The sequence below is a fragment of the Natrix helvetica genome (assembly GCF_964273705.1).
Source record: "Natrix helvetica genome assembly, chromosome: 6".
NCBI lineage: Eukaryota > Metazoa > Chordata > Lepidosauria > Squamata > Natricidae > Natrix > Natrix helvetica.
Genome location: NC_138553.1, coordinates 69,009,210 through 69,153,388, shown reverse-complemented (window position 1 = coordinate 69,153,388; position 144,179 = coordinate 69,009,210). Strand labels below are relative to the sequence as shown.

General features: G+C 38.0%; 3 protein-coding genes and 1 long non-coding RNA gene across 10 annotated transcripts; 2 read left to right on the top strand and 2 right to left on the bottom strand.

Moving 5' to 3' along the window:
• Positions 1–29,021: 29,021 nt before the first annotated feature.
• Positions 29,022–78,156, bottom strand: BRD1 (bromodomain containing 1). Of its 5 annotated transcripts, none has more exons than XM_081958623.1 (13): positions 78,024–78,156; positions 72,922–74,299; positions 69,200–69,356; positions 68,742–68,873; positions 61,642–61,770; positions 55,860–56,172; positions 52,828–53,088; positions 46,786–47,274; positions 37,347–37,482; positions 36,719–36,846; positions 34,638–34,747; positions 33,371–33,525; positions 29,022–30,440 (listed from the first exon to the last, which is right to left on the bottom strand). In XM_081958623.1, the coding sequence occupies exons 2-13, from the start codon at positions 74,283–74,285 to the stop codon at positions 30,257–30,259; spliced, it is 3,558 nt and encodes a 1,185-aa protein (XP_081814749.1). In that variant the 5' UTR covers positions 74,286–74,299; positions 78,024–78,156; the 3' UTR covers positions 29,022–30,256. The 5 variants fall into 5 exon arrangements, with proteins under 5 accessions (XP_081814749.1, XP_081814750.1, XP_081814751.1 ...); XM_081958624.1 differs by having other exon boundaries at positions 46,786–46,890; XM_081958625.1 differs by lacking the exons at positions 29,022–30,440; positions 33,371–33,525; positions 34,638–34,747; positions 36,719–36,846; positions 37,347–37,482 and adding exons at positions 40,686–40,902; positions 43,271–43,405.
• A 4,388-nt stretch (positions 78,157–82,544) lies between these two features.
• Positions 82,545–96,920, top strand: LOC309394697. 2 transcript variants are annotated; one of them, XR_014175769.1, is made up of 3 exons: positions 82,545–84,503; positions 90,115–90,212; positions 91,603–96,920. It is a non-coding gene; the product is annotated as an uncharacterized lncRNA (long non-coding RNA). The 2 variants fall into 2 exon arrangements; XR_014175770.1 differs by lacking the exon at positions 82,545–84,503 and adding an exon at positions 84,579–84,728.
• Positions 96,921–99,048: 2,128 nt separating this feature from the next.
• Positions 99,049–122,397, bottom strand: ALG12 (ALG12 alpha-1,6-mannosyltransferase). 2 transcript variants are annotated; one of them, XM_081958169.1, is made up of 10 exons: positions 122,252–122,397; positions 118,847–119,028; positions 117,647–117,779; positions 117,300–117,473; positions 115,744–115,938; positions 114,677–114,780; positions 111,199–111,422; positions 109,744–109,913; positions 106,804–106,879; positions 99,049–99,304 (listed from the first exon to the last, which is right to left on the bottom strand). In XM_081958169.1, exons 2-10 carry the CDS (start codon positions 119,006–119,008, stop codon positions 99,067–99,069), a joined length of 1,476 nt encoding a protein of 491 aa, XP_081814295.1. In that variant the 5' UTR covers positions 119,009–119,028; positions 122,252–122,397; the 3' UTR covers positions 99,049–99,066. The 2 variants fall into 2 exon arrangements, with proteins under 2 accessions (XP_081814295.1, XP_081814296.1); XM_081958170.1 differs by lacking the exon at positions 122,252–122,397 and adding an exon at positions 122,146–122,251.
• Positions 122,398–122,515: 118 nt separating this feature from the next.
• On the top strand, positions 122,516–138,524 carry CRELD2 (cysteine rich with EGF like domains 2). Its single transcript, XM_081958171.1, has 10 exons — positions 122,516–122,780; positions 124,904–124,986; positions 127,362–127,472; positions 130,142–130,233; positions 131,898–132,074; positions 134,585–134,680; positions 135,473–135,556; positions 136,084–136,179; positions 136,288–136,428; positions 138,022–138,524. Exons 1-10 carry the CDS (start codon positions 122,616–122,618, stop codon positions 138,072–138,074), a joined length of 1,098 nt encoding a protein of 365 aa, XP_081814297.1. The 5' UTR covers positions 122,516–122,615; the 3' UTR covers positions 138,075–138,524.
• The last annotated feature ends 5,655 nt before the right edge of the window (positions 138,525–144,179 follow it).

Genomic DNA, 144,179 nt, shown 5'->3' with positions numbered 1-144,179 from the left:
AACTATATAAATGCAATGAAAGAAATGAAAGAAAAGAAAAGGAAAGAAAAGAAAAGAAGGAAAGAAGGAAGGAAGGAAGGAAGGATGCAGTGAAATTTCTTGCAAGTATTTGCCCCGTGTTGATTATTAGAAGAACACTAGCTATTAGGTGGGCAATCTTTGTTGGGCTATAATGTTTTCTTTGTTCTTTAAATTATAGTTTTAAAATACTCTTCAATTTCCATATATTTTCTTTTCTTAAAATGGTGGAAAATAGCACTGGCAATTTTCAACATTTAGATTTTAGGGGGGTACTTTGAAACCCCAAAAATGAACTGCTGGTGGACTAGTTGCAGGGTTAGTCTTGTGTGTAAGGAAACTTTTCTCTTGCATTTCCACTTAAAAATGACTGAGCCACAGTGATTTAAAATGTACAGCCAATTGGGACATACATGCTTAAATTGCTGAAGAAGTTGAAATGCCAAGATTTTTAAAAAATGGTTTGCTCCTGGAACGTTGAAAATAAACAGTAACATTGTTGCCTGGAAAACATATTCCTTAGAGCAGTGCTTCTCAATTATTTTCTGTCATGCCCCCCCTAGGAAGAAGAAAACATTTCGCGCGCCCCCCCCGCACGACTGTAAATAGTATCATTTGTCTATAAAATTGTTATAAGTACACCTCTGCATAACATAGCACACGTCTCCCACCGTAGTCACATGCTTTCTTTCCTCTTTCCCTCTTACTTGTCTATCCTTCCTTCCACCCTCCCTTCCTCCTTCCCTTCCTTCCTGCCTCCCTTCCAGTTCCCTCCTTCCTCTTTCCCCCTGCCTGCCTGCCTTCTTTCCCTCCTGCTTATCTATGCTTTCTTCCTTCCTTGCACCTCCCTCCCTTCTGCCTGCCTGCCTTCTTTCCTCTTTCCCTATCCTCCTATCCTTCCTTTCTCCCTCCCTCCCTCCTTCTTTCCTCTTTCCCTCTTGCTTGTCTATCCTTACTCCCTCCTCCCCTCCCTCCCTGCCAGCAGCTCCTCCAGCATCCCAGCTGGAAGCAGCAGCACAACAGTCACCGTTACCAGGGGCGAAGGGGTGGCGGTGGCAAGATCGGGCGACCGCCGCCCCTTTGTCCCTTCCCCAACAGCAGCTGTTGCACTTCCGCTTCCAGACGGAATGCTGGCGGTGGAGCTGCTGGTGAGGAGGCGAGCTACGCGGTGGCGAAGACGGGCGGTCCCATGCTTCCCTCCCTCCCACCCCCGCCCGAGCAGACTTCTTGCACAGCTCCAGCCCGCGACTCCAATGAAAATCCACAGTCCAAAGTGCTGCCACTTCCAGGCGGGATATATTATGCCTCGCCCACGCCTTCGCCGCCGTTGCACCCAGATGGAAAGGGAGCCTTCACGCCCCCCTTTACGGAGCCTTGCGCCCCCCCAGGGGGGCGCGCCCCACTATTTGAGAACCGCTGCCTTAGAGTAACACTGCTAAAAGAATGCTAGTTCTCACCTGATCAAGTGAAGACACTGATAATGATTTAAGTGCACTCTTTGATAAGGAACTCAATGTTCCCTTAGATCATAAGACTTAATCTCTTCTGCAAATGTTGTTGAACTACAGCTCTCAGATCCTTAGCCACTATGGTCAATGTTATAGAATTCCATAGAGACAAGGATGACTATAGCTAAAACTCAGTTCTATTGCATTGAGCCATGGTGGCATAGTGGTTAGAGTGCTGTACTGCAGGCTACTTTTGCTGCCTGCCGGCTGCCTGAAATTTGGCAGTTCGAATCTCACCAGGCTGAAGGTTGACTCAGTCAAATATAAACAAAAGAAACAATTGCAGGGAAAGGAATGCAAAGGAAACAATAGGAGAGATAGGAGGAAAGGAACAATGTGGATAACTGCAGCTACAGTATATGCAGCCGCGGTGGCCAAGTGGTTAGAGTGTAGTACTGCAGGCTACTTCTGCTGATCACCAGATGCCAGCAGTTTGACAGATCGAATCTCACCAGGCTGAAGGTTGACTCAGCCTTCCCTCCTTCTGAGGTGAGTAAAATGAGGACCCAGATTGTTGGGGGCAATATGTTGACTCTGTAAACCGCATAGAGAGGGCTGTGAAGCACTGTGAAGCAGTATAGAAGTCTAGGTGCTATTGCTGTTACATAATCTAGTTGTTCTGCTTTGGAAACTGTGATGCCTCCTCCCAGAAGGTAACAAAGAAAAATGGTCATGGAGCGGATGTGTAGCGTCCCTGACAATACTGTGGACTCTGTTTAAGCATCGCTTATATGCTGTGTCTTGGATAGAAGGAAGTAAACTTTCAATAATCTTTTCTTACCATTCTCTCCATAGCCTTCCTGTCCAAAAAAGTAATACTTCCAAACCAAACAGTAATACAATATAACAGTATGCTTTCAATTATCCCTCTATAGAAAGTGGGGGAGGAGCCAAGGTCATGACAAGACAACATGCAATCTCAATGCTCTGAGATTGCCATCGATACTTTTGCTGCTGGGTGGTCCAAACGGACCTAAACAGTTCCGCAGAGATGGTGAACAGGAAGAAAACATCTTGCTGATCTCAGGGGCATCGCAAAGTCCCTGATCGATCCAAGAGAAGTTCTTCAAGCTGGCGACAAAAAATCCAGCCATTAGGGAGAACCGGTAGTGGCGACCTGCGGGAATGGTGACTTGCAGATGGGCCTACCCCCACCCTGGCTCTATGTTGTCCTATTTAACCATGTTTTCTAAGCCATGTGCATGCATGCAAGCTGCATGCACAAGCAAAGCACATGCATGGAAAGCTGTGCACATGCGCAGAAGGTGCACAGACTCACAGTTTCGGTGTGCGGTGAACCAGTGGTAAAATTATGTGAAACCCAGTTCTGGACAAAATAATTTAACAGTGTATACCATGTGGACTTGGAAGAGGTATATGGGATCCATGAAACACCTATTTGTTTATTCTGGATTCCAGTAACAAAACTCCTATTGAAAGTTTAGTAAAGAGATGGAATAATTATATCAAATACGTTGTGGCCACTGCATCCAAAGCAAGCATTTTAAGTTGATGGCTTTGGGGTATTTTTTTTTTACCTCCTTAAACTGGGTCTGTATGTAAATTTACCTATTGAAGCTGCTTTGTGGCAAATAGCATTTCAATAATAGGCTTATCTGAACTATTGAAGCATGAAAGGCAGAAGCTCCTGCTAATCACAGACTAACAATTGGAACTCTGCTTCTTATGAACAAGCACCTCTAATAAACTGTAGAATATTTCAAGCCTTATTTCATTGTAGATTAAAGAGTTCCTTGATTTCTGCCAAAGCTTTCCAAAGTCCCAAGCAGAAAGGCAAACAGATCTTAAAAGCAGAAACCAACAAAACTTTATTTTAAACTTGCTCAATTTGAACACTGCCAAATGGGCAAAGAGAATCACCTTCCGTTTATAGCGAGAGTTGGCTGAGAAATGCAAGTTCAGGGGTGTCATTAGGTAGGAAGTAGCGCTGGCTAATAGGGAAGAGCTATAATCTCTTTGGCAAGGGAAGCTCATGATGAAGAATTACAGGCTCAGCGAGAGTGGTACAGTTTTATACCAGAGAGACATGGACTGTATCAAGTCTGCCTCCATTTCTAGTGGAAAAGGCAGCTTAATGCAGGACAGTTTTACTTCACTCTCTTTATTTCACCGTTCTTTTTATTTCAATCTTCACTTCTGGTAATTATCTTTCACCAGTGTATTCACATTTCCTGCCCAGGACTTAATCAGGCTTAGCAAGGAGTCTCATTTATTTCATTCCCTGAAGGATGTGCCGAACAATTCTTTCTTAGTTCAATGTGGAATGGGGCATGCAGAATGGACTTCTGTCTTTGCTCTAAATTCAGTGGGTCCTAACTAGAGAAAAGTATAGGGCTTAGCTCAGTGATGGCTAACATTTTAGTCACTGAGTGCTGAAAGTGTGCACCTTTGTATGCGCATGCATGCACCCGTAATGCAATGCATGCACACTCCCTGCATGTGCCCCGATCCCCTTGCATGCACATGCAAACCCTGCTCATGTGCATGCTCCCTGCCCACCACATATGTGCGTGTAAACCCCCACAACTGCACCCCACCCCCACACATGCGTGGCAGAGACCCAAAAACCAGCTGGCCGGTGGGAGGCATGCATGCATGTGCAATGGAGCCGAGCTGGAGAGACGGGTCACGTTCCCACAGAGAGGGCTCTTCATGCCACCTGTGGAAATCAATACAGGTAGTCCTTGACTTATAACATTTATAACAATTCATTTAGTGGCCATTCGAAGTTACCACTTCAAACTACAATGACAAGGAAGGTCAATAGGAAAGCCAGATTTACTTAACAACCATATGATTCACTTAACAACTGCAATGATTTTCTTAGTAATCATGGCAAAAAAGTCATAAAATTGGGTGCATTTCACTTAACAACTGCCTTGTTTAACAAGAGAAGTTCTGGTCCCAACTGTAGGCGCAGGTTGAGGACTACCTATACATATAAACTATTTAAAAAACCCTTTACAAATCTTCTAAATGGCAACATTTCTTTGGATTAGAACCGCAGATTCGTAAATATGAAGTGGATGTAATATTTTCTGACTAATATTATATCATATTGGTATGTGCAGGGACTAGAAAACATAGAGATCAGGTGTACTATTATACATGATTATTTCTCACAGGCCTTATATCAGTCCCCCAAAAGTCATCAGTATGAGCCAAGAAATAGCTATATAATATGTACTATGAAAAATATTTCTTTGAGTGAAATATTCAGACAAAGTGAAATATTTCTAAAATTCACCTTTTGGGGGAAGGGATTTGGAATTCTTATACAAATTACCAGTCTTGAGAACTTATTTTATGACCCAGGTTCTGGTACAAAGAATAGATTCTCAAACATTTGATTTCACCCAGGAAGTGTAACAAATCTTGATGTCCTGTTATATAATAATCCCTGACAGGCCTGTGCAAGGTGACAAAGATACACCTTTCTGAAGAGCTGTGCACCATAGGGGTGTCATGATTCTCTTCACCAAAGCAAAAAGACAATACAATTTGTATCCATTAAGCAAAAAAAGTATGACTTTTTCACTTCACCTTTCGGAGGCCATATTGCTCCATGAAACAGCTTGGAGGACGTGTTTCTCTTGAATTTTCATTGAGATGAAATGTCACTTTGAAGATTTGCAGAGTCCTATGCCTTACAACCTGGCAGATTGATATCACACTGTAAAAGTAGAATGTGTTAAATTTTATCCTTTGTTTCCTAGTACTTATCTTTTGAATATTTCTCTTAGAATCCAAGGGTATAGTGATTCAGAATGTGAGTTAAGCTGTCAAATAATTTTATGATTGGCTGGTTAGTTCACTGACATCAGAAACTACATGCAGCCTCTGACTTTTAAGTATCTCAGATGTCCATAAACATTGATTTACATTGATCTCGACTGTTGAATTTCTAGCACTATCAGAAGAAATCAACATGGTGTCTTTTAGATTATCTCTTTAGAATCAACTCTATTCTTGGATCCAAGATTGTATTCAATCAGATCCTTTATAATTAGCTAAATTAGATTAACATTATTGCTTTTATTTGGAATTCTCTACCTGAAGGGCTGTTGCTTTTCCTGTTCTTCCTATTTCCCGCCACAACTACCATATTTTTCAGACTATAAGACACACTGGTGTATAACACACACCAGGATTTCGAAGAGGTAAGTAAGAAAAAAAAAATTGTCCTCCCTGGCCCCCAAGATCACTCTGCAGACTTCAGCAGGGCTGGGGGAGGGGAAAAACGACTCCATTTTTGCAAAAAAACCAGCCATTTTCTGCCCATTTTTCGTAAAAATAGAGGCATTTTTCCCTTCCCCAAGCCCTGCTGAAGCCTGCAGGGTGCTGCTGGGGGCTGAGGGAAGACAAAAAATCCTCTGTTTTTGCAAAAAAAACCAGCCCATTTTTCACAAAAATGGCATTCGTGGGTGGGGTTTCGGGAAGCCAAAAATGGCTGTATTCAGTGTATAAGACGCACCAACATTTCCATGCTTTTTAAGGGGGGGAAAGTCCAGCTTATACTCTGAAAAATACGGTACTTTCTTCTTCCTCTTCTAGTGTTGTATTGAAGGGAAAGGTCCTTGGCAGAGTAGCCTGGAATGCTCCAGAGGGCAGTCTGATATATAGCAGACATTCAACCTGATTAATGATGAACTATTAATAATGAACTATTATGGATTATTAACTATTCTAAGTTATTACATTTGTGAGATTGTGCTATGCTAATTACTCCCCTTTCTAGAACTACCATTATACATATGTCTGGATTCATGTCTAGTGTCTATAGGCCTCAGCAAAATGTGCAGTGTTCAATTCAGCCATCAATTTTGAAAAATAAAAAACCAACAAGGAGATAGGAATAAAAATGACCTATCTCCTTGGTTTCTCATTAATGATCTTTGCCTCATTCTTTGCCTGCAATGGTATTTTAGAAGCTACATCTGAATCCAGAGTTTATCAAATCTCTAAATTGCCTTCTGTAATCCTTTGTGGGAAAGACCTTGGGTGACCAGGGAAGAAGCAGTCAGATTAGAGGCAGCATCGTTCACAGCTGTATAGTGGGTGAGGAAAAAGGCTCAGAAAAAAAAAGACCCTAGTTACATGGGCTGTGAAGAAGATGGCAGGAGGAGAAATGTACTTCCCATTTTGCAAGATTCTTGTAGCTTTACAATAAATTAGAAGGAACTTTTCTAGTCACGTTTCCTATCTACCTTAACACATTCAGAAGTGATTCCAAGACACTTGACTAGGACCTACACAGTGGTATGATTCAACTGGTTTAACAACCAGTTCGCTGAGTACACGCTTTGCTAGAAAGGAAAGCTTAAAAACGTACCTTCTGCTGCAGCTGAAGCGGGCCCAAAAAGCTGAGGCGTTGCAATCGGCTCTACCGCTCCTATCGGCTAAAAAAACAAAGACAAATAGGTGAGTATAGCCCAGGGATGAGCCCACCTGAAGGTCAGAGCGAACCGGTATGCCCGAACCAGTCCGAACTGGTAGAATCCCACCCCTGGTCCTCCACTTTTGAATAATTTGGAGATTGGTTTTGAAGAGTTGATCTGAAGATTCAGCTGAATCAAAAACTGACTTGATGCTGGTATTGCCATCAAACTCTGATAAAGCAATAGCCCTTAGACTTATATATTGCTTCATAGTGCTTTACAGCCCTCTCTAAGCGGTTTACAGAGTCAGCAGACTGCCCCCAACTATCTGGGTCCTCATTTTACCCACCTTGGAAGGAGGGAAGGCTGAGTCAACCTTGAGCCTGGTGAGATTCGATCTGTCAAACTGCTGGCATCTGGTGATCAGCAGAAGTAGCCTGCGGTACTACAGTCTAACCACTTGGCCATATACTGTAGCTGCAGTTATCCACATTGTTCCTTTTCTCCTATCTCTCCTATTGTTTCCTTTTCATTCCTTTCCCTGCAATTGTTTCTTTTGTTTATATTTGACTGTAAACCTCTTGGGAACAGAAACCTCTCTAGGCTGCCTATGTATCTGGAACATTAATATAATAAATTAGCTATATAACTTCAGAGTAGCATCAAATTTAATATATATATATATATCTACTTTTGTATCTATAACTATATATTTTATATGGCCAATCAGGAAAAAAGGGCACAATCTACATTCTTAATAATGCATACATCTTCCATGAAAAATTCATAAGACCTATTGGTTAATAACTCTAGGAATTTATCTATTTAAAATATTTATTAATGCTGGGCAGAGAAATTGTCCTGCATTGTTCTTTTATCAGTTCTTATTCAATTGAAGAGCATTTCAGAGATATTCTCCTGGGTAGAATATGTTGTTCTAAGTTACCAAGCGTGTCTGCATATCCTAGCTTGCTTTTCATTCCTCAGGAGGTCTTTAGACTCTCTGTCTCTGACACTTCAATTAAATCTCAAGGGAAGGTATCCTTACTGAAGGTTTCCCATGGGGCTTTTTCAGTGGTGAGTCTACATTCAGCGGAGACGCTATTCTTCCCTTGAGAAATTCTTGGCAAAACTTTTCTAGAAAAGTTCAGAGAAACCATCCCACCAATTTTTCCACCTACATAGTTGATGAAGAATTTCAAAAGGTCATTTACACCCATCTGGAATACTTATTACGGAAAATACAAATCAGAAGGATGCCAAAATAATGCTAGCTGAACAGTGATGTTGTAACACAGCCTTCTTCTGCCAGTGTCAACGAATACGCCCGATTGTGAGAAGCATCCTCAAGTGAACTTAACGTAACAGACCATAATAATATTGTAATGCAACAATATGGAAAAAGACCATAAGAAGCAGTCAAATACTAAAAAATAAATAAACTTTGTTTTTGATTGATGAAAGATAGCTGATAGCTATGTAAAAAATTATTTTTCAGATTTTTTAAACTGATTTAATACAATAATTAATACAATAATTAATATCTTAATATTTGACATATTACAGTAGAATTTCATTTTACACTAGTACATTCTTAGGTATTTTCCAAACCTTTAAAATTTTGAACTACAATACTGTTGCTTTTCTCTTGGAACTTGAAGATATATATTTTTTATTTTAAAAACAAAATTTTATTTTATAGAACTGTGTATGTTTGCTGCAACATATATCTGTACCTAATCTTTTGTTCTGAGCACAAATTTCAAGTATTTAGTTTTCACTTTTTTATTTAACTGTAGCCAACCATGCTTATGCTCCATTGTTCTGCTTACTAATTTTTAGTTTCAGTACACATTAGCCTCTTGCTTCTAAGTTGTCAAACATTTCCTCGTGATTTTTTAAAAAAAAGATATTTCCCCTTAAATTCAATGTAATAACTTTAAGAGCAACAAGCAAGTTAAATGAAAGTCTGCACAGTCCTATATATGTTTCCTAGGAAGTAAGGTTTCATTTAGTTCAATGGACTTGCCTCCAGGTATCAACTTCAGTGATATGAAATACCAATTATTTCTAAACAAAACCAGCTACAGGATAAGCTTCTTTGAATCAAATCATTTTGTTGTTTATGTCCTAGTATTGCCATTATATGCCTGAAGATCTGGCTGACAATCCTTATGTGTGCATATTCAGCCCTAAACCCATTGCACTGAATGGACCTGTAAGTAATAGTCGAACATAAAGTTAATGGGATTTGTTAAACATGATACTTAGGATGACTAAGATAGAACCAATAAAGTTGTAAAATACATAATTCCTGGTTCTGCACCATATCTTAGCTTCCCTAGCACTGTACTCTTCTGGACAGAGAGTTACAATACAATACAATAGCAGAGTTGGAAGGGACCTTGGAGGTCTTCTAGTCCAACCCCTGAAGTTCTGATGTTGTTCCTGGGATCTGTTGCAGCCATTTTTCCACCATAGCAGTCACTGTCCCAAATGCTTCTACCACCTCCAGTTACATCCTCTAACCCTCACAGCTTCAATCTTAAACTGTCTACTGTGGACCTTACCCCATTCCTAAGAGGTCCATAAAGGGGGCATGCATAAGCGCACCAACACACCAGCATGCCTAATCTCCAGTAATTGTATCCTCTTCACTGCTGGTTAAGCGGTGCCCACCACTGCTACCAGTTCACCCGAACCGGGGCAAACCTGCAGAATACCTCTGCTAATGTCCCTGTCCTACTGTCCCCATCTATCTGTATTCATTTCTTTCATTTATATCCATGTTTATATTTATGCCTGCTATCTTGTACATATCTGACAAACTAATAAGTACAAATAGAAACATTTCTCCAGCTTCTCATACTCCTTCCTCTGGACATTGACATCACTTGGCACTGCTACACCTATCATCACCACTGTCTTTTGATCTTTGTCTACTAGCATGATGTCTGGTTGATTGGCCAGTACCTGCCTGTCTGACTGGATCTGGAAATCTCACAGGATCTTAACCCTCTTATTTTCCACAACTTTCTGTAGGATCTAGACTTAGGAGGGTCTAAGACAGGGGTGTGAAACTCATCACAGCAGCACCATATGATGTATCGGGACTTTTTTCCCCCTTCACTAAACGGGTGTGAGCGTGGCCAGCATGTGACACATCTGGCCCACGGGCCAAGAGTTTGACACCCCTGATCTAAGCCATATTCTGTGCAGATGTTCCTGTACCAGGTACTTGGTTGTGTTGTTCAATGTATGCTGCCTGTATGCCACTATGTCTCAGAGGCTTTTCTGAATAGTCTGCACCTTGGATCCTGTGTAGAGTGGTAGATTCTTGCTTCTATGGATCCAATGCTTAGTTCTTCTTCTGTTATGATCAATGCCTCAGTGCTGACATTTAGTCCAGCCTTTTCCAGCCATTGGTGGGATTTCCCAATATCTGCCACCTCAGTTATCTGTTAATGGTACATCCTATGAAGGGTCTTGCCTTGCTATAGCACTTCCTTTGCTTGATCTTTCTCCTGACATCTGTTGATGCCTCAGGCATTGTCTCTGCAGCTTTTCTTTGGGTGCCATGTTACTGATGTATTTTGGATGCTCTGGATTTCACCCATGACACCACTAGATCCTGACCACCCTCTTTCCATCTCAGGGTATTGCACTTAAGGTGGAAACTTCCATACATTGTACGAAGCTTCCATTGAGCTGGCTTTTCAGGATCTACCTGGTCTTTTTGGATGTTGATATTTGGATGTTGCTGTCTTCTTTGCCCTCCTCCTCATGGTTCCCATTTGACTGTGGCACACCAAGGTACTTGTAACTAGTCTGAATGTTTGCTGTGTGACCTGCTAGTAGTTCAACCCCATCAGTCTTAACTATTTTCCCTGTCTTGATTACCATCCAATTACACTTCTGTAATAAGAATGATATTGCAATTAGTAACCAATTGACACCCTTTCTACAATTTGTAATGGAGGATGATATTGTTTGTTTTTATTCAAAAATATTTTTTTAAAAAAAGAATGATACTGCAATGTCTTTATTGTAGATCTGTGCCAGCAAGTAATACAATACAATACAATACAATAGCAGAGTTGGAAGGGATCTTGGAGGTCTTCTAGTCCACCCCCCTGCCTAGGCAGGAAACCCTATATTGTTTCAGACAAAGTTCCTGATCATGACAGCTATTAAGCAGTGGAAAAGCCTGCTTCATTCATGTCATGGGTGCTTCATTACTAGAAGTTAAATGCACAGGTTGGACAGGGATTGTATGGAATGGACCAGAGTAAGCATCTCTATTCTTCTTGCCAGCCATTAGATGAAGACACCACTGCTTGCTCCACTATCAGAATCAAGTGGTAACCTAGCTGCACTAATTAGCTCAGAGGCTGAACCATCTTGCTCAGCAGATGGAACAGAATCTATCACCACCAGGGAGCCTGACCTCAAACCCTGAAGCTTTTGCTAAAGCAACTGCAGTCCTTTCCAATGACTACCACTTGCTTGCCTGGCAAATATGACAAGAATTCAAGGAAAGTTATTGCCTTCCTGGCTGAGTTTGAATTATATATTTTTTCCCCTGAGTCCCAACAATTTGCCTATCAACCAAGCTAAAATATGATTTACAACTAGCCTAATGAGGAGGAAACTATAAAATGGGTAACCCATCTTCTGAGTCATAATAGCCTGGACGTAGGCAATTCTGCAACCAAGGGAGCACCAACAGTGAAATCTGTTATCTCCAATGGATAAGCATTTGGCATGACACTATACTGCTGAGTTACAGCTGTAAACTCCGGAAGTGGGCTGGAATAAATGTGGCTTAATCTATTCAATGAAATATGAGACTAACTCATTGATCAGAGCATGCTATAGATTATATCAGCATTCATAGAGCTCTGGATATTAATGGAAAACTCAAGGAATTCTGACTGGGTATTGAATGTAACTGACTGAATTTCATTGTGGAAAAATTGAATGTATGCAAATATGTTATGTATTTGGCAAGAAGCTGCCTTGATCTTTCAAAGAATTGTAAATTGTATCTTCCATGAATTTTTTTTAAAATTTCTATTTTGTATCTAAATGGTTTGCTGCTTCTCTAAATAACTTGTTTTTTTTCTTTACAACAAATCAGTTACATCAATGGCTGTTAAGCTCCAGGGTTTGATCCAAGAGAAGAGGACTTGCATTTTGATTTGGCCCATAACTTTACAGCCATCATCTCAGCACAACTAATGACACATGCCAAGAATTGGTACATGTCCTAAATGTGAAAATGGAGCAAACAGTAGTGATTGGTTGAGAGATTTTCAGGCAATAAAATACAGTTCAACAGCAAGAAATATGCATAGCAGAAACGGGCAGCTGAAGAAAGAAAATCCTTACCATACTTTTGTAGCAGGATCTTTGATATGCTTGATTATTCTGAAAGGTTTTTCTGGATAAAACCACCTTCAAACTGTTCTGTGACTTTTAAAGCTGCCCTTAATATAAGAGCAGGACTAAGCTAATTATCCTGAACATCAAATAGTGTGCAGAAATCTATTCATTAAGCATTTTTGCTTTTCTTCCCTTGTAAAGTAACACTGGCTTTATTAGCCTAGGTCCCCACTTTAATTGGGAACTAATGAAGCCGCCTTTTCCCCAAGAATTTTCACTGCAGCTATCTTGGGGCAAGTAAACATCTAAATAGGATTAGAAACTAAGGTTAAAGAAATCATTATTAAAAGGATATACAGTTACAATGTCAGGCACTTGGTTAAGTCAACCTTGGGGCTTCACATTTCAGAGAACATCACAGCAATTAGCATGTTTACATGTAATCATGACCCCCACCTCCCTGAAATGTTTTGCAATGGCTTCTTGCACTATTTGCTAAAATCCAAGACCAGAGTGCTGCATTATTTATTTCGAGCAGCATTAGCTTCCCTTTTATTTTTAATTTACTGGAAAACTTACTGAACAAGACCTGCAAAGAACATTACCCACTTTTAACTATTCATTGCCAAGAGACTAAGGCCTGGGCTGCTAGAACATGCTTCTTCACAAATTTAATTAAGAAAGACACACAGCATCTCTGGAAGCGAATTTTCTCTGTGATTTGCATAATCACTTAATAGTTATTTAAAATGCCTCTGTTTTTATTGTTATCATTATTCAAGTGTTTTTGTCAGTCATCACAAGATTATAGCAACACAGATCTTTATTTTTTTTTTTCATTTTTACTTAATGATTCTTGAAAGTTAGAGTGTCTATATTGCCACTTTACTATACTGTTATGCTGTAAAGATACATTCAGGATTATTTGGAAAGCAGGAAAGGCCCTCACAGTGATCACTTGAGCAGAGTTAAGCAAGGGTTAAAAGCCTAAAAATTCCTGACATAGGTGAGGCACGCAGTTCTCCTGCCTCATAGTAGAGGGCGCATTTTTAGAGGCATTTTTTAACAGTTAAGCAGAGTCATCCATGGAAGCCAGGCAAAGAGCCATGCTGTAGCATACACACTTTCCCCCAGCCTCTTTCTTTTGGAAGGCTCGGATCGGCTCCCCTCTGGCTTCTCTGCCTCTCCTCTCACCCCAGCCTGCCAGCAGGAGGTGAGTGGGTGGGCTTTATTGCATTCCAGGAATTTCCCACCCAGACAGCAGGCTGCATTTGCAATGGTGGGGATGTTTGGAGAAGGCAGCAGGGGAATGGGGGGAATGGCAGAGGAGCTGCTTTCAAGTCACTGGAAAAGATATCCAATCCAACTTGTGTGTGTGTGTGTGTGTGTGTGTGTGTGTTTGAGAGTGAGTGAGAGAGAGAGGGAAGGGAGTAGGAGAGATAGTCCAATCCAATCAACTTCTGTGTGTGTGTGTTTGTGTGTGTGTTTGAGAGAGGGGGAGGAAGGGAGAGAGAGAGGAAGGAGGGGAAAGGAGAAGAAAAAGAAAATGAAAAAAGGAAACTTATTTTGCAAAGGAGAAAAACAAATGCTGTCGCTTTAAATCGGAACTGAGCATGCCTGGCTGTGGAATTCTGGGAGTTGAAGTCCACAAGTCTAAAAGTATTTGAAACCCACCACTGTGTCAGTGCCTGCAGCAAGGTCTGAACAAAGGTAGGATTAGCGCTCAGCCACAATAGGAATTGCCCAACAAGCCCCTTCATTCCATCAACCAAACTTCAACCAAGCTTAGCTCAGACAAACTCCTAGGATTTGTACAGGGCACCGTGGGAGTCTGACAACAGCCAATAGAATACATGTTCTTGCACAGGAACAGGAAGTTCAAGTGCAAAGCCCAAGAGAAGGTATAAATACCTCTCTCTCTCCACTCCACATGGCGCTACCCAGAATCACCCATGTGCTTGGTGGTTTTGCTTCACCATTAAACCATCTTTTCAATCAGCCTCCATGTTTCCGGTGTCTTTCTCCCCACTTGGAACTGAACCCAGATGGACCTTTCTCACAACACTATCTTATTTACTGTAAATATATTTATTTATATAAACCTAGTTCGTGTCAGCATCTCTGACTCCATTTGGACACCGGCTGTGTAATTCCCTGACACCGAGTTTCTTCTATTATTTAAAACAGAGTTTTGAAATTTGAGAAACAAAACTCTGGATACATCTGGTTCCTCTGCCACCCTTTTGCCTGACCAAATTCTATAAATGTGGGAAAAAAGGAAGTTATGCAGGAAAAAAATGTAATCAGAAAATATTTTCTACATTTGGGCTAGTTAATTTATGCTTGCTATGTTCCAGATTTAAATTCAGTCTGTTTTTCCAGATTTACCACATGTTGCAAAGAATGGCAACATTGCAGTTTTACGCCCAAAGACCTGTTAGCCCAATAATGTAATGGAAGTTGCCTGAATTTTTTTTTAAGTGGATGAAGTTTGTCTGACAGATTTAGTTATGACAGATCTGTCCTCAAATGATGAGGATGTTATGGTCAGATTGTAATTGATTACCCCAACCATACCATCTGGGAAAGGTACTATGAGCGTTCCAAATATCATTCAGAATTAAATCAGAGTCCAAGGCAAAACTATCCTTAAAGTTCCAATTTAATAAGACAGACATGTTGGCACATCTGTGGAATCCCAAATTTAAAAGCTTCCTGGGATTCCACCCAGTTGAAAGTTCATGATCTTGTCCCCACACCCATAAATCCATCACATGGTCCAATCTTCTTCAGCCACGCTGGCATCTCTACCCAGCTGGTTCCGGTCAGGTGTAGAGGTGCAGAGACAAAAGATGACCTTGGGCTTCTATAAAGGAATGACAACAACACATTCCACAATTCTACTCCTTTCTATTCCCCCTCCCAATTACTACACTAATGAAACAGCATAATGAAATAATAGAGAGTTTGGCAGGCCAAAAAGGAATATAATTGCAGGCCTGACAGGTACAGTATAAATAGATTTTTAGTTTTCCCATTTGTTCCATCTCACCGTTGCTCAAACTCTTCTGACAAATTGCACGACAACTTTTTGTTGTGAGCAGCATCATCTAACTCAGTGTTTCTTAACCTGTGGCTCTAGGTTCTCTGGGATTTCCCCAATACCCTATCGGGAGTCCATGAAATTAATATTATTTGACATTCTACATTGAAACATAACACAATAAGTCCATTAAATAATTGTGAGAAGCAGTAGCTACAGTGAAACCATCCATTTTGATTTTTAATACCCTGTTTTCCTGAAAATAAGACCTCTTGGGGTAATAAATAAGCCCAATCGGGCTTTTGAGAACATGCACTAAAATAAGCCCTCCCCAAAAAAATAAGCCTTCCCCAAAAATATTGCAACACAGCAGCAGCCATGAGGTCACCATGCTCACCGCCTCCTACACCTCAAAAATAATGACAACCCCCCCAAAAAAAAATGCTTATCAAATGCTTATTTTGAGGCTGAAAAGAAAATAAGACCCTGTCTTATTTTCGGGGAAATGCGGTATGGTAAATATTGATATAAATACAACCCAGGAAAAAAAATACAACTCTTTTAGGTGTTCCATAGTTTTTAAAAGTGGGAACAGGTCCTGAGAGAAAAAAAGATTGTTTCCGAAACACTGATCAATGTGATTGCGCTAATAACTGATTTGGGGGGAGGGAAACCTATTTTTTTTACATTAGGAAACGTTAAGATCATCAATTAAGAACCCAACTTTTTAGAAGACAGTTATTTTATGTATGTTTTCAAAGAAAAGAATGAAGATGCTGCTTGAAGAGAAATGGCATATGAAAATAGATAGTTTAGCCATGCAATATGAAAAGTATTGCTGTAAGATATGTCGCAAGTTCACGTAAATATGTTACCTCCGCAAAGTCAAATATGGAAATAAAAGTTGGTAACATTTGGAAATGTTAACAGAAAGAGATCTAGAAAAAAATCCCCCCAAATGATGGCCATAACTATATGAACAAAGCCTTAGAATCATAGGGCTGGAATGCACCAGGAATGTGTCTTCTGATCCTTGTTCTTTGGTATGAGTGGCCTATAAAAAGGCTTTAGTCTCATTATTGTGGCCACCATCTTCATGCCTCTTTTAGAGAATCTTTTAAAAAATATATTTTATTTCCTTTTTCAGTTTCTTATTTTGGACGAGAGTTCCGACTGCTGTTGATTTTGGTGCGTGCAACATCTGTTTCAGCCAGTGGGAGTTGCTTTTTGTGATACTGGCATTCATAGCTGTTTGAAGGAACATATGGTCTTAGATAGAACAGAGTGGGAATCTTCTCTGACACACAGTAAAGTTGAGGTCATGCTAAATGTAACATACTCTAGGGTTGTTATTAAATCCCACCAGTTATTTTTAATGCTTATACAATAAACTGTAAATTTAGTCTTTGAGACAAATAGCTTATATTTAGGCAGGATGGAAATTACAATTTCATCATCTGCAATTTCTTCATTAAAATATGTTATGAGTGTATGTTATCATTCAAGTTCATATGGACACTTCCTAAGGAGTTACTATAGCATCTTTTTCCCCCCTGAAATACAGAAATTCAACTGTTCATACATATGCTGTTGCAATTAACAAGTTAAAAAGTCTCAAATTTAAAAAAAAATACTAAAGTAAAGCAATGATACTGTATTTTATTTACAATATTTCTAAGAATCCATAACTTAAGTTGTCAGATGGATATACATTTTGCATAGTTCAAAAATAACCTGTAATAAGTGCTTTGATAGGATTTCCAGATGTGGTTTGGATGTACCCTGTTTCTCCAAAAATAAGACCGTCCCAGATAATAAACCCAATTGGGCTTTTGAGCACATGTGCTAAAATAAGCCCTCCCCTTAAAATAAACCCTCCCTGAAAATATTGCAACACAGCAGCAGCCATGAGGTGACCATGCTCGCGGCCTCCTGCACCTCAGAAATAATAAGACCTCCCCAAAAAGTAAGGCCAAGCACTTATTTCGGGGGGCAAAAGAAAATAAGACCTTGTCAGGAAAACATGATAGGTGAGAAGAAGAAAAAAGCACAAAGCAATAATTCCTTGCCGACATCTTTGGTTTATCTGATTTTTTTTTTGGCCCAGGTCTAGTAGCTGTAGTATTAGTCTTAAAGTGGATACTAGGAAAATGGACATAAAAGTGAGTATAATAAAGATATAGTACAAAACTGAGCACCTTAGCAGAATATTTCTGAGGGAGGGGAGCACTCTCTAAAAAAAGATCATAACATAAAATAATTGTTTGCACCTGTTCTTAATTTACTTAAACCTTAAGCCTTAATTTGGATTTAAGAGGAAACTGTTATAAGCAATAATTCTTAGTAAATTAGCAGTCACTCATTATTTCACAGCTAGAACAGCAAAAATATTGTCAATTGTGTTATTGCAATGCATTAGAGAAAGGCACATAGAATAACAGAACACCTGTAAACATACATGCATCATTATGTGAACAAATATTTCCTTTTTTTTTATTTCAGAGGCATCCTGATATAGTGATTGGTGAGATGCAATACAAAACCGAGACAAACATTTCAAACATATTGCAACAATTTCCACTAATTCAGAGTAACATCATCCCATAGTGAAGTGAGGGAACAGCAATAAACTGATTTGCCTGATCTTATTAGAGAAAATGAACAGTGGGATGTAAAGTAAAACTACCAGTATAGACAAAATACCTAGAAATAATAAAATCAAAGTATGGGGGGGGGGGTAAGAAACCAAAAATCAACTCGTGCTGAGATTACGCATGAAGCAAACCTTTTTTTAAAAAAGCCTTGTGCATTCCAGAGCTCTATCACACCCACTCTATAATTTTTAAGTAGCAAAAACAAAACACAACAAAACAAAAACTCAAAATTAGATTATGCCAAAGTGCCAGTCCAATGCTGCCATCTAGTGGGCATTGTGGTTGGCAAAATACTATATTAGAGACTTTTTATATCTATTTTGCAGCATTAACTCTGTGGAACAGCCTTTCCCATCTTTTAGGTATGCTAAGAATACAGTTCCGAAAGCATCGTGTGACGCAGCAGGTCGAAAAAGGTTAAGGTTGCCTTAAAGTGCAGTATTATGCATAAACCATATATAATATACTGCATGAAACTATAGACCTGGAATATAAGCAACCATTCTCATTAATATCTTTAGAAGACATTTAAGAAATCTTTATATTTTCCATTTTTCCTCACTCGTGGAAACTTTAATATCAAATATCTCATGTTTTATATTGAAGATCATTCTCTGTACCATTCTCTGTACCATAGCCATTACATTAAAGAGTTGAATTTAATGGATTGCAATTTTATACATGAACAAATTGAAATACTTTAGGGCAGTGGTGAATTGCAGGCGGTACACCCTGGTACGGGCATACCAGATCCTGCCCAGACAACTGGGTACAGTTCCGGTACGGTGCTCCGGAGAGCCCAACTGCCAGCCCGCCCACGCTCCTTACCTGTGATTTAAGCCTTTGGCGCTTCTGCACACGCGCATGGAGCATATGGCACCTGCACAAAGCTCCACCAAGCAGCTGGAGCATCGCGGAGGCTTGCGGAAGCATCTTGATGCTACAATGCATGTGCGCACAATGTGCGTATGCGCACGCATTGCACGTTGGAACGGAATCCAGAACCCACCACTGCTTTAAGGTAATATTGCTTGTTAAGAGGGGAGAATCTGTTATTTCAATAGGCAACCATCCAGTTGTTTTCTTTTGAATGTAATATTGTAGTTGTGGTTACTGAATCACTTATTAGAAATCCAGACTAGTAAGCATAACAAGCCACTTTTTTTATTTTTTTGTGTGCAATACATGCTTAAGTTTTAAGAAAAGGAGTTGCGGGGGAAAAAATAGCATTCTCCTTTGCAAATATGTCAGTCTGGTATTTCTATGATGATCATGCAAATCTATTTTTAAGAAGCAACATTTGTTCATGCTTGGCTATATAGTGCTACCTCGGTACTCATCGCTAATTGGTTCTGGGAGACGTGATGAGTACCAAACAATTTTTCCCCATAAGAAATAATGTAGTGAGTCACAAGACAATGGACACTGACAAGTTCTAGCTTGCACATCAATACGAAACAAATGACGAGTAGCAGGACAAAATGTTGATGTCAAAATGCATTGAGTATCGAACAGCACCACCGTGCTCTCCTCCACCCCCACCAGGCATGCACGCATGTCTCTTGCATGTGCCGCATGCCCCACGCCTGCACGACAGAGACCCAAAAGTCAGCTGGTCAGCGGGAGGTGCATGTGCATGCATGGTAGAGCTGAGCTGGGGCGATGGCTCACCTGCCCGCAGAGAGGACTTGTGGCAAACGTGCCATAGGTTCACCATCACGGGAAGAGAGCATTTCAGTTTGCTGCAGGCTAACTTCTGCTGTTTAGTAGCCACTCACAAGTTGGAATGTCCAACCAAATAAGCAAAGATATTATCAGCCACTGCTTTCCTGCAGTAAAAAAAATTATCTGATGGGGATGGCGATGGTAGCCTCCAGTCCAGTAATGGTATTCTATTTTCTTCACTACCGGTTCAGTAGCGGGAGACTGCATGCATGTCTGGGCATGCACAGAACCCAGGTCCTTGATGACATCTGGGTGGGTGGGCGGAGCCGCCACTACTGGTTCGCCCAAACCAGTGCAAACTGGCAGCATTCCACCTCTGCTCCAGTTATATGGAGTATAAGACACACCGGAGTATAAGATGCACCAAGGTTTTGAAGAGGCAATTTTTTTTAAAAAAGTAGGTAGGTAGGTGGAGGGGTAGAGAGGGAGAGAAAGAAGAACTACAGTAGGTTGGTAGGGAGAGAGAGAGTAGTTAGGTAAGTAGGTAGGTAGGTAGGTAGGTAGGTAGGTAGGTAGGTAGATAAAGGGATAGAGAAAGAGAGAAATAGAGAGAGATGGAGAAATAAAGTAAATAGGGAGAGAGAGAGGGTGTAGGTAGGTAGAGGGATAGAGAGATAAATAGAGCGCGCGAGAGAGAAATACAGTAGATAGGTAGGGAGAGAGAGTAGGTAGGTTGGTAGGTAGAGGGATAGAGAGAGAAATAGAGAGAAATACAGTAGGTAGGTAGGGGGAGACAGAGAGAGTAGGTAGGTTGGTAGGCAGAGGGATAGAGAGAGAAAAATAGAGAGAAATACAGTAGGTAGGTAGGGGGGAGAGAGAGAGAGTAGGTAGGTTGGTAGGTAGAGGGATAGAGAGAGAAATAGAGCGAGCGAGCAATACAGTAGATAGGTAGGGAGAGAGAAAGAGAGTGGATGGTTTGGTAGGTAGAGGGATAGAGAGAGAGAAATAGAGAGAGAGAGAAATACAGTAGATAGGTAGGGAGAGACAGAGAGAATAGGTAGGTACGTAGGTAGGTAGGTAGGTAGAGAGAGTGAGTAGGTAGGTAGGTAGATGTTTCAAGGTGTATTTATCCATGTGCTGGAGAAGGAAATCACTGACAATCTGTGGCACCTAAGACTTTGTTTCTGCTGGCACAGCACTTGATCAATGTAATTGTCATCAATCAGTTAAAGAGCTTTCCAAAAGGGGAAAAAAAGTTTTTGCACTCTGCAAACCACCCAAAAACGGCCCATTTTTTTTAAAAAAGCCATGAATAGCCTTGAGAGGGCTTGCAGAGTGCTCCCGGGGGGAGGGGCAAAAATGAACAAAAAACGGCCCGTTTTTTGTCAAAGAAATTGCATGCATAGCCTTATGGAGGCTTATAGAATGCTGCTGGGGGCTCGGGGGGCAAAAACGGCCCATTTTTTCTCATTTCTGCCCTCCCCAGCCCCCAGGAGCTCTTGGAAAGCCTCAGTAAGGGTACGCACGGCCATTTTGGTGAAGGGGATGGGGCTTCGGGAGGCAAAAAATGTTGTATTTGATGTATAAGACGCACCCAGATTTTCAGCCTCTTTTTTGAGGAAAAATGGTGCGTCTTATACTCGGAAAAATATGGTATTTTACAAGGTGTTACCAACATTTCTCAGTCTTGACAAGATTTTCCCAACATAGGACAGGAGAAGTTTAAATACTAAACACAAATATGCCTTAAGATCAATCAATAAAAACCTTGTAACTTAATAGGTATAGTGAAGTGAACATAAATGATCATAACATTATGATTAAATACAATGTGCTTATTGATTTATTAATTCTTCATTTTTGCTCTTCTGGTTTTTACTGTTCATTAGTCTTTTTTATTGACTCGGCTGAACAAACTTGGATGCAGCTTTGGGATTTTTTTAAAAAATGAACAGATTATTTGATCTTGCCAATCTGAGCTCTTTTTTCTCAAATATATATTTCATTAGCACATTTTATCTCCAATGTTGTGGTCCTAAGAAAAAAGGGAGCCTCTGTTGCTCTTCTTCCATCTTCACCCAGCCTGTATTTTTTCATGCTTGGAAAATAAATAAAACACACTATGAAAAAGATTTTAAGGGGGGGATAGGAAAGGTAAGTGGATGCGGTGGCTCAGAGGCTAAGATGCTGATCTTGCTGATCAAAAAAGTAGGCAGTTTGGCGGTTCGAATCCCTAGTGCCGCATAACGGAGTGAGTTTCCGTTACTTGTCCCAACTTCTGACAACCTAGCGGTTCGAAAGGACATAAAAATGCATGTAGAAATATAGGGACCACCTTGGTGGGAAGGTAACAGCCTTCCGTGCGCCTTCAGCATTTAGGCATGCCGGCCACATGACCATGGAGACGTCTTTGGACAGTGCTGGCTCTTCGGCTTTGAAACGGAGATGAGCACTGCCCCCTAGAGTCAGGAACGACTAGCACATATGTGCAAGGGGAATGTTTACCTTAGGAAGGGTTAAATCCTCATTGAGTAAATATGCATCCGGGGAGAAATCATAAACTTCCTATTTGATTATTGTGAGAAAGATATGGATTTTAAAAATGTTTTTTAATGAAGAGAAACAAATATTTATTCTCCTCTTCACCTTGTATGCGTAGGTTCCATCTTTTCTTCTTCTTCTCTTCTATCCATTTTTGGAATACAGCCAATATACATGGCATTTTTAAAAAAAAAAAAAGTAGATTGGTTCCTTGGGAAATTATCCTTAATACTTAAGAGAAGTCTGAAAAAGACTACATACCTTTACTACTTTCCAGTCCTTGGACATTCAAAGAACAAAAATTCTTAATAAGCAGACCTCTCAAAGTCTGGTGTGGTGAAACTTATCTGAATTCCTTATGAAGAGAAAATGTTTCAATATCCCCAAGTTCTAAATCAGTTCCACTTATTTTAAATGGAGGCAAAACCTTCCTTCACTTCTTCTATATCCCAGGGAACTTGTCATTTCATTTGAAATATAACCACTATTTTTTTGTAAACATGACCGTTGAATTTTAGCAATAAAGGTGGTTACCTATCTAGAATGAAAGAATTTCTCCAGATTTGGCTTTTATTTCTTAACAAGCGGCAATATTAAATTCCCCATCCGCCTATAATGTACGTCTAAGAGTATTTTTTGGTGTTAAGTTGATGTCCTTTTAGATTTATTTTAATAGCAGCAGCACATCATGCCACTATTTAAAAAAAAATCCCTGTCCTTTTAACAGAGTCCAATAAAAATCACTATAAATGAGGAAAGCATGAAAAGAACATGAATAACCATAGGTGAGCATAAAGAAATAGTTTCTGACAATATTCTTTATTTCTTCCAGCACTGCATTAGACAAATAGCTAGTGCAGTGATGGCTAACCTTTTTGTTGTCGCATGCCAAAAGCACAAACGTGTGCGCCCGCACCCATAATATAATACGTGCATGACATCTCGTGCCCCGCCCCCTGCAATTGCGACCGCCAACGGTCCCCCTGCACATGCAACCCCCCCACATCCCATTTTGGGCCTAGTAGGCCTCCATGCAGCGTCCTGGGACCACAAAATGGGCATGCCACACCCCCGCCCCCCCCATGCATACATACATGTCTCTCGCATATGCCCTACCCCCGCACATCCGCAGCAGACCCCCCAAAATCATCTGGCCGGTGGGAGGCACACACGCATGCGCTGTGGAGCTGAGTTGGGGCAATGGCTCTCATGCCCACAGAGGGCTCTGCGTGCCACCTGTGACATGCGTGCCATAGGTTGGCCATCATGGAGCTAGTGAGTAAATTTCATCACAAGAGTAAAACAAACACATGATAAAATGTAGAGACACTCCTATAGAACAGATCAAACATCACAGAAAATAGGAACACAGTGTGTTTAACATCCCAAAAGATTTATACTTGTTCAGTTTTCAGGGAGTTGCTGAAAACTCTCTGATGATGGACAGACAAATGGACAGATGGCATTCGATGTTCCTTTACATACTTTTGTTCCAATTCCCATTGGGTGCAAAGATAAAAAAAGAGGGAAACCAAATTGGAATTTAGTTTTACAGTCAGGTTCTTGGTTCAGCCAATCACCTAACAGTTACTATGATGAGCTATGTTAACCCATGGTTGGCCATTATGTTGGCATTTCATTCTGAGTTATAGAAATGTGTCCCTAAATACTGAGGTCTTAGGTGACAATGACCCAGTGATGATTATAGAGCCAGGACTCTTAAGGTGCGTACTTGATCTTTATGGGGAACTATAATACTTGTCTCATCTAAATTGAAGGATAGTTTGTTTCTATCAAATTCTTAAGGTTCTGCTGTATTTGTATACTGAAGGCAACTGACACCCTATCTTCGATCAGTATTTTATAAACTTTAAAAACTTTGAAATATGTGGATTTCGCCTCCTAGAATTTCCTAGCTGCCTAGGGATATCTACATATATCAAAGTTGCCCAGATTGAGAAACATCCTAAAATACACAGCTGTAAAACTGAACAACCCCATGATAGAATTCCCAGTAAGAAGAGTCACGCTTCCCCAAGTCATCCTTTGGAGATGGGCATCAGTAGGAAGAAAATCATTGTCTTTTCTGGTGTAAAACTGCCAATCTTAGCTAATGCACTACTGCCCCTTCTCAACTTTGTCATTCTTGAAACATGTGGACTTGAAGTTGCAGAAGAGAGACAGGGTTTTGCTAACAAGGAGTTCTGGGAATTGAAATCCATGCGCCTATAGAGCTCTCAGGCTGGAGAAGGCTGCTAGGATGTGAGTCCAGCTGGATTTGTATATGGCCCAACAATGAATTGAAGCAACTGAAGGAAAGACACAAACAGTTCACGTTATAAAAGGGGGAGAAGAGATTTAAATAAAAAACAAAGCACCTCATCTAATTCAGAAAACTCCTTGTGAATATATGGAACTTGTTTTGGATGTCCATAAGAAGTTGTCCTTCTCTTCTGCTGGCATTCATCAGCAAAATGTTTCTCATAAATCAGTTCTATCCTTGGATTCTCCACTCCAAGGAATTTTGTTCTATGATGCACTACTTTAGAAAGATTTCTTTATTGGCCAAATGTGATTGGACATACAAGGAATTTGTCTTTGGTGCATATGCTCTCAGTGTACATAAAAGAAAAGATACATTTGTCACAAATCATAAGGTACAACACTTAATGATAGTCATAGGGTACAAATAAGCAAGCAAAACATACTAGGAAACTATCAATATAAATCATAAGTATACAAGCAAGTTACTGAGAAGATTAATAGTAATCGCAATGCAGATTTAGTAAATAGTTTGACATTGTTGAGGGAATTATTTGTTTAGCAGAGTGATGACGTTCAGGAAAAAACTGTCCTTGTGTCTTCTTGTTCTGGTGTGCAGTGCTCCATAGCATTGTTTTGAGGGTAGGAGTTGAAACAATTTATGTCCAGGATGTGAGGGGTCCTCTAAAGATTGCAGGCCTTCGCAACTGTTATTTTATTAGGATTATTAGGAAAGCCATAGACTTTCCTTGTGAGGTTATGCTATGGAGTGCCCATGATACGGATAACTGAAATTTACATGGAAGTCATGAAAAATTTAAGAAATCCAAGATACCAGAGCTGAAGACATTCAAACTGCCTTGAACTCAGGGCTCAGAATTTGTTTTAACATTCGTGGTTAAATGTTGATTTTTAATATGAGGAATTATTGACTATGAGCAGCAAATATGTGTATCATTAATCTATGTTAAATACAATCAAATGTAATTTGTCTTTACCCTTCTCAGTTTGGTATCGTAGCATTCACAACTTGGTTAAATGAAAACCTTTACGATTGAAATAGGTAAAGCCTTCGATGCTTAGTTTTATTTGCTCATGAGCATTTTAAAATATTTGGTCCAATTGTCTGATATTAACAGCATTTTCCCTCCCCTTCCAATGAATTGTGTCCAATTCTCAGATACTACCTAGTTAAATCCCTGCAGTTGTTTTGGCAAGTCTGATGGCTTTGTGCCCAATGCTGAACTGGAACGTAGTCTCTTGGTTTTTAGCCTGATGCCCCATTACTATACCAACTGGCTCTAGTAACAGCATACATCTAGTCAATTAACCTTCTAAAAGAGTAATATTTTAATCTAACAGATTGAACACTTCTATCAAACTGGAACATCAGTTTATTTTTTTTAAAAAAAAACATCAAAATTAAATGCACAGTCCAATTGGATCCCCACATTTCAAGATAATATAGTAATGCAATGTTACCACTTGATTAATATTGTCTAACATGAGCCTGAGAATATAAATTACTTTCATTCATCTTGCTTAGGATTCACACAGAATAAATAGGGGTGTGTGTATGTTTGCGCGCACAGCATAACTTTTTTTCTGTTGTGTCCTCATGCCATCAGCTTCATTTGATCTCCAACAATTGCTAGAATTGTCCCAATTATACACAGGTATTAATTTGGATAACAATCTGATAGTCCATGAACTATTCTGTTGCTCGTGGTGCAACCAAGCAAAATCTAGAGATCAGCCAGCTCAAACCAGTTCAGGCGTAACCCCACCCCTCAACTTCCAGCACTGTTTTCAGGACTATTCTGCTTTGATTGACAGCTCAGAGACCTGAATCAAATTGAACAGATGCTAACCAACAGTGGTAATACATTGAGATTAGATGCATAGTGAAGCAAGAGCTCTCTCTTCTGGTTCATTCCATAATTATTCCCACACTTGCCAGCTGCTGCTGATTGCATTTAAACATAGTTTTAGAGTAATTCTTAAGTAGAACATAAAACATCAGGGTTGGAAGGGAAGTTGAAGATCTTCTAATCCAACTCTCTAGGAAACTCTATTCCATTCCAGACAAATAGCTGTTCAATCTCTTTTTGAAAACCTCCAATGATGGAGTACTGTACTCCCAATTTCTGAAGACGAGTCTTTCTCCTGATCAATTGATCTTAGTGAGGACATTTCTCCTTAGTTCTATGTTGGATCTTAATGATCTTCCTCCCATTCCTTCTTGTTCCCAAATGCTTTGGAAAACAGGTCAACCTCCTCTCCGTGATAGAGAAGTATTAGAAGACTGCTATCATGTCACCCCTAGCTAACCCTGTTTTTATTTGACCAAAAACACCTAGTTCCTGCAACTGTTCATCGTACTCCTAAACCTGTACCAATAAGAAACTAGACTATCAACTCATTGAATGTACCTGTACCCCCCAAAACATCTAGTGTTTACCTATCTGTAAAATCACCTTATCTTTCAAAACAATTGTCCATTAAGAGTATGAGATTTCACACACACCCACAGTAATTGAAGGTAAACCAACATGAGAAAATTCAGTAAACCATAATCATAATGCATGAGTTCATTATCTAAACTATTTTGTATGATCAATTAGTCAGTTCCAATATGCACAAACTCAATCGCAGTGCACTAACATATTAGAACTGATTTGGAAGTCAAACAGGTAGCTGCAGAAGAAAATAAAATGTTTCCAGTGCATGACAAAAGTGCACTTCCATTTCTACTTCAAATTCTCATTAAAATGTCATCATATAGATAAGGCAATGCCTTTTTTGAAATCATTCTGTAATGGGTTAGAGAGGAAAATCAGCTTTCATTATAATTGTGATCAGCATTTATTTTATTTTATTTTTTAACTTACCTTGAACAAAATGCTAGCATCTTTTAAAAAAAAATCATTTCTTCTGCCAAGGGGTTTTGGTATTCGGACACTCAGTGGCAATAAATTAAACAGGTTTTGAAGTATTTATGAAAGATATGTCTAATGTCTGGATGTGTGCAAAAGCAACATAATTTTGGACAAAACTACATACATGGTTAGAAAAAATGTTAAAGCAGCATATAGATTATAAACCAGAAATATTTTTGCTCGGTATAGTACCAGAAAAGTATGATAAAAGGAAATATATACTTAATATTACATCTTTTGACAGCAGCAAGAATTGCATTTGCACATCACTGGAAAAATGAAGAAACATATACAGAAGATGTAATTAAAAACATACTAGACTGTGCATGAATTGACAGATTGACTTTAAAGATAAAGAAAAAGAAGATACAGAATATTTTCAAATATGGGACTTGATTTATCAATGATTGGATAGCAAGAGGTAGAAATTAGGGAAAAAACGTAAGTGTTATGTAAGCAATTTGATCCAGACAATACAGAGTTCACAAAGTTATGTATGCAAAGAGAAAATGTATAAACAGACTGTTAAAAAAAAGGTATGTCTAAATTGATGCAGACTTAGAACTCATCCTTACTGGATAAACTTATACTGATAATATGGGTTTATTTAGTATGACTAGTAAAATTTCTAGGAAGAATGAAGTAGTTGTTCTATCTATATAAATAAACTCAAAATGTGCATTATTCAAAAATATAAAATATAATTTCTAGCCTAGTTAAATTCTGCATTTTTTTTTGCAGGATTTAATCTGGGTCAGTCATCGGGACCAGAAGTTTAGTCTTCTGAGCTTTTGGACTCGTGCTAGAGTCCATCCTCTGTACCTTTTATACAGCTATTTCTTAATATGTCTACTCATTTATAGCTGACATTTTGAATTCTTGTTATCAAAGGAAACTTCAAATACTTCCAAGAGTTCTTCTAGCAATTACATTCACTTGAGTATTAGATTATATGTACATACAAAACTTGGGTTGCAGCAACTGTATGTTTGAAATATTATGAACTATTGCCTAGAGCTCATGAATGTATACATTCTTTATTCAGATCCTTATGCTAAAATGAATTCTTAAGAAAAAAGCTGGTGGAATTTCCATCATGAGGACTAGGATTCAATGGAAATTCAACAATTCTGGATATCTGGAAGACATTTTAAGGGGCCAAATGCATGACAAAAGTATCATTTGAGAAAGGAATTTTATTTCAAGCTCTATGGGGAGGGGGTATTACAAACCATAGGGAATAAAAACATTAGAAACTATTCCAAAATTGGCTGTAGCTTTAAAATAAAGATTCAAGCAGGTTTTACAATGAAGAATACCCAATGAAACGATTTTAAAAGATTTTAAAAGTATTGGCTTTACCATATTTGCTAACCCATTATTTTTTAAAAAAAGCTGGGCATAAATATTCCGTGCATTCATATGCATTATTTGGTGTTGCATATTATATACCTTGGTACAGTATTTAAATTATCAACGAAGAGTTCAAACGCAGTGCACTTATAAATAACGTAGTCATTATAAATCACATTGAAAACATACTTGCTATTTTCATTGTTACAAATTCAGTATCCCAGTGAACATGAAAGAAAGTAGCTACAACAATCAATAGTTGACTTTATTTTTTAATATAAAAGATATTAATGGAAACCCACCCTATCATTTCCTTCCCTAAATGTAATGCTTTACCTCTTTGAAATAAAAATAAAGTACTAATTCTATATACATCACATGTACCATACAAAAATGTATCCAAATTTTCTATTGCTACCAAAGTGTTCTAAAATTAAAAGTTACATAAATCCCCTCACTGAAGCAAAGATTACAAGTTACAAAAAAAGTCAAATTACACACAACCCATCAAGGTATTTTATACAACCATTTTCAAGACAACTTTTTTTCTCAAAGCAAATTGTCTTATGTGCCTGTATAAAAATGTATATCAATATACTTTTCTTATTTATTTCTCTTTATAAAGCAAAGTAATACATTTTCTACAATAAATATAACACAGGGAGGCACATAAAATTCAGGGGAGATAGATGAGATATGGGTTTGTGAGAAATAATACACTTAACAAGCTTTAAGTTGGTGTTGTGTAATCACAACAAATGTCTAAAATGGTATTTTGGGCAACAATGGAGTGTTTTTTAGAGATATTTTTCAACTGATGTACATAGCATAATTTTATTCCCATTATATTTCTCACAAAGTACCCTCCAAAATAATGTAATTCCTTATTTAAAATATTTATTTGTTGTCATAAATTTACAGTTTAGGTATGTGGTACTTTGTGCAAAGAGTAATGATTTTTGCAAAGTCAAACATTCAGAGGCCTTGTTAAAAACTATGGATCACAAAAAAGTTACATAAGCAGCACCGCATCATAATATATGATCTACTAAACCAATCTGATGTTATTTCCTTAGAAAGTCCCTTAGCACCTAATGCTGGATAGTGGTGCCTATGTATTTTGTTTTATGTGAAAAGAAATGGAAGCGACAATCTATCTTTTTTTCCCAAACAAAAGAAAAGAAATTTTAAAAAGCTACATCTAAAATCAGAATAAGTTAAGAGCTGACTATACATATATGTACATTTTATAAACACTATGAACAAGATATATTTTAATGGAAATGCTTGAAACAGCAACATAATGATAAAACTTTTAAATCAATATGGCAATGGTGATTTAGAGAAGCTGCTCAACCAGTTTAGTCTGCAGAATTCTGCCACTGGATCAATGATTACTGAGCTGTATCTTCAATACATTCTTGTAGACAAAGAGGTTAATTTGTAGTTCCCTACACAAGGTTGTTTTATATCTTGGTGACAACCTATGTTAGTCAATATCACTGAAGTCACTGACTGGCTCTCCATGAACTCTACTTAAATGGTTCATAGCACGATCAAAAGCAACTCTTACAGCTTTACGAATACTTGAGTTTCGACCTTCCATCATTTTTAATTTATCTATTGTTTCGTCGATCCCAAGTGGAATCATTTTGGATTTTGGAAGCCACTGCCTGTAAACAAATTAAAGAAAAAAGATTAAAAATGATTTCGGAATAAAAAATAATTAAATACTGAATGCTTTTCCAATAATCCTTTTTTTAAAATGTCTACCTTATCATTTTAACTAACGGTGTATACCTTTTGAGGGCTGGTGAAGCACTTAGTCTTTGCTACAGTTCCAAATGTGATGGGGCCAAGACAAGAGCAAGGTTTAATTTAAATTTTGTTTCAAAACTTTTTCTTGGGAAAAAAATGATCCGACAATCCAGTCAAATTAGATTATGATTTAGCAACAACTTTTAGAAGAAATATGGGAATCCTAAGCCATGTTATTTACGGTTAATTAGTTTAAAAAAATATATATGATTCTCCCATCCCACTGAAAGTGCCTCTGGGCAGTATACAATTAAAACAATATCGCAATATCACAACTGTTGAAAACTTAAAAAATTAATAAAAAGAACATCGAAACACAAAATAATAATCCAACAGGCTTCCCATGAGATTCCCCAAGACTACTGGACAAAAAAACACATTTTCAAAAACTTCAGAAATGCCAACAGTGATAGGGCTAACTTCACATTGGGAGGGGGAAAGTCACATTCTAGAAAGCAGGAGCTATGCCTACCCTTCTTTTCTAACTGTTTATCTTATATATGGACTGAATTTCTAATGTTATAAAGGATGGCATCCAAAAGACCACCTCCTGGGAAACCTGGCTTTGCCACGTCTGCTCCAACATCTGTAACATCCAGTCCAGCCACACAGTCAAAGATAACAGAACTGATGCAACCTAAGACTATAGAGATGGACTTTCAACAAATGCTTCAACAAATTTTACAGAGCCAGGAGGAAATCAAGAAACAGCTAAGGGAAATGAAAGATGAAATTAAAGAAAATCAAGCCCAAATTTATAAGAACTCACAGAGACTGGATCTTGTGGAAGGGGGGGTGGAGGAGGTGAGGGGGGGGGGTGGAAGCTGTGCAGAAAGGGAACAAAGATCTTGACATCCAACAGATGAAATTAGAATTTGAGAGAATGTCCTATTATCTTAGATTTCAAAATGTTATAGAAGAAGATGGGGAAAATATAAGGGACATCATGACAAACATCTTGGCTGACTACACACACAAAGAAAAACAACTGATGGGGTGGGATATAGACCTGGTTTATAGAGTGAACTCAGCTTACGCTAGAACACACAATGTACCCAGGGAGGTTCACATTAAATTCCTTAGAAAAAGCACAAGAGATGAAATTCTGGGTGTACAAAGGGGGCAAGCATTGACATATCATGATATGGAGATAACCATTCTGAAGCAGATCCCTAAGAAGATTAGAGAAAAAAGAAAAAATTATTCGCAATTAGCGAATAAATTATACCAGAAAGGGGTGTGGTTTAGATGGTTGATGCCTGAAGGTATGCTGATATTCTGGGAGGAGACAAGAATTAGAATTAATTCACCCATAGAGGCGCAGGCCTTTATGGAAAAAAATAAAACACTCCTAGAGAAACCACCAGATACCACAACGGACACGCAGGACACGGGAGGGGCCAGAGCTCTGCCAGTGGAGGGAGATGGGGCAATAGCAAGAAGACTCAGATCACAAAAATAAACAAGAAAATCATATTATTATAAACTGACCGAAAGTGAAAATGGAATTATATTTGGATTTTATACTGTAATGTTTAATTTGATTGAATTTAATAATAGAACTAATATGCTGATTGTAATCAATTATATACTAATGCATTATATATAAATGTATACTATGGGTATGGAGGGAGGGGGGCCTCACACACTTTGCAACTGCCAAAATTTGTATACCTGTCCATTTACCCTTTTCCCTATAAATCTTGAAAAACCAATAAAAATTTTATTATAGAAAGCAGGAGCTATAGCAAAGAGAAGTGAAACAAATATCAGACGGGGTGATCAATTAGATATGTTTGAACTTGCCTGGAGGAAGTAATCTTACACACCAGCATACAGACACAAACACACATTTCTTTTTCTCTGTACTTTTGTTTGCATTAGTTTGTAAAAACCTGTATAGATAGTCCTCAACTTACGAACACAGCTGAGCCCAAGATTTCTGTTGCTAAGCAAAAGTTACTGAGTTTTGTCCCTTTTTACAATCTTTCTTGCCACAGTTGTTAAATAAATCACTGCAGTTGTTAAGGAGTGACATGGTTGTTAAGTGAATCTGGTTTCCCTATTGCAGGGTTGTCCAAACTTGGCAACTTTAAGATTTGTGGACTTCAATTCCCCAGAGCTGGCTGGGGAATTCTGGGAGTTGAAGTCCACAAGTCTTAAAGTTGCCAAGTTTGGACACCCCTACCCTATTGACTTTGCTTGTCAAAAGGTTGCAACAGATGATCACATGACCTCAGGACACTACAACCATCATAAATATAAACCAGTTGCCAAGCATCTGGGTTTTGATCACATGACCATGAGGATACTGCAGTGGTCTTAAGCGTGAAAAACTTCTTTCAATAACTTATGCTGTTGTTGTACCGTGACTTATGCTGCTGTTGTCACTTCAAATGGCCACTAAAGAAATGATTATAAGTCAAGGACGACCTTACAAGCTATACATTTTTATACAAATTGTTATATAAAAAGAAAAGTTAAATGAAATCTCAATTTTATAATATTCCTTCAGCTGCCTTTTGCTTTGCAGATCTGTGAAAGTCGTAAAGACAAGGACTGGTTACAAAACTACTTTTTCATCCAAGTCATAACTGCAGACATTGCTAAAGGCAGCAGTCCTTACAGAGACTATTTAAAGAAACACTGCTTACTTTCACAATTAACACCCTGCTCCTCTAATACAAAATTTGGAGCAATCATTTTCTATCAAAGAATATTTCCAATAAATATCTATTTGTCTTACAAAGAAAAGAAAAATTAAGGTGAGAGAAGAATCACTTACCAACTTCTTTTATTATCAAAAAATAAAACCAAAAAAAGTTTTTCATCTGATTTGGTCTGCATTTGTTCACCAATTTTCAATACATCAAGGGGTGGCACTGGTATTGTAACACCATTGTGATGACCAGCAACACGAGGCATTTTAGGATCAATTATCTATAAAATGGAGAGGCAAATAAGTAACTAGCGATATTTTAAAGATTCTTTAAAAATATTTCAATATTAATATTACTATGAACTTATCAATAAGTGAAATCTAGAGTATACCAACATATCTCCCCTGAGATATTCTAGCTCAGAACCAATTTCCACACTAACATCTTTATTCCCTCCTCCTCCTCCTAGCTCTTCCTCAAGCACGTTCCACTGGAAGTCAAAAGACCTGATTGAAGTCTGCTTTCGTAAAGGGATTGTCTGGCAGAGATTTACATACTGGATGTAAATTAATTCTGTGCAGACCTAATATTCAGACCAGTAGACATAAACCTAAATACGTTACAGGTGTGCGGGGTTTGGGATTCAAATACAAAAATGTGCTGCTATTTGGAACTTTCCAGCTGTGACATTTACAGGGTGTTAATAACTACCCTCCTTCTGGGAAAATATATTAACAGAGTTGCAGAAAGTGCTACATGTATTTTGCCTTTGAACCCGAAGTTCTACACAATCCTAAAATTTAACTTACTGAAGTTCTTAAAAAACGGCATGTGAACAAATTGTCATATAATCAATTGCATTGCTTTTCAGACTGTTGCTGTCATATTTAGTAACAAGATGTGAAATACAGATGTACATGAATGTATATACACATATACACATCTAAAGAATTTATAGATGCTTATGTATTTATCATTTTAGCTCAGTGTTTCCCTATGCAATGAATTCCAAATAGATTCAGAAAGTTTTGTTTTTTAAAAAACGTAATGTTTGTCTGTAACTGAGCAATCAGATACAAACTTGTTATTTCATTAAGCACTTGTACTTCTGTCTATGAGTGCAAGTTGGTTTATTTTTTTATGATATACAAAATACGTATTGGTAAAAGTTCGTATAACTGAATATACATGACAGATAGAGCTACATTCTGACAATTTCAAAAAAACAGGTTATTTATCACATTAGGAATTAAGAAATTACAGACTAAATTTTAGATGTGAATAGCAGGATAGTTGCTTTTATCTCTAATGAAATGTGATTCCTATATACAGATCTTTACTCTGTAAATTGGGTTTTCCCCAAAAGGTTTTGTTGATGGAGTGCTAACTTACCAGTGCTGGATAGGAAGGATAGCCACTACATTTGGCCCACACAACTTTTAGAGGTTCAAGGACAGAATTGGAAGCATCTGTTGAAATCCACATATTATTGTGTCCAACTTCTAAAATGAAGAAAGTTGTTTTAGAAAATAATTTGTTGTGATCTGTAAGGTTAAGCTGATGGAACGACAAATTCAGGATACTTTTTTGAGAATAAAAGAATGAAGAAACTAAGAAACAACTTTAAGCAACATTTTTCTTGTCCTATATTAACTAAGATCTGGGGATGTAGAGATTAAAGTGCAGTATTGTCGGAAAACTCTGCCCACAGCCTGGAGTTCGATTCTGATGGGGCTCAAGATTGACTCAGCCTCCCATTCTACCGAGGTTAATAAAAGGAGAACCCAGACTGTTGGGGGCAATATACAAATAATGCTTCTACATTGTAAAATGCCCAGAGAGTGCTATAAAGCACGATGAGGTGAAATATAAGCCTAAATGTTATTGTTATTGCTATCTAGCATGATTCACAATCTTTATTAGTAGTCCTTAATTTATGACAATTGGGACAAGAAGTATGTTTGCCGAGTGAAGCTGTTGTTAAGTGGGTTATCAGATGACTGGACCTGATTTTACAACCATTTTTACATGGCCATTAAGTGAATCACTGCAGTGGGGAGTGAATTTGAGCCATCTGGCTTCTCTCATTAACTTTACAGGCCAGAAGCCAGCTGAGAAAGGCACAAACTGGAATTGCATGACTGCAAGAGGCTGCTATTTTAAATGCAAGCCCATTGCCAAAATGCCTGAACTGTGATGTGACCATGGTGCAATGGTTATAACTTTGAGGCCAGACTGCTAGTCACTTTTTCAGCACCATTAAGGGAGTGGTCATGTCAAGGATTACTTGTAGTGTAATATTTAATAAAGAAAATAAACACAGAAATAGCATTTGCTAACAGAAATCTGCCATCTGTACTGTGGAGCATGAAAATAGTCACTGAACTGGATTCAAATGTTAGCATGCGCAGATCATTTATTTACAACTATTTATATGTTGACGAGTACAACTATAGATGGTTCACAATTAAACAAAATTAATATACAATCATAAGCACTGAAATCTGAATCAACTGTATAAATGAAAAAGGCCTGCCACTGAGAAAGCCTAATTTCTAGCTCCTTTCATCTAGATTTATGAAAGGAAAGACTCTTTATTTGCCCCCTCCCGCCTATGTGGATTGATGGGGCCATTTATAGGCAACATACTCCCAAAAGTAACCAGTGACAAATAGCCATGAAGAAACCGAGAAAAATGTGGTACTATTAGCAAACCTTTATCACAGCACATCTTAAAGGAAGGAAATGACATGTATGAAAGCTATTGAGTATGTTTACAAAAAGATAAGAAGATGAAAATATTATTGTTATATTTAAGATTTAAGAGAGCTTATGACCATAGTTGAGCCCAGAATTAAAGTCATAAGTCCCACCATTTGTTTAGTGCAGGGGAGTCAAACTCATGGCGTCATGGCGTCACAGCAGCATTACCTGACATATAGGGAGTTTTTTCCCCCTTTGCTAAACCGGCTGTGAGCGTGGCCCTGGTTTAGTGGATCATCACCTGACCACACTCTATTTTAACTTTTTTGCAGCAGCAGTCATTAAGTGAACATGGTGGTCATTAAGCCATTGCCTGCAATGGGCATTTTTTGCTGGAAACTAAAAATAAATACCGATTTCAAGCAAAACATCAGACTGTGGTCATATGACTGGGAATGCTGCAAAAGGCCATAAATGCAAGCTGACTGCCAAGTGCCCAAACTATGATCATGTGACCTGGGGGTGGCCAGTCCAAAGGAAGTATAAGTGAGGTTAAGAAAACACATGCAAATTAAAAGACTCTTTTACACACTATGGCATTAAGTGGTGTATATATAATAAAAGGACAACAATCCATTTCATTGAGTACAGATGCCCAGGTCTGGAGAGGCAAGGCCTTTTAGATTACCAAACAAACTGGAAGCTATAGAGATAGATAAATACTTATAAATATACACACAGATACATATACATGAAAATATGCCAATTACCAGCTGCAATTCTTGCTGCTTTTGCGAAGTTTCCATTTTCAATGCATGATATCAACTCACTTCTGTCTTCTAAGGTGTGCCTTCGTATTAGCGCTGGTTTACCTTTTCCACATTTTGGCAGGCTAAAACTACACATATTTTAAAATGTATTAGAAATCAACAAAAAAATATTTTCTTTAGAGATCCAAAAATTATCCCAATACACCTATGTTCATGCAACTATCCGGTAGTTCAAGTTGTAAGGGCAAACAGGAATTATTTCAATTCTAATTCAGAAAGCCAAAATAACACAGAGCACTTTTTAAAGATGTTTAAATTTCAAACTAGGCCTAGAATCCCTGATAAGAAAAGATAGCTAGCATAGCAAAAAAGTTGCTTTCTTTGAGAACTAAAAATCCTGAACTTTATACTAAGGACTAAAATCCATCTCAGGCAAAATTGCAAAGCTCTCTTCCTTTCTGTTTGTTAGTATATACATTCATGCAACATTAAGAGATATTTAATTTTCTAAACTTAACTTTTGAATCTCTGTGTCCGTTTATGTGTGTTATGGATTCCATCTATAAGGGATCACTGATCCCTCCACTACATCTTGAGCATCCTTTCATTTAAGCAAACATATTTTTACCTTGAGTTACACAACAGACTGTTGCTTGAAGATATGCTGGACTCTGATGCACAACGGCGACGAGGTTCAACTTTTCTTCCTGGAGTGTCAGCTATTTCTGACTCTTTATTGCCATCTCCAAAACCGTTTGAAAGGCCTGGCAGGTTAACAAAGAAAAAAGAAAATAGATCTAATTTGGAAGGATGCTGGAGTTTCATACTAATTTCAATATGCATTAATACGCATGTTTTACTGTCTCTATTAACAGAGCTGTAGTGTTTGAAAAGAAAGGATAAAATGTTAATTAAAAAAAAAACTTCAGAAGATCTGTAGGCACCAGTGGAAAAAAAGGATGTCCAGTCAAAGGAAATAATAATTGCAAGTCATGTCGAACAGTACTGCTCTTGAAATAACAGTTGAAGAGTCACATCAGAGGAAGTAACACACAACTAAAACCCTTCATTCAATTACCACTTTAGAAAACATGTAATCACAAACTGTAACCACGTGGGTAATATTCAGTATAAACCACCGCAGCTGCAAAAGAAAGTATAATTATTTTTCCCCACTGGCCAGAAGAAAATGAAGTCATTGTCCTCCATTTATCACCTCGTTTGGATCAAAAACAGTCAGTAGAGTGTTTATTTCCATAAATTTAAAATCACCACCACCATCATTATCTTCATCATCATCCAGCATTATTATTGTATACACATGCTCATATAAAACAGTACAACACCACTCCCAGAATCCAAATGTCTGTAACCTAAACTGATTTGACCATTTTAAATTTGAGAAAAGGGCCTGGCAAATCTAATATAGTAAGAAAATATTTGCAGGTTTATTGTGGGTATTCTGATCTGTTGAGCAAGTACTAAAATGAATGATGGAATTTTTATAACTAATAATCAAGGCACCAAAGTATGTATCATAAATGAAATATTTCCAATATTTCATTGTTAAACAACTGTTTTAAAAGGATGTTACCATGTGATACTCATACAACAAAATAATCCAAGAGTGTATGATCCTGCTGAATAAAATTCAGATTCCCACTCTGTCTCCTACAATTTCCATATAATATATGCATGCCAAAGAAACACATGGATTCATATATGAGGAAGAAGCAATACAAGAATATTTACTTACTACTATTAGCAAGGTATTATAGTTTGGCTCAGTATTTAATACAAATTAATGCATGACAGCAGGTAGTAGATACTGTCCTCTGTATATTAACGGTAGACATTTTCTCATAGCAAAATAAACATGTTTTGATCGTTGCCTAAAAGGTTTTCAGAAGTATTAACATCAAACATTTTATACTGATATCTATACTTACACCCATGCCCACTCTATACAATAGCATAAAGGTAAAGTTGTTCCCATTATTAGTAACAGTTACCATGTGCATGCATTTTAGTAAATATGATACTTCAGAAACAGCAATTATATTCCTAAATCATCATGCAAATGGGAAAAAAACAATTCCTATTGTTATAATTACTTAATGCAAAACACGGTACGGAACTCTGACCACAGTACAAATACACACAGAGAGAGAAGATGGAACTGTGGAAAGACTGTATCCTTCTCAGAAGCCTACAAAGAATATCTAGCAAATAAAACATTGTGTTTTAAAGCATTTACATGCTTTTTTTTCCTATTTAGCCAATTTGATAAATGAATCTAAATCCATAAAAAAATATTCTATTCCCCATGTCTATATGGTGTAGTCTACAATACATATTATTTTATATAACTGCTGAGTTTCAAAATAAATACAAAATATAAAATATACCAATTGCTGGGAACAAATATAGTCTATCTATAGTTCCATTCATATTTTGGATTTGCTGACAGACTATTTAAGAGATTGACTTAAAAAATGAAGAGGGAAAATAATCTATAAAGTGTATAGTACAGACATTTCAAACAATTTTGAAAAATTTCAAGGACTGCCCACCAGGAAACTGATGGATTTACACATCTAAATTCAACTTCTGCCTATCAGGTGTTCTGTCCCATCTACCTAAAACTTGTCCCAATCCATAGGACTTTGATTCAAGGGCTTATTTAACTCCCGATGATTTTTGCATATATGTATGCATGTGTTGGTATGTATATATATTAAAATACTTCATCATTTGGTATCGCTAGATAAAACAACATTTGTGACAGCAAAATCAGCTGTTAATTTGATTTTAAGAAAAAAAATAGACTATGACATTTAATTGAGATTATTATTATTTACTATTAAAAATTACCCATAAAGTCTATTTTCCTTCTAAAGAATAAGATTTTTACCTATGCAATATCATGCTGCAGGAAGCTAATTAAATATTTATTTTTATATTACTACTGTTCCACATAGCAACTATATTAGCGTTCAGGCATATAAAATCTAAGGGATAATGTATGCATGTGCATTTGAAATCAGGAGGTTGAAATAAGAAATTGTAACTGCAATTATAGATATTTTTTCTTATCACAGCATAATTGTATTTATTTTAACAAATTATTGTTTTATTGACATTCAACACACACACAAACACACACACACACACAAATACACATGGAATGAAATCCTTTTCCTTTACTTGAGAGAGTGTTATCACAAACCTGAGTTGTATTGAAGATGAGAATACGATGAAAAAGGTTTTAACAATGCTAAAAGCCTTTTGAAATGTATATAACTAAATCAATTTGGGATTACCAGAGTAATGTTCTCTACTGATCCCTCTCTTGAAATAAATGAAAAAAGCAAAATATTTTTTTTAAAAAATGCAAGCACAGCCACATAAACCAGCATAAATAACATAGGTAAAATTATTAACATTTGTAAAGTCCAATATGAGATACTGAATTTAGAAAAAATATGCCCATCTACTTTAAATAGCACAAAGCTACTTTACTTGTTTTCTGGGGAACTGAAGCACACAGGATTAGGTTAGCTTATTAGCTAAGTTATAAAACGTGAGTAGTTTCAACAATTTAAGTTTGTGTAAAAACGTGTATGCAAAAAACCATGCTTTATTTCCTTTAAAAAAAAACCAAACTATTAGTGTCTTTATTACATGCTGTGTGGATATTCATACCTTAATGCAACGAAGAAAGTGGAAAATTGTTACATTATTGGTGAAGTCAAAACCTGGGCTGATGGAAGATTGAATTAGTTTGCAGAAGAATGATAATGGAAAGGAACATTCTTAACCAATCAACCCACAAGTAAAATATCTAAGATAAGGATTCTGGGGATTGGTAAACCTGCAGCCAATTTATGTCACATAGATTGCAACATACAATTTTATAACTTACGGAGATGGGAAAATATACTGAATGAAGAGCATAGGTTCATATATATCAAAGAATTCCTCCAACAGTGTTCAAGATACTGATTTTGTTATAAAGATGTGGCTGATGTCTCCAACATGATCCAAAATAATTACTTGAAATGTAATTGTCTTTCTGCGTTCCAAAATGATCATTACATTGAATTCCAGTCCGTGTTCAGGATAATAGAAAATAATTAGGATCCAAATAGATAAATAGTCAGCATATTAGTTAATATGAGAACCTGGAAGACAGTGAAAAAGCCATTTAGTCTCACTGAAAGGAAAAGAGCTTGATATAAATAAGCCCTCCTCCCAGCAGTTTTCAGAGCAAGATTAGCAAAAACTATGCAAATTATCCATGTATTTTACTATTCTTTATTATATGTTTAACCTATCTACAGAGAAGAGGTCTGTGGTTAAATGATAAAGCTATTAAAATAATACAAAAATAGTAAAAACAGATACAACAGACTGAAACAGTCTCTGTTGAATCTGCTGCTCATTATTGAAATTGGTATCAGGAGAAAATGTTAAAAGTATTTTGATAAAAATCATGGGCTGATTTTGGAGGAGGGCAGATTTCTTTTTCAAAAACAAAATGCAAATGATACTTGTGAACTTATTTTTAAACTTAATAGTCAATATTAGTAATTTGCCTTATGCCACAAATAGTAGAGAGAAAAAATGTTAGTGATGAAAACCTAAGAAACTATCCTGAGCATATATGGTGTATGGTAACACATTTAAGATTACTAGAAGCTACTAATTCATTCAGCATAAATATAGGAAAACACGTTTGTCTTGAATTTAGGTAAAATTTCTTAATTTACCTGTAAATTTCTATTTAAAACTTATATAGTATATAAGTATATATGTCAAAGAAAGCAGATAAACCATAGAATGAATGTTGATAAAGAACTTCCTAAGAATGTAAATAGATAAGAAGTTGAACCTATGAAGCAATTTAATACTAGATAAGAAATTGAACCTATAAACCTCTAAGAAATTGAATCTATAAAGCAGTTTAAATATATAGGAATATACTTTGATAATGCATGATTTTAGACAGAATTTTTTTTGAAAAAAATACTATGGCCTGATATTGTCAATTGTTCAAAGAGAAGGAAAGATGCCCTCATTATTCGTAATTATTTTTTACAAAAGAAAGATGACATTTTCTATATTAGGCACATCATCTGCTACGTTTAGTAATAATGAGTTCTGACAATCAGAACACAAAGATGTTGGAAATCCAGAGATATTCTTATCATATTCTTTTTTTCCCAAGACAGCAGGAATCACTGTTATTACCCAACGTAACTATTTATTTAACAATCTTGTTTGATTAAAAAAGAGAGTAGTTATACTAAATTTATTTTCTTTATATGAGATGGCTATTAACCTTGAAATCATTTTATTGGAATGCAGATCACAAGCCCTGGACTTAACCTTTATTCATTTCTACATACCACTTAACAATTATGGGGTCACTTTAGTTAAGGAGTCTCTCCCTGTATTTTTTTAAAAAATGTATTCAGTTTACTAAACTAGTTGAGCTAATTTATCTATGTGAGGATGGGAAAGTAAAACTACCCTTCAAGCACCAGGAAAGGTGCCAATAGTTACATTCATAGAAAACACATTAGCAGCACCCATTAGCAAAGCCTCTGCGCATGCGCACACACATGGAGGCAAGCAGGGAAAGACCTGAAAGGAAGAAAAAAAAATCCTCTGGGGGACATGATCATTTTAACACTTCAAGGAGAGGGATTTGCTTATATCAATGTGCTCTGAAAGACTGCCTTTCAAATGCTTTATATTCCCTGTTTGTTTTGTGAGCTTATGTAACTTCAAAGACATAAGAATATTTTGTTGTTGTTTAGAAGTATTGGTTTTCTATACATGTCTTGTACAAAACAACTCTTTCTTTTTCAAAATGCTGAACAAAACATTGCAAGAGATGTTAGCCACAGCTGTACACATTGCTTTAGAGGGTTAGTTTGTTAGCTGGATGATTACTTTATTAGAAAGCATTGTTTATTAAAATGTCTGCCATAAAGCGTGTTGAGTAAAAAAATACTTATTTTACAAAAAGGCAAACTGAACACAAATCTGTTTCCAAAGATCCTGAACACAAAGCAGAATGGAAGTCTAGAAGGTAAATATATTTCATCTTTATCCAGAAATATATAGGGAACACCCCCACAGAGAACACATGAACCACTCTTTCAGTATTTATCCAATCAAAGGAGGCCAGTGCTTTATATTGAAGTACTCCTGAACCCTCAACTGTATACATTTGATTACCATGTTTCCCCGAAAATAAGACAAGGTCTTATTTTCTTTTGACCCCCAAAATAAGTGCTTGGCCTTATTTTGGGGGAGGTCTTATTATTTTTGAGGTGAAGAAGGCGGTGAGCATAGTCACCTCATGGCTGCTACTGTGTTGCAATATTTTCAGGGAAGGGCTTATTTTGGCGCATGCGCTCAAAAGCCTGATTGGGCTTATTACCTGGGGAGATCTTATTTTTGGGGAAACAGGAGCCCGGATCATACTGTTTTGGTCTCAATTGCTGATGCACTTGTGAACACAGGGAATCTGCAACTCACCCCATCAATCTCTCCTCCTATATGCCTTTTTGGTCCTTTGCCATCCTGCGCCCCACCCCAGCTGACTTTTGCCACTGTCTTCTTGATCCTGTTGAAAAGACATGTCCAGTCTGATGTTGGGCCATATGGAGCCGGCTTCACCGGAGGAAAAGAAAAGAAAAGTAAAGCAGGTCCTTCCTGAGCCCACATGCACCAAAATGCCATGCACCTGGGCGTATGGGGCTGGCTTTGCACTGTGAAAGGGGGGGGGGGGATAAAGCCACAAAGCAGACTCTCCCTGAGCCAGAGTGGAGCAAAGAGCTTCTGGGCAGGGCTGAAGCTGGCTTTGCACTGAGAAAAAAGAAAAGTTGCTTGTGCACCACCACCCCAGTTTTGCAACCCAGCCAGATACAGCCAATAGGGCCTTAAGGTACTTTGGCACTATCCAGCTCAGGGGAAAGCTGCTTTGGGTTTTTCTTTCCTAGTAGTAGCATGGGTGTTATGAAATGTGTGCTGGCCGAAGTGCCTGAACGGCAATCATGGGATGGGTGTGGGTGGGTGTGCTGTAACAGCAACAACTTTTGAGAACAGGACATGGAGAACAGGCATAAGTTCCTTTTGAGCATTGAATGAAAGGTCTTGTGAACCAGGACTACCTGATTTATTAGCGTTTTAGGAGGCACTTTATAAATATATCGGAAAACTGAAGTTCTGAGGAAAAATAAAATTATCTTTCGTTTACTCCCAATGATATAATACAAGTATATACTTCAAATATAAATTATGCCTATAAATATTGGTAATGATAGCAATAATAATAGAACAGTTAAGAAAGAATATTTTTTTCTCTACACTTAAGTGGAACATTTCTCGTAATTGTCACAAAACCATAGTACCAAACAACAAAGTTGCTTACTATAATATGCATTCCCAATAACCAAATCCTTACATAAAGACACAATGAATTATAGTCGATCTAGAGTTGTATTTCAGTCTTAAATATCATTGATTCAATGGAATCAAAGCATGATTCAATCCAACATATACTGACTTAAATCCAGTATGCTGCTCTGATCATGCTTAAGGAATTCTATAGAATGCAGGGAAAAAATGGATTAAAAATATTGTTACTCAAATCATAACAGAAGCAATAAAATTCACTTAATATACTGTACATCACAGCACTGTGTTTCTTCAGAGAAAAATCATCACTCCTACTTGTGAAGTAAGTATGTGACCTGTTACTATTAGAAACAGAATAGAACGGTTCTTTGATAGTTCAATACATGCAGGTATGAAGCATCAAATGTAAAAGCATTGTTCACCAACTACAATTCTGCTTTTGTATTTTCAGGAAGGCAGTGAAAGTTGTGATTATTTTTTGCCTTTCTAAACTAGTAAAGCAATTTAATAGAATAAAATAGATTTTTTTATTGGCCAAGTGTGACTGGACACACAAGGAATTTGTCTTAGGTGCATATGCTCTCAGTAAATAAGCAGTTGTCTGAAATGTGAAAATTATAACAATATGTAAGAAGCTCAAATATGTTAAAAGCTTACCTGAGCAACTTTTTCAAAATCCTATTATATTAGATCAAGATAATGCTCATGTGCCATGCAGTTATCGTATTTTTTTAACCCACCTCTATAGCACTTGCAGGACATTCGATACGTGGATAGCCAGACCCCCAAATTGCAGACAAACCCCAACTCTCATAACACAGCCCAGGAATACTTCTGGCACTAACCATCAATTGTGTTAAGTCTTTTAACAAGTATAATATATTAATAAAATAAAATAGAACAAAAATCCCAGAATGGAAGATGAAAAATACAGCCTTTTGTGTAGCATAATCGTGTATCCAATTATATAGCAAGGTGGGAAAAAACCAGCTCTTTTCTCCCCATAGCTGCAGAAAGTGATTCATTCCTAGAGTAGAAATACTTTAACAGGAGTTCTAAGAAACTTTTATCATTTACCTTTACAATTTTGAATTCAATTCAACATGATAAATCCACAATAGCTTACATATTTTGTTTTCTATTTGCCTTCTGTGAAAGACAATGAAATAATTTAAGGGAACTCTATGAATGGTTTCTAACATCTGAAAAAAAAAATCCAGTCATTTAGATTTGTTGGGTATTGTTCTCTTTTAAAAAAAAAATCTCTTCTACTTATTTTATTAACTTTTTAGAGCAACTAAAAAAAGCAACCCTTTTTATTTCAAGAGGTTTTATCTGAATTAGGTTTAAACTAATATTTTCTAAGATTGACATTACTTTGTACTGTTACATGCTGTTTCAGTTTGTTATATTTTATTCTGACTCTTAAATTATGTTATGAAATTTTTCTTATAAATTCTGAAAATATATAGCCTTTCATTTTAAATAATCAGTGCTATCATGCATGTACATTGATCATTTTCAGACAATTATTCAAGGCAAAACCTTCAGTAAGGTCCACAAATTTAGAGAGTACATTCAACCTGAAAATACATGCAGTATAAAAACAGTGTACAAGCAACAATAGATGTTGAACAGTCAAGCCTGTCATTACTATTTTGGTTCACAGATCCAAACTCAAAGGTAGAATTCACAGTTTCTAAACAGAACTTATGTATGTTTACACCGAGAAATAAAACAATAATCAATTATTTTATCCTACTTATTAAAACACAGACTTCTTGCATTCTTTTTGTATTGATAGGTAAACTCTGAATACTAAAATAACTGATTTTTATGAAATAAGTCATTTGTTTTCAGGAATAAAAAGTCAAATAATTTTGCAGACAGCACATTTATAGATTACAGTATCTAGAAAACAGCATATGTTCCATTGTATACACAATATTTCTAACCAAGCAGTCTGACTTTAATGTGATGTGAAATTCTTTGTCATACATGAATTTCTATCATATTAGGGCTTATGAACAGTATAGGTTTAATTAATTATCTATGTTAAATTAAATGTAGTAATTAAGATGTCTGCTACCCGCTCACTTGAAGAGATTTCAGATTAGTGTTATCAATACCAAGGACATCTATTTTTTAGCTTTCATTAGAAGCACTGCATAAAACATACAGAAAATACAAAGTCTATTTAACAGTCCAGTAGAAGCACTTGTAGAAACATTACCTATATTTACAACTAAATATACAGACGTAAACAGATAAATAGACATACATTTTCAAATGCCATGTCACGGAATTCACCTCCCCCCCCTCCCGCAAAAAGAAATAATTATTAAATTGTTACATGGACAAGGATATATTTTGCAGCTGAGTTTTAAATAAAGTAATTTCTATTCATTAGAAACAAAGGGAACTATATAAAAGTCAGGAAGCACATATTTCAAGAGCAGACCAAAAATCTACTGTACCAAAAAGTAGAGATACACATTAATAAAAGAAAATTAATCTGATAAAAGATATACCAAATAAATCACATTCTGCATTTATGTTAATTTAATATAAATGAATTAATATATTTAATAGTTATCTAGGTTATTGAAAAAGTAGGTAAAGCAAATGTTTACCTGTATCCAGACGCTTTACAGGGGACTCATCATCCACCTCAGAATCTCCACATGCACTCCTTGACCTTTTCCTGGGCTGCAGTAGTGTCTCCAACCTTGGAAGGACTACAGACAAAAAGGTTTTGGTCCCTAGCTGTGGAGAAGTTGGCTGGGTTTCAGTGTTCTTTGCAGACTTTGGGGGGCTTACACTTTTCGATTTGCAGAAGAGAATTGATGTACGTCTGTTTACATCAGTTGATGACTCAGCTACAGCAGAAACAGTCGACTCACTGAGATTACTGTCAAGTACATGTTCTGGAGTGTGTCCGTTTATTTCTTCCTGAATGGAAGTACTACACAATTCATTGTCAAATTTTACTCTTTTGTAAAATTTATTCTGCTCGGGATTGAGTTCTACTGGTTTGAGGGTTGGTGGCTCTGAATTAGTCTCCGAGTTTGAAGGAAGAGGTAATGCATCTGATGGTTCAAGTTTAGGGGGAGATTTATCTCCTGAAAAAATTAATAAAGTTGTTTTTTTGAAAACTGGTAATTGTAAGAGCTACTACATAAAACTTAGTATCAAATATGTAGCCCGCAGTAAATATTGTTTGATACAGAGTAAAGCATCTCATGTATGTAAACTTTAAACAAACTATCTGTCCTAGTTAATGACTAAATTTATGTGGGAATGATGTAAAAGTAAAAAAAGACTGGCTTTAATTTTCAATGTCATTATTTGGGAATAGAAACTCTCACTGGAACCAATATTATGAATACTTTGTGTTATGAACCATATCAACGATTTGAATGTTTAAATATTAGATTTATATCATAATATTCTTGCCTTATGCTGTTATAAAGTATTTCTACTTTAATAAAATGCACTGAATGAATATACATATATATTCATATGTACTTTATGTATTTTCCTTTTTTGACTGTTCTTAAGTAAGAATAGGAATTAAATTAATGTATTTAGAAAGCAATATTATAAATATGACAAATTTTCAGTTTACTTAAACTAAAATACTTTGGCAGAACACATTAAAATATTTCAGAGAACTAATTCTTATCCATTCCCCTTTTATCTTCTATTTATCTAATTATTTATTTAAGTGATATTTTAAAAATTCTTTTCAAAAGCTTTGTGGCAGGAATTTTAGAATTTTCTTTACTTAATTTCCAAATACAGATATTCCTCGCTATCAATGTAACTGAGACTGGAAACTTCATCATTAGGAGACCAAGTCATAAAGTGTGACATTACATCAGCATTTGACAGGAGTTCCAGTAAGTCCAGTTGCCACTGTTAGTTGAATACTATGCAACTGTGTTGTGCCACAGTCATCTGATTGCCATTTGCTATCGGCTGCCAGGTTCCCATTGACTTTGCTTATGAGAAGACAGTAGTGGGGATCACAAATGGCAACCACGTGACTGCAGGAATGCTGCAATGGCCACATTTACAAGGATTCATCTTAAATCCCCCTCATTCAGTGCATCATAATTTGGAGTGAATATTAAATTAGATTACCTGTATTACATGCCTGAAACCGACTAGATAAAAGCATAAACAAAGTAGTTATTTCTATAATTTTCCCATTAGTATCTCAGTCCGGCTATATTACTGTGGATGCTTTTTGTATAGAAAACAAACCAACTAACCCCAGATAACAACTTACAAAAGTTAGTCTTCACATGGTATCTGCCATACACAAACTGAACACTTTAACCAAATTTATTACTGGACAATTTTATTAATAAATTTATTTGAATCCCATCTTCAGATATTAACCTCTACGATAATTTGGCTGAGAAAATAATTTCAGAGCCCAGACATTTTTGTGTCTTAACCTTTTTATTTTATTTTGCAGAGGCTTAAAAAGACTCCACCATAAAACTTTATTTCACATTTAAATAATCAATTTGATTATTTTTTAAATTTATGTTTTATAAAGGGGGGTATTTACATTCCTACCAATTAAATAATTTGAAACACAGTGGCACTAGATGAGCAAGGACAGCTGATAGCTTACTAAGTATACAGCCATAACTGATAAAGACATTACTATTCAATACACCTTTAGAGAATACATACTTTTAGAAAAATATTAGCAATGGTAATCTCGGTGACAGAATAAGAAAGGCATAGCCATCTGAATCCCACCAAAGTAATGTAATTGAATTTAATAGCCATAATTTTCATACTGTACTGAAAACTGAACTATTTAGTCACCTTATTTTATGCTTATCTTTTTGACTTTATTGTTCTTATTCTTATTTCTCTTACAAATAATAGCATTCAAGTTGGAATATAATTAGAGTAATTTTGAGATTTAATCAACATGCTTTATGAAATTTATGATCAGAGTTTTTTGAAAGGGAAAAACTGGTCTTTTCTAATGAATTATAATTTGTCAATGTTTTATTCATATGGCAATTCATTTTACTGCTATGTGAACTTCAGTTATTATACTATTAATAATGATTGCTATGTAGAATATTATCAGCAGCTTCAGCCTGGAAATAACTAAACAAGGCCACATATGTGTGGCTTTTTTTTAAAAAAAACACTTATCTTTTATTGTGAGTGAATGCAATTCAATCTGTGCATGTTTACTCAAAACCGTGGTTTATACTTCACATACTATATTAAAAATGAAAGTCAAGGGAAAAATGTAACATCTGAATCCTTCTCCGCATTTTTAAATAAAAATCCTGAAAATTTGATAGAATACTTAAAACAACAACCAAAACCCCCCATGTTGAGTGTAATGTTTTGTAAGACCATTCTTTTTACTCTATTTATATTGCATCAAAATTTTGGTATAAGACAATCTATAGCAGTGATGGCGAACCTTTTTGGGCTCCCGTGCCAAAAGCAGGGGGAGCGCAAGGGGGTCGTACGTGAGCGCGCCATACCCATAATGCTATGTGCACGTCCCACATGTGCATGTGCGCACACCTGCGCAGGCACGCACACCTGTGCATGTGTGCATGACCCCCCTTTTGGCCCACAAAAGACCCGTTTTTCGCCCTTGGAAGGCTCCAGAACTTGGGGAGGGCGAAAACAGCCTCCCCCGAGGCTCTTTGCTGTCTCCCGGATTGCACTGGGGGAGACTGAACAGCCTGCTCTTGGAAATGGAAGCTGTGGCCGATGGGCTTGGCCCTGGAATCTTGCTCCGCCTGCCCGGGAGACGGAGCCCAGGGAGGAATATAACGGTCGTTTTGGAGGGAATGGACCCAGCACCTTCCACTTACATCCACAGCAGCCATGCCTGCCGTTCCCAACCGCCTTTGGAGGTAACAGAGGAAACTGCTCCTCTGCCCCGGCCACAAGCCTCGCGATCAACCCACCCAGCGCACAAACTTTGTCTTTATTGCGGCCTGCAAAGGCCCGCACTTTGTCCAGCTGATGCCCTGGGAGACCCATTTCCTGGCTCCATGTTCCTGACTTGGGTTATGGGGCAACCCCTGGGCATTACCCTCCATGCCCTACAATGCTGTTGTCATTGCCACCTCTGCCGGGCGTGTTGCCTATGTCCACGCCTCAGGTCCCAGTAGTCATTCCGCCTGTTCCATCAGATGCACCAGAAGCATCTGCAATCGGTGTCTGCTCGGCCCACCTCCCCCACGGTGGCTTCTCCTTCTGGCTGCTCCAGCATCCCAGCTAGAAGCAGCACTGTGACAGCTGGCGAGGGGGCGATGGTGGCAAGGGCTTCCCTTCTCCCCACCTGACAGGGCTATTTGCATGGCTCCAGCCCGCGGCTCTGATGAGGATCCGCAGTCCGTAGCGCTGCCACTTCCAGACAGGATATATTCTGCCAGGCCCTTGGCGGCGTCTTTATGCAGGTAGCTCATCTCCCTGCCAGCAGCTCCTCCAGCGTTCCGGCTGGAAGCAGCAATGCAACAGTCGCCGTTACCAGGGGCGAAGGGGTGGTGGTGACGAGAACGGGTGACCGCCAGCCCTTTGTCCCTTCCCCAACAGCGGCTGTTGTGCTTCCGCTTCCAGCCGGGATGCTGGTGGAGGAGCTGCTGGTGGGAGGTGAGCTACATGCATAAAGACGCCGTCGAGGGCCTGGCAGAATATATCCCAGCTGGAAGTGGCAGAGCTCCGGACCGCCGATCCTCATCAGAGCCACGGGCTGGAGCTGTGCAAGAAGCCTGCTCAGGCGGGGAGGAAGGGAGGGAAGCCCGGGGCCGCCCATCCTCGGCATCGCCAGTAGCATCGGCTGTTTTGCTGCCGCTTCCAGCCAGGATATATTCTGCCAGGTCCTCGGCTGCATCCCTGTACCAGGGGCGAAGGGGGGGGGGGTGGCGAGGATGGGTGGGCCCGGGCTTCCATCCCTCCCGCTCGGGTGGGGAGGGAGGGAAGCCCTTGCCCATGCTTGCTGCTGCCATCCCCTCGCCCCTGGAGGCTGTCACAGTGCCGCTTCTGGCTGGTGTGGTAGTGGCTTCAGGGGGTGGGCGGCTGCTCCTGCCCTTCACCTTGTGGCTGCCAGTGCTTTTCTGGGGCACGTGAGCCAGCCAGACACTTCAGACAACAGATGAGCACCAGGCTGGAGGGCTGGGGCCACGCAAGAAGCCTGCTCAGGTGGGGGCGGGAGGGAACCCCTGACCACATCTCTAGTCCGCTAAGAAGCGATGGCCGGGAGCCCCTCTCTGCGTCTTTTGGCATGCACGGCTGTTGCTCTTCCTGTTGCTGGTTTTTGCATGTGCATGCGCACCAGGAACCAGATCACCAAATGGCCGACATGCATGTGCACCCTGGAAACAAAAATATTTTCCTGGCGTGTGCATGTGCACCGGGCGGCTCCACTTCTGCTTTCTGACATGCCAATGCGCATGAAGACAAGCTGGCTGCTGTGCCTGAACCCGGAAGAGCAACTGGTGATGGCTCTGTGTGCCAGGAGAAATGGCTCTGCGTGCTACTTCTGGCATGTGTGCCATAGGTTCGCCATCACGGATCTATAGCATTCAATAATTCTGTGTACATTATATCTAAAGGATGCAGGCATCCTTGTTTATGGCAGTGCTTAAAGGGTCTTTATAAGTTTTGTATTTCTGGTGCCTTTTGATCATATTTGGGAAAAATAGAATATCTTTCCTATTTTATGCGTTACAATTTGCAAACACTGGAATGTTCACAATGTCAATTGTTGTCAACTATTAAATCTGGAAAGTATCAGATTATAGAAAGGTCTTCTGGAAAAAAAATATTGCATCTTCTATCTTTATGACTTAGAACAACAATTTGGACTTTTTTTTTAACCTGTTCACCTCTCCCATTAAACTGGCTATGACACCACCACCAACCTCTTATAGATTGTAAATTACTTAGGAATCAACTTGATTTCCAAATATTTAGTATTGTGATTGCGGGTCTGTCTTGGACGTGCTTTCTTTTGCTTTCTACATCTAAGGTTTCTAATTACAATATTGCCCTACTTTTTAGATAAAATGGAAAGATATTACTAAAATATTTTGCATTTCAGTCTTCTCTAGTATAAGTATAATATTTATTGTCATTGTACTTAAATACAATGAAATTGGTACTGAACATATTTACAATTCCCCTTGTAGAAAACTAGCATTTTGGAAACTGCACTCTTACATGTATTACCTGAGAGTAATCTCTACAAAAGAGAACAGATTTTTTATTTTGAATAAAAATGCATGGAGTTGTTCTTCAAGTTTATTAAATGCATCAACAAATTTATGCTAAAGCATTAAAGTAAATTTAGGTATTAATAGTGATCACTAAAGTATTTCTAAAATATCCATTCCCCTCCCCTAAAAAGAATATGGGGGAAAGGAGTATATTTCTTCCCATGGGTTCACAATTTACCACTTAAATATACTGTTTGATTCTGGGTAAGGAAAAATAGAAAGAAAAATCATTTCAAGCTATATGTAGTAACAAAAAATGCCCCTTATACTCCTATTTAGAACTGTTTTGGACTTCTAAAACTTTACAACTAATAATAAATTACCTCTTCTGTCCACCCCCCAAACTGGTCCCTCTGAATGTACTATTATGATTTAAATCAAGATGTCTCTTACCTTCTTCTTCACTTTCGTGTTCCACTACTGCATTTTCTTCTTCAAAACTTCCAATACCTGATTCAATTTGAGGGGGCTGATGATGTTGCTGACTTATCTTGATGCGAATCAAGTTAATTTCCTTTTTTAGAAGCTTTGCTCGTTTGCTCCGAGACCCACTGGATTTCATTGCACAAGTGAGATCAAGTTTTTCCAACAGTTCTTTCAGCTGCTCTTCCAAAGACATGTGCACTCTGTTGGCAGGATTCAGTAACCTATCCACTGAATTAAAACACAGGCATTTACAATACTTTTCTATAGTATGAGGAACAGCATGACTCTGCTGCACAGTGATACTCAATTAAACGAAAACTATTAGGTTGCTATTTCAATTGACTTACACTGCAAACACTAAAGCAGCATCCTTTGTTAACACAGGACCTGAAGTTCGATCCTAGTTATTATTTTAAAACATTAAATCTCCCTATGCCTTTGGTGGAATGATTTTGCTGGCATAAAAAGCTGGATGGCATACCTTTCAAATTCAATTCTTGGCACCTTAAGAACAGATAATGCTGCTACCAAATAGGTAACTATGACCTCATCTGGCAATCAGCCAAGGTAGATAAAAAGTGAAGATTTTTTTAAAAATAAAAAAATTAAATCTGATTTTTTAAAAATCAAATTTATTTTAATAAATTGCTTTTGGAGTAAAAATCTACCTAAAGATAGTTTTCTATTTAAGATACATTAATAATTTAATTTATTCAGTATGAAATGGAGCTTAGTTATGTAGCATGAGGCTGCATAGTCTGCAATATTTACATTTTTGGTAAACTCATTCAATGAATCCAAGCTCTGCAAGCTAAGTAGGAAACCTTCATTTTATTTGCAAATAATAATATTAAAGATTCTAACCACCAGCAAGAATGAGTCCTTATATTTAAAGAGTACCTGTCATTTCAGATCTATCATGGTGGTGCCTTTTAACTGGCATCCACTCACCTGCTGCCCGTCATAACCCTCACTTTGTTGTGTCACTGCCGCATGACCAGCCGTCCCATTAAAAGGAATGGGACTGTCGGTGAGTCAACAGCGGGTCAGAGGAGGAGCCGCTGTGAGACTGAGATGACAGTTGCTCTTTAAAAAACATTGAATTAAACCAGTAGCTCCCAATGTGAGACCTACTCCCCAAAGGGGGGCAATTTGATTTTTAATGGGGGCAATTTGAACCTTGTTTAAACCAAGTTAATGGCCTTTAAGGCTTCTTACATGTGAGTAGAGTTCACTTTTTGAGTAAAGTAAGAATTATATGTCACTGGTTGGGTGTGTGTGTGTGTGTGTGTGTGTGTGTGTCAGGATTTTAAAGATGCTTAGGTGGGACATGGCCAAAAAAAGGTTGGGAATCATTGATTAAAATTAAAGCCTTTTTACCAGTGATTTAATGCACCCTGCAGTCAACTAACTTAATACACAAACTTGATAAATTGCTATAAAATTCATTCCTCCAGCAGCAATCCAATATGGAGTATGCTACTATTAATAAGTATTAATGAATTCAGTTCAGACACAACAATCACATTGTGCATAGATTTTTACTCCTGAAGCACAGCACAGATAGTTGTCCATTGCAAAGTAAGAACTGGCCAAATCTAACCTCTGCCTTGAAGTTAATGTTCAAATCAGCTTTTAATTTTAAGCGGCCAAAAATGATTTCTGTATTACTCATGCAGTTTATTTTTGTATCTCAAAGTATTACTTCAATGTTTTCAACATGTGTCACGTGGTGTTAGAACTCACAGGCTATATGCGTGATCAACCTAAGCAGTCTCATTAAAGCCCGTTTCATTTTATTTTCATAGTACAAAGCTCTATAGTGATAAAGGCCTCCAGCTATTCTATTAAAAGAAAATGCAATTAATTTCTGGAAGAGTCATTTATATCTAATATAGCCCTGAATTAAGTTGAACTTTATTCCTAAAATTATGAAACATTAACATCTTGGGGAGGCACTTATTTAATGATGCAGAACATACATTATTCCACCAGTCCTTTCTCAGTAAATAAAGATGAATAAGGCAATCAATAATTCTTTACATATCTACTAAACTGAATTAGCTGTCATTATGCTTTTGTTTTCCACTAGTACTTAAGTAGGAATTCATATTAATTGTATAAACAGTACAAAGGAAGGTCCAAGGTTTGTCTGTTGCACCTTGAACAAAAGAATGGTCTTTCTTGAAACATGATTGCAAAGTAATTGCTACATTGTCACTGTAGCAATCCTAGTAAACAAACAACATTTTCTGAAAGAATAAATTTAATACTAACATAATAATAATTTAAGGAAATAATTTATAGTAAAGCAAAATTCCTCTGTAAAACTCACCTTCCCTGCCATGTGAATTTAAGTTAAAAAAATCTAGTACAGCCCTATAAATATATTATGTAATTAAAAGCTACTAATTAAAAATATCTGTAAAGTAAGATGCTTAATTTACTACATTAACAAATCCACACCTCCGTACACCAATCATTCTCTCTCACAAATACAAACCAGCTTGGGATATATAGAGACATTATCTTCCAACAGAAAGAACAGTGAATAAATAAATATAAAAATGACAATTTGGGAAGAAACAATAGGAAGGGAAGTAGAAATATAGACAATTACGAAAACAGAGAAAAGGTATATTTAAATATTAGAAAAAAGCATTTCATTCATGAAGCAAATAGTCTCTTCCAAGCAATAGTTCAAAAGCACATAACAAAACATAACAGAGATATTTCAAATAGTCTCTCATCTTTTCCTTTTTTCTTATTAATAGTAATCCATCCACATCACCATTCAATTTTAAATGCAGAACTAATTTTAAAACAATTTGTGGTACAGGATTGTTGTTATGTACAGTTAATTATGTACAATTCTTGTCTAAGAATGTAGAAGAACATGGCTAAAATTGTTCATTTATTGCATAGAATAACCCACAAACATGTCTGTTCATATAAAAACGTGAAAACATTGCTGCAGTAGTTGATATTTATCTCCTTACCATCTTCCCAGGTAAAAGGTGGAGGAGATTCAAGTTTAGGCCGTTCAGGTAAGTGCATTCCAGTTTCATTATTATATCCAATTGCTTCAGCCTCTCTTCTAGCTTGTCTCAAAACAACACCTCCTTGATCTCTTAACCGCACAGCAGCCCTGTAGAATATTGTATCTTTTGCATTGTACTTCATACAGTTCTCAATAATAAGGTTGAAATCTTCTTCAAACTCATCTAGATTTCTATAACCTTGGCCATCTAACCGTTTTCTCATAGTAGAAAAGTCCATGGGATGTTTGATGTGATCCAAATAATCAGGAACCTGAAATACAGATTTTAAATGGAAGACATGTAGATAGGATGTATGGATAATTATGGGAATGCATGAAACCAAAACATGTATTTTGTTCCATGCACTGAACACAATTAGCTCAGAAGTTAAGTTACACCATTTTAGAACGGGGATGGGATGGGGAGTGGGGTGTTGTGGTTTCAATCCAGATGAACCAAACCTTGCAAGATGTCAATCATGCTGGTTTTTATCAAGAGAGATCTGGAGGGGTCTTACAGGATAAATAGAACAAGGCTGATACATTCTGTGTTTGTCTGAGCATCTTACTCCACTCTTTCCTCCACCCTAAGTTGCAGGTTGCCATTCCTTCTGTGTCATCTAAATTCCAGGAGCGAATATTTAACTGATCAGCAACACTCCCCAATAATCCCATTACTTCCTTTTCTTTATCTCTTTTTGTTGAGTGTTACCACCTGAATAGCACTCCTAGTGACGCTCATGTGCAAGTAATCAGCCCACCTTTCCCACAATCATCCCAATGCTTTCCCTTTCGTCCTTTAGACTCTGAATGCCACATCATTCCACTGACCTTCTCTTTTTCCTACTGTCCACATTCTGGACAACTGTCCATGTCTCAACATGTTGGTTTCAATCTGAACACAGGTTGCACAAAACCACCAGTTCTATGCATACAATATTCTGCACAGTCTTATATGCACTTTGAATAATATACTGAAATTCAAGATATTGTTTTGAAAAGCTGCAATGGATTATTAGAAAATATTAAGAAAAATCAAAATGACTTTATTGTACACTTTTTGACACTTAGAACTTGACTCTTGCATCTTATTCTAAGCATCCTATATTTAAACGATTTTTTTTGTCTCAAAATGAGTTTAACCTAATTAAGTTAATTTTAACATTTAAGCTTGGATTTCCAAGGAAGAAATGGTGAACAAAGTAACTTGGTTGGAAGCGAAGCAGATGATCATAGTGAAATGAAGAGTCAGAAAATAGACTCCTTCTTTGTAATTCCTCTGCAGACAAGGAGGACGTGAAATCACTCACAAGTATTTGAAACAGTTGTTCCTCACAAGGAAACAATAAGGTAACAGTCCCGGCTGGGTTTAGAACTCTGGAAGTTGAAGGAATAATCATCTTGCTCAAACCCTGGTTTGGTGCCTCAAAAGAACATTGGGTTTCCATATTTTTAAAAATCATTTTTGGAAACTGCTTGTTAACTAGTTTTAAGCTATTAGAAACTTTTGGATTTTATAACACTGAGTTACCTTTAATCCTTAGTGAAAGAAGTTTCAAAATTTAAGGACTTAATTTTATTTTCTGGAATAAGCAGAAAAAGGCTGATTACAGGTAATCCTCAATTTATGGTCATTCGTGTAATGACTGTCCAAAGATGTAATGGGACTGAAAAAAACTGAGTTATGACTGGTTCTTGCACTTATGACTGTTGCAGCTTTCCCTGTGGTCAAATGATCGAAACGTGCCTGCTTGGAAACCAGCATGTATGGTTTCAGCATCCCAGGGTTTATGTGGTCACCATTGGCAACCTTCCAAGAGAGCATACAATAAGCAAAACCAATGGGAAAGCCAGATTCACTTAACAATTATACGACTTGCTTAACAGTGATCATTCCCTTATGGATTATGGCAAAAAAAGGTTGCAAAATTGGGCATCTTCTCTTAACAGCTGTATTGCTTAGTGATGGAGCTTCAAATCTCAATGCTGGTCATGAGGACTACCTGTGAATCTTTGATGTTAGAAAGTTGTAAATGGATTAAAATCCATATGGATTCAAAATAACAGTTTGGAATTAATTAGAAGGAAGCTTTCCCATGTAAAAATGGGTTTGAATTCTTTAAAAAAGCATAAGAATTTAAACATCCCGGATTACAACTGTTTGTTTAGTGACTGTTCAAAGTAATCACGGTACTGAAAAAAATCTGGTCCAGGCACTTATAATCAACCCTTACACTTATAACCATTGCAACACCTGTATGTTCACATGGCAACCATCTCATATTTGTGCTTGATCGCAGGTCAATCCTAAAGTCATGTGACTGTAATTGATGCCCTCCCCCCCCCCTTTCTAGCAGAATTTCACAAGAATGGGTTTGCACCTATGATCACAGAGTTTGCTTCAACTGCAGCTTTGCTTAAACAGCTGTGATGATTCATTTAACGACCATCATAAAAATCAGGTCCGACTTGACTTACAATTCAAATGCTTGAAGTTCTTATCAAAATTGTGGTCCTTATTCCAGGAATATTTGTAGATAAAAGTAGATGAAACTAAAGATTACAATTAAAGAAGAACACCCAAACATGACTTATAACAGTGAATGAAGCAAAATATTTTAAAACATACTGAAGGATGTTTTTGAACAATGGACCCAGAACTTCATTTTAAGAGTGTCTGCCTATATAGACTGTATTTAAAAGTACTACAAAAAAGAACCAAGTATTACCTGACAGGATTGAGGTTGATTTGAAAATGAATTCAAAAATGACAAGTTACAAGAATGACATGGAAAACAAGATCACTTCCGGTTCCTGCAGGCGACGGACGTGCTGTCCGCCGCTCGTCTCCTCAGTGGGCTCCATAAGGAGCACAGGGGGCCTTGGAGGGGTGTCCTGCCGCAGGGCGGCTTGCTGAAACCCCCCGGACTCGGCGGCAGCCGGTGGGGGTGTTTTTCAGCCTCGCCCCAGGAGCCGGGGAGCGGGGGGGGGGCATGGTACAGCTTCAGGCTGTCCGCCCTTTCGCCGAATGGGCTCCGGGAGGAAGGAATTAATACAAGGAAGAGCGGCTGAATGCTGTTGATGGGGGAGCCATCCTGATCTCCTTAACTCTCGTTAAAGGATAAACAGCAGACTATTGTAAATTCGTGTTCAACTTATTTGAAACTGAAGATTAGAGGGGGGTGTTTCTTCTCTTTATCCCCCCCCCCTCGGATTAAGTGGCAATTGAATTAGCTCTCTCTATAGTGGAATGGAGAGAGAATAAAGGCTGACTCGTCACTTGAACTAACTATGTGAGAAAGATTGCTATCACAATTGCAAGAGATGATTGCTGAGCTGTTCTTTTTTTAAAAAAACTTTATGGAGATCTCCGTTTTTCTCCCTGTGAAAGGAGGAGTCAAGATGGCTCCCTTCCGTCTTTCTTTTTGCACTTACAAATGAAGTCTGCCTTTTGAAACTACCTTCGGGGAAAAAATAACCTCTGGTACTGTTTTATTACCCTCTCTGAGGGAAACCTGGATCTCTCCTGTTACATGGTCTTCCTGGACTTTGATTATTTGACTTTCCCCTTTCTGCTGTGCCTCGGTGCCTTGGAACTGTGAAGGAGAATTAACCTTTCCCGTTTGGATTTGCCTGTCTCCTTGGATCGGCACGGCTGTGTACTCCGCTGACGCCATTTTCTTTGTAAAAGACTTATACCATCTCTGAACTCAGACAAATGGGACCTAAGAAACCACCAACGGGCAAGTCATTTTCGGCTTCTGCGTCTGCCACCTCCAGTCCAAGCATGCAGCAAACGAAAATTACTTCATTGCTACAACAAAAAGGGTCTGGAGAGAGCTCAAAAGAACTATCTGTTACCCAAATGTTTCAAGAAATAATGAGGGGTCAAAATGAGTTGAAAAAAGAGGTGACAGATTTCAAAGATGAATAGAATAGAATAGAATAAATTTAATTTGAACTCAGAGATGTTAAACATCATATTTCAGAAAACAGAGAATTGTGGTGTTGGAGGCGGGAGCGGCTGGGCTGGGGGAGGAGGTTAAGGCAGTCCAGAAGGGAAATGTTGACCTGGAAAACTTTATGGCAAAAATAGAATTTGAAAGAATGTCCTTTTTTCTCAGATTCCAGAACCTACCAGAGACAGAAAATGAAGCCCTTAAGGATATTATGAGTACAATTTTAGCAGAATACATTAAGAGAAATAAAGAGCAGATGTGGTGGGATATGGATCTGGTTTACAGGATTAATTCAGCATATGCTAGAAGTCATAATGTTCCAAGGGAGGTACATGTTAAATTTCTCAGGAGGACCACAAGGGATGAGGTGCTAGGGACCCAAAGGGAGGGACCACTAAAATATAAAGATGAAGAAATCACCATTCTTAAGCAAATTCTGAAAAATAATATAATTTTATCAAAGAAATTATACAATAAGGGAGTTTGGTTTAGATGGCTATTGCCAGAGGCAATGTTGATTTTTTGGGAGGGAAATAGAATTAGAATTAATACAGTGCAAGAGGCTGAAGCCTTCATTAAAAAACACTTTTCTCTCCTAGAGGACGAACATAGGGAAGGTAGTGAAAAGGGTAGCAACGTGCAAGATATGAAGGAGGAGGGGGGCTGTGGCCCCACCTGGGGACAGGGAGGAAGGAGCAATATCGAAAGGCTCAGGTCACAAAAATAAATGTATTTGAAATATTTGTAATTGTTGATATACTAGAAAGTGACAAAGGAAAAGATGATTGAACACGATTTGATACAATGTAGAACAAGATTCTGTTTTTTGTTTATCTTTTACACATTGTTTTTAATATTGTAAAAATTGTGAGATTTGGAGGGATTTCTACCACTAGCATGGAAGCTGCCAAAATTTTCTATGTACCCTCTTACCTTTTCCCCAAAAAGTTTAAAAACCAATAAAATTCTTTTTTAAAAAATGGCATGGAAAAAGATGTCATACTGGACATGCAAAAGAAGTGAATTGTTTTAATAATACAAAGGAATAATTTTCCTATACCGGACTTACAAAAAAAACAAAAAAAGGCTTGTTGAAGCTTTGTAGAATGATATGAGAAAGGTCAAAGAAAAAAATGGAAAGAAATACTTATTTGAAGGGATTAAGAGCAAGACTGTTAGAAATAAATGGAATGAATATAAAGTAAATAAATACAAAATAAATATGTGGTTATCTGTGGTAACCCTTAGGACTTGAAATCAAGAGAGAGATGACTAAATTTTATAAATTTGTTGCAGATAAGAGATGGGATATAGAAGAGATCATTTGTTGCATTTTAAAAGAAGGTAATATTATTAAAATTGTTTATACTATGAAGGGAGAAGTAATTTCTTTATATATATGTTCTTTACCATATTCTTACTTTTTCTTTTAATTTGTATGATTTTTCTTTTCTTTACCTTCTATTTTTCTGTTTATTTTTCTAGGTTTGTATTAGATAGCACTATTGGAAACCTTTAATAAAATTATTTTTAAAGACATTTAAGTCAAATAATCTAGAACTATGTGTTCAAAATATTAATCTCTTCTCAGATTTTAATATTATATGCATTCAGAATTTAAGGAGCTACTGAAGCAATTCAGCTTTTCTCTTTCTAAATTTAATGTAGTTAAGCTATATTTTATTAAACTTTTTTTACAGTCAAAACAATGATAGATGTTACGTCTCTTACATTCTACTGCATCAACGAATTTTTCGATAGATCAGAAATGTTTAATTTTACCTCTTTAAGATTCACTGGTTGAGCAAATATACGAGCAGAATCCTTTTCCTGTAGCTGGTCCAGTACTGAACGCAACAGTACAGTAAATGGAGTCAGTTGAAGCTCCATGGCAACCTGTTCCACTTTGATCTGCACAACAGAGGACAATTATAATCTATTTTATAATCAAAATAGGGTCACTGGCTACTTTGCTCCTATAATAAATCATGATTAAAGCTTAAACTTATTAAAACTACACTTAGTGATAATTTCTACCACTCTAATGAAACTTTCACAATGAAGTCAGAGGCAGAAGGAATATGCATATGTGCATATATTTTTTTTTTAATACCACAGGAAAATAGGTAACATAAATTAATTGCAGAAATTATTTATTTAGCATTTACTTGGTCAGTTCAGACTTTAATTACATGCTTTATAGTTCACTTGATCACTTAACAAATCCAACTCTGGCATTTATTAATAAATTGTTAAGCCTGGTAGGAGGCAAACTGACATGTAAGAGTACATCTGACATGTAACTATAATGCTGTCTTCAAAGATTCAATAAAATCATACTTAACCTTGGACTTGATTAAAAAGGAGATAAGTCTAATTGTTTTTGTTTGCTTTTTAAACCTATCAATTCTGAAACACAATTTAACAAAAATAACCATAAAATAGTAATTATATATTGATTATTCAGATTTCTCCTCCTTTTCCAACAAATGATTGTTTTCCTACACTTTAAAAAATATATATGACTTAGCAGATATGATAATGTAGGCGTCATTAATTTATAATATAGATTTATTCTTTCCTTCTTTCTTCGAGAATAAGTTTTAAAAATATTTACTAAGCTGAACTAAAATTCACCTTCATTAGAATTATACATATTAAAGCAAACTTAATTCTCCATGTAGCAATCCTTTATGTTGTACCACTCATACACAAGAGATAATCCCTATAGTTGCAGTACTGGGTAACACTATTGTTGGGGTAAGCAACATTATGCAAAATATAGAATGGAAATAAGAAATAATAAGCTAAAGAAATACCAACATAATAATACTTCCTCATATTTTAATAACTCTCCAAACCACCCCTGAATCTACCAGGTCCATATACCAATTCAAACATTGTTTTTATCTTGTTTTTTTTTAATTCTTATCTCTTCTGATCCTCTTGAAGATCTTATTAATTCCAGCCAAACATAATTACTTTCCCCTTTCTCTCAGCTAATTCACATTCTTAAATAAGTGGAAGTAGTTTCTATATAACAACTGCTTTAGAAATGAACCATTCATAGTTATGATGATGAAAAAGTAGCTTTGCAATCATTGCCTAAATTTAGATTTTCACAGCCTTTATCACATTTCCTATTACTGCCAGTTAAGTACACATTGTCCTGACCCATTCCCCCTCCCCCCCAGTCGAGAAATCACTGAAAGAAGCTATCACCACCTGACAATACAGCACATTCCTAAAAAATACTAACTTTCTTAATTGGCTGGTAGCAATGACTTGAAATTAACAATTAATCAGTTTCATACTAAAGGCTTTTGTTAGGTTCCTAGGGACCTAGTGTCTCCTAGTTGATTAGTTTCAATGTGTATTTCTCATTGTGTACTTGTGGTCTTCTAATCCCAACCTCTCCAATGAATGTAAACACAAACATTAATTCTATTTTTGCTAATTGTCACAGCACTGCAGTAAGCATTCCAAAGGGAAGAGTGGGAAAAAGGGGCTGTAAGATTTTTTTTTCCTTTTTACTCGATTTCCTTATGAGTTGAGTTCTGAAAGCCTTCCTGGCTATATGACCTGACCTCGCCATTTAGGTTTCTATCCTTCTGATGCTGTATAGCAAGGAAAGCTGAAATAAAATCCTAACAACAGTTTGTGGTCATGACCACTTTGTTAATGACTGAGCTGCTGGTTCCAATTGCGGTCACTTATGTGGACATCTGTAGTTAGCTAACAAATATGATCTTTATTCATTCTTTAGATAACCAAATCACCTCAATATATTTCTTTTGTACTGGTCGCTCACTTTTGTTTTCAATTTATGTTAAATACTTTCATTGCTAATTTTATCTTGTTTTGGTTTCACACACACACACACACACACACACTTAAGTAATCTATTTCTATTCATTCAACTTACTCTTCAGCTTCTCTTTTAAACTACCATATTTTTCGAAGTATAAGACGTACCTTTTCCCCTCAAAAAAGAGGCTGAAAATCTGGGTGCATCTTATACATGGAATACAGCATTTTTTGCCTCCTGAAACCACACCCCCTTCACCAAAATGGCCATGCAGAGCCTGTAGAAGGCTTTCCGAGAGCTCCTGGGGGCTGGGGAAGGCAGAAATGAGTGAAAAACGGCCGTTTTTTGCTCAATTTCCCCCCCCCCCAGCCCCCAGGAGTTCTCTATAAGCCTCCTAAAGGCTATGCATGTAATTTTTTTGACAAAACACAGGCCCGTTTTTGTGAAAAAATGGGACGTTTTTTGCTCATTTGGGGGGGGGCACCCCTTAGGAGCACTCTGCAAGCCCCCTAAAGGCTATTCATGTCTTTTTAAAGGAAAAAAATGGCCCCCTTTTTCATGAAAAACGAGCCATTTTTGGGAGGTTTGCAGAGTGCAAAAACCTTTTTTTAAATGTGCCTCTTCAAAATCTTGGTGCGTCTTATACTCCGAAAAATTGTATACCAATTCTCCTTTCCAAATACCCTGTTTCCTCAAAAATAAGACATTCCCGGATAATAAGCCCAATCGGGCTTTTGAACACATGTGCTAAAATAACCCTTCCCCTGAAAATAAGCCCTCCTCTAAAATATTTAACTGCATAAGCAGCTGGTCTCCACCATTTCCTGGAGAGGAAAGGGGGGAACATGTCCCATGTGGCCCACATGCCACTGCCATCCATGCAAAACGGCCTTGTGGAGGCAACTCCCGCAAATCCTAGATACCGCACCCCTTCTCTTAGTGGCGGCAACAAAGAGAGCAGCAGGCCCAGAGATGCTAGGGCTGGCAAGAGTGTGCCAGAAACAGAGACAGAACTTCCAGCCCTCTCTGGATCAGCTAATCCACTGGCCACGGTTAAGGGGCCTCCTGCACCTCAAAAATAGGACCTTCCCAAACATAAGGCCAAGAGCTTATTTGGGGGGAAGGGTGAGAGAAAATAAGACCCTGTCATATTTTCAGGGAAACACGGCAATACAGTGGACAGAAGCATACTCATATTAATTTCATATTCTTTTGATATTATTCCTCATAACAAACCAATAATTTTATTAGCATTTTCATGTCTTAAGATTTTTTCATCTGTTTTACCAAGATACATAAATTCCTAATTGCTCTACTGTTCCACTATGTATTTTTATTGCCTTTTCCCTATCAAATGTAGCTACTTTACTTTTCAATTGTTTTTTTCAGATCAATGCTTTACACAATCTAACCTTTGCTAAAGATCATTCAGGTTTTAATCAATTCACCTTATCTGCCTACAAAAGTACACATACATTCACTTCCTAAAACCAGAATATCTCTAATTAATCACCAAAAATATTTTATGCATTTATAAACAAAGGGACATTACAGATCCTTGGTTCAATGCTAAATTATTTACTAATCATACTATTTACAGTATCTACATGCAAACTGTATATCCATTATATACAGCTCTTATTTCATTTAGCAATCAACCTGCATTTCCATATACATGGACAAAGATCTCAAAATTCAAGTCTATTTACTTTATATGCTTTCCCTGAATTAACAAACACACAATCATCTCTGTCACATTCACATATTTCTCAATGATTCCTGAATGCAAAAATCTGGTTGCATGTACGCTGTCTGGTGTAAATAATGCTGTACTTTGTATGCTTGTTCATTGTCATCTCTGTTTCCCATCTTTCTGTTCAGAATTCTGCCCAGCACTATTCTAGAAACTCTTACTAAGACCCCTATACTTCTGAATTTATTCATTATCTTTTCATTTGTACAAGTGAACAGTACCCGTATTCTTTCAAGTGTCAGGCAGAAGTGAAATCATCACATGCCTGTTAAATATATTGCATATATATTCCTTAAGTACTGCACTAAGCATTTAATATTTATCCAGTAGTATATCCATACTTGCAACCTTAAAACTTTTTAAAGATTTTACAGCACTTTATCTTATCTTTTATGTTTACCTTCGTACATCTCCTCTGCCTCTTTTATTCTTAATCATTCGTTCCCTTCCTTAATTAAATTCTTTGTAATTTCTTGTCTCTATTATATAAACATTATTTTGCATATGTCAGGGTTCCAAGTAACATCCCTAACAGGCTTCCAGGCTTGACAGCATACGTCTTTTTCTCATCCATAGCTTTTTCCATCTATCAAACATACTTTTTCATATTTTTACTAGCATAACTCCATATACTTCTCTGGTACCATATTTCTTTTGCATCAAGCAGTTTGTATAACTTATTTCCTTATGTTCATTTTCCATTCATCTTGTTTGCAGATTACACAAGTTTCTAATACTTTTTATGCAGGATAAATACTTTTTTCTTTCTTCAATAATTTATATTTCCATTTTTGCTTTACTTATTTTCTTTTCTTCTTTGCCCCTTTTTCCACAAAATCCAATTTTGACACACACATACATTCAAAATGATCTTTCTACATTCAGAACTTTTCATCATTCTTGCATTTTTCATTAATTCTCTTAACATGTCATCAAAAATCATGAAATTATTCATGTAGTTTATACTTATACTCATTCCTTTCCCGAGTGTATGTATAAAAGACTAATGATTCAAACAAAAATTCAAAAGAGATGGCCTTTTATAAACAGACACACATCAGTTGTAATTCTCATTCCTTTTGGACCAAACAGCCCAATCACATAACCTGCACTTGTTCTAACTATGCTAAATTAGAATCAATTCCCCCGCCCCCCAAAAAGAATACAGCATATTCTGGACACTTTTGCAAATCATGGAAGAAGCTGAGGTATGGGTAAAAATAAGAGTGAAAAAGGAAAAATAGGAAGTTTAAAGAAAAATAGGAAAATGAATTGCAATTTATAGTGCAGCTAAACAAGTAGTTTAGTTTGGTTGCTCAACAATGAGACACTGATGGAGTGGGCACATCAGCGCCTGAATTTTCAGTGTTGTATGAGAACAGCATATCTTCCTTCCCCTGTCCTTACCATTTTCTATAGAGGGACAATTGAAAGCATACTGTTATATTGTATTACTGTTTGGTTTGTAAGTATTACTGCTTTGGAATGAAGGTTATACATAGAGTGGTAAGGACAGCAGAAAAGATTATTGAAAATTCACTTCCTTCTATCCAGGGCATAGAATATAAGCGATGCTTAACCAGAGTCTGCAGTATTGTCAGGGATGCTACACATCCTCTCCATGACCCTTTTTATTTGTTACCTTCTGGGTGGAGGCTTCAGTTTCTGAAGCAGAACAACTGGATTCTGTAATAGCAACAGCACTCAGACTTCTATACCGCTTCACAGTGCTTTACAGCCCTAAGCGGTTTACAGAATCAGAATATTGCCTCCAACAATCTGGATCCTCATTTTACTGACCTCAGAAGGATGGAAGGCTGAGTCAACCTTGAAACAGTCAGGATTGAGGGAGTCAAACTCCTGGCAATGTGAGCAATGTTAGCCTGCAATACTGCATTCTAACCACTGCGATACCAAGGTTCTTAATAGCTTTGACCCATATAGTATTAAACCTTGTTAACTCTCAAGACTTTTGTTTCCACTATGTATTAAAGATGAACTGTCATTAATGTATGCATGTGTGTATAAATGTTATTTCATCTTATTGATTACTTTTTTCTGAATAATATTTTTGAAAATATTCATTTCTAAAACTTTGTTGAAGGGGAAGGTGAGGTTACAGCATTTGTTTTACGTGAAGATTCTCTTCAGAATCTTAGATTTAGATTCAGAATTTGAATGAGACTAAAAATGTACAACTGTTCAGACACGAACACACCTACAAAGGATAAATGAATTTCTGAAAAAAGAATTTTGTGCTATTTTTAAAATACCAAAAGGATGCTGATTATTAGAAAGTAATGCTGCTATAATAATTTTCCTATTTTTATTTACCCTTAATCAGTGTTAACAGCAATGTTCAAGTTAACTTTTGGGAGATTTCATATTTATCAAATTCTCTCCCCAGTAAAATGAACAATTTACCTATTTCTTTCCAACTAGTTAATTCACAGTAATTGGAAACTTTGTACAGACACCAGTAAAGCAAAATATAGTTCACCAAAACCACATGTGAACTGAAACTGCCAGACTATCTGAATAACACTGTAGAAGTACTTCTTAGACTTGTGTTTGGGCAGAATGAGTATCATAGCAGTATATTTGCTGTATTAGAAGACATGGGACAGAGTGATTGGAAAGCCTAGATAAATTATACAGATTATACTTTCCAAATTCCTGATGTCAGGGCAAAGATTTATGCTTCTCTATAGCTACAAACCTTGAAATGTTGAATTGTGTTTTATATTCTAATTGCTTCAGAAATTCAAAAGAACACAGGGCTCAGCCTTTCTCTGATGGACTTATTTCTTCAGAAATGCTTCCTATTATGATTATCAGTAATACTCAGGCTTTAAGAGTATGGTAATTGGATATAGTACAAAGAGAAAAGAAAAAAATATATTGAAAAAGTAGTCTTGGTTCTTTATGGATTGAGCAAAACTACCCTACTTTCACAAAGGTATCAACTGACTTTCTATCTGTTAATAGAAAAAAACACTACTGCTATGGCCAGCCTAAGCACTTAAACAAGAGATGTAATCTTGGGCTTGCTAGAAGGGGCAGTGCAAGAACACAAGCAGTTATTTCTAGAAAGTGATTAAATAATGACATAAATGATCCAATATTGCTGTCCCTTCCTTCTACCAACCTAGATGATATCATTAATCCTCACTATGGTGCTTGCTATTACAGTAGATATTTTGTAAAAGTGAAAATAAAATGTCTCCTATTACAGGAAAAACAGCCCTATCATTTCCATTCACTACCAAGTGAAACTTAAGGTATGTAAACTCAGACAAAATTGTCAACAGTTTTATATACCTGTTCTCTTTTTAATTTTTCTCGTTTTCGTATAAGCTCTATTAATAACCGTGCTCTTTCAAGATCATGACGAAGTCTTTGCCAGTACTTCAATTTCTCTTTTAAGGCTTGTGTTTCTTCATCATCTTCCCTCTTAAGAATGAAAAAAAAATCATGTATTTGTTAATTTAATTGGAACATTAAGTAGCTATTAACTCTATTGCAAAAACAATTGTTAGTACATTTTGCCTACAGTACAAAATTATTGGCAATGCTTTTTTGTCATGTAAAACACAGCATCTCAATTTTGTATTTACACTTAATTTAATTCATATATTTTACTCCTTGTGTAAAATATAAGCATTCACATAATTTATATTATTCATAATTATAGTGGTATTGGATAATTTTACCCATACATTATTAACTCAAATATGCCAAATAAGTTAATAGTATGTGAAGTAAGGAAATAAAGGTACCTGTTGCGTGTTTCTTTGTGACTGCAAACTGGACTGTAATCTTCTCAATAAAGGAACACCATTTCTGGACAATCGTTTAAGTAGCCAGTAACTGTGGACTCTTTCTACAAATTGCTTCTTTCGCTGAATTGCCACCTGATTCATAATTTTATTTAATCTGAAACAGGACAGAAAGAAGTAGCATTATTTTAAAACAACACTGAACATATTTTTAATTACAAATCTGACAAGATTTTATTATTGTTTCAAAAATATTCTACTATATGAACATCTTCATATGGTTCTCTATCCAAAGAAAAACTTTAGGCAAATATATATATTCGTTTCAAATATTTTCCTACATTGGATACTTGTGTCACAAATTGTTGGTAGAAATCACTTCAAGTTTAAAAGATTTACTGAACGTTAAAGAATACATACATACATATATACACACACACAAATACACATTTAAAAACAGATAGATAGATAGATAGATAGATAGATAGATAGATAGATAGATAGATAGATAGATAGATAGATGATAGATAGATAGATAGATATAGATATATACAAACATTTTTGGCATGGTGAAACGGTTACGATTATTAGAATACTATTATTAGTTACAGAAAAGCTACAAAATCTATCACATTATTTAATTCTTTTGTACTTTGACGTATTTACTCAATCTCCAGAGTAAGATTACAAAACAAACTCTTAACTAACACACACACACACACAAATATTATATTTATAGATATATCTTCAATAAATAAATGACACAATTCATCACAAATTGTGTTAACTGAATTTTTACCACTTTTTAAAATTACTATTATATAATGCAGATCTGCATAAAAGTTCACAATATTTAAATCAATTAAATTTATTTATTTTGGGAAGTTTTAATAGACCACTGGTTCACACATATTTGTCAGTCACTTTTATTATTTATTCATTAGATTTGTATGGTGCCTATAGCAACCATCAAATCACTTTAATTCATGAAACCTTCATAGCATCTTCTTGATCTCCAAGAGCTTAATTTTCAACTGATAGATGAATTATGCAACTGTCTGTCTATCTGCTTGATATATCCTCTAGTTCTATTATTATTCCAATCTTATTTGCTTCATCTAAGTATTAAGATGTGCACTCTATTTCCTGCAGTCATTTCTCAATATAAACAGAATTAGATAATAAAGTATTCTATTTGAAAAAAAATAAGGTACAATTAAAGTACTACTGGGAGCAGAGATAATTATAGATGAGTACTAGAAACTGATATTAAAACAAACTTATAAGAAATAGGCTTTATACACTTATGTAAACAAATGAAAACAAAATCTAGCCATCCATCCATCTCCCCACTTCAGATTATGGTTCCCCAAATAATAATTCATGCTACTGAATTATTCATTTTCCATCAATTTAATATGATATTGACAATTCCAGTCTAGAGGAAATTTGGTTACCAGAATAAAGTGTATTTGCTCCCCCAATCTCTTATTATAATGACTTGTGAAACCCTATATCCATTGTTAGTTTCACTGGGTTTAATAATTTAACACTGTCTACAAATACATATTAAGTCCTGAGCAGTATTTATTTTATAATCTAGGAAGGACATGGTTTTTAAAAAGTAGATTACAAACTATCTTTGTTTTTGAGAAACAGCACAATTATTATATTTTAGCATAAAAGTCTTCTTTATTAGTCCAGGAACATTCAGAATGGAAATTTTCAACAGGACAACATTCTAAATAACATTTAAAGTAACAAGCCTTGCTCCTGATGAAGTGTATTCCAATTGAAAGGATTTTATAAATTTGTAACATTCAAGTACAAGATTGTTTTGTTTTAACACACTTGAATGCAGAGAAGCCTAACATATTCGTATTTGTTAATGCTAGCAGCGCATTATCATTTAATAGTTCCATAAATATTTTAAAATATTCTTAAATTCTTAATATTAAATTATCCAGAACACATATATACAAAAAATCTTTTAAAGTTACTGTTATGTTAAATATAATCTGAAAATTGTTAGAACTCAAGTAAGGAATATCATAATATAGTTCTACATAGCTTATTCCTGACTTCAAAGTGTCGTCTGCCAGAAAGGGAACAACAAACTATAGATATCTGTTCAAGTATCAAGCTAAATAAATTACAGAAATAATTTCTTTGTTTTGCTTAAATATAAGTCATGGACAAGGAACAACGTACATTAGCTAAGGTTGTCTGTTTCATAGCTTACAAGCTTATACTTGAAGTTCACTGAAGTTCTAGAAACATTTTGGAAATCTGAAGAGTTAAATATTTGGTATATTTAAGATATTGACTCAGTCTTTCATCCTTCCAAAGTGGGTAAAAATGGGGACTCAGATTGTTGGGGGCAATATGTTGACTCTGTAAACCACTTAGAGAGAGTTGTAAAAGCATTATGAAGCAGTATATAAGTCCAAGTGCTATTGCTATTCCTATAAGACACAACAAGAACAAACAATATTTTGTTTTCCAAATAACCAGATTATACAATGCCATGATGTAGGATTATGGAAGCTGTATTGCAAAATATGTAAAGGACAAAATTTTGTTTCTTCTTAGCAAGCACACAAAATGCAATACAACTCTGTTCTTTTTTCTCCATAGGATATGTCTCCAACTTGAGTAATAACCTTATAAACCGATATCCTTTCTGCAATCATTTTAAGACTGAAAGAACTCTTGTCCAAAAATGTGTTTTTGAAAGCAGCATCAATTATTGATCAATAAAGTCAGTTATGCACAAGAAAACATGTAATGCTTCACCATATAGTTTATTAAACAAAATTGAATAATTTCAAATAACTGGAATAGGCAGCTGAACAGGGACATAATCAAAGTATGCATAATTTCTTTCATGGAATACTGAATATGGACAAGGAAAAATCAAAACATTAGGATTAGGATCAGTTTACTAAGCTGACTGAAAGGAAATTTAATAGAAATAAAAAGAAAATACTTCCTCTCACGCCATATAATTAACTTGTGAAATTCATTACTATCAGGTGTGATTACAGTCACTCATCTGGTATTAAAACAAGAGAGGATAAGGGCATGAAGAACAGGTCTATCAAGGCTTTTAAGTCTTGAAAAGTCAGTGTTACTTCGAGATTGGAAATAACATGTCTTCAGATACCAGATGAAAAGAAACAACAACAGGATGGGGTTATGTTCCTACCTCTGGCTTGCATAGCTTCAGATTCAAAGGCAAAAAGATGCTCTGGAGCATGACTGAGCACTCACACCACAACTCCTTAAGAGCTGGATTGTTTCCCAGGATCATGTAGCTATTCTTTGCAGCTGCGGCATTATCCAAAGAAAAATCTTTATTTTAATGAGTTACAGAAAGGTGCTACATATGCAAATCCACATACTCCAGGGCAACTTTCTGCCTTTGAAACATAAACACTGCATACCCCTAATGCATATCTAGCACTAATTCTCAATCAGTCACCAGGCTTACCTATTCCAAATCAACACAAGGAAAACAAATGAAAACCATTTGTGACCGCAATTTATTGCTAAAGTAAAATCTAAGAGAATGACCATTTCTAATTTCCTTTCATTGTTAATGATCTGGAGCCTTTAGTGCATCTTGTCCTGAAAAAGCCTATTAAGAATTAATTTTTGCTTCTCATTAATACGTTGGTAACACTAACAACTGCAAATAATTTTTACAAATACTCTCTTACCTCTGGGGAGGGACACATGGAGCAGATACTGCAGGCATAACTGCACATGTTTCAGTTAGTGTTTTCTTTGACTTTTTAGCTTTTTTTCTGAGCCTTGATGTAGACCTGGTTTTGGCCATGCCCTCCTTTCGGTAAAGGCCATTTTTCATTTCAGCTTCTCCATAAATATTCAGAGGCCTCCGAACAGATCCTGGTGGTGTATGTATATCACAATATGCAGTTTTTTTCACTGAGAATGTTGTGCCACCACCAGTTAATTCTTTCACGGGTTCCATTTTCATATACAAACCAGCTTTTTGAGCGCATGTAACATGGAATGCTGTGTAACAGTTTGCTTTGTGGCACTGAATACAGGCACCAACACCTTTCTGTTTACAGAGGTAGCATGTTAACTTCCATCGGGCAGGGGGAATGTTTTTGACTCCATCTATTGGCTCAATAAAAACGGTATTGGCAAATCCAACCTCTGGAATCCAAAGAGCACACACAACATGTCCCCACCGATCATCATCAGTCTTTTTAAAGGCACCTCCTTTGTTTGGACACAGTACACAGTCTACAGGCCTTGAACGGGATTGCAGACATTGCCTGCAAAGCCACTGGCCCTCAGGTATATATGGCACCCCGTAACACTCCTGATGCACAGCTAAATTACACACGTCACAAAAAAGAATCACATTGCTGTTCTGACATTCTCCATCCATGCAAATACAACAAACTGCATCTTCATCAATTAAAGACTGATGTTCACCCTGTTTTTGAGTCTCGCAGTAAGACTCTTTTTCAAAACGGTCCATAAGAAATTCAAACATATTTTGTGATACAACCGAGACTCCATCACTTTTTCGCTTTTCGTTGATTATTTCTAACCAGGCATAATCTTCTTCATCCATATCATATTCCACTTCATTATCTAGTTCTTCTGAGGATTTTTCAATAAATTTATAATAAGTTGGAGGTCTACGAGGTGCAGACGGTGGGCTATATTCAACAACATGCACTTTTGGTTCTGGAAGTGTACTTGCAGTGGGTGGAATGCCATGTGTGTTTGGAAGAGTTTCACTTTTCTTTTTCACTTTATTGTTTCTGTGCCTCTTTGCTCTCAGAGAGACCAGCGGCCTCTCACTATTTTCTTTATTGCTGTTGCATTCACTTAATTCTTGGGCTGTAAGATCATCTTCCAATATAATCTCTAAGGGTTCAAAGATACTGATTCGGTGTAAGCGACCTTCAATTTCTATTTCTACCATCCTTTGCGCTTGGGCATAGGTTAAGGTTTCTCTCGTAGGGGACCGTTTAATACTGCATGGAGAAGAAGAGTGCCGTGCTGAAGATACTCGATGACATCTTCCTTTCCTCCTCATTTGGTAATGATTACCTACAATTTAAAAGAGTGATTGTTAAAACAGTAAGCTTGAACTATACTATAAAAACAGGATAGTTTACTTTTTTTCTGAAGGGTAAGGCTAGTAACTGCTTTTATAAAAATATGCACTAGAAAACAAAACACATAACTTAAAATGAAGAATTCCACATCTGTTTTATACTTACAGTAATCAATATTAGTATCTACCTTTATCCTACATTAGAAATATATTCCTATATTATAGGAACAACTTTGAGACAAAATGAATAGAAAGGAGTGCTTTAACTGAAAAAAAAAAAGTGATCTAAAGATACAAGTCCACCCATATTATAATTCTGAAATTCTTACTTTTAAAAGCTCATTTACAGTATTCAAGAACACTGAACACCTATAAAGATTCTGTACCCATTCAGCAAAGAATCATTTACAAATAAGCAAAAACATAAACTGTTAGAAGGAAAATATATTCAATAATTTTCAATTATCTTCTGTTCCAAATGCATTACTAATACACTCTACAAAATACATTTAAACCTTTATTCAATCATTTGGTTATCATAAATGTAAGAGCTGTCAATAAGTTAATCTTTTCACTGGACCAGAATTTCTGAATCTTGGCAACTTGAAGATGTGTCTTCAACTTGAACTCTCAGAATTTCACACACATCTTTAAGTTGTAAAAGTTGAGAAACACTGCAGTGGTGTTTTTCAGGAAGAGACTGGGCAGTCATCTACTGGGGATGAATCCTGAAGTGTTCAAGGGTTGGACTTCTAAATTACATCTAATTCTCTAAGGTTTTTACTTCTTCCTGTAAGAATTTATATCAGGGTGCGTATGCAAACTACGTCTTAAGTCATAATACCAGTTTTTCTGAATGACATTAACTTATGCTCATAATTTACTTAGATTAGGATCTAAATTTCTTTCTACTTTTGAAACTCATTACAAAGATTTACTAAAAAATATACAATCCTAAAACACAGTTAACCATATAACTTTTTAAAATTAGTTTTTGAAAGCATTCCCATCACAGGTAATGCATAATACCAATTACTGTAGAATAGCTAAGCAATCAAGAATTGATAAAACTACTATAGACTAAAAATGTCTTTTTAAACAGTATATACTTTAAGTGAAATTATGTTAAAATAGTTGATAAGAAATATTAGCATGTGCAGAGTTTCATAGAATTAACATTTATTCCATGGGCTATTTAAAATATATTTCCATTTGTACAACAATGTATTTGCAAATCTTGCATCAAAATAAATATTTACAAAGCTGTTAGGATTTACTTAAAAGTTATTTTTAAAATATCATCTTATAGCCAAGTTTAGTTTCTATCCAAAAACTGTAATCTTCTTTTACTGTAACTATATACAACTTTAAAAGTATGTTACAAGCAGCAATTTAGAATGTAACTTCATGCTTGTAAAATAGAATATAAGAAGGTTTCACTCTCAAATACAAAGCACACTACTGTTCATCCAAACATTTCTTTCTTAACAATCTTTTACAGTAGGCCATTATTATAATTTTACAGCCAGTAAGACAGATATCCCAGATCTAAGCATGCAGACATACCCTGAGCAGATAGTCCTCAACTTACAACTATTTAAATTTACAATGGCAGTGAAAAAAATGTCATGACTATTTTTCACACTACAGTATCTCCATGTGACCAAAATTCAGATGCTTGGCAACTGGTTCATATTTATGGCAGTTGCAGTATCCAACTGGGTTATGTCATCACCTTTTACAACCTTCTGACAAGCAAAGTCAATGGGGAAGCCAGATTGACAACATCAGTGTTACTAACTTAACAACTGCACCGATTCATTTAACAACTCTAGCAAGAAAGGTCATAAAATGGAGTAAAACCCACTTAACAAATGTCTCAGTTAGCAACAGAAATGTTGGGCTCAATTGTAGCTGTGAGTCAAGGTCTACCTGCATATAACATAAAATATCTATATCAAATTCAGAGAATGCTGAAATCAGACATTCTGTCATAATTATTTCAGACAACAAACAGATATGGTTGAATTCCTCAACATAATAATCAAGCTGCAGCAATAAAAGTCAACACTTCTTGCAAATGAAGTTAGTATTTATTTATAACCCACTTTTATTACTTTTTACAAATAACCCAAGGCAGTGAAAATATCCAAAACACTTTCCTCTTTCTCTTTTCCCTGTGGAATGAGTTGGGCTGACAGTGACTGGCCCAAGGTCCCACAGCTGGCTTTCATGGCCAAGGCGGAATGTGAATTCTGACTTCTTTCTGCTTTCTAGCCTGCTTCCTTAACCACTAGACCAAAATGACTATCACATGAAATATTCTCGAAAACACTAATAAACAAATTTTACTATTTGCTGAAATTATGATATCATCTATTTAATACAAAAAGTTTAACAAGAACACTTTTTTTCCTACTTCACTTAAAAGGTACATTCAGATGAATAATAATTTATTAAATTTCTATGCCAACCTACTCCCAACCACTCTGGGCAGAGGAGAACCCCTCCTATAATGCTATAGAGCACTGCACACCACGACAACTAGACACAAGAACAGTTTTTTACCGAACACCATCACTCTGCTAAACAAATAATTCCCTCACCACTGTCAAACTATTCACTAAGGCTCCACTACTATTACTATTAGTCTTCTCATCGATCCTATCACCCATCTCCTCCCACTTATGACTGCAGGACTGTAACTTTGTTGCCTATATCCTTACAATTGATATTGATTGTTTCCTGATTGCTTATTTGTACCCTACGACTATCATTAAGTGTTGTACCTTATGATTCTTGATGAATGTATCTTGTCTTTTTATGTACACTGAAAGCATATGCACCAAAGACAAATTCCTTGTGTGTCCAATCACACTTGGCCAATAAAGAATTCAATCAATTCCTATTCCATTCTATTCATGCTACTCTTAGTAACTCCAGCACCCTAATTCTCTTACACCTTTATGCTCAAATTTATGACCCATGTGGTCGTCAGAATCCAAGGGAAGGGCAAACTGCATTCCACCCAAAAAGTGAAAGTGATCTTCACAGAAATTAATCCTCCCCCCTCCTGACGTCATCAAACCTAACCCTTTCGGGGAAGACAATTGATCCGAAAGCCTGAAACGAGGTTCACAGAGCAATTTCTCCCCCGTTTCCCAGCCACTGAATCCCTTGTATGGGGAAGAAGAAGAAAAAGAAGAACATGAAGAGGCCATGAAGCTTCCTCTCTCAGAATGGTTCGCCCCACACGAGTCATCCCCCCCAGCCCCAAACATTGGTTTCTACCCGCCCCCGTCCGCGCCCATCGTGACATAAACACAAACGCTGAATGGCTCCGGAGCACGCCTCCTTTTCCCCTCCCACACCCCGCCTCCGCGCCGATGGTTCCTGCCCAGACCCCACTGGCTCCCCTCCCCCACGTCGTCGACGTCCCCCCCCTCGCACTCCCAGAATGGTTCCTTCCGCACCAGGCCCAGCAACTCTTTCTCCAGCCTCCTTCCACAGCGCGAACGGCCCCCCGGCGCGCCCTTCCCTTCTTTCGCCTCTTTCCCTCACCCCTGCCGGGACAATACTCGGGCCGCAAACATGGCGCCCGCCCAATGCCATCCTGCCTCCGCAGCTCTCGGCCCGGCGGAGTCCGACTCGAGAGGCCGCGCCAGAGTCGCTTTCCCCCCCCCCTCCTCCTCCCCGCCCGAGCTCTCCAGCGCTCACCTGAGGGAGCCGCAAGGACGCGGCTGACAGGCCCTCCTTTTTTACTCGAGACACCGAGCTGGGTCTGGACTAATGGCGGAGGCGCTCCTCCGGCTGTTCGCGCCCGGCGGAACGGGTACCGAGGCGGCAGCGGTAACCCGCGCCGTCGCGGCCGCCCCGCAGGCTCCCGGTTGCGGCGGCGGCGGCGGAGAGGGTGGTGGTGGTTGCTGGATCCGGCTGCAGCGACGCATTCGGGGCGGGAGGAGGCGGAGCGCGTCGTCAAGGGCCGCAGTCCGGCTGCGGGTTGGGTGCGGAGGCGCCCGTGGCCGAGAATCTTCCCCTCCTCCTCCTCCCCCCCTCGGCACAAACAATGCGGCGGCTTCACCACAGCGCTCGCGCCGGCGGGGGAGGGGAGGGAGGGCGAGAGCGAGCGAGCGCGCTGTGGGGGGGGTGCGTTAGGAGGAGGAGCAGGACGTGAGGACGCCAGGCACCTCCCAGCCCCGCGGACGACGCCGACGCAAACGACAAGACGAGACGCCGCGCGCGTTTTGTGGGCGGAGCCAACGGGTCGCTCTCTCTCTCTCTCTCTCTCTCTCTCTCTCTCTTTCCCTCCCCCGCGACGTTCGTCACCCCTCCATCATCCAATCATCGTGGGGAAAGGTTTAAGGTTTCCCCTCCCCTTTACCCCAAGCCTCTCTCAGCGGATGTAAACTACGCTCGGGGAGTGGGAGTTCGCGCGCGGAGGGCTTCGTTGTCGTCTGTTTGGTGGTGGTGGTGTTTTTCTTTTCTTTTTTGCCGGTTGGGTATCAAAACATGCTGGGTTGAAAAGCGAAACGGCAGTTTGGAAAGCGGGCGTTGTTGGTGTGGTGTGGATAACTGCCATTTTGGTTCGCTCCCAATTAAAGGACGACGGTTTGGGATTAACTCTGGTTTACTGGCAGAGACGCGGAATTCCTGAGTACCGTAATTCGTGAGGAGTCCCTTGCGGGGTAATGTCCCTGCAGGAATTCGGGATCTTATGTTAATAGAATTCGTCTGCTCCTGCTAGTACAGGCAGTCCTCGACTTAGGACCCCAGTTTATGTTGTTAAGTGAGACATCTGTTAAGTGGATTTTATGAGTTACAGTGGCACTATGGTTAGACTGCAGTACTGCAGGTTACTTCTGCTGACTGCCGGCTGCCTTCCATTTGGCAGTTCAAATTTCACCAGGCTCAAGATTGACTCAGCCTTCCATCCTTCCTAGATGGGTAAAATGAGGACCAGAGTTGGGGCCAATATGCTGACTCTATAAACTGCTTAGAGAGGGCTGTAAAGCCATAAGTCTAAGTGCTATTGCCCCATTTTACAATTTTTCTTGCCACTGTTAAGTCAATCACTGCAGTTGGTAAGTTGGTAACAAAGTTAAGTCAATCTTGCTTCCCCGTTGATTTTGCTTGTCAACAAGTTGCAAAAAGTGATCACATGACCTTGGGACACAGCAAAAGTCTTTTAGTATGAACCAGGTGCCAAGCTTCTTAATTTTGATCACACGATCATGGGGCTGCTACAAAGGTGGTGTGAAGAAGAGCAGTCACTAAATGAACTGTTGTAAGTCAAGGACTACCTGTATTGGGTGGCTGCTAGTCACTGTCTTCAATTAATCTACCCTGTAAAGTTGAGGGGGTATAGAGAGTAAAGGAAATGATCTTGACGTGGAAGAATATTTGCAAATAAATAGGATTGTTAACGAAAGATATTGATACCGATATGGAAAAGCTGTTATAAGTGTAAATTTGTGTTTTGTCTTTTAAATGTTGGAAAATTCAATAAATACTTTTTTAAAAAGAATATTTACGAATATAGGTAACATTGTTTTTGGGAAGAAAGAATTTAGCAGTGCTGCTCAGGCAAACACTACTTCTGTGTCTAACTTTAAACCAGCAGAACGAAGCCACCTTTCTGGCTTTGTTTTGAGGCAAAAATAAGTCATTATCGGTACATGTGTCTGAAGCTGGCATAGTGGATGGGCTGGGCTCTGCGGTTCTCCATAGTCAAACATGTTATCTGCTAAAAGCCTCCACTTGAGCATATTGGTTTTCACTTAGGCACTTCAACTGTCACCTTATCCAAGGTTCTCTAAGTCAAGGATCACCAACCTTTTGGATCTCAGGGACCACTAAATTCATAATATTAAATCCCACGGACCACTAATATGATTTTTTAAAAAAGATAAATAGTATTTAATGCAATATAAAAATGCAAATAATTTTTCTTTGGACCACCAAAATTTTCTCACGGACCACCAGTTGGTAACCGCTGTTCTAAGTGATATTTGGGAGGTTGGATCCTTCAGCTTCTATCTTTCTTTAATGTTACTCCTTGTTTGACAGTCTTCATCCATCTTTTAATCCGATTTTCTTCTGTGCATCCTCAATGATTTTTCTTGCCATAAAGCTGTTCTTAGATTTGAGTTGGCTCATTTAGGGCATATGTCCATTCAGAGGATGTCGTGGGTTATTCTCTTGCTTAATTCATTTGGCATCTGCTACAACCTCTTTCCTGATCTTAGGTGGGACAATGCCAGCAAAAGGATATATTTCTCAATTGGTATAGGTTTGAGACTATACTGTCACCAACCATACTGTTTCTTTGATGGTACTATCAGCTTGTTTCACGTGGGCAGATTTGCCCTACTGTTGCAGAGACGCTCACTGTCAAAGCTGATATGTGCAGTGTAGATGGTTTGAGTTCTCCATGTGCAATTTATCAATTTCCTGATGATATTGTTCCTTAATGTTCAGGCAATGTGTTCAGACAATGCTGTTTAGAGGAGAGTGTCCTGTCAAGTGTCACGCTGAAATATTTAGGTGCTGTAGTCTGTTCTCTTGCCACATAACATCCAACTCTTCCTTTGCATATCAATTTCGGAGGTGGAAAGCACATATTTAGATCTTGTTTGGGTTGGGCTTTAAATGATTGATGGTGTAATATTGTTCTAATGCTTCAACAAGAATTAAGATTATGAGGATATGAAAACTACCATACGTTTCCCTGCTACCTCATCAAAGTTGATCCTCGTAGAGCCACTGCTGTACCATCCACACAGATGATTAGACATGTATTGTCAGAGACTGGATGATCATTTGTATATATGTGATACAATCTTTTAATGTTTCCTGTGGTATAATTAAATCATTTAAATGAAATGGCAATTAAATGAATTCATTTTTTAAAGCCAATTCTTTCCATGACATACAGTAATTAATTTGCTTTGAAATTATTGAAGAAAGTGTCTATAGCAGGTGGCAGGCTTATAAGAACTGCAATATTTGATAAGTGGCTTCTTATTTTGAATCAATAAAAGATATATAAAAGGTACGTATTCTGACCTTCAGAAAGATGTTTTATTTAACTTTGTATCATGCAAATACTCTCTCAGGTTCTGCTTTGGGGTAAACTGAAACACACCATATGACCAAGAGTCAAACTTTTCCATGCAACTCTATGCACATACTATGAAGAGGTGTTATAAAGATAAGCCAGTGTGAAATTAAAACAGATAAATATGTAAGTAAGCTATCTTCATTTTCATTTTTTTTTTTTTTTACAAAATGGTACTGATCAAAATAAGGCCGTGATTTTAATTGTATAATCAGATGTTCTTTTCAGCTAGTCAAAAGTTTGCATTGAATAAATGATTCAAATCTATTTCAACTTTTGGCTAATGTTTACATTTCAGTAACTACAGTAACTAGATCTCCATGGATTAGGAATGTATTATATTTAAATACAAATCCATGTTTTTTTGAAGATTTAATCAATATCTATTAATTGAAATACATTTCTAAATGTTATTTGAAAAATGCCCAAAGCTGCTTAAATATCCGAAAAGGTAAATAACACAAAAGAAAATGCATTTCACCAAAGAAAAACTAATATAATGAATTTTCCAAATATCAAAATTCATTCACACCACTTTGTTAATTCTGTAGTTGCTTCCAGCCTTTCTATTTTTCTTTTTCGTTGTAAACTTGGGGCTTTTCAGAATTACTGTTAATTTTCAGTTCTCACTACTTTATGTTTCCGGTTTAAAATGTTTGTGGATGCAGTGCATCTTTACATAGCAAAGATCACTAAAGACAAAAAGATTTTCTAATTTATAGCATTACATTTACATTTTTAACTGTTCAATAGTTACCTTTCCCATTCACCAGCAGAAAGCCTCACCATAAAAAGGAAGACCACTATATAATAACAGATTACAGCTTTACTATAAAGCAGAGGTCTTAATACAATTATATGTGTTCTTTTACTTTTAAATGGCAAGTCTTTGAGCAAGTAGACAAAAATTGCCATAAAAAGGTCAAAATATATAAATCTGAGTTTTTCCTGGTCAGATTTATCTTCATGATTTGTACAAAACTCAGTAAGTATACTTTCAACAATTACACTTGATTTTCAAAGACTAATTAAACAATACCTACATATTCCTAGTATTTTAAAATGTATCAAAGGCAAAATTACATTATTCTGTAGAGAACTGTCTCATAAAAATAAAAAAATATTGATGCTTTATCTTGGCGTAAGTCCAAAGGAATACAACTGGTCAAACAAGTGAACAAATGCTTTTGCATATTCTTTTTAATGGATCATAATGGTTATATTCGGCATACTCTTACAGAATCCTTCAAATGCTGAAGAGACAAATGTCTGGGAGTCAACGAAGCAGTAATCTGATAATTACATGGTTCAATCCAGTGTGATGGAATTCTGTATATTTAGTCAACATACATGTCTCTTCATGAAAAATACATAGCTGTGGAATTAAAAAAACATCTAACAATAAAATATATAAATATTACATCTCTGCACCCAAGGTAATGGTCATGAGGTAAAAACTAAATATATTCAGACATCTTAATTATGTATAGAAAGATACGTTTAATAAATATTAATTCAATTGTATTTTCGAGTTACAGGTACATAAGACAGTTTAAACATATGTATTTTATAAATGAATTATTTCTTTATATAAATACTATAACTATAAGCTACTCAATATCTCTGGAAACGGAAAAGTGTTAAGGATAAAATATATATTCCTACTTTATGCTACAAAATGAAAGCTAGTAAAAAGAAATGTGTGTTAAATCAGAAGTCATTTAATAGTAGACAGAATTAGGATGAAGCTTTTGTTTGCATTTGCAATTTTTCACCCCTATTTCCCTCTATCCATACTCTTCCACATTCAGTTTACATTACTAATGTTAGGGCAGTATCCTTACGTAGTTTATGAATTTGATTTATACATAAATAAGATGACTGGTGATACGAATGGGCAAAATAGGTATTTTAAGTGGTTATTAAAACCTCATCTCTCCCCACCTAAAGCAGGATAAAATGTGAATTAAAATATAAAAGTGAGACATGGCAGAAGGAAGAGATAAAAGCCTGCTTGTAAGACATGTACCCAAAACCACAGTTCAGCTAAAGTTCTTACAGAGCCACGTAGTCAGTACCTGTGGCCCAAGACAAAAGGAGAAGTAAGATAATATCTACTTATAAGGCTTCTTTTCTCAAGATAACCAATAAGAAATGGGTTAAGTGTTTGCGTGTTACGCTGCTTTTGAGAAGAATGCGTGCTTCGATGATAAGGGTTGTTCAGAAGTTGCATGCTAGCCTTTGACTAGTTTTCTGAACCTGGCTGCCAATAAACTTCTTGATCCCGAGACGTCTAAGACCTGTCATTTTCTGCAACACCCCCACCTTAAAGAAAGCAGGATATGACATCCGGCCCATGAAAACGACATGCCCAGGCGCCGAAATCTAGGTAGTAAGTTATTATTCAGAGAGAGCAGTTGTTGAGACGCGTCTATGGAGTAAGGTTTTCCACGAGTTTTAGAAAATAACATCCGCTCCCTATCGGAGATGATTTTGTGCATCCTTTTTTTTCTGAAGAGGAAACGGCAGCGGTCCATTCAGCATCCGTATCTGAATAAGGGATCCATCGCTCGCAACTTCGGTTGACACCCTCAGGTCTCCGAAGCACAAACTCTTCTTCTCACCCATTCGCTCCCGCTTCCTCAACGGCAACCATTTTGTCGCCCCGCTCTTCCTTTTTGGCTGCCCCCTCCCCCTTCTTCTCCAACCCATGACGACTGCACGCGACGGTCCCGTGACGCGCACCGCTGCGCCGATGAAAGATCGCGTGCGCGTGACGCCTTTCACTCCGGCCAACGGAGGTCGCGACGCCTCTCTCGCCGTCTGGGCTTTACCGCTCGGATTTGCGTGCCATGTCGTTGGCTCCGCCTTCCCTCGCCGCTATCGCTGCCGCTCTACTGCCCCGAGCGCTGCACATGCGTAGTACGAGCCGGGGCGTCCAAGCCGGGGGAGTCGGAGTTCAGTGTCGCGGTAGCGGGAGACAAAGCAAGTGAGGAAATGAATGAGACGGGGATCCTGGAACCTTCCTGTTAACCTCTTCGGCGCTGGCAGGTAGAGCGGGAGGCGCTGGGGGAAAAAAGGTGAGGAGAGCAAAGACCCGCCCGGGAGGGAAGACGATGTACGCGCGGTGCCCGTCTCCTGCTTCCCCCCCCCCCACCGGGCAACCGCCGAAACTCCTTTCCGCCACCGCCGTGGCAGGGACGCTGAAATCCTTCCGCTGGGGACGGAGCTCTTTCGTCATCCCAGCCCGGGAGGTTCTCCGTGGAATTGGAGTCGGCCGGGCGCAGGAACCAACGCCGGCCCGGGTGCGCTGCTCCTTCGCTCCTTCGCATGCGTCCGCCGGCCTTTATTGTTTGAGGGCAGGGACGGAGCCTCGGTCGGGAGGGATTCCCGTGGGCCCCTTCCAAAGAGCCGCCGCCGGGATCTCCCTGCCGTCTCCTGTCTACCACATCCCCCCTCCCGCCCCTTTCCCTTTGGAAAGGACGCACTTTTCTTTTACAAGGGTGCAGAAGTAGCGCCCGGCTTTGTCCGTTTGGAGCAGGGCCGCCCCCCCCCCCACTTCCAAACGGCGCCTTCCTTTTGCCTTGCCTGCTTCCCTCCCTTCAAGCGAGGCTTCGTCCTTTTCTTTTTTTGTCGTCGTCCTTTGGCTCCCTCGTTCTCTTTTTCTGTCAGACTTCGTGGCCCATCCGTGGCCATATGGCTGCTGAGGGGAAACGAGGGTGTTGTTGAGCCATGCTGGGTGGAGCGACACCGCACCTTCCCCCCCCCTCCCACCCCACCCTTCGTCCTTTGTCAACAACTCAAGGGAGACCCTTGGCGTGGCAAGGTGGGGTGGAGTGGGGGGGGGGGCGCTGTCTGTCTTTTAAAATCAGCCCAGCTCCTCTTTCCTGGACCGAAGTTGAATGAGGACTTCCCTGACCCTGACTGAAAAATCTGATGAGAGGGGAAGGACTTTTGGGGCCTTATTTCTGTTGATTATTTTATTTTATTTTGTCAAGCATGAATTAGATAACAGATATAAGTATAAACATGTATATATGAAATGAATAGGAATTCAAGGGAATATTAGGACAGGGACCGTAGGCGCTCTGGTTCCCTTAATAATAGTAATAATAGTAATAATAATAAGTTCACCTTTTTTCCAGCCAGTGTTTACCTAGCACTATTTGTGTTTCTGCAGTCCTAAAAGTGGCCTCTTTTCAGGTGGAGGAAAGCGCTCATGTAGGAAACCTTGTGGCCAAAGTCACTCTGAAAGCACAGAGAGATTGGAATATTAGTTAGTAACCAGTCTGATTCTATACATAAAAAGTAAATCTCTAAATTCGATCCAGTTGCATTTTCAGTTGCAATGCTTCCCGTGTAAAGTTTGTGAAAAAAATATTTGATGATTGAGAACTTTGAGAGTAGGTTGTTAGAAATCCATCAGAGGATTATTGATGCAACTGAGCAAATAGAGATGGATCATTGAAAGATATAAGACCCAATGCTTTGATGTAGCTCTTCCCAAATATCCCAGAAGATGTCATGCTTTCAAAACCATTTTTTCCCTTACAAAAAATCCATAAGCAGTTTCTAGTCATTGATGAATATCAAAAATTGCATTTCTTTAATCAAATAAGTCAGTTTGGCCATTCAGCAAGTTCTGTCAATAAGCCTAACCCTATTCCTCCATGGTGGGTAGTACCTAATTTTTCCATCTATGTGCATATAATAATCTTACCACAGTAATCATATATTGAAATAATCTTCCGTGACTTTTTTTCTGTCTTTTGAATCATTGTAACAGCATAAATGTGGAAAAAAAACAGATCTAAGAATTTTTAAAAATGGTTGTTAATTTACTGGGAGGAATAATAGTTTATTTGTGAGGCATATATTTTTTCCCTAAGGTTCCAATATAAATATTTTACTTAACTGTTTAAGCAGACTTTTTTTATTTTTCAAGGTTTATAATTTAGGATGAATGAAATATGATTTTTCTCTGTGTTAAAATTTAAAAACTGCTACTTTAGAGGGACCGGTAAACATCTAGAAAAGGGAAGATAGTGGGAGAGAAAAACTTGTTACTGAACTTGAACAAACAAAGAGATCATAGAATATGTAACAAAATTACATACTCCATGATCTCAGTCTTGAAAAAAGGAGGTAACTGCTACTAATGTATCCTAGCCACATCTTCCTGGACATAGGCAATATAATCAATAAAACTTCCACATACATGTATACCCACACTTGATTACAACCTAAATTGTAATAAATAAGATTTGTCACAAATACATCAATTCTTTTGTCATATTTGCTCAGAAAAATATATTACCTTGCTCAACAAAGCTTTTTCGTAAACAATCTAACCTAGGATTGTAGCCAGCTTTGCATAATTTTAATTGAATTAGAATTTATTTTAGAAATAAAAATAAAGAATTGAAATTCAATATTTTCTTCATAGGGTTTTTTTTTTAATTACTGGCATAAATTAGAATCCTTTCCGGAAAGTAAACAAGCTTTAAAAAAATGTTGAAAATATCAGATCTTGTACCATCCTGACTAAATGATAACATTCCTTCAAGCGTGTTAAGACATAGTTATTCTTGTTATTAACATTAGTAAAATTGATAACAGTTAATAATGATTACCACATTCAATTTATGACTAAAAAAAGATCAGCTGTGAGAATCTGAGGGACTCTTTACACAAGCAACTAATAACATGCAATTACAATCTCAAGGTGACTGTCTATATTGTAAAATGTGAACTACTTCAGTCAAGGAAAATTTAGGTCTAAGTTTACCAAAGACTACACTCTTTAGTATTTAATGTATAGAAAATATTCATTTTTGCACTTCGTTATACTATATTTCATTTTTGTCATTCTATTTTTTTCTTGTTCCATCATTTGCCTCTTCCAGTTGTTTCTAGATCTTCAATTGGAAGAAGTATCCTTGCATTCTCTAGACAAGTTTTTGGTGATAGCTCTGCAATAAATACAGGTAGTCCTCAACTTACAACAGTTCATTTAGTGACCGTTCAAAGTTACAGTGACACTGGAAAAAGTGACTTATGACCATTTTTTACACTTATGACCGTTGCAGCATCCCCATGGTCATATGATCAGAATTCAGGCACTTGGCAACTGATTCATATTTATGATAGTTGCATTATCCCAGGATCATGCACCTTTTCCAAACTTCTGACAAGCAAAGTCAGTGGGGAAGCCAGATTCAATTAACTGTGGTACTAACTTAATAACTGCAGTGATTCTCTTAAATATGGCAAGAAAGTTTGTAAAATGGGGCAAAACACCCTTAACAAATATCTTACTTAGCAACATGAGTGTTGGGCTCAATTGTGGTTGTAAATCGAGGACTACCTATATGGAGAAACTGCCTAAATTGTCTTATTTTTAAAGGGAGGAGTTACGGAAAAAGGTAAATGTTAATTCAGAAAAAAAATCTGTAACTTTGTTTTTATACATACAGTATTTTTAAACCAACTTCAGAAACAATTAATGCAACTGTTCTAAGAAAATAATTTCCCAGTTACATATCTATTTTGCATCTATGGTCAATACAACTACCATAATGGATTTAATTCATAGATGAACTTTTTATCCTTTCTATATTTTTACAAAAATTGATAATAACTTTGTATACTCTAAAATATTTGGTATACTGACATTTATATTAAGTTAATGAATGCATTTACTTCTTAATTATCTTAAACTACTATAAGGTGGTAGTAAAAGCCATATGTAATATTAGCTCTAAGTCACAACTTACAGTGATTCTGATAAAAATAAGCTGTAGCTCAACTCTGAGCTCATATGTTTTTCTTCTCTACTAGGGCAAAAATGACAAAAATACCTAAACCTTTTATTTAAATATCATAAGTCAATCTGTCAAAACTCAATCCTTTTATCATTTTTAAACATTTGTATCGCCTTGAGCTCTTGCTATAGGATATAAATGTAGCAAGTTATATACATAGATCATGTGTGTCAAACTCGATCATGTATCGTGACGTATCACAACTTTTTCGCCTTTGCAGAGCTGGGGTGGGTGTGGCCTGCATCTGACAGACCTGACATAGATAAAACATTAAAAGTTGGGTTTCATTCAAAAAATACATAAGACTGGAAACAGTTCATCAGATTTGGAAAATGCAATAAGCTATCATTAATTTTAAAAATAGAAAATCTGAAACTCTAAATTTATGACCTTAGGTCCTAGAGTGCAGAGACTGTTTATCCTTTTATAATGAACGATGACTTATCTGAATGTAGCTACTAGGAATTTTAGCATAGCAATGAAAAACATGAAAAGCTATGATTTTTGAGTATCTGTGTAGTTTGAGGCCCAAAATCTAAAGTGAAATAATTGCATAAAAGTTGTATTTTTCTCCTATGAAAAATATGACTAGATAGCAAGAGGAGATACCTTGTTTATAGTTTCTGAAAATGTGTTTAGTAGTTTTATGATAAAATATTTGTATTGCTCCCTCATTCAGGTGTATAATGAAGACTAGGATAAATTATTTGCTATATAAGTATTCTTCCAATAATATTTTCATCTATTACATATCTTTTCATTTGAAATAATAATTACTATTACCTTTTGTTGTTGTTGTTATTATTATTTTCCTATTGTAGTCTCTCATGCAGACTACAAAGCCATAACATCATTAGACACCCTATTCAGAAAAGAAAATTACCAAAGTTAGAAGCAAATCTTGGTACATGAACCAAACAGTTATAATTGAGAATAAGAATAAGCTGCAATATGCTTTGGCTGGTGTATTACAGGTTATTTTGCATCATGGTATTCCATAAATTAAATGGGCAATTGATTCACAGCAGGAAGGATAATATATCTTGGTTAATAAAAGTATTAAAAGAACAAGTCTGGAATTTTATATTGGGTTCAGAAATAGAATGGATGATGTAATTCCCAGTATAATTTGATCAAAACATCAAGACTCCGCTAAGATAGGTGCATAGGGAAACTGATTAAAACTACCCTTTTAAAATTGGCCCAAATCAGAATATAGTCTTGAATAAATAACTGTTGTAACAATGCTGTTTTTGACTTTAGTAGCTTGTCAAAATGCTTAGAGAATTTTAATTGTTCCAGTATCATAAGAAATCAGTTTCTTGTAAGTCAGCCTTTATTAGAAGTTTCTTAAATGTTCTACCATGATAGATAGGTAGAACATTGAGCTCCTTTTTTGACTCAAATGTAATTACTCAGTTTTTATATTCAAATTGCTAATTATTAATATGTAGGCCACCTTTAGAATTGCAATAAATCATTACTTGTGATGAGAATACAGTATTTTGTTGTGTGTTTTTTTTCTCTCTTTCCATACACAGAATGCATGAATGGAGATTTTAATTGTAGAATTTTTAAGCACAATTTCTTTGTTGTCCAGATTTGGAGGATTATAGCCTGTGTATATTTTTACAATCAAGGTTATCAAATTGCAAATTGATATTTTCATAATTAAATAACCATAGGGTCCAGAAAGTGAAAAGGGGAGTCTGATATTCTAGCATTTAAAGAAGATGGTTACCATTACATCTGAAATGGCTAAATCATTATTGCCTAGTGAGAGATGCCTCCATCAAAAGCTTTCTACAAATAGTAATAAAGAGACATGAAAAAATAGTAACATAAATGCTATTTGTCTTTTGTACAGGATTGAAGAAAATGCTGATCTCTTCTTTCAGTAAAGTGTGAAAATTACTTTGTCTCCTATTTCATACGACGCCTAATTAGACAGATGAAACCTACGAGGTGGGTGAAATAATATGATAAGCATTGTTGAATAGAGTAAAAAAAAGTCATAATGAGAGGTAAATTCCTCTAATTTATTTCAGTTAGGTGTATTTTGCAGTTTTATTTGTTCCTTAATCTCTTACTTGTTGAGAAGAAAGCATATCTTTTTTTCACTTTTTATCTTCCATCCATATTGTGTTCCATCAAAGTCAGCATTTTGGAAACTAAAGATAATAAATAGACCATTAGCATAATATAGGAAGCTACGGACTGCGACATGAGCAGACAAGGAAATATTCTAGAGCTAGTGGAGTAGGAGTGAGGAATAGATCATGAAATTAGGCACAGGAATGGGATGACAATGATAATGATGATATCCCACTTTCTGCCTCTAAATCTAGTGCATGTCAAACATCAAAAAATAATTGAATCTACCATTGGATTACTATAATGATACAAAACCAAAATACATTTGTTCAGTTAATACATTTACTTTATCCAAACTTGCTATCCAGATTGGGCAGGGGGGATTACTGATGGCAGGAGCTAAATTGATGAAGGTAGGAACTGAAATATAACCTCTCTGCTTGCTTCATGTCGGGTAAACTTAGTATGTAGTTCCTTGTCTGTATTGAGGTTTAAAAACACATTTACACAAAGGTTTGGATCCAGCCCACCAGAAAATATCATGTATTCTTGTTTGGGTTTTGCTGAAGGGGATTGGGAAGAGAATAATAATAATAATAATAATAATAATAATAATAATAATAATAATAATAATAATAATAATAATAATAATAATAATAATAATAATAATAATAATAATAATAATAATAATAATAATAATAATAAAAAATCTCAGTCAAACAAGCATTGCAATAGTCCCTCCTATTTCCTTTCTACAAAGTCAACAGCTACTGATAGTTTATGCCTGTGATAAACATATTCTTATTATTATCTTTGTTGAATCTATGTTCAACATTCAGAGAGCTAACATATATTTTTATCTGTAATCTATGTAATGGTTGAATGTAGAAATAGATGTAGAAAACCATTCTGAATGCAACTTCCAAGTCATCCCATAAGCACAGGCCTTTATAAGAATTTACAGAATCAAACATTAAGGCAAAATAATGTTTTCATAAATATAGAACTCTTAATAGCAAAATTTATTGCCCATGAAAAAACCTAAATTAGATCTTTGAATTCTCACCATGAATGACAATGAATGCAAATAACTGCAGTGTAGGTTTTTTTAAAATTATACCAGTATTTTTCCTCAAAATATGTTGCTATTTATTTTCCCTTAGCTTAAAACTAAAGAAATAAGCAGATTATTACTTATTTAAGGGAATAAATCAAACTTGGAAGTGTGACATTTAACTTCCTTTATTTCTGTTATTTCTAGATGATAGGAGCAGATGGTAGAACTGAATGTATACTCAACTACTTCTTGACTTCCCACCCTGCAACACAACGGATATAGTTCCAGCACTATATATAATCCGGAAATCTAAATATCCTGGGAATCAGACAACACGACCTAAAACACAACCTTTTGTTTTACCTTTATCTGTTTACATGATTTAAAATGCATTTAATTTGAATTCCAAATCTTCATTAAGATATGAATACACAGCAGAAATAACTGAGCTCATGGATACAAATATAGCAGAGTCTCCACAAATCAGCGATAATTTGATGATGGATAAAATCAACAATTTAAAAGTGGAACCAGAAGATGATAGTAATTGTATTTTAGAAACGATAGATATAAAAACTGAAAAGATCGATAGCAGTGATGAACAGGATGACAGAGAAAAGAATTTTGTCCGTAACAACTCAGACAAATTCATCTCTGCAGAGAATGAGGATGATTATGGTTCTCTTTTTTCCCAATATAGCAGTACTCTCTATGATGTAGCCATGGAAGCTGTAACACAGAGTCTTCTTTCAAATAGAAACATAAGCTCCCGAAAAAAATCCCCTGCTTGGAACCACTTCTTTATATCTCCTAGGGACAGTACCAAAGCAATATGTATGTACTGTATGAAAGAATTCAGCAGAGGTAAAAATGAGAAAGACTTAAGCACAAGTTGTTTAATGAGGCATGTGAGGAGAGCTCATCCAACTGTACTCATTCAGGAAAATGGAAATATACCAGCTATATCTTCCTTTTCTTCATCTCCTACATTACTATTGCCACCTCAGCCTGCAGATACTGGAGATGTAACTCACGTGCTAACTCCTATAAAATTAATTAAGAAAACTTGTTCTAAGATTCCATCCCCAGATCAAATTATGGAGGAATCTGTTCCTGTAGTTTCTATTGAAGAAATACCTTCAGATTTGTCACATACTGAAAAGAACAATAAAGAAGAAGCTGGTGTTGGATTGTCACTACACGTGCCCAACAGTCAATATGAAGAAATTGACAATATAGCAGAGAAAACTCTTCAAGTTCCTAAGACTACATCTGGCTCAAGGAGGCGATCTGCTGTATGGAAACATTTTTATTTATCTCCTCTAGATAACTCAAAAGCTGTCTGCATTCACTGTATGAATGAATTCAGCAGAGGAAAGAATGGAAAAGATCTTGGAACGAGCTGCTTAATACGGCACATGTGGAGAGCTCATCGTTCTATTGTTCTACAGGAAAACGGAGGAGGTTCGAGCATACCCCCTCTGTACTCTGCTCCTCCAACTTTATTACCACCTTTATTAGCTTCGGATGGAGACCCAAGTTCTGTATCCTCTGGAAAATTAGCTAAAGAACCAACATCTGTTTGCTCTTCTCCAGACAGAATAGCTGAAGAAAATAATTCCAATCTTCCTTTGGGGGATACTCTGATTGAGGATTCCTCATTGTTTTCATCATCCGAAGATATAGGGGAAGCTTCTTTAGTTTCTTCTCCTGAAAAAAGCCCATTGTTATTGGAGCATGGCTCTGTTTTTCATCAGAATAAACGCATAATGCGAAAGCTGAAAGCTGAAGTATGGAATCATTTTTCTTTGTCTCCAGGGGATAATCGAAAAGTTATATGTAGACACTGCAGCTGTATGTTAAACCATGGGAAAAAAGGTGATCTAGGCACAAGTTATTTGACAAGACACTTATACAGGCGGCATCCTGAAGTTATAGGAATCCAAAAGAACTTCATAGATGTCAGTTTAGCAAATTCTCCTTATGCTACCTTGGCTTCTGCAGAACGTTCAGCTTCAAAACTGACTGACTTGCCCACAATGGTTACTAATGAAACTCAAGTCATATTTCCTGTTAGTAGCAAAAAGACCTCAAAACTGTGGAACCATTTTTCAATTTGTTCTGCAGATTCAACTAAAGTAATATGTATGCACTGTGGACGTACAATAAGTCGAGGGAAAAAGCCAACCAATTTGGGTACCAGTTGCCTTTTAAGACATTTACAACGGTTTCATAATCATGTCCTAAAACCAGATGCCTCAGAGCCAGTATTGTCCTCTTCTACAAATAAGCACGTACCTCTGAGTACAGATCTTTTAGGATCTTCATCTTTTGATGAAACCACTGACAAGTTTTCTGACACGCATCCTGTTGCCAAAAAAATTACAACTCTTGTCGCTGAAATGATTGCACTTGATCTTCAGCCATATTCTTTTGTAGATAATATTGGTTTTAATAGATTGCTTGAATACTTGCAACCTCAGTATTCATTGCCTTCACCATCTTATTTTTCTCATACTGCAATCCCTGATATGTATGATAGTGTGAAAGAAATAATTGCTTCACATCTTAAAGAAGCTGAAAGTGGTGTAGTCCACTTTACCTCTGGAATATGGATGAGCAATCAAACTCGGGAATATCTAACCCTCACAGCTCACTGGGTAACATTTGGGTCACAAGTTCGGCCTCAGTGTGAAGATTACCATTGTTCAGCTTTATTAAATGTTTCACAGATTGATTGTGACTATAATGGTATCAGCATTCAGAAGCAACTAGAATATTGGTGGGAAACCTGGATAACCTCAATTGGACTACAGATTGGGATTACTGTTACAGATAATCAGACAATAGGAAAAACTTTAAATGAAGGGGAACATTCAAGTGTGCAATGCTTCTGCCACACAGTGAATCTCATAGTGAATGAAGCTATTAAAAGCCAAAGGATGGTTCAGAACCTGCTTAGCATTGCCAGAAAGATATGTGAACGTGTCCATCGCTCATCAAAAGCAAAAGAGAAGTTGGCAGAGTTGCAGAAAGAATATCATTTGCCACAGCATCAGCTGATCCAGGATGTCCCATCAAAATGGAATACATCATTTCATATGCTTGAAAGGCTAATTGAACAGAAAAGAGCTATTGATGAAATGTCTATAGAGTGTAGTTTCAGGGAATTAATAAGCTGTGATCAGTGGGAAGTGATGCAGTCAGTCTGTCATGCACTCAAACCGTTTGAAGTTGCAAGTAGAGAGATGAGTACACACATGTCCACTTTAAGCCAAGTAATTCCAATGATTCATATTCTAAACCGGAAAATTGAACTACTGTTTGAGGAAACAATGGGCATAGATACTATGCTAAAGTCCTTAAAAGAAGCTATGGTGAGTAGATTATCCTCCATACTCCATGATCCAAGATACATTTTTGCTACACTTTTAGACCCTCGTTATAAGACCTCCTTATTCACCGAAGAAGAAGCAGAACAGTATAAACAGGACTTAATCAGGGAGCTAGAAATACTAAATGCTACCTCAGATGATAATAAACCAGTTTCCAATGGTTGTGGTATAGGTTCATCATCTAAAATCTCTTACGGGAACAATAGTCTTTGGTCACTAATGGAAGATATGAAAAAAGGAAAACCTCCAAAAGAAAAGACTAAGTTGCCACAGGAAATGGTGCTTTTATATCTGGAGGAAGAAGTGCTTGAGCATAACTATGATCCCCTCGCTTACTGGAATTTTAAGAAATCCTCTTGGCCAGTATTGTCAAAATTAGCTGTTCGTTTCCTAGGTTGTCCTCCAAGCATCGTTCCATCAGAGAGATTATTCAGTACATCCAATGAAAGCATCAGCTTTAGTCAATCAAGATTAACAATGGAACACTTTGAAAAACTTATATTTTTGAAAGTAAATCTTCCTTTGATATACTTCCAGTATTGAAATTAATGAACAGGCTGCCAGTCTAAACTTGTTGTTCACTGGATTACTATATTTGTAACTTAATTGCTCCATTTAGGGGTCATGTATGACAGCTAATCAATGCCTCTTGTTTGAAAATTATATTTTTCAGTTCTATGTCTACATGTGCCTTATCAGTAGTCCTTCAGGCCAGATATAGTGTATATACATTTTCTTTTTTAAAAAAAACTCCTATTAGATTTAGCCTTGTCTTCGTCCCAACTATTAAAAAAAATGTAGCTTTTGATTGAATATTGTAAATGAAATTTTAAAACATTTTGAATAGAATGGCAAAACGGATGTAAAAACTTCTATTATGTAGCTTTTTATTGAATTATGTAAAAAAAAACAGAAACCAGGTACTGTATATTAGCTGAACATTGCTTTAATTGCAGAAAAAAGCTGTATATAAAGGTGGAAATGAAGCCATCTTCTTATTTAGCAGGTTTTAACTGCAGGCTTAATGTGCTTACGTTCAACTATGTATGTACTAAAGATGGCGGTTGAATTAGTATTTGACTAAACTTAGAATTATTAAGAAACACCAGTTATACAGTAATCTATAAATTTGCCATTCATGGTCTTTATTCAGGTTTTTTTTTACACTGTAACTGAATTAGAGCTTGAGTATTTATAAGGTTTTTGGGTGTTTATTTTCAAAATTTTCCAATTAATGTTTGTTATTTAATGCAGTGCATTGAAAGATAAAAAATATAAAGAAAGGGCATCATGCCAAGTCTTTCACAATTGAATGAATTAAACATTACTTCTTGGGAAAATGTAGTTGAGGTTTCCCATGTAATTGAAAATTATATATGGCATTCTTCCATTATTTCTGTTACCCGAAGTTGATTTTCAGTGAATATCCTTTCTAAGATTGTGCAAATACTTTGGAAAAGGTGCTTCAGAATAAGCAGGACTTGCATCTGGTTGTCCTTGCATGCACAGGCACTTCAATATGCACCTGAAGAATTTGCACAGCCCATAGACAAGAGTCCTGCATAGAATGTTATACAGTAGAACTGACCGTAATTGATAGTGTCTATCAGCCAAGTAGGATATTGTAGAATTTTAATAATCCTCAGACAGCAGGTGAGAATAGCCAGCACTTGCATTTGCTGTCCATATTTTAAAAGATTATTTCTCCCCCCTCTCCTCATCCCCCAATGCATTGATAAAATTCTTTGGGAAATTAACTACAGCTTTTAGGAAAGATGTAGTTTTGTTAAAATACTGTACTGTACCTCTGGCTAATTTTTGCATTTATTATGTTTTAGTGTATTTATAAATGATGGATTCAGTTTCTGAAATTAAATATCTTATTTGCAATTTTTAGAGAATGAGTCTACATCAGCCATTCTCCCCTCCCCCTCTTAGAATGCAATGGGGACTTAGTGATTCTGGAGTGCATGGGCATAATCTGGATATAACTTTTTGAATAAGAATTAGAAGGCAAGTTTCTACAGTTCTTTCAATCAAATATTTCCTTGTAGTATTTCTGTCTCCCATACAGTGAGATGCCTGATGTAATGATGTGGTATTGGCCCAAATATAATTGAAATATTTTCAACAAGAATATTGAGCTTTTTTTTAAAAAAAGTGACCACATACAGTAAATCCTACTTGATGTAACTATATATATTCCTCTAATGAATTTAAGATAAAACCAGACTATGCTAAAATTGTCAGAATTGTGGGCAGCAGTGGGGTGATGACACTGAAAGTGGTATGAACTTGACAGCAACTCGGTACAAAAAGTGGTAGCCACAAATGTGTGGGTATAGGTTTATAGAATGCACATGCTTATTTATATAGAGTGGGTCACACACGGTTAACAAAATGAAACTACATTTGCTACACAGTTACACATTTTGGCTAGTTAAAAGAAAACTGAAAATGTGGAAGGCTATTGGGTAACAAGCACTCATGGCTACAATAGTTCATTCTTTGTAACAAGGTATATTGGGTTGCTCTGATAGAGTTCAGCTAACTCTTCACAGCCAATACTTTCACATACTTCAACTAGTGTAGGCAACTAAATATTCTGAAACATTAATCTTAAATTGAGGTCAAAGGATATTGCATCGAACCTTATGGTTTTAACACTCCTGGCTAAAAATAATTTTCAGTAATAGGAAATATACATCTATTTATTTCATATGCCTTAAGGTGACATTTAAAGCCTAAAATATAATTCTAGAAGAAAGATAGATTCCCTATATCTAGTCATTTAACATTTCACAGATATAATTTCTTTGAGTACCAGTTTTAACTATGCTATGATCATAATTATCATAGAAATATGCTGGTTTTCTCTTCCAAAAAACCCCCAATCTTGTGTTATTTTACAGAACGACGTCTTCCTTGATGTACAACTTATCTATTCACAGGGGCTGCTATTATTCAGAAGGGAAACATTAACTTCTCACAAAAGCCTATGTTTAAAATCTGCAAAACCTATTGGGAAAAGTCTTATTTTGTGCAACAGGCCCTGCTAAGAATCAGTTCTTTAAAATACTGCTTGGTTCCTTCTGGAAGAAAGTACTACCCTTTCTGTAATTTCCACCTGGCAGTTATTTAATGTGAATTGTGGTGTTCCTGATGTCTTATATGTATAATCAACTATGGTATAGTCTTGTGGCACCTTAAAAACAAATACATGTTCATTATGAAGGCTACTGCAAAAAAACATCCACGAAAGTGGATGGATTATAATAAATGGATTGCCATTTTCTTTGATGTAAAAGAACAACAAAATTTATGAAACTTGTACAATAGCATATAAGAGAACACATCAGCGTAGTTAAACCAGTTTTACAGGATGGTATTTCTTGCATCCAAGTCAATTTGCACTCTACTGTGCCAAGTTACACTAATTAAAAATGTATGATTTTAAGTTATGTAAGATATTTTCTTGCATATCTTCAATTACAAGTTGTGGATCATCCCACTATTATACTTTCTAACCTATTGCTTCATCTGGACACTGAGAACAATCGGTATAGCTGAGTTAAATATTCTAGCTCTATATTTAGAAGTTACCACTTAAAAACCTGCAAGAAATTAAAACAAATTACTTTTTTTTTTACATCCAGTATTATTTTTCTTGATTTATGCTTGGCTGTCTCTTAACACTTTTAAGGCCAGCTTGACTTTCCCATAACTCTGTTTTATGTTTACTCCATGGCTGATAACTGACAAAACCTGGTTAAGAAATGTTATCAGGATGACAAGATGGGCCTTGTCTTATATGCAAATACTGTCTGAGCAAAACTGCCCAACAGATAAAAACGAATAGCAATCCATTGATTTCCAGATTTTGTTCATCCAAATAACATTCATATTTAGGTGTATAAGATTTTTGTTGCTTACTAACAACATAAAATTTTTATACTGTGGCCCAAAGTAGCACATTACGCTACTTTTCCACATGGTAGAAAACAATGTGAAAACATTAAACCACACACATAATAGTGTTACATAAAAACAACTATTTAGTATACTTCCTATGTAATTATATGAAAACATATCTTGAATGTATGTACTTTGCATTGAAATGTAGTTGACATTATATGCAGTATATATACTATATGGAGGTTTTTCACGTAAGTGAAATGAATAGGATCAAATAGTATTGATCTTTCACTGGCATGTCCAGGTTTTAATTAGTGCAACATAACTCTAGCAAAAACAATTTCACACTTGTCAAAATTTATTTTCCAAAAGAAACAGGGAGCTTTTCCAACAATACTAATTTGGATTTCAAATTTAAAGTAATAGGGGGCAGTGCAGTAAAATTCAATCCAATTCCACTGGTGCCAGGAATATGCGCAAGGACTTTGTGAGTTGTCTTGTAACGTGACAGTTGAGTTGAATTCATCTCCATAAGTACATGTGTATATGAGAACATAAGTGGGTCGCCTGGTTTGAGGTCTTCCCTTTTGTCATATCTGTAAGAGAATGAACAGTGTAAGGTAAAGACTTGAACTATACTCCATTCAAGAGACTTATGTTGTGGCCAAGCAAGATAAAGGATCATTGTGAAAACAATATAGGAAACAACCATGAAGCAGGGAATAATTACACAGCAGGGAGAATTCTTAAAAGGACATTTGGTAACTGGATGCTAAATTACTTCGTGAAAGAACCTGAATTTTTTAATATAGGATCACGTCAATCATAGCAGAAAACAGGAAGGGAAGGCAGTACAAACAGTATTAAAGCTGTATTTAAAGTAGTTCCATAGCTGTTGGAAGACAAGTTGTAAACAAGTGATACAGAACAGAATGGGCACAGAAATAGTTGGTTTACGAATTTGACAGTTCAGAATCGTTTATTAGCCACAAAAAAGCAACAATACTATAGGTAATGGAATGCTATAGAAAAAAGTAAAACAGGTCTGTAGAATGGTACAGAGCTATCCCCAATTGTAGCTATGGGGAAGACTAGTAATGGCCGGAGGAAATTTAGTTAAATAAAGTGTGTCTCTTGTGTTACCTTCTAAATTCTCTGTTATTTGAAACAAGTTCCCAACCCCTACAGGCAACACAAGCCTATTGAATAGGATTTTGGGAGTCTTTATCCAGCAAATTATTTAGATCAGGGATGGCTACTTACAGTCTTAGGGCTACAAGCTGTCTCCAGCCACTTCCTAGGGCCTATTCTGAATGTAATTGCTGAAAACCGATGGTGCTGGTATGGTTTTCAGACAAATGAAATCAGTAGCAAAATTTATCCAGCTGCTTCCCCACAAAATAAAAAATAAAAGTCCTTCTCTCAATTCTATGTGTACCACTCTTTGCCCTTTGTGACCTTCAGATTGCCAACAAATATTGACTGATAAATGTAGGTCTCGGCAACAGTAGGCTAAGGAAAGTGATTGAAAATTCAACTTCTCAGTGCAATGCAACTCCCTAATTTAGACAAATCTCCTTCCATGAGCAAAAGCTCCAATGAGTGTTTATCTAAACAGAATAAAGGTTGGAAAGGGGCCTTGGAGGTCTTCTAGTCCAACCCCTTGCTCAAGCAGGAGACACTATCATTCCTGACAAGTGGCTGTCCGGTCTCTTCTTAAAAGCCTCCAGTGATGGAGCACCCACGACTTCTGAAGGTAAGCCATTCCACTGCTTAATTGTTCTTAGTGTTAGGATTTTTTTCCTTATTTCTACGTTGCTTTTTTCCTTAATTAGTTTCCATTCATTGTTTCTTGTCTTGCCTTCTGGTACTTTAGAAAATAAAAGTTGATGTCCTCTTCCTTGTGGCAGCTTTTCAAATATTGGGACACTGCTATCATGTTACCCCTAGAACTTCTTTTCACTAGACATATTCAATTCCTGTAACTGTTCATGTTTTAGCCTCCAGTCCCCTAACCATCTTGTTGCTTTTTTCTGCACCCTTTCCAGAGTCACAAAATCTTTTTTATAATATGGTGACCAAAACTGGATGTAGTATTCCAAGTATAGTCTCACTAAGGCTTTATAAAATGGAACTAATACTTCATGTGACCTTGATTCTATCCCTGTGATAATGCAACCTAGAATTTCAATTGCTTTAGAATATAATTTATATCTTACTTTATATGATATAGTGTATAAACTAAATATATTATACTTTATGTGTTTATACATTATATTATACTTTATATAATATAGTTTATAATATAATTTATATCTTACTTTGTAAGTAAATGATATAATCCAATGGACTTAGTTCTCTATGAGCACATAAAATAAAAGTAAGCAATTTGTGAATTGTACTCAACTTAGAAAGCACATCATTTGGCATCAACTGCCCAGAGCTGATGAATTTGGCAAAAAGGAAATATGGAATGAGCCCATGCACTTGGGTTTTGAGTGGTGTTTTAACATTTAAATATCTATTAATCACCACTACGGTTTATTTCCAGAAGAATTTTGCAAACCAACTGATTCTTCAATCAATTCTGGTATAAATTTCCAGAATGAATCTCACATTTTCATTCTAACAAAGCTCCTGTTACAGGCCTTCAGTGCCTGTCTATGTCTTTTGGCTTCACTGGCAAGATAATTTTGAGTGGGAGGAAAATTATTCCGTCTTCATGCACTGACTATCTCAGCATCCTTCAACAGTGAGGAGGATGGAAGAGAATAGTACTTGTGGAAAGAGGACAGAGACTGAAGGAGCTAATAGGAGAGCCTGACTGGCTGGCTCCAGTTAATCATACCAATTAATGCCTTCAGTCTTGCTTGGTATTTGTATTCTGCTCCCATCCATCTTTCCCTTTTAATATTTATGAGCTGAAGAGCTTCCAGATTGCCAAATTCTTGTCTGCCAACTTTCAGTCTCACTGAAGAACATATGCAATGAAAATAACATGGCATCTCCAAGTCCCTGGAGCATGCATATAAATGGCACACAATTTGTACACTGCATTAAACCAGCGAACACATGCTGTATCTCATTTCCCCTGTTCCATTCACAGCTCAGCTTTGGTGGATGACTCCCTGTGATTAGGCAAACATGGATGAGCATCATTCCTCATTAACACTAACTAAAATCTGCACTCAACTAATAAACCAGGGTTTCCCATCAACCAGAAGTGATAGACATTCCATCTTCAAAAGTCATACTTCCTACTAAAGGAACTATACATTCCCATAAATTAGAGTAGATAAAGGTGTGGTGCAAAAGCATCTACAAACCAACAAATGGCCATGCTTTAACATTCTGAGTACTATTAATCAGACGTGGTGACTATCCTGTGTTTTTGTACTACCAATTAACAACAAGTGGTGCATTCTGATTAACCTGATGTAATTATTAAGGTAAGAACTTAGTATATGCATTCACATTAACTAGCCGGAGTGGTTTAACATGTTGTGTAAATGTGGCCTTAAGAGTATAGTCCAAGGAGCCTCTTTTCCATCTACAAAAAATTCCTCCTCTAGAATTTCATATTAGTAACCAGGTTGATATGTCAGCTTTACCTTTTAATTGAAACAAGAACTTTGTGCTAGCTGCTGGATAAAACTAAACAACTGGCCAATGCTTCGGGCAGTGCTTCCCTTTGACTAAGCTGTTATTAGAATACAGATTCTCTTAAATATTATTCTAACATTCCTGACCTGAATAAATCCTTTCATCCAAAATCAAAGCTTATAATGCTAAGAACATCAATCTTGGCCAGACGCAGTTTTTATGTCAAGCCTACTGCAGACCATCTTCAAAGCAAGGCAATAAAATGTCTGTGATTTTCTTAAGGCTTTGTTGTGCAAGAGAATTAAAGATCAGAAGGTTCCAGGGAATTTATTTTGATCATCAAGTCTTAAATGAACATGCATAAAAGAATGGTTCTCCCTCGGATCAAGCATGGAGTGTAGCCTACCTGGAAGGAGGACATGGCACCATTTCCCCAAAAAATCTTGCCAAGAAACAGCAAGGATTGCTGTTTCCAGGAGTCAACACTGACTCGAAGGCACCAAAAGAACAAAACAAAAATCCTCTCTTAACAAACAATAAAACTTTATCTTGACCTACAAAATATATGCATTTCAATCAAACGTTCAGTCAAGAAATTGAATTGAGACTAAATCATACTGCCCTGGTGGTTCTCCCAGATTCTCTCAACAATGGGATTATTCTGCACTGTCTTTGCAGTGGTTCTAGTCCTTTCTGCTGAATCATATGCAGAAAGAGACTAGAGAGTTATCTATCATGGTCTTCAATATCTACATAAAATGATTAGGAAAGGTCATTTGGAACTTTGGTGTAGGGTTCCAGGGATATGTTGATGATATTGTTTCTACTGCTTTTTATCAACCAACTCTTATCTAAGTTCATTAATAGGTTGAAATGATCCAAATTGAAATTAAATCCAGGCAAAGCAAAGATGCGGTTGGTTAAAAGTAAACTGAATGGCTGAGATTCAAACCCTTTGGCGATGAGGCTACACTTCCCCTATAGATCAAGTAAGGAGTCCAAAATGCCCAACCTGCTCCTTGCTGCCAACTGGAACTGCAGGTGTTACGTCTACTGAGAAAATTTGCACAAGTACGGCTCATGACCCAGCTCTGATCCTTCCCCAAATGAGTCAAATTTGGGCATCCTAAGTTCTATGAAATAACTTGCATAAATTAGCATGAAAAATCATCCAGAAACTTAGTAATAACTAATGGGAAATGTTGCCAGAAGGCTGCAAAGCTGTGCAAACTATGGAGGTCATGTAGTAGTAGTTGTTGCTGTTAGTTGCAAAGTCGTGACCGACCCATCGCGACCCCATGGACAACATTCCTCCTGGCCTTCCTGCCCTCTACCACCCCCCAGAGTCCATTTAAGCTCACGCCTACTGCTTCAGTGACTTCATCCAGGCACCTCATTCTCTGTCATCCCCTTCTTCTTTTGCCTTCAATCTTTCCCAGCATTAGGCTCCTCTCCAGCGAATCCTTCCTTCTCATTAGATGACTAAAGTATTTGAGTTTCCGTTTCAGGATCTGGCTTCTAAAGAGCAGTCAGGGTTGATCTCCTCTAGGACCGACCGGTTTGATCGCCTTGCAGTCCAAGGGACTCGCGGGAATCTTCTCCAGCACCATAGTCCAAAGGCCTCAATTCTTTGGCGCTCAGCCTTTCTTATGGTCCAACTTTCACAGCCATACATTGCAACTGGGAAAACCATAGCCTTGACTATACGCATTTTTATTGGCAGGGTGATGTCTCTGCTTTTTAGTATGCGGTCTAGATTTGCCATAGCTTTCCTCCCCAGGAGCAAGCGCCTTTTAATTTCTTGGCTGCAGTCCCCATCTGCAATGATCTTGGAGCCCAGGAAAATAAAATCTGTAACTACCTCCATTTCTTCCCCATCTATTTGCCAGGAATTGAGAGGGCTGTATGCTATGATCTTAGTTTTCTTAATGTCCAACTTTTGCACTCTCCTCCTTCACCCATGTCACAAGGTGAAGTGCCTCTTCACCTACTGCCATTAGAGTGGTATCATCGGCATATCTGAGGTTGTTGATATTTCTCCCAGCAATCTTGGTCATGTAGTACCCAGGCCAAAACATGGCCTACTACTTATAAGGCAAATATTGTTCGTATTAACATTGAGAAGCCATTAGAATCTATATGGAAAACCCTTCTGAAAATGCCCTTGCTGTCATAACAGGCATGTAGGAAAACTCCTTTCAAGCTCCCTCTGGAGTTGCATTTAATCACCACGATTTCACTGTACAGAAAGGCAATAAAGGTGTATCTTTTTATCCAGGATTTTATCTTTTAATTAGTTTAGTATTTGTTTTAATGTTTTAAACCTTTTCAGCTATCCCAAATTGCTTGCCTAAACAGAAAGAGAAGCTATAAAACAAATAAGTGGATTTGCATATATTTAATTGACGATTGAGATTTTTGAATGAGTTAGTACACCCTGATTTTGAAATATGCAACATCTTTACCCGGATTTCTATTAATGTAATTTGGCAACAACTAGGGTTAACCAAGTTTTTTAACCTTTGCGCACAGAGGTATCAGATTTATATTAATTGAAAAATATCTTCCTTTGTTGTTTGCAAAAATTTAATAAACAATTTTAAACATCTGCTTACAACTCCAAAATTAGTTTGATTTTACAGACAAAATGTAAAAAAACCATTAAAAACTTGTTTTTAATTGTTAGTTTGCCAGAAGGTAGCTTGAACCTAGGTACATATGTTGCATAAAAGCAGGAGCTCCTTATTTGAAACTAAATAACCAAAACACACAAAACTAATTTCTGACACACCTCTCAAATTAGGATCTATACCGAAAACCCTTCTGAAAATGCCCTTGCTGTCAAGGGGATCTGTTTAGATATAAATATCTTTGGTCTAATGAACACTCTGGAATACAGAAAGCAAATGTCCTTATCCAGGGGTCCCAAACATCTCAGACCACAAACAATTTGGGTGCCAACCGAAAAATCCGCTAAATGTTTCACTCAGGTCATGAACACATCCTCAGGTACTGAATAAACACAGCCACAGAGATTTCCCCTTCCGTGCCATTTTTTGTGTGTGCGTGCATGCGCAGTCAGTCTTGCTTCTGGTAATGACCAAATCGGGTGCTGACCAAAGTCCTGGAACGGATTACGGTCGGCACCCGAGGTCCCACTGTTATCAGGCCAAGCACCAAGCTAGGCAGAATTTTGATGCCTGGTGGCCATATTTAATATTTTGGAATGGCAGAGCTGGATAGTGATGAAAAAAATGGAGCATTTTCCCTGTACTACCTTTGCAGTACATTGGTTTGGTTTCCCACCTCCAAATGGTCAGAGTAATAGTGAAGTAATAAGAGGGCTATAGAGACAAACAAAACCTAAGTTTGGAGGCCACTCATTACACACTCCTCCTGCCTCACGAAAGCTGATGAGATTTAAAAAGTAGCCTTACACAACCTTGCTAAGAAATCAGAGGTAAACGATCTGTGACCTTTCAAAGATGTTGCTGAAAATGGATGCCCACCGTCTTCCAGTACTGGTTATCCTCACCAGGATTGCTGGGAGTTGTAGTTGAGCAATCTTTAGAGGGTCACAGGTTCTTTTATTCTGATCTATATAATAGGGTAGTGATGGCAAACCTTTTTGTTGTTTCGTGCTGAAAGTGTGTGCATGCCACGACAGCACATGTGCACACCTGCCCCCATAATGCAATGCATGTGCAACACCTCCCTGCACCCAACCCCTCTGTGCATGCGCGAGTGACCCACCCATGCTCCTCCCCCACGCGTAGGCCTCCCTGCAGCCTCCTGGGACCAAAAACAGGCTGCGGGGGGAGGGCACACCCTCTGTGCTCTGTCCCCACCCCCGCACATGTGTGCACAATCTCACCCCCCCGCTTGGGTGCGCATCTCCCCCCCCCGCACATGTGCACCATAGAACCGAAAATCAGCTGGCCGATGGGAGGCGCACATGCAAGCGCAGTGGAGCTGAGCTGGGGCAATAGCTCACATGCCCGCAGAGAGGGCTCTGCATGCCACCTGTGGCACACGTGCCATAGATTCACCATCACGGTAATGGGGTCTCAGTTTTAGGTTATCTGCATGTTGGTTCCTATTTTATGCTTGGCATCTCACTTTTCGGCAAAGAGTAGAACTACTAGGAGACAAAGAATAGACAACCTGACCCTTCCTTCTGTCTTGCTGATGAATTCCTATGCAACATTCTGACTAAGAATTTGAAGAATATTAGCTCTGAATAGACAAAAATAAATATAAGAGCAAGAGATCACCACAATGATAATCTCATTCATATATCAGAGGTGTCCAACCTTGGCAACTTTTAAGGCTTGTGGACTTCAATGCCCAGAATTCCCCCATGACTGGCTGGGAAATTCTGGGAGTTGAAATCCACAATTCTTAAAAGTTGCCAAGGTTGGACACCTCTGATATATAACAAACTTCAAAAGATAATCTTTCTTATACACACAAACACACACAATAGACTTACTTCCAATCCAAATTGACTTCTAAAAACCGAGACACACCAGTCTGTGCTGCAGCCCCATCAATGTGGATAGAAACATCTGCAGAAAAACAAAAACAAACAAACCCAAAATCCAAAACACATATAGGTGAAAGCGAGGAGAGATTAATGGGCAAGCTTGTGGATTTGTATTTCTTTTATTCTTTGAAAAAATCCTAAATTCCAAAAAACTGGAGTAGAAAATGCTATTTAAATGGCTATTATACCGGAGATTCTAGGTGTGGAATATATATACTTAAAATTAATGAATAAGGTGCTCAACCTAGAATTTAGTCCATTTTTTAAAAAAATAATTAAAGGAGCAGCTCATGTGAGGTGGGGAAAAAGCGAAGCACCAACATTTAGCGACTTATTTACTCACAGAAGTGCCTGTGGGCCTCAACAAAATGAAAACAGCACTTTCTATGGAAGTTATCTCCTGTTCATGCTTTCGCTCCTTGGGTATCTGGAAAGAGGCACTGAAACAGCCATATTGAGCATTCAAAATACCCCTCTATGTATTGCCTGAGAAGACTCTTTGGTGAACTCAACACATGCTTGTTACTGTATATTTTCATAACCCTTGCAAACCCCTTCCTATATAGCTTTGTAAAGATGCTGCTAAGAATGATAAAACTATCCATCACTTGATTGCCAACTATGAGAATACTAGGATCAAATACAGGTAGTCCTCGACCTATGAATACAATTGAGCCCAACATGTCTGTTGTTAAGTGAGATATTTATTTAGCGAGTTTTGCCTCATTTTACAACCATTCTTGCCTCTGTTGTTAACCGAATCACTGCAGTTGGTAAGTTAGTAACCTGGTTGTTAAGTGAACCTGGCTTCCCCATGGACTTTGCTCATCGGAAGGTTGCAAAAGATGATCGCATGATCTTGGGACATAACAATGGTCATAAATATGAACTAAAATTGCCAAGCATCTGAACTTAGGTCACATGATCCTGGGGATGCTGCAAAGATCATAAGTGTGAAAATGATTTTCAGTGCCGTTTTGTAACTTTGACTAAATGAACTGTTGTAAGTCGAAGACTATCTGTAATTAGGACGGGGGTCATCCAATGAAAGTGGCTGGAAGATTTAGAACGGGTACAGGAAAGCACTTCTTACACAGAACGAAATAAATCCTGGCATTTGTTATGCCAAGACACAGCAATGGATGGGCCCTCATTTGGATGGCTTTAAAAGCAGGACAAGTCTACTAAGGGATAATTACTTAGCATCATTCTGGGTTTGGGGTGGGGTGGGGGGAGAGAACACCACTTGCAGACAAACAATAGAAGGATATTGCCTACTTATGAGTCCCCACTATAATATAAATTACCATATTTTTCAGAAAATAAGATGCACCTCTTTGCCTCAAAAAAGAGGCTGAAAATCTGGGTGGGTCTTATACGCTGAATACAGCATTTTTTGCCTCCCGAAACCCCACCCCCTTCACCAAAACGGCCATGCATAGCCTTTAGGAGGTTTCCAGAGTCCTCCTGGGGGCTGGGGAGGACAGAAATGAGCGAAAAACGGGCCGTTTTTTGCTCATTTTTGCGGGGCCCCACCCCTTAGGACAGCGATGGCGAACCTTTTTTGGCTCGGGTGCCACAAGTGGGGGGAACGCAGGGAGGTTGTGTGCGGGCATGTTGCACCCATAATGCAATGTGCAACCCCCCAGTGCGCACGCGCGCACTACAGACACTCCCCCCCCATTTTTACATGCTTTTTTCGCCCTCCCCAGGCTCCAGAGGCTTTATAGGACCCTAGGGAGGGCGAAAAGAGCCTCCCCCACCCCCCGGGGGCCCTCCGGAGGCTTCAGGGATCGTCCGGAGGCGTCCCTGAAGCCTTTGGAACGCTTAAAACGACTTCAGGGACTGTCCAGAGGCTCCCCTGACGCCTTCGGAGCGCTTAAAACTGGAAGTGACTATCTGAACGTAAGAAAATATATGGCATTGCCATGTAATTCATAGTATAGTGCACAAGTGACCACACTCTTCTTGACATCACAGTTAACAATCTCCATTGTCAGTACTGTTACCATTGTTAAAGCAGTTAATTTAATAATATGTACCAACATCATGCCCTCTTTATGCCACTTAACATATGTAAAGCACTACAGCTTTAGGGACCGTACTGGTTGGGGACTTGAATCTACACACCTTCCCGTTGTCAGATTAAAGAACACCGTTCTATGCTATTAACATCCTATTCCTAATTACTTTCACGGCATGGGTTCCTCTGATTCTACAGGGGTTTCAAAATGTATAAAAGGTAAAGGTTCCCCTCCCACATATGCGCAAGTCATTCCTGACTCTAGGGGTCAGTGCTCATCTCCATTTCAAAGCCGAAGTGCCAGCGCTGTCCAAAGACATCTCCGTGGTCCTGTGGTCGGCCTGACTAAATACTGAAGATGCACAGAACGCTGTTAACTTCCCATCAAAGCTGGTTCCTATTTTTCTACTTGCATTTTTACATGCTTTCGAACTGCTAGATTGGCAGAAGCTGGGACAAGTAACAGGAGCTCACTCCGTTACGCGGCGCTAGGGATTCGAATTGCCAAACTGCCAACCTTTCTGATCGACAAGCTCAGCATCTTAGCCACTGAGCCACCGCATCCCCTTTCAATGTATGCAAATATGTAATTCATAGGACTTTCAACGTATTTTGTTTTGTGGACGGTGTTGTCCTTCTCACACCTTCTCACCCTTATCATAGTCACACCCTCAAAATGGGGAAAGGCAGAGTAAGGCTTAAAAGAGCAAGCTTTAAAGCTGTCACTTTATCTCTTGAAACCTCACAGAGTGCAGCAACAAAAAAGGGCCCATGTGTTTAGTTCCATCCAATCTGCAGAAAGGGCCGCAAAAGATAACCAAGCCGCCAGGTGAGTTTTTTTTTATCAACCCAGTTTTACTCACCTGATGTTGGAGGTACCAGCTGGTGTAGTTTTTGCATAGCAACTCCTCCAGGATAATTGAAGTGGGACACATAGAGCGATGCTCCTGAGTAAGCAGCATTAGCAAAAAGGTGTGCTATAACAAACAGAGTGCCTAATTTGTATAACCATGATTTCTTGTAATTGTTTAGACTGCGTAGAAAAGAAAAATAGTGCATTTAGTGGGAACAATATATCCAACTCCAAAACACAGCTGTTGAAAGATCACATTGAATGTTAGGTTACATGAATTGTAGGTGTCATTTTTTTTATTGTATTAAACTTGTTTACTGTCAGAGGCGAGAGCCCTTGGATTACATTTTACATGCACAATTTCCTTTGAAATTTGCATTTCCATCTTCAGTTATAGTGTGGTTCAGCATGATACTCAAATCCTAAACTGCAATTAACCCTAGCTCTAAAATACAGGTCAAAGTCAAGCTGATTTAGAATATTATACACTGATCTAGTCCATTTATTCAGATTGATACTAAACCCTGATTAGATAGAAATGAAAATAAAACTTTGCAATCTTGGAAGAAGTTCAAACCTTTAGTGCAGAGGTCCCCAACCCCTGAGTCACGGACCTCGTTGAGAACCAGGCAATGCAAGCGGTGGCAAACATGCAAAGCTTCATTTGTACATGCGGCTTCATTAGATTGCGCACACAAAACCACTCTCCCCCCCCCACTCCACCACCAGTCCATGGAGCCAGAAAGGTTTGGGACTGCTGTTTTACTAGACTTTAAAGAGCAACAGCGGGGCAGAACTTACTACATATAATATGCACTAACAAAATGAGATTTGTTTTTATGGGGATTTTTTGTTTCAAACTTTGTAAAGACAGAGGTTAGTTGGCCGTGGTTTAAAATTCACAGGACTAAACAGCTTGCATATTTTCTAATCCAAAAAGGTCATGGGAAATGTCACTCTTCATCCATTTTACATCTCATTCACTCTCATCAGGTCTTAAGGCCAATATTAAGTGACTGGTGCCCTGAGGGAATGACAAAATAAGGATCTTTTATTCCAAGTCAGCCTTTCCCAATCCGGGGCCCACAAAATGATTAAGACTGCAACTCCAAGAACTCCTAACAAGGTTGTTTGGACAACAATGTGATTGGTAAACTACTTGTTTCCCCGAAAATAAGACCTCCTTGGATAAGAAGCCCAATCGGGCTTTTGAGCACATGCACTAAAATAAACCCTCCCCAAAAATATTGCAACACAGCAGCCGCCATGAGGTGGCCACGCTCACCGCCTCCTGCACCTCAAAAATAATAAAACTTCTCCGAAAATAAGGCCAAGAGCTTATTTCAGGGGGTCAAAAGAAAACAAGACCCTGTCTTATTTTCAGGGAAACACAGTAGCAAGTGATGAATAATGAAGTCAAGATCTTGAAACAGAAATTAAATATAGTATGTACAAGTACACTTACATTCGCGAGCAACCTTTGGCAGCCACTATATTCAAAACTGGAAATGTATATATTATAAACCGCAGCTCTTTGTGTGGGAGAAAGGAATACAGGAAAATAAAACCAAGTGAGGGTAGAATTAATATCCAACATCTTCGGTCTACTGCTCCTAGTGGTAGAAATACAATACTGCAACCCATAGCGCGAGGCAAGGCAGAATAAAAATACCACAAAAAAGGCGAGGTCTTTAAAAAAGGCAGTTAAGGAATTTTTTATTATTATTATTGAAAAAGGCTATCTGAATTAATAATTTTTTCAGTGTGGTACCTTCTACATTTCTAAAATTGTCTAGACCATCGTAGAGCCACTTGAAACTTTCTACAAAAACTAGCACTTTTTTCAATCTTTTCCTATGTTTTTGTTTGTTTGCCGCATGAATAAGCTACGTTATCATAGATAACATTATAAAACATATCCAGTGAGATACAAAATCACCTCTTACATTTAGTACTGGTATGGAAAAAAGTAAAAAGTATGTATAAACATCCCCCATTCCCAATTACCTCACTTCAGATGCCCCTAATTTGTCACTGAAGAACTCGTGACCTAAGTCTAGACTTTTGTGTAACCAACAAAACCACACAATACATTGTGTGATGAGAAATCACAGATTTAGCAGAATTCCATTGTTTGAGATGCGATGCACCGTAGGTTTAACATTTTTTGAACTGAGGTACCTCAAATGAGCTAACCTAAGGATACATTCAAAATTTGGAACTCATGACATCAAAGGGAGTGAAATTTGGGGGATTTGGTTACTAGCTGCTGCTGCTACACTGCTAGGATTCTGCTGGGATGACATGATCTTCATTTTCAACATTCTGTGACAGTTTCCCAGCCAATCCCACACCTTCTCCAACCCAGCAGCAGTCACCTGCTGCCAAAGGAAAGGAAGGAGGGAGGAAGGAACAAGGAGAAAGGAGCCTCCACACTCTTTTTCTGGATTATGCCCCCCCCCCATGTGTGCTCCCCCTATCTGTGCCACCTCTCAACAACTCCTCCCTGATTCACACAGCACCTCTGTCACACTCCCAGTCACACCCTTCCCAAAACATTATGCTCACCCATGGGACCTCCCCAACCAATGTGGCACATCTTGTGAAACCTGATGTACCATTCCTGTCCCCCATATACCATATTTTTCTGAGTATAAGAAGCCCCCCAAAAGAGGGGGAAAATCTGGGGGTTTGGGAGGCCTGCAAAGTGGCCCGAAAAATGGGCCCGTTTTTCACAAAAACAGTGCTGTTTTTGCCCTCCCAAGGCCTTCCAAACTCTGCATGGCCCCTTGGGTTATTTTTGCAAAAAATGGACCCGCTTTTGCAAAAAACGGACCATTTTTTGCTTGTTTTTTACCCTCCCCAGCCCCCAGGAGCACTCTTCAGGCCTCTCAAACTCTCTGCATGCTCCTTTTTCACAATAAATGGGGCATGCAGAGGGTTTGGGAGGCCTGCAGAGTGCTCCTGGGGGCAGAGGAGAGCAAAAGCCTTTTTTTTTTAATTGCCTCTTCAAAATCTTGGTGCGTCTTATACTCTGGTGCATCTTATAGTCCGAAAAATACAGTACCTCATGGCTCCCTTTCCCACCCACCAACTACCACATATCAGTCTTCAGGCCTTGTAACTTACTGCCGGCTTCCTCACTGACTTTTTCCCTTCAAGCAATGTAAATGAGGAAGCTGGCAGGAATGGGAGGGAAGATGGATGGGAGGGAGGGAGGGAGGGAGGAAGGGAGGAGTGGGAAAGGGGAGGAAAAGAAGGAGACAAAAAAAGAGGGGGAGGAGAGGGAAGGGAAGTAATTCTGATGTTTCCTGACAGCTTCCAATCAGGAAACTCAATGGAGATGCTGTAGCAAGTTGGAACCCCCATTCCTGGTGCTTTTTTGCCCCTCGTGGTCATTCTGTTATTCTATTTAGATAAAGAAGTATCTCTGAAATGATGACCCAAGAGCATGCAGGTTGTCCAATAAATTTTAAAATTGCTGCTGAAAACAATGAAATAATACTGTAGTTAAGCATGCTTTGTGGACTCTGCCCCTATCAACAAGCACAGAACTGATACCAGCAGGAAAAAAAGTGGCAGTGCACTCACTTTAACAAAATATATAAATATAAACAACTAAAGCACTTTTTCAGCTATAAAATTGAAGCCTTTTTCATAATGCACACTTTTTGCTATCTGCTTGCAAAGCTGGTTGAAGAACAAGACAACATATCTTTGGCACTTAGCAATCCAAAAGATTATAATTATGCTATTGGTTATGCATTCTGCCTTATGTACCTCTTTCCATTTGGAAATTTGTCAACAACAAAAAATGCATAACAACAAAGTGCATGCACACTTGCATTTGCATAACCAGCCTAAAAAAAAAAGGCAGAAGACATGCAAAAATAACAGGGATTTTATTGGAATCTGTGAACTCTTATTTTCAATTAGGTAAAGGTTCCCTTTGCTCATATGTGCTAGTCGTTCCCGACTCTAGGGGGCGGTGCTCATCTCCATTTCAAAGCTGAAGAGCCAGTGCTGTCTAAAGATGTCTCCATGGTCATGTGGCCAGCATGACTAAACGATGAAGGCGCACAGAACATTGTTACCTTCCTACCAAAGGTGGTTCCTATTTTTCTACTTGCATTTTTACATGCTTTCGAACTGCTAGGTTGGCAGAAGCTAGTACAAGTAACAGGAGCTCACTCTATTATATGGTGCTAGGGATTCGAACCACCAAACCGCCGATCTTTCGATCGACAAGCTTAACGTCTTAGCCACTGAGCCACTGCATCCCTAATTTTCAATTAGGAAAAAATAAAAAAAGGTATACCTAAGCAAAAAACAGTACACAATGATGCTTAAGTTTGTGGACCATTATGAATTTTCATTATTTCTATATAAATATGACATAAAACATGCTCTAACCTGTATACAATCCCTAAAAGTGGATAGAGAATGCAATTAAACAAGCCACAAACCTTTAAGCACCACTATATGTTTTCTTAACTTATCCCCACTACCATCCTGTCCCTTACCTCACTTTATTGCACATGACAGCAAAGATGGATCTGTGTCTCCTGTTGTATTAGCCAATGTGCTTTCTAAATCTTCCTAGCTTGGAGAAATAAAACAATACCAAACCACAAAATGAGCGTCACTGGGATGGTTCAAACAATTTCAAACTTATGGATTACTGTTCCGAACTTGGGACACTGAAAGCAACCATTTGAAATTCAGTCACTTATGTGCCACTTCTGAGGATTTAAAGGCTCCAGACTCAGTAAGAGAAAAAAATAGTTTTTAAGGCTGATATGACTCTTCCTATTCTGAGTGAAGTGAACTTTGTAGCACTTTTTACCTCATCTAGTTCTAGTTTTCCTTCTCACTTTGTGAATATTGAAATTCGTTTAAATTGTGCTTCAGAATTCTGTTTCCTCCAATGTTTAAAAGGATACTCCCCAGTTGGAGCTTTTATTTAAGACAACATTATACCAAAGTACTTTTCCCTCAGGCCACAAGAGCTGCCCCCAGAACAGAGAATCCAGAGCCACTGTGAGTCCTAAAAGGAGAAAAAAGCCAAAAGTGAGGAGCTATGCAGAATGGCAATGTCAGTTCAACATGCCTTGAACCAATAAATGTGACTGTCATTCCAGAACTGGATGGAAATCATCAGCCCATTACCTGAAATATTGATTTGACTGCACAGCTTGCAGAATCACAAGGCTGTGACTTGAAAGGGGCTGTAATTATTGTCCCTTCTGCCTGAGGTTAAGATTTGATTTCATAGGATTAAAAACATGGAGGCAAGGTCTGCCATTCAGATAGGACTTTGGGAGATATCTGGGGCTCCAGTTGGAATTAGCAAGGGAGCCTCTATGTGCAACAGGACTGGCTTATTCTCTTTTGTATTAAATATATTGCCAATTACTGTAGGACCTTCTTATAAGATAACTAAGTGCACAGATCTACTTGCACAATTGATGAACAAAGAGCAAAGCCCCGCAAAGGACTACATAAAGGTAAAGGTTCCCCTTGCACATATGAGCTAGTCATTCCTGACTCTAGGGGGCAGTGCTCATCCCTGCTTCAAAGCCGAAGATCCAGTGCTGTCTGAAGACGTCTCCATGGTCATGTGGCCAGCATGACTAAATGCCGAAGGCGCAGGGAACAGTTACCTTCCCATCAAAGGTGGTTCCTACTTTTCTACTTGCATTTTTACATACTTTCGAACTGCAAGGTTGGCAGAAGGTGGGACAAGTAACAGGAGCTCACTCCATTACGCGGCACTAGGGATTCGAACCGTCAAACTGCCAACTTTCTGATAACAAGCTCAGTGTCTTAACCACTGAACCACCACGTCCCTTTATAACTGCACACTATACTTAACTGCACACTAAACCATAGTGCAGAATTTTCCATCTTTTAAAATGAGATTTAGAAGTAATGCCATTTAAAATTTTGCAATGTAGTTTTAGAAGAGCCCCTTTTGAAGAAAACCCCACTAATTCAAAGCCACACTCACCTAACCAAAAAGCCCCTGCAGGAGCAGCATAGAAAAGCATTTTCATAACGGAGAGTTTTTTATTCAATAGAGTGATCAGCAGCATAAGACCCAGGAATATGCAAAGCTCCGCTCTGAAGACAATTATTGCCAAAGCCGAGAACCAAATAAATGGGCGGTGCTTTTGTTGCATCCAAGATGTAACAGCTAGTAAAACTGATTAACAAATGAACAGACAAATCGGGTATTAATAACTTTAGCTTGTTGATCGTTGTCAGGATCTAAATATAGCAAAGCAATTGACAAGCCTATTACATAATCAAAATCAAACTTTCAGTAAACGTTTTAAGTTCATCCCATTTAAAGCAAATTGTTGGATCATACATTGAATCATTGGAAGAGAATGACTGGAGATTGGGGAGGCACGTAACGTTCTAAAGAGAGAGTGGGGAGGTTGGAGTAAGGATCTTAATTCAGTTGGGCCAGAACTTTCTGATTTACTTTACTTTTGTGTTTGGGAGTGGAGATGGTTTCTAAATAATATTAAACAGGGTGGATGTGATTTAAATCCTAATTTTTAAAGAGCAACTGTCCAGCAGCGGCTCCTCCTATGACTTGATGTTGAGTCACTGACAGTCCCGTTCACTTTAATGGGACGGCTGGTGATGTGGCAGTGACAGAACGAGGTGAGGGACGTGGCAGGCAGCAGGTGAGTGGATGCCTGTTAAGAGGCGCTCCCATGATGGATCGGAAATGACAGGTGCTCTTTGATATTATATTTATAAGCTGTTTAGAAGGTTTCACATTCATTTTTACTGCTTGCCCTTCCTCCTCACTCTTAGAGCCTGGTGGTACAGATGCATTTCTCTTCAAACAATCATACAGTTTGTAGTGTACATAGATTTGCAAAACAAGGGGATAAAGGAATATTCCTGAACTTTGTTTTGATTTATCTCATGGGTATTGTGAAATTGTGAATGTATCAATGCAGTGCATGTTGTCTCAGCTTGTAGAGCTTGGATTCGCTGAGTGAGTTTCCCCAAAAATGTAAACGTTGCAAAATATACAGCTATGTATGCTACATAACTAAACTCCACTTCATGCTGAATAATCTAAATTATTAATTTATCTTAAATATAAAGCTATATTTAGACAGATGTTTACTCCAAAAGCATTTTACTAAAATAAATTTGATAAAAATAAAAACAAATCCAATTTAAAATTTAAAAATCTGATTTTTTTTATTTTTTATTTTTAAAAAAACCATCGATTTTTATCCACCCTGATATTAAGCCTCTTTGGGGGTGGGGTTTTATGTTTCTGATTTTCAGTAATTGTACTGGGAGACGAGTTCAAAAAATGTCTGTGTGGTTTCCCATCCCACAGCTTGGTGGGTTTAGGCACTCTTTTTATACACCTCAGTCATAGAGGGCATTCGTGTCTACTGGTCTTCTCAGCGTTGGGCAAGACAACATCTCAAGCCAATCACAACCCCTGTTGCTACGTATCATTGTGAACACTGATTTAGCATTATTTACCCGTCAAGGAAGGTTTTGAAAAGCACGCTCCGTACTCACCAATAGGCAGCGCAAATATGTTGGGGAGGGTACGAGTGCAGTAAAACATCAGGTGGAATTGAGTAGCTGTTATTAGGTAGAAAATCAGGGATACAGTAAACCCAAACTGCTTTCTCACTTCTTTGTGTAGCCGCCATAGGGCATAAATCACTGTCAAGCCTAGGGTTGCTCGGACTGATGGCAAAATAACATGAATAACAATGAAAAATCAGGTTTATTATCTGTAATAGAAATAATTAGAGGTAATGTTCACGATCTAAGTGACTTTGGCTACATAAAAGTATTAGAAATGACAATGATTTACCATACAATATTAAAAAAAACATAAAAGTGGCTGAATTTCATACCTATCAACTGGGAGTAGAATTTTGACATTTGTAAAAGGGACAATATATAGACGGCTGGACTGGAAAAAAGAGCAATAAAAATTGGACCAATGAATGTTCTCGGGACAACTCCAGGAAATTCATGATGATCATACTGCAATTAAAAAAAAATCCATAGATGTCTAGAAATAGCTGCAAAAAGAAATTCTATAATTTTATTATACTTCTTCTTTAGTTAAGAAAGAGCAAAGGTAACCCAAATTAGTGATCAATATGTTCGCTCCAAAATTCATACGGAAGCCACCAGGAATGTCATTAGTGGAATAGTTCTGGGGGATTTATCTGGAAATAAATGAGGACCTTCTGCAGTTTTCTTGGGAAGGTTTTTCAGAAGTGGTTTGCCCTTGCCTTCTTTCCAGGGCTGAGAGAAAGCGACTGGCCCAAGGTCATCCAACTAGAGTTGTGCCTAAAGGTTGAACTAGAACTCACAGTCTCCTAGTTTCTAGCATGATTCCTTAACTACTACACTAATTCTTCCTAGTTAAAAGTCTTGCTATTTTGTTACTCCTGATTATGGAAGAATCATGGAAATTTAAATAGTCTTTATTTGGAACACCAATTCATAAAATAAAGTTCCTCGCATGATTCTTAGATCATTCGTACTAAAACATATTCACAGAGATTTTTTTTTCTGAACTGGAGATCAGAAATTCACTAGTTGTGTCCACAGATTCAGATCAATGGATCTGTAGATTGTGCTATTAATTTTTACTTAATTGGAGTCATTGCAGCAAAACATGTTACTCACAAATTGGGAGATAAATTGAGCAAGATAACAAAGATGCCTCCAAAAGTCAAAACGCATGGGGAATTCTTGAGGACGGCATATATGGGTAAGTGGAGGCCACACGCGGCCTGTAGATTACACAGCTGTTTTTTTTAATGCAGTTGGTGAACAAAGTAGTAGAATTAAACACTTAATCCTGGATAATTCCTCAATCAGTTAATCCACAATGGCACACATTTCTTTTAATCCAGCTAAATGTTTAGCTATTGTTTCTATTCCTCTATATTCATGCAAAAATATACGACAGGCTATAATAATGTTCGACATAATAGAGTATTAGTATAATTACAAATGTTAAGATGGGATTGGCTTTGAAAATAACTCCGTAGCAAACTAAATTTAAAAGAGAACAATCAGAAAGTAACAAGACTTACCTGAGATAATTCCAGCTTCTTATACAAAATGTCATGTATAGCTTGAAGATTAAAGCTTTCCTCTACTTTTGTAAATGGGCACACAACTAAGTGAATGAAGGCAACAGCAACGATCAGTAGTAGCAGAAACGGTTGCCCTTGGGAGGGTTTCTTCTCAGCCATTCTGTATCCAAAATTCCCATCTACATTATTAGTTTAGGGAGGAGGAAATCAGAATGAGAAAACACATCTGACGTAGAAGGCAGACATTGAGCATATAGCAAAATGAAGAACAGACCTGGATAAGCACAAGCATTTGACCTGTCAGTAAATACTTTGGCTTTTTTTCCTGAAGATGAATGAAGATAGGTTTAACTGTAGTAGCTGCCTGGCTGCCCTTTCCAATTACACCATTGCTTTCCTGTAGAAAAGGACAGAACAGCAATATAGAATTGTTCTGGGCCTTCAAACTACTTTGCTCTCCCATTGTGTTTACCCAAAAATAAGACCGGGTCTTATTTTCTTTTAGGCTCCAAAATAAGCCCTAGGGTTTATTTTTGGGGGGTGTCTCCCCCCCCCCCCAATGTACGGTAAGCCCACTTCTGCTTGCTCGTGGCGGGGCAGGAGGCTGCATGGTGCCCCAGTGCCACTGCTAGGCAGGGGGGATGGAGCTGCCCCACGTGCCCCCCACTGGCTTACCTCAGGGCCCCTGCAGCCAGGACAAGCCACCCGTGCCCCAACACCTGCCTCGCCTTGTGACAGCAGCCCCGTCCAGCAGAACTCCCAGTGGCCGCCAGTCCATTTCTTCTGCTTCCACACAGCCGCAACAGAGCAGGAGGCCAAGCAATGTGCCGATGACGCAGCCACGAGGCAAGGGGGTGTGTGTGAAGCTGAGGTCCTGCTGCACATGGCTGCAGGTTGCACCACCCCCCCTCACACACACACACTTCAGCTCATGGCTGTGGCACTGCAAGCAACCAGATGGAATGGGCGGCCAGCCGGCTGCGCAGACTCTTAAGTAGTGCTTATTTTGGGGGTAGGGCTTACTATTAGCCCCACACATACCGTATTTTTCGGAGTATAAGATGCACCTTTTTCCCTCAAAAAAGAAGCTGAAAATCTGGGTGCGTCTTATACACTGAATACATTTCTGACCTCCTGAAACCTCGCCCCCTTCACCAAAATGGCATGCAGAGCCTGTAGGAGGTTTTCAGTGCTCCTGGGGACTGGGGAGGGCAGAAATGAGTGAAAAACAGGAAGTTTTTTGCTCAATTTTGCCTCCCCCCCAACGCTCAGGAGTACTCTGTAAGCCTCCTAAAGGCTATGCATGCCAATTTTTTTGACAAAAAATGGGCCCATTTTTGCAAAAAACAGGCAATTTTTTGCTCATTTTTGGACCCTCCCACCCCTCCAGGAGCACTCTACAATCCTCCTAAAGGCTATTCATGCCTTTTTTTTAAAAAAAGGGCACTTTTTTGCAAAAAAAGGGCTGTTTTGGGAGGTCTGCAGAGTGCAAAAACTTTTTTTTTAATTTGCCTCTTCAAAACCTTGGTGCGTCTTATACTCTGGTGCATCTTATACTCTAGTGCGTCTCATACTCTGAAAAATACGGTAAAAAATATGCTAAAGCTTATTTTTTGGTTAGATCTTATTTTCAGGGAAACAGGGTTCTATTCAATTACATTTGCAAAAAGGGACTGAAAAGGCACAAGGTATTTAAATATCATACCACCACCCTATACTTTCAGAAAACATGTTTTGAAATGAAAATGTTTCCCTTTTGATACTAAAATGTAGCCACTGCTTTGGAGCTCCTCCTTCTCCAAAGTTTACCAAGTGCAGAAGCAGTCAGAGGTCAAATTTGGGAAGCACACTGAAATTTCCCAGCATCAGAAACCTTAAAATCAGAAGTTTGCCATAGATCCATTTCTCAGTACGCAGGAACTTTGGAAGAGAGTGACCATGTCATGTTAGAATTCAATGTAATACAAACACAAACAATAGAACAAAATCAAAGCAGTGTCTTAGACATTAAAAAAGCTGATTTCAACCAACTTGGATAGATCTTAGGAAGGATTCCATAGATGAAAATCTTAAAGGGGAAAACTCAGTAAGTTTGAGAAACTCTGAAAAATGTGACGGTATTTATATGGTGTGAAATTTCTGCACTCAGTGGAATGCAAGAGGGATGGCGACAATTCCATAAACTCTGCACACCCTTAAATATTTTCCCTATGCAATCCCATTAGAGATAATTCAGAAGCTACAGTTGGTCCAGAATATGGAAGCTTTGATAATTATTAGATAACCCCTGGTCCATTGGCTCACCTTTCCAATATAAGTAATAAACCTGGATTAAGGTATTAGATTTAGGAGCAGGGGAGACACAGCTTGTAGTTTATGTTTAATTGTGAAACTTATTGGTTGACCTTGGGCAGGTCACTCTCTCTCAATCCAACCCATCTTCACAGGGTTCTTGTTGTGGGGGAAAAGAGAAAGAAGGAATATTGATATGTATGTTTGCTGCCTTGAGTTACTTATAAAGTACTAAAAATGAGATAACAAAGAAGGAAGGAAGGAAGGAAGGAAGGAAGGAAGGAAGGAAGGAAGGAAGGAAGGGTTGATTTTCCTCTCATGAGCCTTACTAGATTCTTCCTCCTGCCTGTGGAACAGCCTGTCACTTTACTCGGGGGAGAGAGGATAAAGGAAGCCAAGGACCAGTGGAAAAACTGAACTCCCATTCCAGCATATTTCCTTCCCTCCAGGCAGGCAAGTTTCCCTCATTATTTCTTAAGCAAGACAGAGATTGAAGGAAATTTCAGGCAAATATTTTAAATATCAAAGCGGAAAGGGGAAAAAAAATCCTTTTTTAAATTGAATTGTTCATTTCCTGCCTTTCCCCAACAGTTCAAAAGTGAGACAATGCAGCTGTCTTCTCCATTTGTTTTATTCCCAACCATTCTGAGAGGCAGGCTGTGCCGAGAACAAGAGAGAGAATGAGAGAAAGAGAGAGAGAAAGAGAGAGAGCAGGGGGGGCTGAAGTGCCCCCTGGGTCTAAGATCTAAGCCCCAGAGCTCACTGTAACAGCCAGCATTGCCAAAAAGACATTAAGAGTCGTTAAGCCATTTATTTTCCGAAGCTTCTTCTCCAGTAACATTGTATTACTAACTAGGGCATACAAAACCTTTGCCAGACCAATTCTCGAATACAGCTCGTCTGCCTGGAATCCACACTGTATATTGGACATTAATACGATTGGGTGAGTCTCCAGGGGTATTTCACGAGAAGAATATTCCACTCCTCTGCTTGCAATGGAATACCTTGTGCCGCTAGGCTTGAAATTTTGGGGCTTGGACAACCTGGAACTACATCCCCTTCGGTCTGACCTAAGCGTAGTACACAAAATCGTCTGCTGCAACGTCCTACCTGTCAATGACTACTTCAGTTTCAACCCCAATGAACACAACGGGGAAACAAAAGACATTCTAAAGCATGACGTCACAAGCCTGAAGAACGTACGTCCGTCGACGGTTCAGAATTCTCAGCGCTTCCTTTCGTGTGTGTGGTTTTTTTTTTAACCCCTACGTGGGCTTCTCATTGGCTCGGAGCGTGGCGAGCCGCGATTGGACCACGTGTTGGGAAACAGCACGAGGGTCTCCACTGCGAGCCCAGCGATTGGCGGGAGGTGAACGTGGGCGGGTGTTAAAAAGAAAAAAAAAGCGAAAGAGTTCTGAATGAGAAGGCCGGTGGCAGAGCCGGCCTTCGAAGCTGGCTTGCGTTGCTTCAAGCGATGAGAGCTGGTCGGGCTCCGCGGAGATGGCTGGAAGCTTTTGCTTTCCTCAGCCTCCTGGCCCTCCTCTCCTTCCCGCCCGCGTCGCCGGCTCTGGGCTCCCCTGAGGAGAGGCTCCGGCAAGCCTGCAGCACCTGTCGAGGGATCGTCGACCGGTTCACTCAGGTGGGAGAGGCAGGGAAGCTGAGGGCGCCTTTTCTCGGCGGCGGAGGGAGAGAGGGACCTTAACTGCGAGCCCACAGCTGGCTTAACGGTCCCAAATAGTAGGAGAAAGTTGGCTTTCCCCGCCCCCTCATTAAAACTAGTTGTTTTTTTAATGGCAACACCAACAAATTACCCGTTTACTGTATTCCGTGTACACAAAATACTTGTGTGCGGGATTATTTTTAGTAGCATTATTAGTTAGGGGTGTGTCCTTAACAGGGAGGCTTCAGAAATTAACTCGAGACGGCGAACTTTCTTAACATTCCTGCGTCCCTGCCCCCCCCCCAACAACAACCCTATGAGGTGGGCTGGGCTGAGAGAGGGAGGGGGGAGAGAGAGAGATGACAGAAAGAGACGACAGAGAAAGAGAGACAAAGAGACATGAGAGAGACAGAAAGAGAGTCGAGAAAGAGATGAGAGAGGCAAAGAGTGAAAGAGAAATGAGAGAGACAGAAAGAGACGAGAAAGAGAGACAGAGAGAGAGAGATCAGAGAAAGAAAGACAGACAGAGATCAGAGAAAGAAAGACAGACAGACAGAGAGAGATCAGAGAAAGAAAGACACAGAGAGAGAGATCAGAGAAAGAAAGACACAGAGAGAGAGAGAGAGACAGGCCCAAAATGACCCAGCCAGCTTTCATGCATAAAAAGCAGGGCAAGACTTCAGAGCCTATGCAGGTAGTCCTCGACTTATATAACCATTCGTTCAATGACCATTGGAAGTTTTTAAAAAAATAAAAAGTGACATGACCATTTTTCACACTTGCAACCAGTTACAGCGGCATGCGATCATGTCCTTGTGATCAAAAATCAAACTAGCATGTATTTATGATGTGACACTTTTCTACGGTCATGTGATTACCATTCCCAGCCGGCTTCCAACAAGCCAAGTCAATGTAGAGAAAACTAGATTTGTTTAACAATGGCTTCAACAACTGCAGTGATTCACCTAACAACTGTGGCAAAAAATGTAAAACAACTGCTTTGTTTCACAGTAGAAATTTCAGGCTCAATTATGGACATAAGGACCAGGGTGGCTCAGAAGGTCGGCAGTTCAGTGGTTCGAATCCCTAGTGCCACATAATGGAGTGAGCTCCCGTTACTTGTCCCAGCTTTTGCCAACCTAGCAGTTTGAGCATGTAAAAATGCAATAGATAAATAGGGACCACTTTGGTGGGAAGGTAACAGTGCTCCGTGTGCCTTTGGCGTTTAGTCATGCCAGCCACATGACCACGGAGACGTCTTCAGACAGTGCTGGCTCTTTGGCTTAGAAACGGAGATGAGCACCGCCCCTAGATCCGGAAACGACTAGCACGCATGTGCGGGGTAATCTTTACCTTATGATCATAAATCAAGGACTGCCAGTACTAGCACCTCTGTCAATGCAAACTGGCTCTCATGTTCTAGAAGTGTTTCTTTAAAAAAAATCCTTTAATTTTAAACCGTGATAAAAAGCATTTGTTAAAACATTTCCTAATTCAATGTTATGGTGCTACAGATAGGGAAATGTATTTAAGTTAGGCTGGTACATAGCATGTGAACGTAACATGGAAAAATCAGATTCCAACCTTTTTAAAACTCAAGCATGTAGTACCTTAACTGATGCCCTGAGAAAATATTTGTTGGGAACTATACAAAATATACAAAGAGTGTTTTCAAAAATGCTGCTTAATATTTGCTGGTTTGGATGCAAACAGGTAGGAAAAGCAATAATCTATCAATTAATAGAGCTAAACCTTCGTATGGATCTGAAGTTTCAAAAGCTTTAAAAAAAGTAAGTTAATTCATCTGCAGAGTAATACATTTCTGTATTGTATGTATACTTTCTGTAAATATTTCTTATGGACCTTGATAGAGTAAATAAAAATGAAGAAATAGAGTAACCTGTTGCTTTCAAATTTCTTTATAAACTATTCTTCAGAAAGAGGGAAACCAAAAAGTAACTTTTGTTATTACAAATATATAATTGATTATAATGTATAGTGTACTGAGGCTAGGGTATACGTTTTTTTGAAAAAGTGTCTGCTTTTTGGTGGTAAAAACAATATTTTGAAAAATGTCATTTTATCAAACTTGTGTTCTGAAGGGTCTAACAGACACAGCAAAGAAGAACTTTGGAGGTGGCAATACAGCGTGGGAAGAAAAAACATTATCAAAATATGAATCAAGGTATAGCAGATATTATTTTTCTTCTCAGTGTGCTAATATGCTTTGCAGTGATCAAGATGCCTGGGACTGAATACAGTATATAAAACAGAAATCCTGTTAATTTAGAGTTAAGTACTTGACTCTGCTTAAAGACAGTAGGATAGCCTAATTGATAAGTGGTTGCATTTACAGTGCATAGAATCGTGTCCACTTCCTTAAGGCTAACAGGATCAAACTGTTTCCAAATTACTGGGCAAAATGTCTCACAAGGACCTGCTCTGCACGTGGGTTCTAACTGGGAATGAATCCGAGCGATTTTATCTGACAGGTGTTCAATTCATGGCCCTGGAGATGATCATCTGACCCCCACCCTGGCCTAAGAGGAATGAAGTGATCCAGAACAGGGCTGATGGCGATATTCTACAGAAGCAATAAGGGAGGAGAAATAGTGTTATTTTGCCACTTTTATTGCCACGAGATAGACCTTAATAGCGGCTTTAAGTTGCATACAATCAGAGTCATCCTTTGTTTTTCTCCAGCGGTGCTCTAGACCAAGGGTCCACAGACCGGGTCTCATTGGGAACTGGTCCATGCAAGTGGTAGGTGAGCACCATTTGCACATGCACGGAATTGAGTTGCACAGATGAAACCATCCCTGCCACCTGCCGCCACTTGTCCACGGAGCTGAAAGATTGAGGACCATTGCTCTATATATCTCTTAACCTGTTTCAGAAGATCCCTCAGTTCCTCCATGAACCATGAGGAATGATGGGTGTGAAGGATTGGGAGAAGTCTCCTAGGTGCAATTCTGTCCAAAGTCTCATCAGTCTTTTGGTTTCAGCGCATTACTAAGGCTTCCATGGGACCTTGTAGCGAATCCTTCAGATATCACCCAGTTCCTTCATGGGTCCATTTGGCTGAATTCTTTGCCAGTTTATTTGTAACAGTAATTTTATTAAAGATTACAATTATAACAGCAAAGACTAATATAAACTAAAGAAAAAGAAAAAATAGATGAAGAAGAGGAAGAAAAAGAATAAAATATAAAGAAATAGTAAAGAAATACATAAATAAGTGATTTCATCACAAGTATAAATATTTCTTCCCCTATCCTAGCTCTTATCTATAAACAAATCTATATAGCCATTTCAATCCTGATATAGACAAAAGTCAATTAAGGTTAAAGCATACCAAATTTAACATAGGTCAAATAAGCTAACTTCCATTTACTTCTAACTATCTTGATCTTTAATACCATTAAATAATGTAGAAATATTTTCATTTGTTCTTTGTACCTTCTCACAAAATTCTTTTTACAAGCCTCTTTTATAAATCCAATATTTAAAAATTTACCAGGTCACTTTCTTGATCTGCTCTTTGTACATCCCTGTTATTAATTTTGCCTGTCCAGTATAACATTTTTTCCATGTTCATCCTTGTACTCTGTCATTTTAAAATCTAATTTCAAATCAGCCTTGATCGAGGCTCTAATTGAAACAAGTGAGAAAAGAAAAGGAAGATTGTTTTTTGGAATTCTTATTTATCCCAGCCCTCACAGTTCTCAAATCCCTAAATCTTCTTTAAGAAATATATTATGTCATAATATATAGTATATATTGGTGGTTCCTAGTCACAACAGTGGTAGTGTGTATTAAAAATGGCCTTGGAAATGATGTGATAGCCTATAAAACACTTCCAACCATTACAAAACATCGGATTCCTCTGGGGTCACGTGATTTGGAGCTGTGTGCTTGGCAACCTGTTTGTACTTAGAACTGGCATTCCATGATCATGTGATTGCTATTTGCAATGTTCTCCACTGGCTTCCCCAGAAAGACAATGGGGAAACCAATAGAATTGCAACCTGCTGCTGCCTGCTGAAAAGGTTCTCTCTTGTCTCTGGGTACTGCCTAAACCTTTGTCACAGCCAATGGCACAGTACAGTGAAAGTATACAACACATTCATTGGAGTGTCCCATTAAGACCTGTATTTCCAATTTAATTTCATTAATTTTATCAGTCTGCTGATAAGAAAAAGCACATAAAGGTAGCTTGTTGCATTATATTGATCTGTCCATTAGCTGTGTAGCTGAAAGCCTTCCAAGCAGGGAGTTTCCTTCAGCAGAGAGCTCTTTTCTAAGTTTTGCAGTCTTGGGATGCTGAATATTTTATTACTGTAAGCTACTTCAGCTTAAAATAGATTGATTGTTTGTTTGTTTATATTTCAAGTTTCTAGACAGCCTGTATTCCTCAAGGACATTGTAGTTGTAGATTATATAATATTAAAAGTTAATAGCAACACTTGATTTTTTTTAGATATGTGCTTTAATTTTTATGGACACTTCAGCACTGTCAGAAAGGGTTCAACTCTTTTGTTTTGTTTTGTTTTTATGTAGTGAAATTCGCCTTGTAGAAATTATAGAAAATCTATGTGACAGTAGTAACTTTGAATGCAACAACATGGTTGAGGAGCATGAAGAACATATAGAAACTTGGTGGTTCAAACGGTAAGTAAAACTACAATAAAACTTGTTTAAATATTGGCTGTAAGAAGTGCATGGTAAAGGTAGGGATGTTTTAAAACATAGACAATCTAAAGTAATATTAAATGCATTAAAAGCCCATTTTAAGCTGTAGTTTGGTAACATAATTCCCCTTTGGCTGTTAAATTGATAAGGCATGCTTATTTGCTATATACTTTAGTTAAACCTACATGAGTAGGATAAATTTGTTTTTGCTGCAGCATTTGTGTTGTGCCAATGGTTTTAAAATATCAAAAACTATTTTCAAAGATTTTGTGCAGACTAAAAGTAGATTGAATTTAGTGCAGCTGTTTCCCCCCTTCACCTCCCACCTTGTTAAACAGTGGTAGATTACTCAGTGCCCTACAGAATTTTTAGACTGCTATGTCCGTAATTCTTCAGCAATAACTATGCCAAAGCATCTGGAGGGTATCCAGTTGGCTATACCCATTTAGGGTGCAAGCATCTAAATAAGGCAGGTGCTTTATGAATGGCACAGTATAGTGTAAGTATACATCAAATTCCTTGGAGTGTCCCCTTGAGACATATATTTCCAATTTAATGTATCAGTATGATTATAAGCAAAAGCAATTAATGATGGCTTATTGCACTAAGTTGATATATATCCATTGTAGGTAGGCTACCCTGAGGTTTTTTTTATCATCAGTGGATGGATATAATCATTCTTGAAGTTTTGTAAACAAACTTCAATATCCTGCAGAAGCCTGGCATATTCTTTATTGGTGGCATTTAGTATTGAGATTTCCATTATTTTTGCTATACATGGCTGCTAGATGCTACAGTAATGCACGTGATAAGCATTCTAGACATTATTTCCTAGGATTCCATGATAAGGTTCTTGTCAATTCCAGATCGCATCTTCTCCATTTGCAACTAAAGAAGAGAATTTATCTAACTACCAGCCCTGACAGCACTACCTGGGATCAGAAGGGCAAGTTGTTCTTCCTTGTATATCATCACTTAGCTGCAAATCCTACAAACCAGTTTTTGGTTCTTGAGATACAGCTACATTTTGCTAGAATTTTTTTTATTGAATACATATTTCAGGGTTTTGGTGTGTGTTTGTGTGGAACATGCATTCATACTAATTTTTTTCTTTTACACATTTGTAATGATACCTTGCCCTTGATTAGTGATCCCTGGTTAAGTTAAGTTAAAGCCTCTTCCTTGTACTCTTCTGATAATTTTGAGCTTAATGGCATTTTCATAGATTCCACTGACAAAGGTCTACCTATGTAAGATCTGTAGCTATTGTTTTTTTGTAAAACTCTGCTGTTAAAAATTATTATGCCCAGTCTGTGTGTGTGTGTGGTTGTCAGTTGTCCTCGTGGTTGTCAGTTGTCTCTAGCTGCTGCTGCAGAGCTACTGAAACCTTTAATCATATTTCAAATATGAGAGAGGGGTTAAAAAGATATGACTTTCTCCTCAAATGAATATCACCAGTTACTAATTATCAGATTGTAGCCTTAATTTAAAGTCCTTTTATTCTTAAAAAAAATGTCCTGGACACAGCCCTTTTTCTTTTGGGGGACAATATGCTGACTCTAAACCGATAGGAGAGGCTGTAAAGCACTGTGAAGCGGTATTTAAGTGCTATTGCTATTCTCCTCTTCTCTTGACTTTTTTAACTTTGCTGCCATTTTTCACACAGGTAATTATTCTAATTATTAATGCCTTGTGTTTCTAAGAGTGTGTCCTAAATTAGTTTTCTCTTGCTATCTTGTTCAGTATTTCACTTGATGAACCCCTGGTCTGATGCACTTCCTGACCTCATAGGGTTTTATTCTAAGATTTTTTAAGTACGATAGATAGTATAGTTAACATCCTAGTTATAGAGTTAGAGTTATGCCTAACTTTGATGCTTATGGCTTAGACCAAATACTGCAATAAGTAGGTTGCAAATGAATACAGACAGAGATCAGTCAGCAATTGAGAATACAAGCTTCTGCTAGTGCCAATCAAAATTCAATCTCATTATCCACTGTGGCGTCTTTTTTTTAAGTATGGCTGGAAATAATGATGGGTGTAGTTTAACATCCACTACATAATCTGATGCTCTGGTAGGAAATTGTAGTGCAACTTCTCAAAAAAAATTACGCCCACCTGGCCAGTGCAGGTAGTTGTGGTACAACATACTACTTACAGCAAGGGAAGTTAGCTGATCTTTTTGCTCCCCTTAAAAAGTGGTTTGTGTTACAGTTAAAAAGATCAAGCATAATAATTTAAGTCATTAGATTCTCACACTGTTAAAAGTTGTTTTACAAAAGTTGTTTTACATTGTTCTCAAATGAACAGGTTTGTTATAATGAGGTAGGAAACAATCGTACTGCAATACCCTGCTTCACTTGTACAATTAATTGTCAGTTGCTCACTTCTTTATTCTGAATCAAGAGATGAAGCTCTCTGTGTATAGAATGCTACAGGTTGAAATGGCAGAGCAAAAGTGGCTGACAATTCATAATATATACACATATTGTAAGGTCTTTACATTATTGCCTTTTTGAATTCAGTGGCAAGTTGTAGTTGATCTCTTGATCTCTTTTTGCAGAAATTAATGTTGGTGTGTAACTTGCACGGGTTAGCATGAAATTCACGAACATACGTCATGTTTATGAATTATTTTATTCTTACAGGAAGAAGAAACACCCTGATTTGTTTAAGTGGTTTTGTATTGAAACAATTGAAGTTTGCTGCTCTGCTGGAACACATGGACCAGACTGTGTTGGTAATTAAACTTGAATAGATAAATACTGGAGTATTTCATATTAGTAGAATTGAAAAGTTTTGATATAGATAATTAAGCATCATTTGTGCCATCAATGTTGTGAATTCTGCTGAAAAATCAGGTTTTTGTCTAGACCAGTGTTTCTCAACCTTGGCGACTTTAAGTCCTGTGGACTTCAACTCCCAGGCTGGGGGATTCTGGGAGTTGAAGTCCACAGGACTTAAAGTCACCAAGGTTGAGAAACACTGGTCTAGAGACATGATAGACCTGTGATGGCGGACCTATGGGATGTGTGCCACAGGTGCCACGCAGAGCCATTGCCTCAGCTCAGCTCCACTCCACTCAGCATGCACACACACCTCCTGCTGGCCAGCTGATTTTCAGGTCTCTGCCGCACATTTGTGGAGGTCGGGGCGCATGCGGAAGATGCAGGGGGGTGGGAGGTCATGCATGCGCGGGGGGTGGGGGGAGCAGAGTGTGGGGTGCTGCCTCCGTGGCCCATTTTTGGTCCCAGGCGGCTGTAGGGAGGCCTGCTAGACCCCAAACAGGGCGCTGTGTGAGTGTGTTGCGCATGCATTGCATTATGGGTGCAGGCACGTATGTGTGCACTGTCACGCATGTGCACGCTTTTGGCACACAATGACAAAAAAGGTTAGTCATCACTGTGATAGACAATGAAAGTATTGGAATGAAATCAGTTAAATGAACTTCTTTAAATAAGTTTCGGAAGGATTATGAAGGATGCAATAAGCAGCTAAATTTCTAATAATAGCCTTATTTAAGAGCAAATGCTTCAGTTGGATATATCACTAGATGTTTATCTTCTACGCTAAGATGAGGGAGATTCTTTTTTTAAAAAAAGTTGTTATTTCTCCTGTGCTTGCAGAGCAAAAAAAAGAAAGCAATATATCAGTGATACATTACTGAAGAGTTATAAGATAAGGGGTAGGGGTGGGGTAAGTGAGTAAAAGTTGGTGTTATCCAATAGGAAGATATGTGGGATTTCTCACACACACACCCCACATATTATATCTATTTATTTTATCAAATTTATATGGCCACCCATCTCACATAAGGTGACTCTGGGAAGCACACAATAAAGCCAACTATTAAAGCCAAATATAAAGATGAAGTAAACAGTTGACATAAGTAAAACCAAAATCGCAAGAGGGTTAATTAGAATGTCATATGTGGGACAATATGGGTGTTTTCTATTGCCAGGGGATCTGCAGGCCTGATTAAAACCACATTTTTGAGGGCTCTGCAAAAGTCCACAAGGATTTGGGTAACTTCACCTCAGATGGAATGATGTTCCAGAGGGCGGGTGCCATAGCAGAAAAGGCTCGTCTACTGTATCCGATCAGGCAGGCAGGACTTGCAACCTGCTTCTCCTACTCACCTGCTAGGATGAGTAGAAGTAATTAGTGAGAGGCAGTCCCTTAGATAACCTATAGAATAAGTTGCAGAGCCTGCAGGTGGTTATTAAACATGTTTAAATATTTCTGACACTTTTAGTTGAAACACAGATAAAATGTCTTTATAGGTTTCCTATTCATCATGAAACGTACAGATAACTACAGTATACTAAGATTGAGCTACAGCAAGAGAAACTGTAACAAAACATTTTGTTTTACCTGTGATGTAAATGTTCTGCTTATTTGAAGCTTGTCGTGGGGGATCAGAAAGGCCTTGCCATGGAAATGGCGATTGTGATGGAGATGGCACTAGAGCTGGTGATGGATCATGCAAGTGCAAAAAGGAGTATCAAGGAGAATTCTGTTTGGACTGTTCTGATGGATTCTACAACTCTTACAGAAATGATACACATTCTGTTTGCATAGGTATGTTTACATGCTTATATTATTTGGGGTTATTGGTTAATTAGCATCTTTGATTTCGTACATTCGCAATTTATTTTGTAGTAAATATTTGCTGGATATTGAATATGCATGTAATTAATGTACAAAACAAGATGAAGTGAGTGCATAAAATTCAACAGTTCCATTTATGTCAATGTTATTAATTCCTCCTGTTTAGGAAACGTAACTTGCATTATTGAACACAACAAATGCAGTATAGTACTGTACAGCCTAATAATCTTTTCAGTTTGCATAGTAGTTAACGGTTATAATGTTATGGTGATTGAGCAATGTATTAATGGGCAAGTAGGCAATACATCAATTTAATGTAATTAATTGTGCCATTGAAGTTTTATATATTATATATTTTTAAAATGCTTTTAATTATAAAATATAACCCTTCTTTTTAAAAATGCCCTCATGCACCTGGTTTTTAGATTCATCCCAAATAAGAGAATATACAATGTTTAGGATTGTCCTTGTGCCCTCTGAGCTTATTTGCCTACACTTCATTATGAACTAGATTACCTCATCACTGTTAGTGAGTATGTGTGTGGTTTGCTCCCTACATATACCTGCCAGTGTCATAGGGATGTGGTTTTCTCCTTAGTAAGTTAAGGTAAGTTCAGAGACCACCAAGGGCTCCATATTGTTTTCTGCTTTATAGTTTGTCTGGTGTTAATCCATGCTTTTCTTGGTATACTGGAGGTGATGTGTTCTGGTCCCCAAAATAAAAGTAGGTAATGAGACAGAGAATGATAAGATCCATGATTCTGGGTATTTCAATCTTAGTGTATTTGGCTAGATCAGGAGTTTTGTGTGTTCTGGTCATAACTTCTGGTCACCCGCTCCGTGCATCGCATTTTCAGGTGGTTCCGGGGGGGGGGAGGAATCCTCACTTCCATATGGAGCCTGATTCCCGGAACTGCCCGAGAAGGGGCAGGTGAAGTGGGCTCTGCAGAGATCACTGTAACAACATTGTTGGGCGGCAGCGCAGCGATCCAAAGCCAAAGCCTTTGAATCAAGCTCGATTGTATCCCATTCCAGGTTTTTAACTTCCCAATCTAGCGTCCTGAGAAATCTAGCGTCTCTGAGGCACCTCTCATTTGTAGGAGGGCGGCATATACAAAAGCCTCTGAGTAACTGGGGGGGGGGGGGAGCTGCGCTTGGAACCTGCTGAAAACCGCCACCCAAAAAGCCCTTTTTCTCCCTCCTCTTCTCCTAACATTTTTAAAGCATGATCACCTTCCCAAGAACATTACAATCCTCATGAAAGGGGGGGGGGGGGCGGGCAAAGGGGGCGAGAGAGCTTGCAGAGGCTAGTGATTCCCTATGAACCCAGGGAAAGGGGTGGGGAAAAGGAGTCCCTTCAGGAGGAAAACAGCCACCTTCTTCTCCTCGGATTTGCACCCTCTTGTTCCTCGGCAACCCCGCTGCCAAGCCTCTACTGGCTGAAACTTCGCATTTGTTTTGTTTTTTTACTTCTCACTTTCACGTGTTTCTGTCGTACCTCCTCAGCGTTCCAGCTCACAGAATGGGGCAGGCGGAAGAAAAGCAAAGATAAGCCAAGAAGCCACGAGCTAAGATCACAGTCAGGTTGGCGAAAGGTGGGGAAAGAGGAAAGGGGTTGGGAGAGAGGAAACATCAAGCTTGTCCTCGCCTCTCCCAAGGAGCTCCCACACCATCTCACAAGAGCACCTGGTTTCAGTTTTACACCGCAAAAGTTTAGCTCATGCAGAGGAAAGAGGATTTAAGGAGAGGAGGAAATAGCTGTGGGAGGCAATGTTAACCAACGCATTGTTACTGTAAATGCCCTTGTACGGGAAGGGTCTGGGCCCCGCAGCAGGTGTCCCTCCAAGAGGGCTTCAGCAATCCCAAGTGCCACCAGCGATGGGCCAGCTTCTTTAAGCAGCCAAGTCCCTCTTCTGCCCCCATGAAAATCATCCCCACCCCACCCACTCCAGTTAAATCCACGTAGGGTGATAGGGTTTGCTTTAAATGGCTAAAAAAATCTGTGCTGCTCATTATCAAAATCCGAGTGGAAGTGAGGATCTCCCGCCACCTGGAACTGCCGGAAAATGCGAGGCACACAGGCAGCGATGGTCTGTGGCAATCCCTGCAGCCTGGAACAGCTGCTTGGGAGTATTCCACCCTTCAATCAGCTGCTCCTCCTGAATCAGGCTGCTGAACCTGGCCAGGCCATTTGCTGTTTGCTGCAAGGACGCTAGCCAGATTACTACCAATGGATGCTGGTAGGCAGAAGCAGAAACTTTTTTTTTCCTGTTTTCTTCCTTCAAAATTAGGGAGCGTCTTATACTCCGAAAAATACGGTAGCTATAAAATTCCTATTCCAGGAATGACTCAGAAATGAAAATAAAATGTGGAAAAAGAAGCAATATTTTGTGCAGCTGCTTTCTTTTTGGCTTCAGTTGCAAACTTTTTCAAGTACTGTATGTCCATAACAATCTTGCAAATGTTGCTTCTCTTAATAGCGTGTCATGATTCATGTAAAACATGTACCGGGGCAACCAACAAGGACTGTAAAGATTGTAAAGGAGGTTGGCTTAGAAACGAAAACGCCTGTGTAGGTAAGAATGGCTATGTGATACTTCTTTTTAAAAATCTGCCAAATAATTTATTAATCTAAAGCAGGGCTATCACACTCCCAGCCCAGGGGGGCAGATGCGTCATGGGCTGGTCGCGCCCATATCCGGGAGGAAAGGTCCCACTACGTCATGTGATGCCGCCATGATGATGTGGGTTTGATACCCCTGATCTAAAGGATGAATGATCATCTTCTCTTTCTCATATGCACTATAGATGTTTATGCTGCCTATCATTTCTCAAGAAGGGAAGTTTTTAAATATAGCAAAATTGTAGCTCTTTAGCTTATTCATATCAAGTTCTCCCACCTCTGTGCTTACTTTGTAAGATAATAGCTTTTATTTTTTCGTCATAAATAAATTCAATTATTTAATGGTTAACTGTTTAGTTTTAAAATAATGGCAAAGATGGGAGGAGAATTAAATGATCTGTAGTTGTATTTATTAAATAATATTGGGAAACTGATACATTCACATATTGTAACCATAATTTGTTAAGCAGCCAGAACTAGTTTTGCAGATAAGAGACGTCTTCACAGTTTATCAACCTACTTCTGATTTATTTTGCCTCTTCTTTCACTATTCCTGTTTGTGGATCATTTGTTTTTAGAAAAGAAACAAAGCGGACAACTGTGTAAATCATAAAGATCATTTAATGTTTGATTAAATATAACTAATACAGTGCAATCTATATTTTAGCATATCAGATTTCTTTTAAAGTTTTGAACGTGTCCATTATTCTGGCTATAACCTTGAATGTGGATTCATTTTTTTCAGATGTGGATGAATGTGAAGTAGAAGAATCTCCTTGCAATTCTGATCAATATTGTTGGAACACAGATGGTTCTTTCGCCTGCAAAGGTTCATTTTTTACTATTTCTGAATAAATCACAATATGCGTAGACAGCTTAATTGGTTATTACATACTAACAAAAGTGCCAATTGATTGTTAGGAATGAAGTTTTCAAAATAATTAGTGGACCTTCACTGTAATTTCAAATTTAAAGTTTGATATGGCACTGCATTTGACATTTAAGTCTTGGCAGTGCATTTTGTGTGCTCTTTCAGATTTCCCTAATACGCTTGTTAAATTGAAAATGTGGGGGGAACATGACTGAGGACTCAACTTAATGCAAATATTTTTATACAAATACTTTAGTCATGAGTGTAACTATTGCCTCGTTAATTGTGTGTCCATTAATTTTGCATTTTCTCTAGCTAACTGTGCCTGTTAAATGTAATGACTTGTTACTATATATAAATGTGCAGCAAAACCCACACTCATCCCAACTGTGTTACCTAGTTGTGTAATGAAATGTCTCCGAGTAAATAATGATGCTCAAAGAGCAAGAACTCCATCTTAATGGAATTTTTATTTTACGTTTTAGCATGTGATCTTAGCTGCCTGGGATGTACAGGAGAAGGGCCTAATAAATGTAAAAGCTGTGTAACAGGCTATGAAATGAAAGAAGAAACATGCACAGGTTAGATTATTACAACATCATGGATATACAACATTTTTGGAACTGTTAATATTATTTAATGATTCATCTGCATATAGTTAAATTTCAATTTACCATACATTTTTGTAGATGTAGATGAGTGTTCACACACCGAAGAAATGTGCACAGGAGAAAATACCAATTGTATTAATACTCCAGGAGGTTACAAATGTATCTGCTCAGAGGGCTTTGAAGACAAAGATGGCATCTGTGTTCCATCTATAAAAGCAGGTGAGTAGTGGTCTTTCCAGTGGGATTTACGGGGGAGAGTAATGTAGTTACTACATTATTACTAATACAAAGCAAGTTTCAGTGTTCCCTTTAAATAAATTTTTACATTTCAAGCTGATCACTACATTTTCTAAGTGATTCCTGGTATTAAAATCATAAAGACCAAATCCTGCCATGAAACTCACCAGCAATTTTGCACCAATAATTATGTCGACCTAAGTTAACCCTTTCCAGCCTGTTGTTCTCCAGCTAGAGTGGGAATTCTGATGTTGGCCATCCAACATGGAAGGCGCCACATTAAGAAGACAGAGTGGTGAATGCAACAATAAAGTTGAGAACAAAAGCAAGAGTCAGGCTGTGAGAAGATTGTGTCATGCAATGTAACAGATGAGTATCTGTCTACCAAAAAGTAGGCTAGAGATTCAGCTCCCCAAATTTATTTAAGCCACGATTGAGTCTCAACTGTAGTACAGTCAAGTTCAGCTCAAGAACTACTAGCAATGGAGCAAAGAATCTGTAGTAAGGATTTCAGAAACTTAGATTGTACAACCTTTAAGTACAGACATCCTTGCAGGTGCAACATTATGAACTATGTAGAAGAATACTTACTGATGACAGTGTACATTCCCGTCTGCATTATTCTTTTAGTACATATTCTCTTAGTACAAGTATTGGGTGGACATTCATATGGTTTGAAAAGAGAATATATATACTGTGTTTCCCCGAAAATGTGACTTACCCCAAAAACGAGCCTTAGAACAATTTTCACGCATTTGCCTAAGCCCTACCCCAAAAATAAGCCCTAGTTAAGCCCCACCCACCACCTGGTTGTCCGAGGTGGGATGAGGCGCAGGTGTAAAAATCAAACTAGGGCGGGAATGGTGGGGCGGAGCACCCCGCAGCCACTTACCATAGGATTGCCGCAGCCAGGCTTCCTATGCCCCGACAGCTGTTATGCCACTGCCCGACATCTGCAGCCGCTTTCGGCCACTTGCGGGTGGATGCCATGTGGTGCATCGCTCCAGTGCCACCGCTCGTGGCCAGACGGCACATGGTGCATAGCGCCGGTGTCACCGTTCGTGGTAGAACACCATGAGACTCACACCTATGCTGCCTCTCACATGCACTACAGTACGATGTGCCACACAGCCTCCTGCGAGCGGCAGCACCAGTGCGATGAGCCTCACAGTGTCTGGCCGCAAGCGACCACAGAAGTTGGGCAGTGGTGCAAGAGGTGTCAGGGCATGGGAGGCATGGCTGTGGTGGTCCTAGGATAAGCAGGTAAGACATCCCCTGAAAATAAGAACAATAGAAGTACTGGCTGCTTTAAAAAAATATATGGTAAGACCCCCCCATCTTATGCACGATATTTCATGTGCTTTTAAGGGCTTTCCATTTCTCCTTCCAGCACAAGAGTAGACAAAAGTCTCTCTGGAATGGTATCTTGCCAACATAAAGAAAAATAGGCCATTGCCCTCCCTGGGCGCATCAATACAATTTCTACACAAGCATTGGCACTTCTGAATACTAGGCAATAGCAGTAGTGTGACTATGTAGGAATTACATTTAATTAAGATTCGTTCATTTTGACAGAAGAGAAAACATCAGCAAATATAAGTTCATCTGATACCCATGAAGAATTATGATCTACATTCCAAGATGAGACATCGACATCTAACCCTTAAGTTATTGAACTGAAAACCACTACGCAAGGTGACATGTAAATGGTGTTATATAAGTGCAGGTTGCCAGTATGATTCCCTTTGGAAGTGAATGATTAATTGTGCTCAAAATTGCATTTCTGTACAGAATAAGAACAATGACTACTTTTTATACAGGCATTATACTATCCTAGTAGAAGTGATTAGTGACATTTGCTTAAATCGACTGGATTGTGCCCATTTCAGCATTATTTGTCATTTGTGGAGCAATAGAAAAGGAAAGTGCTTAGCAAACAAAAGACTTTTAGATCTGGATTTTTTTAATGTCTTTTCAATGTTGGTAAAAGAAGACTGGCATTTGGGAAAAATGAGTAAAATCTTGATGGTCAACTTTGTCATTAAAGATTTATTGTGGCTGCTTTGTATTTTCTGTAAGCTTTGTGTGATGGTATTCATTTTTAGTTCTCAAAATCATTTTTATGTGTCTAAGGCTTATTAACCATCATTTATAGCTCATGATACCAATGGTTCCTCATGAATTGTAAGACTTCAGCTTTATATTGTAAAAATGGCAGTTCTAATTCTGTTGGAATAACCCTCTGTCCATCAAAATAGAAGAAATTATAATCTTTAGGAACAAATGAGTACTTAATTGTCCTTTAAAAGATAAAAGTTCCCCTCGCACATATGTGCTAGTTGTTCCCGACTCTAGGGGACAGTGCTCATCTCCATCTCAAAGCCGAAAAGCCAGCGCTATCCGAAGATGTCTTCGTGGTCGTGACTAAACACCGAAGGCACACGGAACGCTATTACCTTCCCACCAAAGGTGTTTCTTATTTTTCTACTTGCATTTTTACATGCTTTCGAACTGCTAGGTTGGCAGAAGCTGGGACAAGTAACGGGAGCTCACTCCGTTACACGGCGCTAGGGATTCGAACCACGAAACTGCCAACCTTTCTGATCGACAAGCTCAGCATCTTAGCCACTGAGCCAACAGAATGTGATCTATCTTAATTTTCAATTGCCTTTACACTTTAAAAAAATATGTAGATCAATTGTGAATTACAGGTAAGTCAAAATCAGACCACAGCATCAAAAATTCACAATGCCACAAAAAGATTTTAAATGTGTTTAAATAAGGTACATTTAAATTAATAGTAAAGTCTAATACAAGAACATTCTGATCATCACCTTTAAGAAATTAAATAAGCTGGTTATGAGATCAAAAAGCTAAGCCAGTTTGTTCATGCATCCAGCTACATGGAATCATTAAAATGCTGCTAGAAAGCCAGTTGTCAGCTCGCGTAGCACCTGAATCATTTGCCTGCTGCTGGTGCAACATTTTTATGCCTGGAGTTCACATCTGGACTTTGTGACCTGCCTTGGGAATGCAAGATGAGTATCCAGTTCCACGCTTTGGGCCTTTTGGAGGTGTATTGTGGGAAGTGGATTGTAGGGTGGAATGGATGCTGTAAGACACGTGAAATCATAAAAAACATGTTTTGTTCCTTGGCTAAACTCTATCCACAAAATCTTCAAGCCTTATTATACACTTTTCAGCTGTTCCCAAAAATGGGGGTGGGAAAGTTTAAAATTTCTGTCTCATTCTGTATTGGGAGCAAATGAGGTGTTGGGGTGCCATAAATAAGTTATGTGCTTCAGAAAAAAATGTGGTACATGATGATATGCTTGTCCAACTTACTGTCAGGGTTCCAAATAATACACCTGTAGCAAATAGAACTCCAAGGCAGGTAGATTCCTCAAAGAATAGTTTTATTGGATATATTGGCACAGACTGGTGAACACTGACTAAAGGTTCCCGTGCTTTTCACCTTATTAAAAGTAAAAAAAAAAATCTCCTTTATCAGTCACATGGTCCAATCAAGGTGCTGTCTGGTTGCCTAGTAACTTGACTCCTCCCCTCTCTCTCTGGCCATCTATGGGAATGCCCTTGGTTCTCAGGGGAAAGTATTTTGTTTTGGCTACAAAACCCCAGCTATCTCTATTTCCCCCCTTCTTATCCCTCAGCTCCAGTGTGGCAACACTGAAGCTTCAAAATAACTTTGGTCAGCTCAGCTTCAGGGTTGACACATTATGATATCTACATGATCAAGAGAAAAAGATGTGCTGCTCCAGATGAAGCAGAGATAACTCATACGTCTAAATGATGCCATTGTCTTACACGATTATGCTGTATTTCTAATATATAAACCAGAGGTGGGCTGCTGCCGGTTTGAACTGGTTCAGGTGAACCGGTAATTCCGAGCAGTGGCTGGGCCTGCCCACCCACCCTGGTGCTATCCCGTCTTATATAATCACCATGTTTTTGTTGCGCGCATGTGTGGAAGGCACACGAGCAAAGCATGCGCTCACATTTTCGGTTCTGGGCAAACCAGTTGTAACATGTGACGCCCACCTCTGATATAAACCTCATGCAAGGACTTAATCACCAATAAAGGAGAATATTTGTAGCGTGGTTGAAATGAGGGGTGCTTGTGCTCTGAGTATGGTTGGAGTTTTTTGCAGACATTTCACTCCACTGTTGATGTTTATTTACCATATTTTTCGGACTACAAGACGCACCAGAAATTAAATGCACAAAGATTTTGAAGAGGTAAATTTTTTAAAAAAGGTTTTTGCCTACCATTTTGGAAGGCATGCAGAGTGCTCCTGGGGCCTTGGGAGGGCAAAAACACCCCCATTTTTGTGAAAAATGGGCTCATTTTCACTCGTTTTTGCCCTCTCCAGCCCTCAAGAGCACTTTGCAGGCCTCCCAAACCCTCTGCGCATCCAATTTTGCCAAATATCGGATGCGCAGGGTGGGGTTTCGGGAGGCCAAAAATGCTGTATTCAGTGTATAAGGTGCACCCAGATTTTCACCCTTTTGGGGGGGGGAGGTGTGTCTTATACTCTGAAAAATATGGTATGTTTTATATTTGTGTGTGTGTGTGTGTGTGTTATCTATTTTGGATAATAAAATGTCTGCAAAAAAAGCAATCAAGCTTAGAGAGCACCAAAGACCCTTCACTCTTAAGCACATAGATATTTAAATTCCCAATAAATCTAACGGCAGCAAAGTATGTAGCTGAACTGATCTTTCAATATTATTTTGGAAAAAATATTCTCATCTAGCTTTGTATCTATTCAGCACAATTGAGATCTATGTTCTTTGCACACTTTGGGTCAACGTGTGACTTACATTCAGAATTGAAAAGTCCCTTTGTTAATACCCAACTTTTAAAAAAAAAAACTTGATACAAGTAATTAAATATTTTCACTTTCAGCCACTAGAGGGCAGACTTCATTGTTGCAGACAATTCTGAGAATATAATACTGTAATCCAAAACTAGCAATGCAACCTCTTTCCAATAAAGGAGAAGCTGAAGATAATCATTGAACAACTGAGATGACATTTGCTAATTATGTGGTTCTCATATTACAATTGGGAAAATATATCTTCTAAGTGCTGGTTACCATAGCAACTTTCCCATGCCCATTTGCAATATTTGCCTTAATATAGTGATAATGTAAATGCAGGCACAGTGAGCTTTACGCGTATCTGGATCAATTCCTAATGCAAGTTAAATGTTATTACTAATGTAACATTGAGCATGTATTAACTGGCTTCTGGAGTTTTTTCACTGAATCCTTGTGAAAAGTAAATAATCCTAAATAATGTGGCCAAGAACTAAAGGAATACATATATTCAGGAGAGGCATATTATATACCCAAATTTTATTTATTGATGTTGGTCCATAATTTCCCATTTGCCAGGGAAACAAATCTGTGTTAATCTGAAATATGGATTGCCTTTTGAGGAGTGCATGGTAATACTACGGCACCTTTTCTCATTGTTCCATCTCTTGCTATAAGCAAATATAATACATCCCAGAAAAAATGTTCCACAAAATTTATTTGGATGTACATTATACATCCTACCAGGGACGTGCGGGCAGGGGAGGCAGAGCCTCACCTCTCTTCATGAAATAATAGTATATAATATTATATACTATATATATATAGTATTGTAATATTATATACATCCGTCGTGCCGCGCCCGGGAGCTGCAGAGGCAGAAATGTTCTTGGCGCTCCCGGATGACAAAGGCACGAAAGCGACTGGGGAACGACGAGAGGCAGGAAGGTTCTCGTCGTTCCCCAGTCGCTTTCGAGGACTGCGGAGCGCGAGCCGGCGGAGCACGCTCAGGAAGGCGGGGAATGGGATCACGTGTGCTGGAGGCTGAGGCAGCCTGAACCTCCAGCACACGTGGTCCCATTCCCCGCCTTCCTGATGACGTCACCAGCCTCACCAGCCATAAACCTCACCGCACGTCACTGCCTCCTACCCTATTCTATTCTTTTAAACAAGTGAGGTTTAAAGTCCACACTTATATTTAGATACTTATGGTCACAGGGACATAGTTCAATAAAAGTTCATGGTTGAGCCCAGAAATATGCATATAGCTGTCAGGCCTGTAGTTATGTTCCTTTTAGATTTTTTTGGCCTGCCACACTTTCTATTAATTCACTATGCTGTTTCATTAGTGTAGTAATTGGGAGGGGGGAATAGAAAGGAGTAGAGTTGTGGAATGTGTTGTTGTCATTCCTTTATAGAAGCCAAGGTCATCTTTTGTCTCTGCATCTCTGCACCTGACCGGAACCAGCTGGGTGGAGATGCCAGCGTGGCCGAAGAAGATTGGACCATGTGATGGATTTATGGGTGTGGGGGAAAGAACATGAACTTTCAACTGGGTGGAATCCCAGGAAGCTTTTAGATTTGGGATTCCACAGTTCGTTGCCAACATGTCTGACTTATTAAATTGGAACTTTAAGGATAGCTCTGCCTTGGACTCTGATTGAATTCTGCATGATATTTGGAACGCTGACAATAGCTACTTTAAAGATAAATAAAGGTCTATCTAGGGCAGGGGTGTCAAACTGGTGGCCCACAGGCTGGATGTGTCACATGTAGGCCACGCCCACCCCAGCTCTGCGAAGGGAAAAAAAGTTTTGATGCGTCGCGTGACGGCAAAGTGACTCAACGAGATTGACACCTGTGATCTACGCCATTATTCTGTTCCCAAGGTGGATTCCCAAATTCCAGTAAGAAGCCCAACTAAGTTCTGTTCCTGTTCTGTAATAACTGCCATTAATATAGTACAATATTAATATATAGTTATGATTAGTATCTTCGCGATCATTTTTTAGCTTTGACAAAGATTTCATAAATTATACTTTCGTAATACTTTAAATGATAATTTTATATCCCAAGATGCTCTTGTTGGATCTTCATGATGAAATTATTTAATCCAGATCTTTTTGTTAAAAAGAAAGAGTTCTCTTTGGTTCTATTTTTTTAAAGCAAAAAAGAAAGAAAGATTTTTTAAAAATCTTTTCATCTTTCTCCATAACATCTGCTTACTAAGGAAACCTGGACTTAAGGGTAACAAAACAATGTTTGCCTACGCAGATTTTAACATTAAGAGAATGGTTTCTTTTTAAGTTATAGAGATAAGTTGTATCTGCTTTCATTTACCTAAATCTAAAAGTGAGAACCAATCCTTTGTTACTTGGAGCAAATGTGGATTTTTTATTTCTATAGGCATCTATTGAAAATGATCTGACAACTCTTTTATTTATTTTTTAAAGAAATCTGGCTATTTGTGAACTCTTGCTTTAAAAATAATACCTTTTTAGAATGGCATTAATCATTGTCATCTCACAACTGCTTTGAAACTTTCAAAAAACGTTAGAAGTTTTTGAACTTTGCATGATACTGCTTACATCCCAATGTCCATACAAATTATGAATACAATATTGGGAATATAAGCTTAAGTGAATATACGTAGATTTTAAACTTGATGGAAGTTATATTTCTTCTAAATTACTGTAAAGGTCCAGGGTGTGACATAGCCTGTAGTTTTTGACCTTTGATAAAATATTTATAGTGGCATAATAGTATTTACCGGTAAACAGTACAAGCGTAGTGTTCCTTTTTAGCCTTTCTCTTGAATACAAAATAACCCCAAAAACCTGTAGTGAAGAGTTTGTGAAAGATCAAGTTAAGTTAACATGATATAACACTACAATA

Bases quoted from the DNA above. Each gene is read 5' to 3' on its own strand.
- BRD1 (XM_081958623.1), bottom strand. From the start codon at position 74,285: ATGAGGAGGAAAGGAAGATGTCATCGAGTATCTTCAGCACGGCACTCT. The intron at 53,089-55,859 runs GTAAGGAGATAA...GTTTTAATTCAG, and splicing joins ACCTTTTACCTGGGAAGATG to TGGATAGGTTACTGAATCCT. The intron at 36,847-37,346 runs GTAAAAATATGT...AAATATGTGTAG, and splicing joins AGTCTGTTGTGTAACTCAAG to TTTTAGCCTGCCAAAATGTG.
- ALG12 (XM_081958169.1), bottom strand. From the start codon at position 119,008: ATGGCTGAGAAGAAACCCTCCCAAGGGCAACCGTTTCTGCTACTACTG. The intron at 111,423-114,676 runs GTATCCTTTTAA...CCTTTTTTAAAG, and splicing joins ATAAAAGCTCCAACTGGGGA to ACCTCGCCTTTTTTGTGGTA. The intron at 99,305-106,803 runs GTAAGTCTATTG...ATTCTCTTACAG, and splicing joins GAAGTCAATTTGGATTGGAA to ATATGACAAAAGGGAAGACC.
- CRELD2 (XM_081958171.1), top strand. From the start codon at position 122,616: ATGAGAGCTGGTCGGGCTCCGCGGAGATGGCTGGAAGCTTTTGCTTTC. The intron at 130,234-131,897 runs GTAATTAAACTT...GCTTATTTGAAG, and splicing joins ACATGGACCAGACTGTGTTG to CTTGTCGTGGGGGATCAGAA. The intron at 132,075-134,584 runs GTATGTTTACAT...TTCTCTTAATAG, and splicing joins TACACATTCTGTTTGCATAG to CGTGTCATGATTCATGTAAA.